The sequence below is a fragment of the Astyanax mexicanus genome, chromosome 8 (genome assembly GCF_023375975.1).
Source record: "Astyanax mexicanus isolate ESR-SI-001 chromosome 8, AstMex3_surface, whole genome shotgun sequence".
NCBI classification, from domain to species: Eukaryota; Metazoa; Chordata; class Actinopteri; order Characiformes; family Acestrorhamphidae; genus Astyanax; species Astyanax mexicanus.
In genome coordinates, this window is record NC_064415.1 from 58294805 (window position 1) to 58438983 (window position 144179).

Here is a 144179-nt window from a genome sequence, read left to right on the forward strand (position 1 = left end):
TATATATGGAGATATATTAGTGTGTATTTGCTGAGAGATGAGGCAGATCTGAGGGGAAAAAGCAGAAGAAGATTTACATGATCACACTCATAACCTGCGTAACCCCGCCCCCAATAATCACATCACTGAAACCCCCATCCAGCACACCTCTGTGTTTATGAGAAACTGCCACGTGTGTGTGTGAGAGTATGTTTATGAGAAAGTATGTGTATATAGTGTGTATGTATTGTGTATGTATTTAGTGTGTATATATAATGTGTGTATATAGCATGTGTGTGTATATATATATATATATAGTGTGTGTCTATATAGCATGTGTCACTTGGTGTGTCACTTGACGATCCCATATAATGTGTATATATAGTATGTTTATATAGTGTGTTTATGTATAGTGTGTGTATATAGTGTGTATATATAGCATGTGTATATAGCAATTATATTGTGTGTATATATAGTGTGTGTATATAGCATGTGTATATAGGGTGTATATACAGTGTGTATATATAGCATGTGTATATACCGTGTGTATATAGTGTGTATATATAGTGTGTGTATATATAATGTGTATATAAAGTGTGTGTATATATTGTGTGTATATAATGTGTATATATAGTGTGTGTATATATAGCGTGTGTATATAGCGTGTGTATATAGTGTGTATATAGTGTGTGTATATAGCGTGTGTATATAGCGTGTGTATATATAGCGTGTGTATATAGTGTGTATATAGTGTGTGTATATAGTGTGTGTATATATTGTGTATATATAGCGTGTGTATATATAGTGTGTGTATATATAGTGTGTGTATATAGAGTGTGTATATAGCGTGTGTATATAGTGTGTATATATAGCGTGTGTATATAGTGTGTATATATAGTGTGTATATAGTGTGTGTATATAGCGTGTGTATATAGCGTGTGTATATAGCGTGTGTATATAGTGTGTATATAGCGTGTGTATATAGTGTGTGTATATATTGTGTATATATAGCGTGTGTATATATAGTGTGTGTATATATAGTGTGTGTATATATAGTGTGTGTATATAGAGTGTGTATATAGCGTGTGTATATATAGCGTGTGTATATAGCGTGTGTATATAGTGTGTATATATAGCGTGTGTATATAGTGTGTATATAGTGTGTGTATATAGCGTGTGTATATAGTGTGTATATATAGTGTGTGTATATAGCGTGTGTATATAGTGTGTGTATATAGTGTGTATATAGTGTGTGTATATAGCGTGTGTATATAGTGTGTATATAGCGTGTGTATATAGTGTGTATATATAGTGTGTGTATATATTGTGTATATATAGTGTGTGTGTGTGTGTGTCGGGGGTTGGGGAGTTTTGTGAACAGCTCTGGGGATCCCCAGCTCTCCAGAAACACCACAGACAGCCGTCTCACATTCCACAGCCCTGCACTGCTGCTCTACCGCCCACAGGAACCCCCACTCCCTTTCTCTCTCTCTGTATCGCTCTCTTTCTCTTTCTTTACCTCTTCTATCATTATTCTATCTCTCAGTTTTCTCTGACTCTGGACTTCTTTAGTTCTTCTTTAGTTTTTGTGTCTCTGAGGGATTTTCCTCTGATTCAGGGATTCGGGGGTTCTGACCCCACTCCCACGTTCCTCTCTCTTTCTATTTCTCTCTCCTTCTCTCTCTCTTTCTCTCTCTCAGTCTGGCTGAATCAGGTCAGATCAGTACGTCTCTAAAACTGAGAAACTCCCACAGTCTGCTCTGAAGAAGCAGCAAAGCTAACAAACACATGACTCACCAGGATTTACACCAAACTCCGGCCCGTAGATCCTGCCAGCCTCACACACACACACACACACACACACACACACACACACACATTACAGGAATCAGCTTAGTGAAGAAATGATGCAAAGTGAAATATTTCTACACCATAAATAACCTTCCAGTGACTAAAAACATATTCCTGGACTTTTTAAATGTGCTGTTTTTTGAATGTAAGAAAACGTCAGGTTTGACCAGACCTTCCTTAGAATATACTGTACCATACTCTCTACTCTTCTGGTGTTACTGCTCTACTGAAATCTGTCCACAGATCTTTGATGAAGAAAATACTGCAGTGCAAAAAAAAAACTCCAGTAATAGTACAAGTACTCCAATCAGAAAACACTCCACTAAATGTACAAATACTCCAGTAAAAGTACAAATACTTTAGTGAGAAAACCCTCCAGTAAAAGTACAGATACTGCAGTAAAAAAATACTCCTGTAAAAGTACAAATACTCCAGTGATAAATCACTCCAGTAAAGGTAGAAATACTTAGTAAGAAAACACTCTAATAAAAGTACACATACTCCAGTAAAGGTACAAATACTTCAGTTGAAAAATACTGTTCTAAAAAAGTAAAAGTACAGATGTTTAGTGTTAAATTTAAGGAATTGAAGTAAACAATTAGTACTTATTCCTAATTACATATACTTACACAGACAGATAGATAGAGCTGTTTCAGATCATCTGGAGTTCAGAGAGCTGGATGGCGGGAATTCCCCGGCTAAAGGTCTGGAGCTGCTGCAGGACTCTCTCATTACTCAACCTGAAAAAAGAGAAACTTTCCTTCAGCTCACAGAACAGTTTACTAAACAATTTACTTCATGTTTTAGTAATTTTTTAACTGAATATTTTACTATACGGTTTACTGGGCAGTTTACTGAATGTTTTAGTTTATTGAACATCTAACTAAACAGTGTACTGAACTGTTTACTGAACAGTTTACTGAACATTAGGCAAAAAAGTTTACTGACCATTTTACTAAATGGTTTACTGAACGTTTTACTGAACGTTTCACTGAATGTTTTACTAAATGGGTTACAGAAAAGTTTACTGAATGTTTTACTAAACTTTTTACTGAACAGTTTACTGAACATTTGATTAAAAAGTTTACTGAATGTTTTACTAAACTTTTTACTGAACGTTTTACTGAAAGTTTTAAATGAGTACTCAAATCCCCCAAACAGACCAGAGGCCTGGATCTCATTTAACCCAGTGAGAGATCATTACAGCAGCAGCAGTTCCTCCACAGCTCCTCCACTTCCTGCTGCTCTGGGTGAGGGGCTGAAGGCTGAAGGCAGACGTTCTCAGTTCAGTTCGTTTGGTGAAGTGTGAGAGCTGTTTTCTCTGGAGTCTCTGGTTGAAGTGGACTCTGGAGCTGTCAGTTCCGCTGCAGGTGTGTGTTGAGGCTATCCTCTCCAGGTGCCACGTGTGCGGTTAAGTGATTGGTTCCTTTTGTACCGAGAGGTAGAAGAGCTGAGAGGAGGAAATGAAGGAGCCTAAAAAGGAAAATGCACTTCTTTTCCACCCCCTCCGTTCATGACGTCCTTAAACAAAGTGATTCACTCACTTCCTGTGAGATCACCGCTGGAGCAGCTGGCACCCAGAGTCTGCGGCAGATCTTCACTCGCTCGCCTCGGCAGATCCAGAGCCGAAATCCTGAAAACGTCCAAAACCACAGCGTCTTATTCAGCAGCTATTTATGCTACTGAGCTCTGTATCGTAAATCTGATGCTCGTAAACAGGGTACAGGGAGCTCGACTCACTGATTACAGTAACTCACGTTATTTTATCGTGTGTTTAATAAGTCTTTTAAAGAAACGGTTCTAGTAAAACAAATAAAACCTTGAGAAAACAGTGATGTTATTGCTCTTTCAGGTCCACACAGAGAATTTCATTGAAAATAAAAGATTTACTGATGTGGGAAGATAAAATCTTCTCCTTGATTGGGTTCAATACTGTATAAATAAACTTATAAACAGATTTTATATGATTAGCTATGATTCGATCAGTGTTAACAGTGATTTTCACTAGAATACACTAGTGAGAAGCACTCATAGTGAATCACTAGGGGTTTAAAACCTGCAGCAATGAGCTTTTATTGTGCCTTTTTTATTTTAAACAACCAGAGGCTGAAGAAAACTACTTTTTAATGTGCTCACTGTTATGTCTAAAACAACTCCCAATAGGGTGATTAGAATGATAAGTCGATATAATAGACAATTTTGATTATAAATAGGTTATAAACCCATAAATAAAACAGATTACATAACATATTTACTCACTACCGCACAAAACCTTCTAGGCCTTAAATTGCAGCAGGTAACAGTTATATATATATATATATATATATATATCAAATATAAAATTAGATAATTAGTCAACTGCCAAATGAATTAGAATTAGAAACACCACACACTGTTTATGTGCATTTCATGAAACTTTATTTCCCCTCCCAAACACATAAAAAAGTGATCTCGAACATTACCCAGTGTTCACACCATTTACTGTTTTAATAAATAAAATAATAAAGCATAAATAAAAAATAAATAAATAGAGAGAACACGTGCCACAAAATTATTAATAATAATAATAATAATAATAATAATTGTCTGAAAAAGGTAATAGCTCCACAAATTATCATATAAACACAATACTTATTACTTCTTTCACTCCCTACAGTCAGGATCACAGTATTAAGGAATACATCATAAGATGGAAGGCGTGTAACAAGTAACAGAGTTTGAGGCACAAATGAAATATAGTTTTTTAAATTAGTTTTCCTTCTGATACAGATATTATTAAAGAGTATAATACCATTGATCAGGCAAAAAAAGCTTATACCACGGGTTTGTCTGTAGTGACATGAAACCCAGGGGACTTTAAACCCATGAAAATAATCGATCAATCAATCATATTGAAGCACAACAATATCATGATAATATCCATATGCCTTTTTCTGATCCCTCCTTTTGTTATTCGAGCTTGAGGTTCAGAAGGGCCATTATTGCACAACCCAGACAAACGTCAACGAAGAAAGGCACTTTACGCTCCCCTCCACGCCTCACTGCGGGTCCTTCACTGCGCAGAATTCGCCACCCTCCTCCGCCAGCTTTAAAATAAACCTTTCTCCTGAAAATAAACTCTTGGAAGTCTAAAGCCGTCCATATCTGGCGTGTAGCTCTGGAAAATAAACCTCTACACGTCTGGAACTTTGAGAAAAAGGAGGAGAAGAAGAAAAAGAAAGAAATGGAAGGCTCGTGGTCGAAGCATAAAACGCCAGGCTCCTCTGCTCCTCTGCCTGGTTTCATCTTGAGTAGTAGAAGACGTTCAGTTCAGCACTCTTCACAATGTTCAAGCCCCTCCCACAATGTTGAAGCCCCTCCCACCAGTCCAGCTGAAAGAACGGGCCGAGTGCTGTGTTGTGTGTTTGCACGTCACGTCGGTAGTGTAAGTGTCAGGAGTCGGGTCAAGTATTAAAGGAAAAGTCCAGAACGTTGCACGGTGCGTCCCATGACTTCCGGTTCCAGCCTTTGTTTAAGTCCTTTTGATATTTTATTTTTTGTATTATTTTTTTAGCAGCAAGTGTTGATGGCACGCAGCCCAAGCTTTTTTTATTGGGGGTTTGGGGGTTCGGTCACGCGCTGGCGTAGTGCTGCAGCAGCTGCACCACGTAATGCAGGCGGTGGCGCAGCTCCGACGAGCAGCCGCTCTCACTGAGCACGTGCAGAGGGTAGGAGGTGGACACGCGCTCCCGGCTGATGTACGTCAGCAGGTAGGAGGAGTCTGCAGACTTGCTCAGGATGACCTTCGTGTGGTCAGCGTAAAAGTTCACCTGTAGATAGTGAGCAGAAAGAAGTTGGTCAGAGAGAGAAATTAAACATGAGTTTTATACTGTAGCCTGTGGGAAAACCTGTGAGAGCGCCCTATGCAGCTGTGTGTGTGTTTATACTAGGAGTGTGCCATATCATGTTGTACACAATAATATTGAAAACTTTTTGTTTTGAAAACTTGTTTTTAGCAAAAGAGGATATTTATTAAAAAAAAAAAAAAAAAAAAAAAAAAAACTGTTCTCATAATTTCCCCATTATATATCTACTAGAGACAGATTATTTCTGTCCAGTATCATTTATTTTACTTTAATCCTGGATATATGGAGATATTTGGAGTGCATTATTAATATTATTATTATTATTATTATTACTATTATTATTATTATTATTATTATTATTAATATTATTATTATTATTATTATTATTATTATTAGTATCATGACATTCTGGATCATTGCCTTCTGTTACAAATCCAATGATAAAATTCTTATATTGTATTTTTTTAATATCTCAGTTTAGGGGTGTGCCATATATCATATTGTATGCAATAATACAATTTAATTCTCAATTTGTTGCAGTAGTGTATACTTTTAAAAAATATTTTTTAATTTTTATTGTTTTTTTTTTTAATACCCCCACCAGTATTGGTATCGCAAAAATATAAAAATCACAAAATATTGTTATATTATTTTAGGGCCATATCGCCCACCCCTAGTTTCCACTTCAGGGCAGTTTACGATGCCTGGCAGACCAATCACAGCTGCTGCTGTCTGAGTCATGTAGTTACAAAAAATAGACAATCATTGATAGTGCACTTTATAGAATTATTAATATTTCTAAAAAGAGAAAAGCTGTGTACCTGTACTGAGCCGTTGTTGAAGAGCATGACCAGGGCATGTTCAGTTTTTATCCACTGCAGGAGAAGAGGTGGAGATGCAGAAGGAGGCGGCTGCTCCTCGAACCCCAGATCTCCTCCCTGAGGAAAGACACAAAAATAAAATAAAAAAATAACTCAATTTAGCACTTAAAACGTGAATTCAGATGCAGCACAAATGATAAGCTTTTATTATATTACACCACAGTTAATTCTGACTCTACAATGTGATTGGCTGAGAGGCGTTCTATAAGTTCTACCATTATCAGCCGGTAATGCACTGTAACTAACCAAAGCTCTCAATGCATTACTCCGCCCACATACAGGTAACCTAGCAACGATGCAGCGCTTACAAACCGAATAGCACAAACGCCGCTACAAACAGAGCAGCAATGGAACTATTTTAACTCACAGAGTGTAAAGTTTATTGATTCAATTTTATGACAGTTAGAGGCTAAATGCAAAAAATAGAAAACTGTATTTAAAAAACAGATTTAAAATATATTTTACCAATTTTTAATTAATCCAATTTCAATGTTTTTCTTCATCTCTGCCCCTCACAATTTTAGGAAAATGAAAAATTAATCTTCTTATTTTTTTTTTGTATTTTCTGATTTTTCCTTTTTTTTTATTTATTTTTTTTATTTTTTATACCATTTCGCAAGTTGGAGTATACCATCAGATTTCTGTTACGAGACACTAAAATTGACATATCTGAAAATCAAGAGAAGATTAAACTTTTATTATAGTATATTTTTTATTATTATTTATTATTTTTAAAAGTAGACCATTTGAGAGAAAAAAAAATAAAACATTTCTTCTTTACTGTACTTAATGAAGAAGAAAAAAAAAATATGCGAATTCAGATTAATAATGCTATACGTTACTCTGACCAAAACATATTTCTTGTGCACGATAGTACATGAAGAAAAAACTAAATAAATAGATGAAATAATATATATTTTTTTAATTAAATTCAGTTTTTTTTATACATTTTTGCATTAAGCCTTTAGCCTAAGGTCAGAAAATTAAATGAATAAACGCTACACTGACGCTACACTTATAACCAATCAGATCTATTTATTTTTTCGTCCTCTTTAACTCAAAATCTTTCAATATAAACAGTGATAATGCAACTTTGGTATATCACAATCTCAATAATACGCTTGAGGTTCGCGCTATAACGTGTAATATTGGCGCTGCTGTGCTGCGGTCGCATGCACGAGGCCCGAGGCCTCGTGCATGCGACCGCAGCACAGCAGCGCCAATATTACACGTTATAGCGCGAACCTCAAGCGTATTATTGCTTGACTAAAAGCAGTAAATTGTATTTTTTTATATTTACCTCCATCAGATTCTGCTCCATGTATTTGGCCATGAGTTCCACGATGTGTTTCTGCCTCTGAAGAGGTTCAGGTAACGAATCAGCTTGAAAAGTGAAGTGTTTGTTGTTGGTCAGGCAGTAATGCACCGTTCTGCAGAAGGAGAACATTGAGAAAAGAAGCTGTTAATCTGAATTCATATTAAATTAATCTAATAAATTCATCCAGAACAGAGCGAGCCTTAAGTAGGTCAACCTCAGCTCAGCCCAACATTCAACAGCTTTACAGCAGCAGTCTGATTTAATGCTTATTTAAAAAATCTGAACACCAGCGTAAAAAACACAAGTCGCGTACCTGCGCTGATCACACAGGCTCAGGTGAGTCCCTTCGTTAAAGAGGACCCCGACGTTCTGATTGGACAGCTGATATCCGAAGCCGTACTTGTTGGAGTAATCCACCCACTTGCTCACCCACAGGAAAGGCTGAGGTTTCTCCAGACACGGAGGGTTTTTCGAAGCTGAAGAACAAAAACAAGAGAAAAAATTATGGTAAATATATTGTTTAAAAAAAATATATATAAAAAAAAAAAAACACATTTTACAGTGCCTTGCAAAAATGTCAGAGAAACGTTTCAAACTTTTGCCACATTTCAGGCTTCAAACATAAAGATATGAAATTGCAATTTTTTGTGAAGAAAAATTGGGAGATTTAGTGGACATTTTAAACTTTTTCTTTTTTTTTTTAAGAAAACTAAAAAGTGGGGTGTGCAATATTATTTAATTTAATATTATTGTTTTACCATTTAGCCCTTTTATTTTATTTATTTTATTAATTTAATATTTTTATTTTTATTGTTTTACTTATTATTATTATTATTATTATTTATTTTAGTTCCATCATTTCCATTTTTATAATTTAGGTTATTTTAGTCCTTTATTTTATTTTATTTATTTTTTAACTGTGCTTAAATGTTATTATTCTGTGTATTTATCTTTTTGTTTTATTGCTTCTACATTTTAGCCAGTTTGCACATCCTTTTACTTTGAATCATTTTATTTTTTCTTAATTAAATCTTACACTGTTTGCTTGTTTTTATAATATATATAATCAGCTACACTGAAAATGAGGGTTACCCTCAATGTATTTACCGAGTGAAAATAAAGGTTGACTGATTGATTAATTATTACCACTGCAAATCTACCAAGCCCCGACCGCCCCTCTAAACTTTAAGCTTAAACCAGGAGAAGACTGATCAGAGATGCAGCCAAGAGGCCCATGATCACTCTGGATGAACTGCAGAGATCTACAGCCATTTCTCAAAGATATCCATTAAAAAAAAGGCTTGTTTTTAAAGTTTGCAGAAACTGAAGTGTGTTTTTTCCATTTGACAGTATTTCACAGATTCACAGGTGCTTAAATGCATAAGTCCGTACCTGTCGGCATGGTGGATAAGCAGCTGGTGAGAACCTTCTTGGCCGCTTCAGCCACAGCTGCTGGAGTCAAGGTGCCTTCACCTGCTGTAAAAAAGAAATGACTGATATTTAATGATGGATCTAAAAGACAAAATACAAAGCAAGCAACCAGATGATTTATTCCCATTAATTATGCTCTCACTTACCGTCAGTGCTGCTGGCCACTGTGCCTTTAAACGAGCGAGGAGCTGATTTTCTGGACTCTTCTTCACCCGGTGTGTCCAGAGGTCCAGAGCTGGCCAGCTGACCCACAGGAGAGGGAGCCTGTGTGAGGAAAACCCAAGAAAATGCAGAATTTGAGCTACAGAAACATGATGAAATATGTTAAAAGGTTAACGTACATTTCAGGGTCCTGACTACAATAGCCTTAATGCTCTGACACACCATAATATTAATTGTTAAAGCACAGAAAGCATTACTCTGCAAGGCTCCTGATTACAGTAGCATGTTGTGCTGAATTCAGCACCCCCGCCAGGAAAAGCACCCTCTCTCTCGAGAGCTTAGAAATAAGCACCAACATTTTTTACTATCATTTTTACTACAGCTGTGCCAAAATCAGCATCCCCGCCATGAAAAGCACCCCCTCTCGGGAGGGGTGTAGGGTACATGATTTTTAAGTTTATTTGTTCAAAAACAAACTAATATCAGCAGATTATCTCAGCTTTCGATTCAAGTGACATCATAAGTCAATTTTTGAGACAAACAAAGGATGTTAAGTGCCTTATATTCTGAAAAGTACGGAATACAGAAAAAAAAAAAACTGCTTAGGATGCATATTTAATGTATAGACAGCCTTAACAATTGAACCACAGTGAAACCTAAACCCCAAGAACTTTCACAAACGTCTACGTCAAACAGCATCACAGCTTCAGCACTTCTTCTCCCTGCTCACCTCATTCACCCCCACGGTCTTGTAGCTGATCTGCCGGCTGATGGAGTGCTTCACCATGCCGGACACAAGCTTCGAGATGTCCTCCTTATCTTCACTGGGCTTTTTCTCTACTGCAAAACCAAGAACACGACATTAAACCATCACAAATTATACAGGAAGATCCTGTAAGAGAACTTCTCCATTTTGTTCTCAAGCTAAGAGAAAGTAAATACAGCACTTTTAAAAAAAGAGGAGTTTCTTTGATTTTAACAAATTGAAAACCTCTGGAATATAATCAAGAGGAAGCTGGATGATCACAAACCATCATAAAGCATAAAGTTATCCAAAAGCAGTGTGTAAGACTGGTGGAGGAGAGAGAACATGATGCCAAGCTGCATGAAAACCGCTGAATATTGATTTCTGAACTCTCTCATTTCTCATTCTCTGTAAATAAATGCTCTAAATGAGAATATTTTTATTTGGAATTTGGGAGAAATGTTGTCTGTAGTTTATAGAATAAAACAACAATGTTCATTTTACTCAAACATAAACCTATAAATAGCAAAATCAGAGAAACTGATTCAGATTTGTTTCCAGAGCTGTATGAGGGTCAGGATTTACCTTTGGACTTCTTTTTGCCGAATAAGCTCTTGGCCATTTTGGTGAAGAACTTCTTGGCAGGACTGGGTGGGCTGAGCTCAGGGACCATCACACAGGAGCTGGGGGGAAGTTTGTCTGGAGTAAAGCCCTGGAGATATAATATAATATATAATATAATATTAGAAGACATGAGCAACTGCATTAACAAAACTGTTTTTTTTAAGGTTTAATTACAGTAATCACTGTAGAGTAGTAATACAGACCTTGCTGAAGTACTCGTGGACCAGAATCTGGTCGAGAGTGAGGCGGTCGCTGGGGTTTTTCTGCAGGACGGCGGAGATTAGCTTCTGTGCCGCTGGTGAAAGTGAAGGCGGGAGACTGTATCTCACTTCCTTTATGCATTTGTACGTTTCTTTCAAGTCTAAGGTTTCAAACGGAGGGTTTCCACACAGCAGCGTGTACCTGAACAGCACAGAAACACAGAGCAAAGGTTATTAGGGGTGTACCATATCATATCGTACGCAGTAATATCGTCAACATTAACCTAAAATATGGTTCCATATCACCCACCCCTAATTATCACATCAGGGTACTACTTTTTTATGTTTTTATCATAAAAATTCACACTGTTCCCCACTGTTGCCCATTATATATCTACTAGAGACAGATTATATCGGTCCAGTATCATTTAATTTTACTTTAATCCTGGATATATGGAGATATTTGGAGTGCTTTATTATTATTAGTATCATGACTGATCATTCTGGATCATTGACTTCTGTTACAAACCTGATGATAAAATATTTGTATTTTTTAATATCTCAATATATCGCAATAATAAAATGTAATTTTCATTTTTTGCATTAGGTTATTCTTTAAAAATATTACACATTTTTAATTCAGTGTTTTGTCATATCACCAAGAGTATTGTTAATCACAAAAATACCATAAAATATTCTAGAGGTTGGTATAGAATTTATTTCCTAAGCATATTTTCAAGCCTAATGCAAAATAAGCTTTTTTTTTGTTAAAATAAAATAAAATATAAAATAGAAAGATAGAAATAATTTTGATATAATTTAAATTTTACGTACATTACACAACCCAAGGACCAAATGTCGGACTCGGTCCCGTGGCCTTGCCGGTTTAACACTTCTGGTGCCAGGTAGTTTGGTGTTCCACAAATGGTTCTGTAGAGAAAAGTGTATTAAACTTTATTAATAAACTATAAATAACTATAAAACACACAGACAAGAACCTTTGTTTGTTTTTTTTTTACACAAAAAGAGAGAAAAAAAAAAAAAAACAAGAACATACTTCTTTCGCTGCTCAACCGTCTCCAACTTAGCAGCCAGTCCAAAGTCTCCTAATCTCAATTCCATATTTTCATTTACAAAGAAATTACCTGCAAAAATACATATAAAAATGTAATCCAGCAGTTAAAAACAGGCTAAACAGATTCAGACGTTTCCACAAGAACAAAAATAAAACATGAGAAACTCAAGAAGAAAGTCTGAGGAGAATCTGCAGTACCTAGTTTCAGGTCTCTGTGGAGGATTCCTTTGTTGTGGAGGTATTTGAGGCCGGATATGATCTGCCTGAGGTAGTAACGCACTTCAGGATCCGTGAGGGTGTGTCTCGCTTTCCAAATATGTGCCAAGGACTGCGATAACAAACACAAAACAGACCGGCTCAAAACCTCTTATCTCCACAGCAACTGCTCTTACAACACTCGAAACTCTCACTCGAATCTTACGCAAGCGGCAAACATAAAGGACAGAATTATTGTCAAATAAAAACTCAGCTTATAGCTCTATCCGGATGAGATAAGTTTTCTCATGGCTGTGAAAAATATTACACACTTTTACTCAGTGAAAAAAAAAGAGGACCAGTGAGTTTTTAGGATTGTTTTCTCGGTCACATGACATAGCGGTGTTCAGTAGCTCCTCCATTTCCACTTGCTGTTGTGTGTGTTTTTTTTTTAACATGGATCTCTGTTGAAACGCACTTGCCCAAAGTGTAATTACGGTTAAGGAAAATGAAGTGTACTGATACTAAAGGAGGAGCTACTAATTAAGCAGCACGGCATTACAAATAAAACAAATCAAATAAAATCAAAATAAAAAAAAAGATAATACACAAGCATTTAAAGCCGCTGCTGTTGTTTTTGAAGTCCCAAACTCCTATTAATCCAGCATCCTTCAGAAACTGGCAGCTCAAAAGCTGTATTTTGCTCAGCTATAACTCTAACAAACAGAAATGTCTGCAGTGAGTTAAAAAAAAATACAGATGCACATCTAGACTAGACATCAGCCAGAAAGAAGCAGATTTATTATTTGGGCTAGAATGTTGAGAAGTGAGACACAGTGTTCCTTTAGGGTTCTTAAGGGTGTAAAAGTGATTTCTGCAAATAATCCGGAGCTCATAACTAATGATCACCAATTACTATATGTTTATTCGGAACAGTGTATTGTGTATTATTTTCAAAATATCTATATAATATTTCTTAGTGCTGTCAATTTTAATATCTACATTGTAAGACTGTGGAAGAAAAACATTCATTTTGCTAATACACCACGTTTTAAATGATAATGCATGCGCTATTTAGCTGTATTCTGTGCAGCAGCTCCCCAGTTAGCAGCTCACCTTTCTGCTGCAGAGCTCCAGGAAGATGTAGATGTTGTCCTGGTCCTCAAAATGATGGGAAAACTTCACCACATGCTTGTGCTGAAGGGTTTTGTGAAGCTCTATTTCATTCGTAATCTAAATACACAGATAAATCACAGTTATTAGGGGGAATAAAAAATATATTGTTTATACGGTCTGTGTAGGCTTTTCAATAATTGAAGGTGAGTGTGATTGAGGGATAAGCGTTGAGATATGACCAGTGACTGGGGATTAGTGTTGTGGAGACGAGATGAGCAGTGATTGGGAGATGAGTATTGATATATGAGCAGGGATTGGGGGATATGTTTCAGTGTGATTGAGATGAAATGCAATATGGGAATGAGTGTTGGGGAGATGAGCGGAGATTGGGGATGAGTGTGTTGGAAACAAGATGAGCAGTAATTGAAGGCGAGTATTGGGGAGACGAGATTTGATGAGCAGAGATTGGGGATGAGTTTCAGTGTGATGGAGATGAGCAGTGATTGGGGATGAGTGTTGGGGAGACAAGATGTGATGAGCAGTGATTGGGATGAGTTTTAGCATGAGTGAGATGAGTGTAATGGAGAGTAGATGATCAGTGATTAAAGGTGAGTGTTGCGGAGATGAGATGTGATGATCAGTAATTGGGGATGAGTTTCAGCGTAATGGAGATGAGCAGTGGTTGGGGATGAGTGTGATGAAGAGTAGAAGATCAGTGATTGAAGGCGAGTGTTGGGTAGACGTGATGATCAGTGATTGGGGATGAGTTTGAGCGTGATGGAGACGAGCAGCGATATGGGGATGAGTGTCGGGGAGGGGAGCAGTGATGCGGCGTATCCTTGCCTTCTCTCTCTGGTGTGGTTTGGACACTCTGCTCTGTGGAATAACCTTCACTGCATACATCCGGCTGCTGGCGAGGTCTGTCATCTCATAGCAGCGAGCGAACCCTCCCTGAAACCACACAGATATTCCTCAACACACTGATCTGGGTAAACACACACACGGATATGGATACACACACATTGTGTGTGTGTGTGTGTGTGTGTGTGTGTGTGTGTGTTCCAACACACAGTCGAGACTATGACGTCTTCGATTTTCCTCCTCTACCCCACAAACACCACCCCCTCCCTTACCCCAGTCTCTGCTAAACAGCGCGGCTCATGACGCTGCAATTCACCACGATAATCCGATCACCCTCATCACCAGCACCGGGTCAGACTGCGGGTCTGGGTCTGATTAGCAGTCTGATCTGGTCTCGGTTCGGAGGGGTGGTGGAGCTGCAGCAGCGGGAGAGGGAGGAGGGCGATGCGGCGTTTTAGCCATTAGAATAAACACAGCAGCAGCAGCAGCAGCAGCGTGGCACCTGCTGGAACTGTGCCAGAAATCCAAATGATACAATGTAGCGTTTTTTGTTACATTGTTACTATTATTTAATATTTTTGTTGTAATAATTAGAATTTGATACAATTTGATACAATGTAATACAATTTGATGTGGCTGAGGAGGATCTGCCCTGCCGCACACACGCTCAGCACAATAAACCCCCAAATAAACCACATTAATCGCACAACATCCGGATTATTCACATAATAATTCGCATAATAACAGTTTAACTGCGTTAAACAACCAATAATCATTCAGTATCTACCTTTCCCAGCAGCTTTCCTTTAGTGTAAGATCTCCCACTCTTCGGGTCCACCACCACCTGCGCCAGCTCCGGTTTCGGCTGTTCACATTTGTTCGCGGTGTTCCGGTTCGGCTTGGGCGGCGGTGCTGCCGGGGAGCGGTCCGGGGACGGGTTCAGTAATTCCGGGTTCATTATGTGGCAGGAGCGGCGCTGCGCTGTAGTAAAGCTGGTACAGTCCATTCATCCGGGTTAATCCGAGGCGTGGAAGCGGATTATTTCTGGGCTTTTATTCACAAAAATCCAGACCGAACAGATCCGCCCGCCCCGCAGCGCTGCTGAAACATGCCCGGACCGCGAGCCGCGCCGCTATATACCGCCCGTGACGCGCCGGGAAAAGGCGGGGCGCTGGGAGGCGCGTGTCCAGAAAGGAGAGAGCTGATTGGCCGGGAAGATGTGATGTAAGCGCGGGGGAGGCGGGGTGAAACTGAGCTGAAATGCTGAATGAAAGCCCGCAGTGATTCACTCACTCAACCCCCCCCCCCCCTCTCTCTCCCCCCCGGGCCCGGCACGGGCGCGCTCCAACACAGCACATGCTGACTCGATGCCTCGCTGAACTCACAGGGCAAGCACAGACTAACTAGAGTAAAGGAGTGATCACAGAGTGACTACAGTGTGATGGAGTGACTATAGTGAACACAGGTTGACAAGTGACTACAGAGTGACCACAGAGTTAAGGAGTGACTACAGAGTGACAGAGTCCTCAGAGTAATCAGTGCAGTGTTTACATTAGTTTAAATAAAGCGGTTTGTGCACTATTTACTGCCCCTCTCGTTTTGTCATGATCTGTAATCACTAAATGTAGAATGCTCTTATATCAGTTAAAAACATTATTTGGGCAAATTAATGAATTTTTATGTTACATTTTTACATTCCTGGAGTCTGAATGAAAATGTCTCACCACGTGGTGTGAGGATCCGGAGAGCGCGTGGCGCCCCCTGGTGGAATATTTATGCTGAGAAAATGATGCTTTATGCTTATTCTGTGTATCACTGATTCTTGAGAATTTGTAAAAAAAAAAAACATGTTCCACTAAGAGAAGGGCTAATTGTTATGAATTGTTAGAAATAAATGAGATTTTCATGAATAAAAAAAAAAATCATGGTTACAATCAGGGGGTCCTTAAAAAATGTAAGGTCTTTTTATAGGTTCATTTTTAATTTTTATTAATTTAATAATAATATGCTGGACTATTGGATACTATTAGATAGGAGATAATAATTTCAACTTTATTAAAATATAAATATATATGCTTGAAAGACTACACTGAAATGGCAACACAAAACTGGCCCAAACCATGATACTACCACCACCATGTTTCATATTATAATAGAAAGCCTTAAATGTTTCTTAAATGCGTTTATATTCTTAATCTAGACACACACACACACTTTTGCTGGTTGTATGCTAAATAAAAAAAGTAAAATAAAATAAAAAACAACACAAGGAAATCCAGGAACTGACACTTTTTATTTATGATTACAGACCCAAATTCAAGTAACAGATTTAAAGAAAAATAAAAAATAAAAATTAGAGCGGTTTGTGTTCACTTGGAAGAAACCTAAAAATTATGATCTAGTTTAGGATTCTGATGTTGCATATTTAGATGTGCATATTTCACAAAAGGACATCATTTTTATACCGTGTTTAAGCATTTTACTCTTTTATAACAGCACAGAACAGAGAACAGTTAGATCACTGAAGCGTGTCTGATGTGAAACATTCAGGAATTTTTCATAAACTGCATTTTAATTTTTTTAATTTCCAATGAATATGATTCTGAAAACACACATGTTCATAAAGATCATCAAGTTCACACAACTAACAACACATTTCAATCATACGCTCCTGTTCCTGTAGGAGACTTTCAGCAAAATGAGCAGATAATTAAAGAGTATAAAAAATGTAAAATATAATAAAGAGTGATACAGTGGTACTGTATAGTGGTGGAATGGCGTATAGGTGAGGAATGGTAGTGGGATCACTATGCTGGTGAGATCAGAAGTCGAAGTCGTCTCCTCTGGATTTCTTCTCCTGAGACTCGCTCCAGGCTTTGTTGATGGTGCGCTTCATCTCGTCATCTCCCTCTGAGTAAATTTTCTTCAGCATGTTCATCAGTCCTTCTCCAGGATCTGCATTCTCATCATAGCTGGATTTACTGAGGACAAAACAAAAAATCACATTACTGTAGTTAGATTTCTGATCACTTAAAAATTTAGTTTTTGATTTTTATCAAATTGAAATCCTCTGTAATATAAAGCAGCATAAAGTTATCCAAAAGCAGTGTGTAAGACTGGTGGAGGAGGAGAACATGATGCCAAGATGCATAAAAATACTGATTAAAAACAAGCAGGGTTTCTTTTAAATAGAAAAACAACGTAAATGTCAGCACTGTAATCTAGAGCTCTGAGAAAAATGAAGGTCGCACTTCAGTTTCTGAATCAGTTTCTCTGATTTTACTATTTATAGGTTTATGTTTGAGTAAAATGAACATTGTTGTTTTATTCTATAAACTACAGACAACATTTCTCCCAAATTCCAAATAAAAATATTCTCATTTAGAGCATTTATTTATTTGCCAAAAAAAAGAGAAATAACAAAGTTTTCACAGTTTTTTTTTTCATGCATCTTGGCATCATGTTCTCCTCCACCAGTCTTACACACTGCTTTTGGAAAATGTAAGGAGTTTTGCCCAAGGACTCCTATTGGTGTAGTGCTGCATCCAGTCACCCAGGACTGGAATTGAACCCTAATCTTCTACATGATGTGGTAGCTCACTGGCAGGGGGTGGTGTTATCCACTGCACCACACCAACAACAATTTAGTTATCTATACTTAGAACACAATTAGCTTCCAAACTGTGTTACAGCTACATTTTCCAGTAACTTCTTGATGCTCTTTATTAAAAGATTTTTAAATTATGTGAGACTGTATGTGAGAACTGTAAGGACTCAGTGTGTTTTGTACTCACTCTTTGTCTTTAGTTAGTTTCTCCACCTGTGTTAAACACTCCCACTTCTTCACCCCCTTCTTCTTGCACATGACGATCACCATGTCTGTTTTCACCTGTAAATTGTAATGGATGGAGGGATGAACAGATGCACTCGCTTCTTTAGAAAAAGCACAGCAGATACACAGTTAAAAACACAGGCAACACACACCTTCTTACTGCTCTCCTCCACTGAAACGGGGCACAGGAGGTTATTGATGGTCATCTCGTGGTTCTTCCCATCCAAATCTTTAACGAGTACACTGAAAGACCTGTAAAAACACAGTTATATTCACTAGTGCATCTCAAAAAATCAGAATATCATTAAAAAGTTATATTTTTATTGTTGATGGTTATGGTTCACAGCCAATGAAAACCCAAAATCAGTATCTCAGAAAATTTGAATATTATATAACACAACTTGGTACTTTTGGCAGTGTGGCCAGTGTCGCAAGTCCTGCTGGAAAATGAAATCCACATCTATATAAAGTTAAAAGTCAGCAGAGGGAAGCTGTAAGATATGAAGTGCTGTAAGATTTTGTGGGAAAACAAAACTGCACTGACTTTAGACTTGATAATAAAACACAGTGGATCAACAGCAGCAGATGACAGACATGACTCTCCAAACCATCACTGATCATCAGTAAATTTTACATTTCAATTAAAGCAAATCAAGGGATCAGAGTCTGGAGGAAGAGTGGAGAGACACACAGTCCAAACTGCTCAAGGTCTAGTGTGAAGTTTCCACCAATCAGTGATGGTTTAATGGAGAGACATGTCATCTGCTGGTGTTGATCCACTGTGTTCTATCAAGTGCATTAAAATTGCAAATGTTTTAGTAGAAATTTCAAGTCTTAGTAAATGAGGCCACAGGAATGCTCAGAAATTTTAATTTTGGTTCTATCCACAGACTTAAAACTCTTAAAAATAAAGGATTAAAGTACCTTTCTGTAAATTTGACTTCAACATTTTCCGGGACTTTATGTACACCTTTTAGTGTGATGTAGATTTTCACAAATTTGTCAGACTGGTCCCAACCTGAAACAAAGACAGATGAAAATGAATTAGTTCAGGTAGTCTAATGCAATGATGGCTAATTGAACATTAAAGATCTACACTCTCAGGGATATGTGGTCAGTGTTACGTGTATTAGTTACATTTTCTGACCTTTTTTATTTAGTACAGTAAAGAAAAATGGGTTGTCATTCATTTTTACAATTTTCTAGTTTTTCATTTCTGTCTCTGATCATTGTAACTGTTTTATGTTGTAGCAAATAACGCAAGTTGGATTATACAATCAGCTTTTAATGTAAGAAATCTGAATTGTTCTTGAAATTGTGACTCAGGAAAACTAGAAAATTTGAAAAATTGATTGAATTCTCCTGATTTTTCCCTATACGAAATGTAACGAATAAATAATGATGTTTTTAACCAAATTCCGTGTTTCTGAATAGAGAAAACTGATCAGGTAAATATTACTCTGACCCACAGGCCTACCGTAGTTATTGATTTTGACTGTGTATCCCTTCACTGCAGTGTCTGGCCTCTCTCCAGCCTCCCTCCTGCTCTGTTTCTGCTTCAGCTCTTTCTCGATCTTCTGCTTCTCCTGAGAGAGAACCTCTCGCACTCTGCTGCTCTCGCACAGCTCCAGAACACGAGTTACCTCCTGCAGATCCGCCTCCAGTCCTGCAATCTGAATAAAAGACCACAAAATCAACATCACAGACAGAATCAGCATCACATATAGAATCAGCATTCAGTGGACCAGGCTAAACTGACTCAGCTAGACCAGACTAGAGAAACTCAGCTGGACCAAGCTAATCTAATTCAGTTTAACCAGGTTATACTGACTCATCATAAGTAGGGTAGACCAGGCTAAACAAACAAAAGCAGGATGACTAACTCAGTTGGACCAGGCTAAACTAACTCAACAGCAGGCTAAACTGACGTAGCTTAACCTGGCTAAACTGACTCAGGTAGACCAGACTAAAGTAATTCAACATCACCAGGCTAGACTAATTCAGCTGGAGCAGGCTAAAGTAGCTTAGAACCGACTCATCTTAAACTAACACAACAGCAGGCTACACTAACTCAGCTGGACCAGGCTAAACTAACTCAGCTGTTCCAGGCTAGACTAACTCAACAGCAGGCTAGACTCACTCAGCTGGACCAGGCTAAACTAACTCAGGGGAACCAGGCTGTACTGAATAAACAGGACCAGGCTTAAGTGACTCAGTTTGACCAGGCTAAACTAACTCAACAGCTGGCTAGACTCACTCAGCTGGTCCAGGCTGCACTGAATAAACTGGACCAGGCTAAAGCCGCAGGCTGGCTGTTAGCGCGGGTCTGGAGGCTGATAGTGGTGATGCGGAGGCCGGGGAGGGACTGACCTGCTGGCCGAGCTCCATGCTGAGTTCAGCGGGTACTCCGCGCTCTCTCTCCCGGCTGCTGCTGCGGTGGTTCGGCTGAGCTGAGCGGACACAGCAGACTCTTCTGGAACAGTGTTGCGCCAAATGCGGCACCGCCGGCGAGAGCTGCACCCCTACCGGAAGTAGCGTCACATGCGAAATATTGCGTCACTTGATTCGAAAGCGAAAGCAGAGAATTTCTAGAAGGTATTTTCCCCACCATAAATATTAACTATTATTTTACACTTAAATATATAAATTGTTATTATGTTATAATAAATCTTAAAACTATATTATAAACTTTAATATTCTACTCGCAAAATATGTTATTCACAAACAAAAAATCTCAGACTAAAAAATAATAATAACCTCTCCTATTTATTTAATTCAGTTTAATTCACTTCTCAAACCTTTAAGTAGCGTCAGTGATCTTTTACAATGATGATCTAACGTATATTCGTTAACCCTCCTCAATTACTGTAATGATGTTTTTATTTCTATAGTTATTTCTATACGTTATTTGTATACATGCTTATTGTATATTTAATTTCTGAAAAGAAAATTATTAGTTTGTAACTCTATATCATCACAAAATAGTTCATATAATTTAATTTACAGGCTCGAAACCCAATTATATTAAATTTTAGGGGGACTTTTATTTTGACAGAAAATCGTTTGGTCCACTTGTTAACGCTTTAAAATAACAAACATTAATGTACTTTAGAATTACATTAAAAAAAACATTTAAAAAATCAGTATTTTTTATTTTTTCACACAAACTACATGAACGCGAACACGCGTGCACGTGAATTTAGCATTACTAACCATAAGCGAATTTAAAAGTCCCGTTCAAGCACAGCGAGGCTGTTTAGTATAGTAATAATATAATTTCTCTCAGTTGGAAATATATATATATAAAACATAAATATACATTGTTAATATGAGCTTCAATGTAATAAATATGATATTTTGAGGTCAAATTAAAGGCATCAAAAGCAAGATAAAATAAAAATCGAAACACTTCAAAATAAAGACACATTGTATATAGCTAATAATTTAGCAGAAAATACTATACGCAACAGCTTACTAATAATTTTATTTCATTTATTTATGCAATTTATTTAACTCAACTCAAAAAATGATTTTCACACTTTTATATTGTACACATTTTATTACATTTGAAACAATGAAACACTGACCAGACTCATTTTAACATATTGGAGGTCAATATCCTCAGTGGCAGAAAAATGAAACAGAATGTTATATATATATTTATATATATTACACAAGTTAAGGACAAGTCAGACTGTTAATCTCTGAGTCCTGATCCAGACCCGTCTACAGCATCACACTGTCCACTAAACTGCAGTAAATCCACTGTAAAGGCTGCAGGTTTTCACCACATAGCTCGCTGTACCCCGGACATCTGGTTGTGGTCGGCGAGGTGTCTGAAGACGATTCGGCTCACGCGCCACCTGCGCTTCACTCCCCGCGGCCGAGAGGTCATCACACACCTGTTACGAATGCGGACGGGACAGCTGTCTCGAGGCAAAGCAGCGATTTCCTTATCTGCTACCTCCTGTAGAAACACGAGCGCAAGATCATTGTCTGTTTAATCTCAGGATGATTTGTGTGGGAAAAGTATATTTCACTCTGTAGTTGTGTATGTTGTTTTTCTGTATAATTTATTATTCTCCTCCTTATTTTCACCATGTTCTTCAATACTCATAACCCACAGGATAGTGTAATAATGTAAAAGTGTAGTTGGTAGTGTAAAGTAGTGAAATGCAACAGTTAATTTGTAAAGCTGGGTTTTAATGTAGAAATATATATATATTTACTGTTCCAAACAAGCATATTTGAAATAAATTAAAGAAATTATGCTAAAAAAGAGATTTGTTTTACTCTATGGACGCATGTTAATTTCTTCAGCGTAATCATGTGACTTCAGGACCACATCAGCCAATCGGATGAGACTTTCAAGGCATCAGGTGAAAGGGCTGACGGGGCTCGCTTGCACACACATATATACATATATGCATATACATCAATTATTTACTCAATATATATATAATTGCGACTGTGTGTTCTTTAGCGCAGTAGTAGGCTTAAGCTATCAGATGTTGATATCAGGACCTTGTTGTCGAGTATAAGTACATTAGCATTATATTGGGCCTAATACCAATTTCAGTATCGATATTTATGCATCCTTATTTCTGACCAGTGGAACAACTAATAAATAATCTCGAGCACCTGTAACTCTTTGGGTAACACAGTGTTCTTCCTGAGGGCGTTGATTCGTAGTCGTGTGTCTGAGAAATCGTACGCCATCTGTCTCCTCTTCACATCTTTCAGCATCCTCCAGTCCACATAATACCCCCTGACCTGCTCCACCACTGCCAGAGGACTTCTGCAGGCCTGAAAATATCAATATTAACATTTTAATATTAATAACCAACAAATTATATATATATATATATATATATATATATATATATATATATATATATATATATATATATATATATGATATGATAACCTTAACATGACAGTGATGTATGGGTTTAGGGGTGGGGCAGGAGGGAGAGCTGATAGGGCTGAGCAGTGTGATGTTTCATTACTCCAGAGGAGTAGAAACCGCTTTTTATAGTTTATTATTATTTTTTAACCGCTATTTACAGTGTTTTTATCATGCAAGCAGGTTGTTTAATGCTCCCAATAAAAACTTAAGGAACTGTCAGGAAAAATATGAAAACATATTAAAAAAAATGTTGGTCAGCGCATGCGCAGTGTCGTAAGGTAGCACATTTTGGTAGCACTTTGACAGAACACCGGTGTTCTGACGAGTTGTGTTAGTTTCTGTCAAACCGTGCTAATCTTGCTATTCATCATAAAATCATAATTAATCATAAAAACGTAAAAATATTACAGTAAAATGTGTCCGTGCTGCGCACTGGTCACTGGTAGGAAGCGTATCTGGACGGGTAGCAGAGTTTGACGCAGCACCGGCCGCTCTGTAGGTCACGGAAACCACAGCTCACCGCCTGCGGTAACCGAGCCCCGGAGCAGAGAGCCGGTTACGGTGTGAGGAGTGAGAGCAGCGCGCGGGGAGGCGCGAGGACTTACCTGTCCGGTGTTCTGAACGGCGGACTGGAGGAACCGAAACCCCGCGCGGATCATCCTCAACCTGCGGCTCTGACCCCGTGCTGGAGCACAGAACTGCGGGAGGACTGACGGAGACTGATCGGTACAGCGCCGTCTAGCGGTCCGGAGAACAGTACAGTACAGCACAGCGCCGCCCAGCGGTCCGGAGCACACCACAGCACAGTAAAGTACAGTAAAGTACAGTAAAGTACAGTACAGTAAAGTACAGTACAGCACAGCATAGTACAGCACAGTACAGCACAGCACAGTGCAATACAGTACAGCACAGTACAACCAATAAGTACTATAGTCCCAAAGTCAGGCAGTAGGTGGCAGTGTGAAGCAGCAGAAATGTGGTGTTGGGGTTTGTTGGGTAATATTTCTGCCAGTTCAGCTTATTTATATATATATATAATCTTAAATAATAGATAATAGATTAGATCTAATCAGATAAAATCAGATCTGAGTTGGATCATATTGTAGAAAGAATAAGAGAAATCTACTGTAAAGTTCTTCTTATTAAATCAATACTGAATAAATCCATAATTTCTGAATGTCTATAATAGAATAAACTATAAACTGTGACTGAGGCAGATTTTTGTAATGGTTAATAAATACATGCTGACACTGCACTATATGTGTTTGTGTTTTTGAAAAATTTTAGAAGTAAAATATAAGTTTAAGTTGCCAATTACTCAATTTTTCACAGTGGGGAAAAGACTAACAAATCACAAGAACACTTGAGAAATAACCATGAATTGTTGCTTATCATCAAACAAACAGAAGTCTAAAATGTTGATTACATTTCTTATATAATTCTATATAAAATTATTTTTTTACCAGAAATAATAATTTTTGTGTAATTTTTTGTGTCATTTATTATATTTTTATTTAGGGGTTAATACATGCTGAGACTGCATGATATGTGTTTGTGTGTGTTTTTTTTTAAAGATTTTTAGAAGTAAAATATATGTTTTGGTCACTAATTACACAAATTTTCACAGTGGGAAAATCAAGTGAGTTATTTAACTTTTTATCCAATCAGAACAGGGGGGCTTAACGACAGAGTTCAACACTGCCATCTAGTGGGTGGAGTTTAAACACAACACTACATGAACCACTTCTGACACCAATCTTTACTAATCTAATCTAATGTAAACTAATAAATAAAAATTCATTACTGTGTTTCTGTATCTTATTTAATTGTATGTTTAAATAACGGAAGTTTTTTAACTTTATAAATCTCTCTTGTGTTTGATGAATGAATTATTATTATGCTCTCCTGCCTCGTCTTGTTTTGTTGTTAAATCAAGAATGAAAGAGATCAGAGAGAGCGGACCTCTCACAGCCGAGCATCGCAGGAATTATGATGTGAATTTAAGTTTTCCTGTGTTTTTGAAGCAACATCTGTGAAAGTGATCAGTGGGGCCGGGAGGGAAGAGCTTAGCAGGAACCCTCTACCCTTCCTTATGAGAAAAATCACTATTTACAATAGCAGAGATTCTTTAAGCACTGATTTCCTTAAAAAAAAAAACTTAAAAAATAAATAAATAACTTTTTTTATTATAAAAAAAATATTATATTTTCTATCAATGTTTTTGGCATCACTTATGTTAAAAAATATATCTATATATACAATCAATCAACCTTCATTTCATTGCAACCGAGCACTTGCAACTTAAACATTTGGTACTTAAAAATAAATTAAAAAAAAAAAAAAATCAACATTAAATATTTTATCAGGTTATGGTGAAATGAGAACTTCATAAATAAAACATTAAATAAAAATAAATAGTAAGAGCATTAAAAAAACAAGCAAGCAATAAAAGATTTAAAGTAATTGAGAAAAAATAAAATAATTCAGAATAAAAGGAGAAGTAGACAGGCTAAAATGTAGAGCAATAAAATAAAGAGATAAATCATTAGAATTATAAAAGTTAACAAACACATATAAAGAAAAGTAGAGGAATGAAAAATTAAGTAGCTAAAAATAACACCAAGGTTATAAAGAAAGTAAGCAATGGAAATAAAATAAAAGGTGCGACAAATGATTAAATAAAAGAATAAATAAAAGTAAACCAGGGTATAAAATAAAAGTATGCCATGAATAGAAAAAATACATAAATAAATAATAAGGCCAAAATGTAAAACAGAAAATTAGATAAATAAAAAGACGATTAAAATACAATCCCACAACTAAACAAACTCTCCATGTTTGCCTCTATATTTGATAAACCAGTGTGTAGAATGTGTAAGAGTAGCGTGAGGAGGGTGCTGGTGGAGGAGCTGTGCTGGGTACAGTCTGGTCTGGTGCTGGAGCTCCTCTGGGAGATGGAGCTCTGAGGAACGTGAGCAGCAGATGGTGAGATTTTCACTGCAGGAAATTCAGTAGCAGTTTAGGAAACTTTACTATACATAAACCTCCTATCAGCACCTGGAGAAGCGATGCCGCCGGGACTCTCCGGATTCCAGCTTCACCGTGCGCCGTCTGGCATCTGGCCAATCGCTTTAGAGCTTTAAACGCACCGACCATTCAGGAAGCGGCTTTGAGACGGGCCAGCCATCATTCTCATGTAGCCCTGCAGATTCAGTACTCAGGACGTTTAGGGGTTTAGGATCATGATAACGGTCGCTATCCCTATTTACACTGGTGGAAACTGAAATGTAGATTAATGTGCATTGCCCCTTTGTAAAGAGCATTGTAATGCTCATTGCAATCTTACACCCTGCCAACACTCCATTTTCACTCCGTCCTTCTGCCTGGTTTAAATAGCAGCAGAGCTTCTGAATATATCTACACTGATGTGCGTGGTCTTCTGTTGACTGTTGTCAGGGTTTTAATCAGCCAGTGGAGCTCCACTGGCTGATTAAAACCCTGACAACAGTTCATCGCTATCTCGGTAACACAGGCGCGCCGAGCCGAGCGTACACCCCCACTTATTACACACACATGAACACACAGCAGCACAAACTTTTACATCAACAATAAACAGAATAGTAAATAAAATAACATTGCTGTTCCCGTAAATGAGCTGCTGGCGCCCCCTGGAGATGTGCAAGGTGTACTTTTCCCATAGTTACGATAGCGAAGACACACTGACGCTGTAACTCAAGCTGCCGAGTGATAGCTCTCATATATATATTGCTAACAATAGGGCTAACTCCATATTATTATATTACAAACATGAGAGAATTTATTATATGTGATATTTAAAAAAAAAAGAATTCTACATGCAAACAACATATCAAATAATCACATCTATACATTTGCATACTAAAAAAAAATACTTTTCAATTTTTTTTTTCTTCAGAAAGAAAGTTTTAGAGGTTTCCTGTAGTGGAAAGAAGTGGGCGGAGAGTTGCATGTCAGTTTAATGACCCCACAGTGTTTAAAATACGACCATTCATCAAAGGAAAGCAGCTCATCGATTTTCTATGGACAACTTCCCAAAAATGCGACCAATGTGCATGAGGTGCAGTTCTGGGTTCTGGAGCGAGACAGGTGTCTGATCTTTCACTTTTCATACATTTACGTGACTAATGGAGAATATTAGAGAATATATCTGGTGCATAAACAGCTTTTTACGCTAAATAAACAACCTCAAATAAAAAAAATGTTGGGACAGCATAAAGAAATTCATTTACTTTGGGTTTTATTCGATTGCAGACAGTTTAGGAACCCACGATTTTTGTTTAATCTGCTTAACTATAATTATATTTATTAATATGTTCATCCATTTCTGAATTTTCTTGTTGAAAAGTACTTGATGCTGACACAGTTGTTACTGAGAACAGTCTGGATGGTCCTTTTCATTTTTGGTCCTCAGCTCACAAGTCCATTTATTTCCCCCAAAAAATCTGGAATAGTGATTAATCTGATCACAATACACGGTGTTATGTTTTTTTTGTTTGTTTGAAATGCAGGAATGAACAGACATGTTAAAAAATTAAATATATTAAATAAAAAACAAGCCATAGTGAGTGTGAGAAACTTTGTTATTTTATTTAGTATCTTCTATAGAGTTATAGTTTCTGATTTGGGGTTGCCATGGCCCATTCCTTTTTACATTTAAAAAGTTTTATGGATTATTATATTTTTTATAGTCTTGGCATAGCCGTGTATCAGAGGGATGAATTCTGTACTGCTGGTTGGCAGAGATACTGAGGTGCCATCTGTCTCTGAGCAGATCTTCGGTTCGGTACTTTGATTGCTTAATTTGTGACCTCTGGCAATAAAATGGTTCGTTTTATAGGAAAATAAGCATAAGATCTGAAACAACACAGTATAATCAAAACACATTCATCAAAAAACTGAATACTAAACATGTTTTTTGCTGGTTTAGATTTGTTTTTCCCCATTTTTACACCACTGGACATATTAAATAGCGTAAATATATTTTTAATATATTTTTACTAAGAAAACCAATTATAAAACTATTTAAAGAGAGAGAGAGTACAGTAGACCATGCTGCTGTTTCTCCATCAGCAGCCGGAGTCTGAGAGAGAGAGAGAGAGAGAGAGAGAGAGAGAGTACAGTAGGTTATTCTGCTGTTTCTCCATCAGCAGCCGGAGTCTGAGAGAGAGAGAGAGAGAGAGAGAGTACAGTAGGTCATGCTGCTGTTTCTCCATCAGCAGCCGGAGTCTGAGAGAGAGAGAGTACAGTAGGTCACGCTGCTTCTGAAGAAGAGTCTGTGTTTCTGCATGTGATGCTGTGATTTACTGCAGCCTGTGATCGTGGTTTAATTGCATGTTCCCTGTCTTTGCCCTTTCGCATAACTCTGTTAACCTCCTGACAGGAGAATATTTTAACTTAAAAAGCAATTACTGCAAATGGAATTAAAACCACAATTACACTGTTTTTATGTTGATTAAACATTTTATTGAAAAAAATCCATGAGAATTGGCATCTTAATAAAAGAAATGCTGAATTTGTGTCAGAATTGGACACAAATTAGCCTTAAAAAGGCAGTTGGCCCATTTCACATTGAAGTTGGCACCATTTCTCTTCATATCAGGTAACAGTATCAGGTCAGTAAAATAGAACCATATAAAAAATGCAAAAGATAAATCCTATTTTTTGCACATGTGCGTGCACTATATCCACACAATAGTGCCCTGTATTATAAAACAAAGTTAAATTCAGTCTATTAAACGTGTTTCCTCGGTTCTGCTGTGTATTTTTACTGTTAGTGTTTTAGTGATTGACAGTGTTTAGATGTCCCTCAGACTTCATTTCGTTTTGCACATGTTGCAGCTTTAATCAGGTTGTATGGCATCAGTTAGCGAGGCCACAGCTGTCTCCAAAAGCCACAAGCTGGCAGCGGGTACCGAGCGCCACAGTAATGAGTCTAAATATCTAAAACCCACTCGGGCTAAACGTGGAAAAAGACAGGAGGACGTTATTCCTGTACAGTAAAACTGAATGTGTAAAACTAACATATGGCATATGGTCCGACTCAGCACGAGAGTTAATGTTTTAGAGTTAATTCATCACCATATAGCAGGGGTGTCCAAACTACGGCCCTCGGACCATTTGCGGCCCAATTTCTTTTTTGAATTGGCCCGCAAGGTATTTTAGAAATAAAAGGAAAGTTGGCCCGCAGGTTTTTATAACGTGAGATTCAAAGTTTAAACGATAGGTGTCAGAAAACGGGCCAAAGAGTCTAAAAGTGGCGAGAGTGTTCAGTTGTAGCACAGAAAACCGGCCAAAGAGCCTAAAGGCGACCAGAATGCGCAGCTGTAGCGCAGAAAACGGGCCAATGAGTCTAAAAGTGGTGAGAGTCTTCAGTTCTAGCACAGAAAATGGGCCAAAGAGCCTAAAAGTGACAAGAATGCACAGCTGTAGTGCAAAAAACGGGCCAAAGAGCCTAAAAGCTGCGAGAATGTTCAGTTGTAGCGCAGGAAACGAGCCAAAGAGCCTAAAAGCAGCAAGAGGGCGCAGTTGTAGCACAGGAAAACGGGCCAAATATATTTACTTATATAACACACAAACAACCCCCACAATCAACATGAAAAGCACTCAATAACCCCAAACAAAGAATAGCACAGAAACACTGTATATAATATTCTATTTCTATGGTTTCATGAATCTTTTCAGCATTTATAATGATTTATTTAGTTTGTCTTTCTTGGTTTCTTGGTTCTTGATCGTCGTTCATTTCTCATCATGAGCTCACTCGCATTTATTTTATTTTTTTAATCTTAGATTAAATAGATTACTGAAGAAAAAGGTTGATATGATTACAAAAATGCAGGAGATTCCCCAGTAACTGAACTGGCAGCACATCCTGAAATTTTGCTGTTTGCATGAGAAATAAGAATGAATATTCTATTGATTCATCATCATATTTTCATCATATTAAGTTGACATTGAACGCTGAAGTACTTCATCAACCCAAACAATCAGAGCTCATCGTCTGGATCCAGAGCGGAGAATAATATCCATCAGAGCCGCAGACTCATCAGCAGAAATGTGAAGAATGTCTCTTTTGAAAAGCTAAAGGCCATCCCATAATTCTTCATTTATGGTTTTTCTGCTTCGAGTTATGCCAGCCGTTTGACTAAATGCCTGTTCGTGTCTGTCAGTGCGTGAATTATCTTTATGAACTGGTGTTTGGTGTCACTGCAGGGATGTGTTTTTGGTAAAGCTGTAGTTTTTCTTTTACTTTTACCGGAACATTAAAACCGTCTCTCGCTCTTCACAAACTTACAGACCTGCTTTTGTCTCAGAGTGGAGAAGATTTAATCAATGCATAAAACATAATACAATATTTTTTATGTATTTTAAATGTCTTTACATTGTAACTGTCTGTAACTGTACATTTAAGAACAACGTTTTACATTATAATACAATAAAGCAACAAAAAACAGACAAACAAACAAATACAGCAACTTTAAACACAGATCATTTATTGATTGGAGCTATTCGCCTTCTTCTTCTTCTTCTTCTTCTTCTTCTTCTTCTTCTTCTATTTCCTCTCCTTCTTGTTCTTCTTCTTCTGATTTTTAACCATTTATTTATTTTTTTAATATTACGGTCATGTCTTTGCTCACATACTGAACAAAGAATTGATTAGAAAACCATACAGGGAGAAAATGAAAGAATAATGTGCAATTTTAAAATATTAAATCATTTCTTAAGAATAATACAGGAAAATCTAAATAAAATGAGCATAAAAAATGAATGCATAAAAAGTAAAGTATTTATAAAAAATATAATAAAGAAAAAAATTATAATAGTAACAGTAAATGCTAAAAATGCACTAAGATAATAAGAAATTAAACATGCATTACACATGCGTTACACATCTATTACACATCAATTACACATGCGTTACACATCTATTACACATCTATTACACATTCATTAAACATCCATTACACATCAATTACAGATCTATTACATATCTAGCACACATGTGTTACACATCTATTACACTTACATTACACATGCATTACACATCTATTACACATCTATTACACATGCATTACACATCTATTACACATTCATTAAACATGCGTTACACATCTATTACACATCTATTACACATGCATTACACATCTATTACACATTCATTAAACATCCATTACACATCAATTACACATCTATTACATATCCAGTACACGTGTTACACATCCATTACACATGCATTACACATCCATTACACATGTGTTACACATCCATTACACATCAATTACACATGCGTTACACCTCTATTACACATGCATTACACATGCATTACACATGTATTACACATACGTTACACATATGTTACACATGCATTACACATGCATTACACATGCATTACACATACATTACACATGCATTACATATGCATTACACATGCATTACACATGCATTACACATGCAATACACAAGTTACACACTATCCTGTGTAGATCAATAAATATTACTTTAAATATCAATCTAAATTTATAATTTAACTATCATTTATTGTTTCTGATCACTTTCATCTTTCTTCTGAATAGAAACACATTCCCTCACTTCCTCCTGGATACAGATTTTTTTAGTTTTCTGATGATAAGAGATCTATTCTCTCTATTCTCTGGGTTTCGGTGGTAAACTTCTTAGTTTATGAGCTTGTTTTGTTTGTTTCTCTGTCGTTTTAAAGATAGTTTTAATAGATAACTGCGGTGCAGATGGGAACATGCTGTTGACAGAAGCTGTGTACAGAAGATTCAGAGCACATGTGCGGATCTGGATTAGTACCTGGAGAAGGAGAAGAGTGTGCTGAAGGTGGTATGGCTTAGATTCAGAAATTTTAGCGTCTCTTTGTTCAGTTATGGAGGGCTTGACCTTTAATAATCAGATCCAGTAGCGTTCCAGCGCTCGACAGCTTAGTCCTGATATCTAATTTCCTTTGAAAAACGTTCCTTTAGGAGAAAAACTCCAGTAAAAGTCGGCTGGTGCTGAATTTCAGTCCGCTATGGTATGTTATGTTATGTATTTTTCTATACATGGAAAATGTGTTTCCATTAAAGAGGGGTTTAGAGTGACAGCTCCTGTCCTGTGTTTTTATTGGCTGGGATCGCAGCTTTGATGTCGTCGTATCCCAGTGAGGAAAACAGCAGATGAGTGAAAGATGTTTGGAAGATGGTATCTCCCACCTGAAGCATAAAATAAAGCTGTAGACCCCTCTCTCTTGCCCGGACCCTCTCGCTGGACCTCCCACAGCTTCATTATTGCAGTTCGTTTCTTTCTCCGCATGAAGAAACGCTTGCTGTGCTTTCGGCTCCGGGGCTGAGGAAGTCATAAATCCGCTTTACGCTATGCTACATTTCTGCTGCATTCCTATACACAACACTGCAACCCTACACACACCTTCACTCAGCTCTGTACAGATGTTTCTGTAAAACCGTCTGTGAATATCATCTCTATTAGACTCTATAACCACATTCATATTATAATGCATTCCTATTTATAAAAGTGCATAACCCATTATAGCCATATTTATTATGCATTGAATTGTTATAATAATAATAATAATCTCAAATAATGCAAAGAAAACAAAAAGTTCATATTCATAAAGTTTTTTTAAAGAGTTCAGAAATCAATATTTGGTGGAATAACCCTGGTTGGTTTTTAATCACAGTTTTAATTTCATGCATCTTGTCATCATGTTCTCCTCCACCAGTCTTACACACTGCTTTTGGATAACTTTATGCTGCTTTACTCCTGGTGCAAAAATAATTCAAGCAGTTCAGTTTGGTGGTTTGATGGTTTGTGATCATCCATCTTCCTCTTGATTATATTCCAGAGGTTTTAATTTGGTAAAATCAAAGAAACTCATCATTTTTTCAGAGCTGTATATTTTGGGCAGTTAGTACTGTTCTATTTTGGGTTTTTATTGAGGCAGTGTTTGGGTCAGGCTACTGGAAAAACTGAAGGCTGTGTTCGTCCAGCTGTGTCTCTACTGTTTATTTTAAATATATTTTTGCCAGATTTTGCCTGGTCTGGTAGCCACGTGGATCCAAAAGCCAGCAAACTGATTAAAGCTTTAAAGGGAAAAAAACCCTAATTTTAGCTGACTCCATCCTCAGGGAGATGAAGTTCGGAAGAGCCACTGGATGATGTATGGGTTTAGGGGCAACTGTGCTGTTAAAAACTTTTACTTACCTGTGAGAGTCCATCGTTGTAGAAGGAAGGGTTAGCAAACTTCATGGCTTTGGAGTCATAAAGTTAGCAGTCCGTTGTCTCTGTTTGTAGAGTTTGTCTGTTTATACGCTTGTAAACTTGTAAATAATAATTGTTGTGTAAATAAACAGTCATTGATACAAATCTGGAAATCTACCTGCCTATAAAAAACATATTCCAAGCTTTTTCCAAAACTCATTTTCTCTTTTTTTATCTCTTTACGAAACAGAAAACAAACATACAAACTCAATTAGCATCATAAATTAGCTTCATTGCTTTTTACATCAAGACCGTAACCAAACCATTAGTGATACTGTACTTAAATTCAGGTACAAGATCAGCATGTTTGATGGTCAGCGTTGTTGTGGACAGAACAGAATTCGTCTTCCTGTTTAAAAACCTTCACACCTGGTCTGGTCTCCAGTTTCAGCCCAAACATCTCACCCGTGACCGTGACATGTGTAACCTTACACCCCTGGTATTTACAGACAAACAGATGCAGCGACAGAACAGAGAGAACAGAGAAAAAACAAGGTTTTTTAGGAGTTGTGTTTAGGTTTTATATAAATGCCCGATTTACCAGCTTAAAATGCCGTGTCTTAAAGTCTTAAGGAGCCACTAAACCCTAAACCATATTTTATTCATTAATAGCTAAAATGTGTTGATAAAAACATAGCAGCTTAAAATTATTATAACATTTTCTAATCCTAAAAAAAACGATTTTATTGCGCTTTTATTTCCGCCTCTTCAGCGCCCTCCTGTTCAACTGTACTACTTTGGAACGCAGTTACATCACAATATGCAAATCAGAATATAATCAATAACATCTCCCCCCCCCCCCCGATGACATTCAAGCAATTGCCTCTCACTGCTATCAGAGACACACCCCCTGATTTTCGCTGCCTCCACCCTCAGCTTAAATTTGCACTGGATGATGTATGGGTTTAGGAGCACGCGTGGCAGGAGGGCTGAGCTTCAGCAGCAGCAGTAGTGTTCATCTGATTGCGGTGAGACAGAGATGGTTGGATATGGTCATCAGGGGAGTGGTATAATTGATTATTGACTCATTTGCATATTGTGATGTAACTGAGTACCAAGGTTCATGGAAACATCATCCATCCAACCATCCAGAAACTCAGTTCCAGCTTGCAGACTTTGTCATGACTTTATCAAAAGCTTCCAACTTATAAACTTATAAACACACCCTCAATAATCCTTTAAACATATTTTAACCACTCATAAATTATTCTTGTCTTGAATATAATATTAATTATAATTAATTATAATGTATTGTAAGCGCAGATTCCTGAGAGACTCCTGATAGAATATTTTTTTTATTTCAGAAGGTGTAAATTAAATTAAAAGTTTTTTTTTTTACATTATTATTATTCCATATGAAAGCAATGATGGAAAACTGTGAGAACATGCTGAGTTTCTCCTGAGTGCTGAACGCTGAGCTCAGCAGTGCATTAAAACCCTCCAGCTCTGGAGCTTCTGTTGACTCTGGCCGGGTTCCTCCGGGTCTCTTTACATGTAGCAGAGTCTGGGTTTCAGATCCATTAACCACATGTGCTACCGTGCAGCGGCAGAACCGCAGAACCGCAGAACCGGTGTTTATGAAGAGCCTGCCGTGGTCCTGTATCTGCGTGAAGGTCATGAAGCAACAGAGGAATGGCTCTGATTATCAGCCTCAGTGATTGAGTTAGAGAGACGGGGGCACGCCCAGGCCTCTGATTGGCTGAGGGCTGCGGCTTGAGGCTGAATGGGATGTTTGGAGTTGGAGGACTGTCCTCAGAGCAGCTCAGGAGGACACGGCGTGGACGAGACGGCCAGTCAGAGCTTTAACAGGTGCTCACTGAGGGACAGGGGACAGCGGGACACTGCAGGAGGAAGAGGGACTTTTATTAAACTTCGGAGAAATTTCTTCTTCTGTGGTAAGAGACTGTTGGAAGTGCTGAACTCTGTGAAAAAAAAAAAAAATATATATATATATATATATATATATATACTTAAATTATGCTGAAATAGATATGTACTTTGTAGTTATGCTCTTTTTTGGAATCAGTAATTTGTACTTAATTACTTAATTACTACTTGTTTGTAATTAACCCCTTAAGATTCTGAATCCATTGCAATGGACAACTCAATTTTTTTTTCTTTTAAATTTCTTATGTAGTCTTGCATTTAACACAGATTGAGGCCTGTGGTCCAAAAGAATTGACATTTATTAGCGAACAGCAGCTTAACTCTATTTGTAAATAAATACATTCAGAAAATGTTCAGAAAATCAATATTTAGTGGAATAATCCTGGTTGTTTTTTTAATCACAGTTTTTTTTCATGCATCTTGGCATCATGTTCTCCTCCACCAGTCTTACACACTGCTTTTGGATAACTTTATGCTGCTTTACTCCTGGTGTAAAAATTCAAGCAGTTCAGTTTGGTGGTTTGATGGTTTGTGATCATCCATCTTCCTCTTGATTATATTCTAGAGGTTTTTAATTTGGTAAATTCAGAGAAACTCATCATTTATAAGTGGTCTCTATTTTTTTCCAAAGCTGTATTTTTAAATTTATATTTTTGGAGTGAATTATAGATAGAAAACTGCATTTTTCTCATATTCAGCACAGGTTTAATTTGTGTGACAAGCAAATAATTAATGTTTTGCTAGGAAATTTCATTGAACTACAGTTTCATAGGTTTTATAAAATTATAATAAATTTCTTCTTATTTTATCTGAAATTATGAGATTAAGTAGGTAAACGTGCAATTATAAGAATAAAGATTGTACTTACTTATGCGCACATATATATATATATATATATACACTACTATTATATATAAAAATCTGCTTTTTCACAAGTTATAGATAGTTATAGATTATAAATGATAAACAGCAAAGTCAGTAGATAGATCAATGGATCAATAGATCCAGTCATGCCTTCTTCAGTTATTAATTTGTTATTTCAATTACTGTTTTTAGATATGCATTTTTTCACATGTTAAAGTTAAATAAAATAAACCACCAGTAAAAAAAGACGTCCAGGATATTTCTGGTCTCCAGTTTCAGAAGCCCAAAGGTTAACCCTTTGTTTAGGGAACCTCCCTTAAATGGTGATCCCATCACTGCAACAGAATTAGATATTGTGTGTGTAAAGCTGTAGAGTGCTGGGGATTATGGGATGTCTGGAGGAGGGGATGTGTTTTTCTATCTATCTATCTATCTATCTATCTATCTATCTATCTATCTATCTATCTATCTATCTATCTATCTATCTATCTATCTATCTATCTATCTATCTATCTATCTATCTGAGTGATCTATTTTAAGCATTTATTTCTTTTATTGTTGAATATTGATTATGATTACAGCTAAATTGAAACACAAAAATCAGTGTCTCAGAAAATTAGCATATTATGAAAGACCAATTGGTACTTTTGGTAAAGTTACAGTGTGGGAAGTGTGCCGAATCCTGCTGGAAAATGAAATCCGCATCTCCATAAAAGTTGTTATCAGCAGAGGGAAGCGTGAAGTGCTGTCTATTTTTTTTTACGATACTTCACAGCATATGTGTTAGTAAAGATGATAAAATACTTATATATAAATAATCAAATAGCAGGAATTATATATTAATTGGTATTTATTTCAAATTCACACAATTTAATAACCACCTTTTTCAGCGCCACCATGTGGAGTAATGAAGCAGTAACTTTAGTAAGTCTAGACGTCACATATCGATAATGTATCAATAAGCAATATCGATATATTGTGCCACCCGTATTCTGGACCACACTCTCCCCGCTCTCTACTCGTACTGCACCCCCCGCTCTTCAGGTTTTAACGGGATACCCTGTTCAGACGAGCAGCAGATGTGTCCTGCGGCTCTGAATGAAGAGAGATTATGGGATGTCGGGCTCCTGTAACCTTATCAAGGCTGCTGTGGTCTGGGCTGCTGATGCTGCAGACGCTGAATGGGAAACTTAGTCTAAAACGCAGAACTGAGCCTAATGACTTTCAGCTCTCGCCACTCGCAGATTAAAGAGGAAATGTGCTGCTGCTGAATTTTCTGCGGCTGCTTTTACAGTCCGTCTGTCTGTCTGGATGCCAAGTTATTCGTCTGTCTGAGCAGCGTGGCCCAGGTTTCCCATCAAACACAGACAAACACAGACTAGCTTTGTCTTTCAGACGTTCTGAAGTGTCCCTCCTCTTTTCTGTCCTGTAGTTCAGACCAAAAACCACCAAAGAACAAAAACTACTACAACTTCCAAAAAGCTCCTACAAGCTATTTCACAGGGACATGTGTAGCTACCACACACATGCCATCAGATTTAGCTATTTATAGGTTTATATTTGAGTAAAATGAACATTGTTGTTTTATTCTATAAACTACAGACAACATTTCTCCCAAATTCCAAATAAAAATATTCTCATTTAGAGCATTTATTTACAGAAAATGATAAGAAATGGCTGAACTAACAAAATAAAAATATGCAGAGCTTTTAGACCTCAAATAATGCAAATAAAACATTAAAAAAAAGTTAATATTGATGAAGTTTTAAGAGTTCAGAAATAAAAACAATATTTGGTGGAATTACCCTGGTGGGGTTTTTTTCATACATCTTAGCATCATGATCATTTATGCTGCTTTACCCCTGGTGCAAAAATTCAAGCAGTTCAGTTTGGTGGTTTAATGGTTTGTGATCATCCATCTTCCTCTTGATTATATTCCAGAGGTTTTCAATTTGGTAAAATCAAAGAAACTCATCATTTTTAAGTGAAATCTTATTTTTTCCAAATTAGAATATTATACAAAAACAAGGAGTACTTTTGGGGCAGTGTGGGCAGTGTGACAAGTGCTGCTGGAAAATGAAATCCGCATCTTCATAAAAGTTGTTATCATCAGAGGGAAGCATTAAGTGCTGTCTATTTTTTTTTACGATACTTCACAGCATCTGTGTTACTGAAGATGATAAAATACTTAAATAAAATACTGTGAAATTAAATGTTTTAGCTACCTGGCCCCTCGTTCCTCATTCCACCCTCAGGTTGTTTGAGCTCCAGAAGCTCTACAGAGTTGAGAATGCTGGAGTTAGAGTTTACAGCCTCTTTATTGTGGCTGTCTGTCCGCTGACCCAGGCCTGCGAGCGTTAACCCTTTGCCCTGTCAGTGGCAGTTGCGAGGTTTCTGCACTGCAGTGTGTTGACATACCCGCAGGGAACAGGGCAGGATGGGGAGAGGCGTCATTCTTTCTGAACTCGTACGGCTCAGGGGTGATTACTCAGAGCTGGAATGCTTTCTATTCAATACACTGATGGTTTTTGGTCCCTGGAGGAGCTCAGGAGCCCAAAACCCACTGAGAGCAAACTGCAGGACCGGGAACCGTCCAGGTAATCCCTGCCTGTTAATGAGAAACACAGAGAATGCAGAGCTGGGAGACTCGTGTGTGAACACAGTCGGAATTCATGGTAGATATTAGTTCATTTAAGGCAAGCGTGCACCAGGTGTACTTTATTAAATGTAAGCTATTAGCACTTTTTTAAATGCGAGGAATCAGCATCGTCCTGGTTTGCAAACCTAATTTTGAATAGTTTGCCGTGTTCCCACCAGAAAAAAACAGGAACGTTTGTTCACAGTGGGAACAAAAGCATGAACCATTACACCATCTGTCCACCAGTGCTGTGCAGCGCCCTCTGTTGATGGCGTATATGATGTGACGTTTTGAGGGTTCCACTAAACCTGGTGGAAACTGCAGGCTGATTTGCTAAAAAGCACCATGGTTCTTATAAGTCTGAACGAAACTGGTTTAAGGACAAGAGTTCTTTTGGTTTCTTCATACGTTTCACCCTATACGCTGCGGTTTGGAAAGACCTGATCATTTGCTCATTTGCATATCATTGCTGTCCAATGAAAAACAAGTATCTTTAAAACAGCAACTTTACAGGAAATAGAAAAGAACTTGAAATTTTTCAATGGAATTCAATGTAAAAAGAGTTTATTTCAGATCATTTTGAAGACTTTCTATTGGTCCGTTATTCAAGACATTTTGGCACAGTGTGAGGGACAGATTGTAGTAAGAGTTCAAGTTATGTAGTAAACTAAAAATGGACAAAAATGGAGATAAGTGTTTTTCATTGGACAGCGACGATATCTACAGCATAAAATCTTCATAATACCGCAAAAATGCTGGATATGATAAAACAAAGTCATTTAATTCAAGAAAAACATTTAGTTTGGTGTAATTTATTCGAAGGGGATCCACCGCTGGTGGTTTTCGCTCCTCCGCTGCAGCAGAAACATCAGTTTCCTGGCCTCCAGCAGACGCTCTCCAACATAAACACAAGACGTCAGGTGGTAAGCATCACATAAAAGCCACTGACTTACTGCAGTAAATGGGGCCCTTTAAGGCCTCTGGAGGAGCCGGCATGTGGGTGGCGTCTGGGGTTCTGATGTGGGTTCCAGTGATGCGGTTCTCCTGCACTTTTCCACTCTGCGCCGTGGTGCCATGCGCTGTAATTACCGTCCCGGTTTAAGTGAGGTCATCACACACATGGCACTGTGGGATATACTGACGAATTACACTGCAGCTGAGTATCTCTGATCTTCAGGTGTCTTAAGATTTTACTTTAATTTAAAGCGGCAGTCTGTGTTATTTAGTTTAGTTTAAACTGAAATCAGAAGCATTTATAAGTGGAGAAGTATATGGATAAAATATAGTGTGTTTAATGATACCTAATAAAGCCTAATAAAATATTAATTCTAGAAAAACTGGGGTTTTAGTTTGCTTTTCAAGAGAGTTAATTTGTTCTTCTGGCCACGTCAAGCATCGTCTTTACGTACTTTCGTCACACGTACAGCCTCTAAAAGAGGATCCGGCTCAGTTTTACTGAGTTATACTGTACGCGAGCAGCTGGTGGAGCATTGGGGCCTTCAGAAGGGGAAACTCAGAGTGAAGTTTCTGATTGAGCGCTCTCTCTCTCTCTCTCTCTCTCTCTCTCTGACTGAACATAACCTGGAATCGGATTCATCCGCTCTGAAAGGAGAAGACCGCATCACACCAACCCAGTTTAAAATGATTGTTCCGCATGCTCTGTGCAATTACCCATTCTCACCAGAGAGGCGCTAAATCCCCTAAATCCCCAAATCCCAAAAATGACGTATATCAGCTTAAAGAAAATACAATATATTCGAAACTTCATCAGCATCTTAATGGAAACATTGTGGGAATAGACCAGACAGTTCTATTCTATAGCTGATACTTTTCTACATTGCTCATTGCTATCTTACACCCCACCAACGATTGTCTATTTTCACACCTTCCACCTGTATCGATAAAAAATAGCAGCAGTGCTTCTGAATATATCTACACTGATGAGCGTGGTGGAGATGCGGAGGATTTCATTTTCTAGCAGGACCTGGCACACCGCCCACACTGTCAAAAGTACCAATTGGTTTCATATAATAATCAAATTTTCTGAGACACTGATTTTTTTATTGGCTTTAAGCCATAATCAATAATCAACAATAAAATAAATAAACACTTAAAATAAATCACTCTGTGTGTTTAATACATCTATATAACTGAATTACTGAAATAAAGTAACTTTTCATTGATATTCTCATTTTTTGAGATGAACTAGTATATTATTATTATAGAGTATAGTACATATATTCTTTTATGAATTATAGAACATTTCAGTTTTAGGTTAGTAAATAATTTATACTGAGAAAACCTACAGAATAGAGTTCAGTAGAGCTGATAATGTTAATTAATATTAATATTACCATTAGTAAGCATTAGTCTTGTATGTCTTGTTCATGTTTACTAATAACTAAAGCATTGCTTCATGTAAGTTAGTCAGCTCTTAATGTACAGTGTTTAAAATGCTGTATATACTGTATATACTGTTATATGCTGTTTATTCACACGTTTTGTGTTATACATGTGAAACTAAACACTTTTAGGGGCACCGAACCGCGGGGCAAGACCAAAATTGTATACATGTGTTTCTCACAACAGGCCTGAGACTTTCTTTCATGTGAAATAAACCACATTATTCTCTACAAAAGGAGGAAAAAGCGTTCCAGACCTCTATCTGTTTCTAATGTTTTGCATGGTTGGTTGGTTGTTGGGTTTTCTGGTGGCATGAGTTCCAGATCATGTGCGGTACTGTTCACATTTCCACCACTGTCCGTGGGGAATGCTAAAGGCTGCTCTTTTTTAGCATTTCTGTCATTCCACATCTGCTGCTTCACTCTTTCACGCTCAGGATGCTCAACCAGCTCGTTCCCAACTCAAAAAAGTGCTGAACGCAATTCTCTAACAAGCAGCTGAAGAGAAGAAAGCGAACGAAGCGCCGTAAACCAAGTTATAAAGAGTCTGTTAGCTTTAGTTCTGTAGCGTTGGGTCAGTATTTGTCATATTAGCGCTACAATTCATTAAACATGAATTACTTCTTAATAAAATACTCATTAATACTTTATATTAAGTAAATGAAATAAACTTAATTAAAATCACCAATTATTACTCAAGTAACGTATTAACAAACATGTAATTGATGTGTAATAACAGCTTTAATTTCAATATTATTAACAATAAATTAGATAGCGAATTATATAAAGTTAGTCTTTGGAGTAGGCCCCGTCTGCAAGCGCCTGCAAGCCGAGAAGAGCATGTATCCCGTATAACAGGTCTTATAAAGACAGGTAGAAGCTGCTGATTGGTTAAGAGTGGATACGAGTGACGAGTGACAGAAGTTTCCTGCTAGAACTAACTATGAAGCTTATAGTTCTGAATTACATAGTTCTCACTGTATTTGGACAATCCAAGTTCATATCTGTTGTCAAAATGTTAAACTGAGAAATTATGAATCTTGACCATGTAAAAACTGTAATGGAGAAGCTCTAAACCTCCCCAATCCAGCTTTTACAGACCTAGGGAGCGTTTCCCAAAGCAACAAATCCTATTTAATAACGTACAATCTAATGCATGACATGAGAAAAGAGCTTCACAAAGAGAAACTTAGCAAACAAATAAAAAAAAACTCTTTGTTCAGTATACACACGTCGATTCAACACGGCCAAATATACAGTACTTATTCACTATGACCAAAACAGGTAGAAATGTGTTGTAGTCAATATTATTCTACATACATACATTGTATACTCATATGACTACACACAGTAAATAAACAAAAAAAAATCTAAATTAATGCTACAGCCTAGTAAACTACTATATATATAGTCATGGTCTCCTCCACTAGTCTTACACACTGCTTTTGGATAACTTTATGCTGCTTTCCTCCTGGTGCAAAAATTCAAGCAGTTCAGTTTTTGGTTGGATGGCTTGTGATCATCCATCTTCCTCTTGATATATATATTTTCCAGAGCTGTATATATACATATAGTACCAAGTTCAGACTCTATGTTATTTAATTCTAGTTCTAGACTCTACAATTCTAGATTGCTAAAATACTTACTGTAGAAGTGTGGTTCATTTACCAAACTATAGTTTAGCAATCTGACTACTAAACTTAATAAAACTGAATTTTATTTATCAAATTTTTAATCTTAATTATTTTTAAATGTCCAATCTAGATGTTCCCTCTTCCCAGACCACACTGAATCACACACTCACTGATTGGGCAGTAAGTTAAAATATATTTAAACATTTAATTCCCTCAGGATGAAAATGCACTGAGATATTTTTACATACAGAGAGTTTTCTCTTCCACTAAAACACAGTTTAAGTACTGCATAACCCTCAAAAGTTAAAAAAGGATTTTTAAATGACATCACTGCCCCATTAGGAGCGACAATTTATTTAGAAAAGCTTCCAGAGCTGCTGCGGCTGCAGACGTATAATTAAAGCTTCCAGAGGAATCTGCCGGCCAAACTAAACGGCAAAAAGTTAAACCCTGCTGCAGGATCATCAGGCATTTCTCTATAAAACAGATCCCGCACTGTTAAATATAATACAGCTTCTGTATTTACTGAATTTATATATTTCCTTATTAAACGCAATTAAAAAACAGGCCATGATCCACTAATATAAAATAATAAGGGCATTCCTGTGAAGGATGCATGGAATATTATGATGTAAGGCTCGTTTCTGGAGCTCCGTGTGGTTCTGCACTGAAAAAACATTCTGCTGTGTTTCTTTAACAGGCCATGCTCACCAGGCGAGGCTGGTTCCTGCTGGGGTTGGTATGTGGAGTCTTCCAGGTCACGCTGACGGAAAACTCGGAGAAAGGAGTCACGTTTAGCCACGTGTACAAAATCGACTCGGACTGTAAGCAGAGTTCTCAGGTAGGAATGAGTGCAACTGTTGAAACGTTCAAGTTCCCAAACTTAAGCATTACTTTTGGGGTTGAAGGTGAACGCAGCAGGTAAACGTGACCCAAATCCAGTATCTCCACAAACCCAAACCGGACATAATCTGTGTAGTGAACTGACTGCACAAAAAAAAAATAGGAAAACACTCTAATATTTGGTTGAACCGCCTTTAGATTTGATTGCAGCTTTATGCGTTCACTGTGGCATTGTTTCAATAAGCTTCTGCAACATCACAAGATTTATTCATTTCAATCCAGTGTTGCATTACTTTATTTTTCACCAAGATCTTGCAGCAGCAGCATTGATGATGGTAGAGTCTGACCAACCGCTGCACAAAGCAGCTTTTCTCCATCCAGCACTTTATCCCAAAGATTCCCAATGAGGTTAAGATCTGGACTCTGTGGTGAACTCTCTCTCAATCCATGTGTGAAAATGATGATCTCATGCTCGAAAATCAAGCAATTGTGCACCATAGATTTCTAAAATAGGACCCATAGAATCTAACAACTAACAACAGCAGGGGGCATTTAGTCCATTTGTCAAACGTAAATTGTGAAATTTACGTTTGACAAATGGACTAAATGCCCCCTGCTGTTAGTTGTTAGATTCTATGGGCCCTATTTTAGAAATCTATGGTGCACAATTGCATGATTTTCGAGCATGAGATCATCATTGAAAGCCAACAAAGAACACTGAGTGAATTGTTAATTTTAGCAGAAAATGTAGAAAAGAAAGAAGAAAAGGTGGATGGATAAGGTTAAAAGAAAGAAAAGCCAAGTCCCTGAAAATAATGCATCAAAATGTAAAAAGCCCACACAGCTCGAAAAAAGGGTTTTAGGTGACATCATGTGGCGGCTTTTTCCAAGATCCCATCACATATAACAGGCTATTCTGTTTATTCTGTGTTTATTCTGTGAAACTGTGCCTGCTTGACACGTTTTACGTTTTATAGTTTTAATACAATGCTGCACTTTCATTAGCTTTTACAGTTTATAAAGCCTTATAAACTGGGCTAAAACTAGATCAATTTTATGTTTATGCTTTCAATAATCATATATATATATTTATATATTTATCTAGAAAGGATGTTTTATATATTATATCTCCCCGCAGGCTGTATTGCTGTCGCAGGACCAGGCCTCGGGGGGTCAGGTGGTGACGGTGGACGGGGAGAATGACATCGTGTTTAAGCACAACATCAGGCTGATGTCGGGCGGCTGCGGCTGCGCAGACTCTGAGGAGTTTAAGTCTCTGATGTACCGCCTCAACGGTCTGGAGGAGGAGGTGACCTACCTGAAGACCCAGTGTGCTCAGGGCTGCTGTAAAGGAGGCTCAGGTATTACCACAAATTACCACAATTCTGATATTTTATAAACAAACAGTTCTTTAACACACTGTCCTCACTGTGAAACATGGTGGCGGCTGCATCATGCTGTCAGATTTGATGGGAAGATAGAGGGCAATCCTGGAAGAAAAACTGTAGGGGGCTATTACAGTGTCTCTAATATCTGTATATTCTGGCTGGGCTGGTATTTTTCAGGTGTGGACACCAGCTGCAGTGGACACGGGACGTACCAGCAGGATTCCTGCAGCTGTAAGTGTGACCCGGGCTGGGAGGGTCCGGACTGCTCCGTGTCCTCGTGTCCGGACGAGTGTAATGATAACGGATACTGCGTGGACGGACGCTGCGTTTGCCACGCCGGCTACACCGGACACGACTGCAGCCTGCTGCTGTGTCCCAACGACTGCAAAGACAAGGGACAGTGCGTGGACGGGAAGTGCGTGTGCTTCGAGGGATTCTCCGGGGAGGACTGCAGCATCAGGACCTGTCCCGGGGACTGTAAGGACAACGGACGCTGTGTGGACGGACAGTGCGTCTGTGATGAGGGATTCTTCGGGGACGACTGCTCTATGGGTAAGATTTTGCTATTTACAGGTTTATGTTTGAGTAAAATGAACATTGTTGTTTTATTCTATAAACTACAGACAACATTTCTCCCTAATTCCAAATAAAAATATTCTCATTTAGATCATTTATTTATTTGCAGAAAATGAGATTACAAAAATGGCTGAAATAACAAAAAAAGATGCAGAGCTTTCAGATAATCTCAAATAATGCAAAGAAAACCAAAAGTTCATATTTATAAACAAGTTTTAAGGGTTCAGAAATCAAATCAATATTTGGTGGAATAATCCTGGTTTGTTTTTAATCACAGTTTTTTTTTCCTGCATCTTGGCATCATGTTCTCCTCCACCAGTCTTACACACTGCTTTTGGATAACTTTATGCTGCTTTACTCCTGGTGCAAAAATGAATTCAAGCAGTTCAGTTTGTTGATTTGATGGTTTGTGATCATCCATCTTCCTCTTGATTATATTCCAGAGGTTTTCAATAAAATCAAAGAAACTCATCATTTTTAAGTGCTCTCTTACTTTTTTCCAGAGCTGTATAACTTATCTATAGCCATATAGATTTGCTGTATATATTTAATGTCACTAGTGCCTTTTAGAGCATCTGTGTTAATGAAGAGGATCAAATACTCCTAAATAATCAAATAGCACTAATTATGCATTTATTGGTGTCAGATTCACAGAATTAAACAATATTCTTCACCACAGGTTTATAAGCCCTATTTATTAGATTATAGCGCCACCGTGTGGAGTAATAAAGCAGAAACTTTAGTTACTAAAGTCTAATTGGTGGGCGAGTATTTAGGAGATTAGAACGGCTATGATTTTTATTAAAAATATCCATATTTCACTTAAAACTTAATGATTTTGTCCAATCTCTACAACTCACACAGAGCTGCACTGATCTCCAGCTTCCCTTACACACACACACACACACACACACAGCCTCAGAGCAGGAATGCAGGGATATTAGATCCTCCAAAAAAACAATACTGTGAATGGCGAGAGCCCGAGGCCATCATTCCTCTGATCACCTGTGAGTGAGCTTTACTGGGTTAGGGGACAGCGTAATTGGGTCTATGGATGATAATGAACTCGTTACAGTAATTACCCCGTCACGGCTTTGACACTAAGTGGTGCCATCATAGTACTTGATGGTTTAAACTGTCAGTCATGTGTGTAATGGTTTAACACCATTTAACACCATTTTACCACCTTTAAAGGACATTATATTTATATATATACATAAAGCCCTAAAAAATTAGCATGTAAAAATTATGAGTTTCTTTGATTTTACCAAATGTAAAACCTCTGGAATATAATCAAGAGGAAGATGGAGTAAAGCAGCATAAAGTTATCCAAAAGCAGTGTGTAAGACTGGTGGAGGAGAACATGATGCCAAGATGCATGAAAAAAAAACTGTGAATAGAAACCACCAGGTTTATTCCACCAAATATTGATTATTTCTGAACTCTTAAAACTTTATGAATATGAACTTGTTTTCTTTGCATTATTTGAGGTCTGAAAGCTCTGCATCTTTTTTGTTATTTCAGCCATTTCTCATTTTCTGCATATAAATGCTCTAAATGACAATCTTTTTATTTGGAATTTTGGGAGAAATGTTTTTTTTGTAGTTTTTAGAATAAAATAACAATATTCATCAAGGTCAGTAGCCACTATCTGGTAGGCTAACGTTGTAGAGAGATGTTGGATGAGGCTGTTAGATAGTAGCCCGTGTGCTAACGGTAGTAGAAAGATGTTGGATGAGGCTGGTATCTGCTAGCCAGTGTGCTAACAACAGTACAGAGATGTTGGATAAGGCTGTTTACTAGTAGCCAGGGTGCTAATGTTGTAGAGAGATGTTGAATGAGGCTGGGAGCCGGTAGCCAGTGTGCTAACGTTAGCAGCAAAGTTAAAAAAAAGGCAGATAATCAGTTAGTGAAACGAAACTGTGACCTTTAAATCTTCTGCTGCTCCTCAGTGTTTTCCATGAGGCTCATTAAAGTTGTTGATTCTAGTTTTAAATTCCACGCTGGGGCTGGTTTTACCGTTTTAACGTCTTTATAAATATTTGTAGAAGCCACAATCACTGAAGCTGTGTTACACATGAGACCCGGGAGGAGGAAAAGCCAATCCTCTCATCATGACTGAGATTAATCATCAAACAGCTGGGAGCTTTATAATAAGAGCTGCTGCATTTCTGCACATTTCACTGCGGAACATCAAACGTGTGCAGATGTGCTTCAGGCTTTAGGCTGCGTACTGAATGTGCCCTGCTGATCTTCTGCACTTTATCCACGGGCACGGCATAAACCAGACCCCAAGCTAAACGCCAGCGCTGTGCCGCTACCATACGCATGAAATTGGGTCACCTGAACTAAACAGAAGCATAGAAAATCATCTTTAATTTATTTTAAAAATGTCTTAAAGCTACGTGTTTTTATCGAAGTGGCTACTTTGGCCTAAAAGCGTTTTTTGTTTCTCTGGTTCTAAATCTGCTCTCGTAACTTTATATTATAAACTTTCATTTGAAGTTCATAGATCTCATTCCATCGTTGTTTGATTTATTTTAAAATGTCTAGTTGTGTCTCTAGTATGAATGAATGCCATGTGATGCCATTTTTTTTTGTGAAAAAAAAAGTGCTCCGGTGTTTCTGTATAGCCCTGCTTTAATTCACTGAATTAGTGGTCTCTGAAGAAAGACAGGATTTCGGCTCTTGCTCATGAATATTCATACATGCAAGCGTATCGCCTCTGATTGGCTAACAGCACTGCAGCAGAGAACGAAACCTGCCTTTGCTTCTAAAATACAAAGGACAAAATGTTTTCAGAGACACAGCCTTAATTGTAAAGAAACAGCACTAAGTGCTAACTAAAATAAAGAGTCGCGAGGCCATACCATTGATTCCTTTCATAAAATCTGATCAAAGTGGACATCCACTTTGACCGGTCTTCTGTCGAGCTGAGCTACCTTGTCAAACTGTGCTTCCTTAGTGTTTATTTAAGGTCTGGGTAAAACGCAGAATCCACCGGAGATCCGATTTAAACCTATAGTTACTTACACAAGATAGCTAATGTTAACTAGCTGTGTAAACAGAGCTGTAAACTCCTCTTTAGCTAACAAGAAAGTCTCGGTTCCGCAGCAGCTAAGCTCTGAGGTGGGCGGGGCCATGAATACTAAGATATTAATTCACGGGTTGATGTAGACACGGTGCTTTACCTGATCGACTCGTTTTTTTCTGAATATTTTATTTTATTCGCTGTTGCAGACAATGAGGAAGAGGTTGAGGAAGAGTTTCTATGATGTGCAGCATCATAAACAACTCAGAGAGACCTGCTGTGTTTCACAAACAACAAGAAAAAGTGGATTTTAGCAGAAGAAGAACTTTAAATATGTGTTGATCATGGGATTTATTTCTTTGTTGGAATTAATTTTAGTTAGTGAGGACATATATTCTGGTTTTATCGCTTGCTGGTTCCAGTTCTTTGATGCTGATGTATTCATGCTGTCGGTGTTTTGTCAGAAAAAAGTTATTTAATGGAGAAATTGTTGTTGGCAGTGGCTGAAGAGAAAGAGAGAGAGAGAGAGAGGCAGGAACGACAGTATGGAACTGCCACTGGATAGAAAAGCTTCTGTTAAATGGAAGGAAAACATTTAACTTCCTGCTCTTTCTGCATGTGAAACAATCTCCAAACATGCTGTGAATTTTCCCCTGGTTAATGTGGTCTCCTCTGCACTCAAACCCGTCCCCCCGAGCCACTTTACTCCCTGCATATAGATCCATATATATATTTATATACAGCTCTGGAAAAAATGAAGCGATCATTTAAAAATGATGATTTTTTTTTATTTTAGCAAATTAAAAACCTCTGGAATATAATCAAGAGGAAGATGGATGATCACAAACCATCAAACCACCAAACTGAACTGCTTAAATTTTTGCACCAGGAGTAAAGCAGCATAAAGTTATCCAAAAGCAGTGTGTAAGACTGGTGGAGGAGAACATGATGACAAGATGCATGAAAAAAACTGTGATTAAAAAACAACCAGGGTTATTCCACCGAATATGAACTTGTTATCTTCGCTTTATTTGAGGTCTAAAAGCTCTGCATCTTTTTTTTGTTATTTCAGTCATTTCTCATTTTCTGTAAATAAATGCTCTAAATGAGAATATTTTTATTTGGAATTTGGGAGAAATGTTGTCTGTAGTTTATAGAATAAAACAACAATGTTCATTTTACTCAAACTAAGATGCTAAGTCCTGCTGAGAACTGAAGGCTGGTGGAACAGCAGTGTTACCGTCTACAGTCAAGCCAGTTTTAAATTGCCAAGTAAAAAGCTCAGCACCTCCAAACCACAGCTAAAACTGGTAGCTAAACCACTCAAACCATAAAAAAGCTCTTTTTCTTTCTTCTCCTTTTCATTGTCAGAGGATAAGGATTGAGTGTTTTGGCCACAATAATCAGATGGATGTTTTGGAGCAATCAGAGCTGATGCTTCCAACCTCAAGAATGCTGAAGCAGCCGTTCAGAGAAGTGGATGGAATAATAAAAGTAGATGGAATAATAAAGATGGTGGGAGACCTCCATCAGAATTATTTTACATATCGTTAAACTATCAGTTGGACAGATACAACTGAACATTCCAGCAGGACGATGACCCCGACACACACACACACACACACACACACACACACACACACCATGTTTCAAATGTTTTTTCCAAAGTCCTGACCTCAACCTTATTAAAAATAAGTGCACTGTGCTTAAAACGTTTGCCCGGTGCCGAAAAACCTACTAACTAAATTCTACCAGTTCTGCTAAAAAAACTGATCGCAAAGTCAGGAGGAATTCTGCAAATATGATTTTTTTACTAAATATTAAAATGTGCATCTTACGGAAGCGGATTTAACCCTTTTATACGCTCACTAACTAACAGTGTGAATGTGTCTTTGCTTTCGGAAAGACGGGAAAAGTACACCTTGCGCGGCTCGAAACGCAAAGCAAAAGTCATGTACTAATTCTTTTAATTAATGATGGGTGTGGTTCATTTTGTGCGTGACGTAAAATAAACCAATCAGAGAGTCTCTTGCTCATCATTCCCTGTAAGAATAATGTGACTCTGAACTCTGACTTTGGCCGATTGCTATTTTAACGGCGCAGCTACCTGGATGTGTCCAACGCTACTGTTTGTGTGTTTTTGACTCTGTGTTGAATTCAGGTTAATGTAGCTTGGTGTTGATTGGTGTAATTAATGTAAGCCCCTGCCCCCTGCAGTGTTGGGTCCGCAGGGCCTGCGGTTGGTGACGGTGACGGACGTGTCTCTGCTGGTGGAGTGGGAGCGCGTGCAGGGAGCCGAGTACTACGTACTGTCCTACCATCCCGAGGGAGATAAGAGGTCTGTGCAGGAGGTTCAGGTGCCGAACACAGAGAACACTTACCTGATCACCGGCCTGAAGCCCGGCGTCACCTACCTCGTACAGGTGTACGCCGTCATCAAGGGCGTCAGCAGCGACTCCGACCGCATTACCGCCACTACAGGTATCAACCATCAACCAATCACAGCTCACCGCCTACTGTCACAATACCTATCAGCTATAATCACACTTTTCTTTTTTATATATTAAAAATATTTATGATTTGCATGCATGAATGTGTAAAATTTATTTAGGCTAAATTCAGGTTTTAACTGTTCTTTTTTTTAGTGTTGTAAATCATGATCTACTGTAGGATGGGTTTAGTTATTATACAGACTTGTGTGATAAATGTGACAATATAATGACAAAAAAGTCTAAAAACAGCTCTGAAAAATAAGAGATCACTTAAAAATGATGAGTTTCTTTGATTTTACCAAATTGAAAACCTCTGGAATATAATCAAGAGGAAGATGGATGATCACAAACCATCAAACCACCAAACTGAACTCAAACCTAAAAGCAGTGTGTAAGACTGGTGGAGGGGAACATGCCAAGATGCATGAAAACGGTGAAAAACCAGGGTTATTCCACCAAATATGAACTTGTTTTATTTGCATCATTTAAGGTTTGAAAAACAATTTTTTTTGTTATTTCAGCCATTTATTATTTTTATTTCTTATCTTAGTTTTAACATAAACCTATAAATAGCAAAATCAGAGAAACTGATTCAGAAAATGAAGTGCTCTCTTCATTTTTTTCAGAGCTGTATCTCTCATATCTATTTTTCTACAAAAGAACACATAAAGAGTTTAGAGAAGATTAAATATAATTATTACTAATAGATAAAAAAATAAAAGGAAAAATAAAGGTTTTACGCTGAGAAGTTTAATGTGTTCCGTATTTTTTTTGTTTATTATTACCATGAATATTCGCTTTTTATTGTTCAGTGTTATCCAGCATGTGCAGAGTGAATTAAAAGTTTAAAATGCAGCAGATGGGGTTTTATTGGGATGGTTGTTTGCAGTGGAATGTAAGGATGTGTGTTGAGCCCTAAAGCGAGTGACTGTGGTTTTGTTCCTGGATCTTCTGAAGAGCTTTAGCCTCCATTAAAGCGTGAGAAATGTGTTAATCATCTGTTTCTGAAGATCAGGAAGACGCTCCACATGGAGACACTGTCAGTTTTTGGTTATTTGTCTTGTTTGTGTAGATTTTGCCGTTTTTAAAGCATTTCTTGGCCTGTTTTTTGTAGATTTGTCGGGTGTGGGAGGACTCCGCGTGCTGGGTCAGACTGAGGACTCTATACAGGTGGACTGGCAGAACCCTGAGGCTGAGGTGGACTTCTTTAAACTGCGCCACGCTGACCCCGCTGGCCTGGAGGAGCAGGAGAACGTGGCCAGGACTCAGGAGGCCAGAACCATGCACACCATCGTAGGTCAGTTATCTAGAGATATAGAGAGTCAGAAATTACACTAACAAATGATGCGTAAAATGCACCTAAACTTTTTCGTAACTTTCTGCATTTGCTTTTTTTTAAGTAAATTTAATTTCAGATAAATTTAAGTAACTTCAACTCGGTTTCAAGACTTAAATTAAGTTACACAGAGTAAATAAGTTATTTTAATAAACTATACTTCATTTATTTTTACTGAATCAATCTACTTGTAAAACATATACTTAATACACTTTTCTTTTAAAATGATGTGAATTATTAATGCCTAAAATTCTAATTTGGTTTGAACAGAGAGATTAGTTTATATAGTCTCTCACCGCTGTCCTCCGTTTTTTATTTCCTTTTTATAGGTCTAAACCCGGGAACAGAGTACCAGATATCTGTGCAGGCCATCAAAGGAAGTTCAGAGGGCAAGCCTTCCCACGCCACTGGAGTCACTGGTGAGTCGAAATAAGCACAAACTTTAATTTAATAAACCTGAACCTGAGATTTAACACAGATTTCACTACTCACTACTAAAGATTCCACAGCCAACTGTCAGTGATATTATAACACAGTGAATGACAGCGACTCTGTGCTCTGTCAGTGTAAAATAACAGCACATAAACACACTACTAATCCTTGTGGAAAGCCTGAAACAGAACAACTGAAGCTGTTATAGATGCAATGGGTGCAGCAGAGTGTGAAGGTTCAATTAGCAGGGTAAGAACACAGTTCTGCTCTAAATATTACAATGCACACAACATTATGGGAGACATACCAGAGTTCAAAAGAGGACAAATTGTTGGTGCACGTCTTGCTGGAGCATCTGTGACCAAGACAGCAAGTCTTTGTGATGCATCAAGAGCCACGGTATCCAGGGTAATGTCAGCATACCACCAAGAAGGACCAACCACATCCAACAGGATTAACTGTGGACGCTGTAAGAGGAAGCTGTCTGAAAGGGATGTTCGGGTGCTAACCCGGATTGTATCCAAAAAACATAAAACCACGGCTGATCAAATCACGCAGAATTCAATGTGCACCTCAACTCTCCTGTTTCCACCAGAACTGTCCGTCACCACAATCAATTATTGTGCTCTGCATGTGAAGGTGGACAAGTGAATACTTTTGCTGGGTGTATTTTCATAAAGAGAAGAGATGCTGTTGCCAGTGTTGAGATTCTGTAAAAAAAATATAGAATAATTTTACATGCACCTTAAATCAAAGACCATTTCCTGCTAGAATCCCCCCCCCCACAGCAGCTGCCGTTAGGGAGGTTAATGTTAATGTTCGTCTGTATTTTCCTCGTCCTCAGCAGGTTCTGACTGACTGCACCTCAGTCCCGCCCCCCAGCTTTAGTCTGTGGTCTTTCAGTAGCGTAGAGAGGAAATGGCTTTTCAAGCTCCTCGGCGTCACTGAGGCTCAGACACTGAAGTATGCATTGTCCAGTGTGAGGGTTCCCCCAGCTAATGTGCTGATGCTAATGAAATGCCCAGTCTATCCTATATAAACCCTTTATTCATAGCATATAGCAAGAAAATATACAGCGTGCTCTAAAGTGTTCTTGTAGCTACATTATATATATATATATATATATATATATATATATATATATAATCAGTATGTTTAAAGAGTGCTAAAATGCAACAACTTTTTTTGTACTTATTATACTTTCAATGTATAAAAATAGTACCTAAAAACTTTAGTTCTTAACTGTACTAAAATTGAACTATTTTAAATATACTGTACTTAAGTAACATTTAAACATACTAGTCTACTTCATGTATGTAAAAAGATAATACATTTAATGAGTATTACAACTGTTACATGTTATATATGTTCCTGTCTTTTGTAAACAGAGTAGTAGGACACGTCCAGGTAGCTGCACCATTAAAATAGCAATCTGCCAAAGTCAGAGCTCACCTGGCTCTTAATTCACATTATGCCCAAAAAAAAGCTTAACCATGATCAATTAAGAGAATTAGTATATGCCTTTTGTTTTGCGTTTCGATAAGCGCAATGTGTACTTTTCCCGTCGTTATGATAGCAAAGCTCCACAGTGCACGGCTCGCATATTTCTTATTTTATTTGTACTGAGAGAGGAGTCGTCTCTCACTCTGTATAAAAATGGAGATAAAGATCATCTTATATGGTGTTTTTATGTTTCCTAGCATATTTTATTAGGATTTCTGAAATTGTACCTGCAATTCTAAATACAGACTCAAATATAGATGCTAAAATTCTGTTTTCTGGCGGCATAATGGACTTTCTGTTCTACCTTCACTGCGTTTCTGCTGAACAGACCATGCCGACCTCAGGGGTCCGTGTCCCTCCACTGAGTGTTTGATGGATAAACTGTTTTCCACACAGTGAAAAGCCACAAGCCCCCCCCCCCCTCTCCTCCAAGACCCCTATACATCTCTGGAATTCCCATCCTGCTGCTTATTTTACAGTATGATGATGATTAAGTGGTTAAGGACAGAAGGACATGGTGGTTCGTCTGTCTGTACTCTATTTTCTGAAGCGCAGCTACTGAAATTTGTGATTATACTGCAAAAAATTATTCCTTATCAAGTGAAATCCTCTTTAATGTGATCTAAACATCATGTATTTCTAATTTTAAGATTATCGAGGTAATATTATAATAGAAAATAACTTCTTCTAACATATTTCTAGCTTCTTTGCGCTTTTTAAGTGATTTAATCTACTAAAAGTGTCTTATTTTACTGCTTAATTCATTTTTCAACATGAGTTCCCTAAATAGTGCGTTTGGTGTCTCTTTACACCGTTTTGTGCTCATCCATCACACTACAGTGACCAGAACTGTCTCAAAGGGCATCCAAGAGAAAGATAAATATAGTTATATAAATATATTTATATAAATATATATATTTTGAATATATATATTGAATAAATATATTTATATATTGAATAATATTTAAATGCATTGTTTTTTATGATTAATTAAATAACTCATTAATTGAAATTCATTGAGTTTTGAGTTTTAAGAGTTCTTGCATCTTGGCATCATGTTCTCCTCCACCAGTCTTACACACTGCTTTTGGATAACTTTATGCTGCTTTACTCCTGATGTAAAAGTTCAAGCAGTTCAGTTTGGTGGTTTGATGGTTTGTGATCATCCATCTTCCTCTTGATTATATTCCAGAGGTTTTCAATTTGATAAATATAGATATTTTTGCTTACTTCACTGAACTATTTTTTTGTTTGTTTTATAAAAGCAATAATGCTTAGAACAAAAGGAAATATCTGCCAGCAAAATAAGACACTTTCAGTAGCTTAAGTGACTCAAAAATAGGAAAAAGTACAATTTTTAATTGTATCTTTAAAATTCTGAAAACGATGCTAAAATGAGAAAGTCAGAAACTTTAACTAGATTTCAGACTATTTTAACTTGCTAAGATTTTAGTTTTTGCAGTCAAACAGCAGATACGGTTCAGCAGTAGGTCAGAATTATGTTACAGGACTACAAAAGCAGCACTGTGGTTCTTCTTTTCTCAGTTTTTTATGGTAAAATAACAACAAAACTCCTGTGCTTTTCTGGCGCTCCATCGTTCTGCTGTTCTGTTTCACTGATGCTGCTGTTGTTTTCTGCAGTCTGTTGGAGAGTTTTCTAGTATTTTCTGGTGTTTTGTTTCACTATAAACCTCAAATCAATTTAATAAATACAACTTACATTAATAAACACAGTTTCCAGGAGAGATTTGGATGCCTGTGTTCTCTAAATGCATCATTATTGAATTTCCGTGATGCAGGTATTGTGGTGACACCGCGCTGACCCTGCTTCAGTCTCGGAGGAATACTTTAGATGATGATGACTTTAGCAGGTCTTCACACTTCCCCACCGCTAACGCCGCTGGCTAATCTCCAGTAAACCCAGCCAGTCATGAACACACACCGCCAATTATTCACTCCAATACACACTGCCTGGCCAGAGAAACATCACACACTTTTAAAATATTACAATAACTTTGATTATGTCATGCATTCACAACATTTATTCCTGTCCAGAACTGCATTAACTTCTTCTCAAGTTCTTGTATTGATAATGGAGAGTTTTTAACAAATCTCCTTTAGTCTCTTTCTTATGACGTCGCATCAATGTCAAAAATCGAGGGTCCTAAAATACCAGGTGGAAAAAATAACCTGCATTTTTTTTCATATTTTGCATGTGTGAATTTACGCCTCACGAGTAAAAGGAAATCGTGTGGGTGCTGAACAAAATATCGCTCCCGAGCTTCATTTTCCTCCTTCTTGGGTGTTCTTCTTCTCAAGTTCTTAATGGATAATGGAAATTTGGAGCACTTAGAGTTTTCCCACATGGTCGTTTTTAACAAATGAGAAGCTACTCCCTGCATCAGTCAGAGTTAAACAAAATCAATACAGTAATTATGGAGCCTGGGCTGTAAGAAGATTGCTAACACCGTTAAACTGAGCTACAGCACAATGGCCAGGGTCAGACATGAGTTTTGCCAGCTCTATCAGCTCACTGTTCTAGAAGGGAGCCTCTCCTGAAGCTGATGCACAAGAAAGCCTGCAAACGGTTTGCTGAAGACAAGCAGTCCAAGAGCATGGATTACTGGACCCATGTCCTGTGTTTTGACCAGACCAAGATGCACTTGTTTGGATCAGATGTTCATTTACTGTCCTTAATATACTCAGAAAATAATATTTCATCATATTGTGATGAAATTTTATTCTAATACAGAACATAAAACCAAAACCGATGTCATTTATTGTCTAAACCTCTCGATACCTTATCCGATCTCTCTGCTCCACAGATATCGATGCTCCACCCAAGCTGGTGACCAGAGAGGTCACGGAGACCTCGGCGACCGTGGCGTGGGACCGGGTTCGAGCCGAGATTGACGGCTACATTCTGAGCTACAGCTCCGCTGAGGGGAGGAGCCAGGAGATCCAGGTCGGAGCAGATGCTACGTCCTATAAGCTAACCTCTCTGAAGCCTGGCGTCCTCTACACCATCTTCATCTCCGCCTACAAGGGCTCTCGCTCCAGCAGGAAGAGCTCCACCGAGGCTGAGACCGGTAAGATGCTCAACCAGAGACAACCAGAGGCCACCAGGGTTTAGCATCAATGATTTTTTTGGCTTTATTTATTGAGTTTTTCCTGTAATTCCTCAGGTGTAGTCCATTAATCCCACAGTTCTGTAGTCCTCTCATCTCCTTTAGTCTCTTTCTTATGGCGTCACATCAATGTCAGAAATCGAGGGCACTAAAATACTAGGTGAAAAAATTAATCTGCGTGTTTTAACATTTTGTGTAAATTTACTCGTCTTAATTGGAAGTAAAAAAAGGGAATTGTGTGCGCGCTAATCAAACTGTCACTCCCGAGCTTCATTTTCCTCACAGTTGGCTGCTCTTTTAGTTCGGACGCGGCTTTTGCACTCGAGTGTAGATAAGGGGTGGTTTTGACAGTTTGGCGGGGGGCGGGGTCAGAGTCACCTCCCTCAGCAAATGCTATTGGCTACTACCAACAGCTGGAGGAGGACAGAGGAAGAAGGACAGCAGGAGAGCCAGTTGTTTGGATGTTAGCATAGCTAAGCTAAGCTAGCTAACTCTCCTGCTTTCCTTCTTACTCGTCCTTCTCCGGCTGTTGGTAGTAGGCGGTCCGTCCAAACCCTGGAGATATCGGCCAATAGCATTCGCTGAGGAAGGTGAACCTGACCCCAACCCAAAACTGTCAAAACCACCCTTTGATCACTAATTTCTGAGTGTGGAGAGGAAACATATTATATAAATATATATATATATATATATGTTTTTAACATGATTATTGATAGTGGAAAGTGTCTAAGCTATCTGTAATACAGGTTTAGTATGTTTTTATTGATATGAGCCGCTGTGATTGGCTGTAAAGTGAACAATCGGGGGTACAGGGCCGTATAGTCGGGCTGGTTCTGGTTCTCTGGGCCTCTTCTTACGGCTGGAAGGTAAAGCAGTGGAACAGAAGCTGACCGGGATCATAACTCACGCGCTGGTACGGCTGATGGACGCTGTGATCTGAGAGCTCCCGGAGGTGCCCGGCTGTTCCGGCCTCGCCGTGTTATTCTTTCCCCTCTCCTCCGCATGCCTGAGTGATGGAAGGAGCATGTGTTTCAGTGACCCGCGCACTGAACTGTGGGAAAAAACCTCTGTAGCTCTGCTACTGCGCTCCATTTACTACCTGACTTTAGCTGAAAATCTAAAATCATTCAGATTTAACCCATAAGAGCCCAAACGCTCATTATCAATACAAAATCTAAAACTAAATCAGATTAATCCTCCTGTTTTGTTTATTTGTCAGGAACAGTAATGGTACTCTCGGGTCAGATTGACCCCTTTTAGGTTTAATTGTCCAAAGGAAACCAAAAAAAATACTAAAAAGCAGTGTGAATATTTAATTACTAACTCCATTACTAATTATTCTATCAATATTCAATATCAATAATTAGTGCAATGGTGCTCCTTACCTCTAACAGGAAATGGTGGTTCAATCAGGATTATTCACTTATTTTTCAAAAAAAAAAAATACCTGTTCAAACTTTTTTTATTTTTTAATTAAATGTACCTTCTTTTCATAGACTAATTAATACATTTGTATTTTAACAATGATTTATTTGTGTTTTAAAAAAAATCAGCAATCATATTTCAGCATACTAATTTTGGACAAAATAGATGAATTTTACCTGCAGTACAGCACACAACCGCCAGGGGGCGTAAAAGAAGGCATCTGAAGGAAAATAATAAATTTGTATACAATTTTTATTCTAATTTATTCTTTCAGATCTGAATTATCTCCAGTTTTCTGTTTTCTGTAATACATAGATAAGTCTAAAAGATAAAAAATATACATAGCAAAAAAATCCTAAAATAACTCTGCCCTTGGAAGCCTGTGTGTAATATTTTATATTGATATATCTTTTTTATATAAACTAGTATATAAATTAGTACTTTGTTACTCTGTTTTTGCAGTGGGCGGGGCCAAGCTACTCTTTAATTGGTTTATTAACTTGTTCATTGGCTGGTTCATGGTCTATTCTGATGGACATTTTAAAATCTTAATGCATAAAAGTTAAAAAATTCAATATATTTAACTGAGGTAAAGTGATGCTTAAGGTTCTGCTGGTTCTAATTTTTCGGGACGAGTCAATGAACATATTCTTTAAACTTTTATTCCTTAAGTTTTGTTTTGTGAAGCTCTGTGAGAATCTTGTTGAACTGATTTTGTTCTTTATCTGGTAAAATTCCTCGATTTTGTTGTAGTGTTCTCCTGGTTCTTACACAGGGTTCTCTACAGAACTTGAGGAACGAGACTGAGAACCACAGATCTTTATCTTATTTATCAGCTGCAGGCAAAACTCATATAATCTTATATTAATTTGTGTTTTTAACACCTTTATTTCATGTTTTACCACAATATCTGATCTCCTGATCTCCTGATCTTTATCTGTAGAGCTGTATTAACCTGGTTTAATAATTAATGGCTTCTAGAACTAGACGCTCCTACTAACCTCTTGGTGCGGGAGGTGACGGAGGACTCGGCGCTGGTGGCGTGGGACAGGGTTCGAGCGGAGGTTGATGGATACATGCTGAGCTACAGTTCTGCTGACGGCTCGGGTCAGGAGGTCCGGGTCGGAGCAGACGACGCCACCTACAGGTTCAGTGGTCTGAGGCCTGGAGTCGTCTATACGTTCTACGTCTGGGCCGTCAAGGGCTCTCGATCCAGCAGAAAAGATTCAACACAGGCTGAGACAGGTCTTCTCAATATACTGTGTTCTTTTATACATGCAGCTCTGGAAAACAATAAGAAAACACTTAAAAATGATGAGTTTCTTTGATTTTACCAAATTAAAAACCTCTGGAATATAATCAAGAGGAAGATGGATGATCACAAACCATCAAACCACCAAACTGAACTGCTTGAATTTTTACACCAGGAGTAAAGCAGCATAAAGTTATCCAAAAGCAGTGTGTAAGACTGGTGGAGGAGGAGAACATGATGCTAAGATGCATGAAAAAAAACTTTGATGAAAAAACAGGGTTATTGCACCAAATATTGATTTCTTTGCATTATTTGCATTATAAAACAACAATGTTCATTTTACTCAAACATAAACCTATAAATAGCAAAATCAGAGAAACTGATTCAGAAACTGAAGTGCTCTCTTCATTTTTTTTAGAGCTATATATAGAATTGTAGCAAATTAATGTTAAAAATCTATTCTGTGACGTTTTGTTTGGTTGAACATAAAGGCTTAAAGTGTATTTCGTTGCTGTCCAATGAACAAAACAAGTATCTCCAAAAAGTAGAGAGAAAGTAAAGAGAAAAAACCTTCTAAACTGTCAATGAAAGTCAAAGTTTCTCATCATTTTCAAGTATTTCTATTGGTCCGTTCATCAATAAATGTTGTCACAGTGTAAGAGACAGTTTGTTTGTTAAAATTATGTAGTAAACTAAAAACTGACAAAAATGGAGATACTTTTTTTTTTTCATTTTTATTGGACAGCGACAGTTTATTATTTGTCCTGTTAAAAGTAGAAGTAGAAGATGAGCCAACGCAAACAGAATTTTGCTCTTTAAAACTCTTTCTAAAAACTAAAAACAAAAAGGTAATTGACATTTTTCAGCCTGGAACTTGAAAAGGATACTAAGTAATTTTAAAAGCTTTGGGATTTCAGTGAATCACAGTAAGAGCTATTATTCACTAATGGAGAAAACATGGAAGTACTTTCTGTACACTGTAAATTACACCAAAAGGGCATGGACAGCTCATCCAGGAGGTCTTCTCCTGCAAGATCAGAGAAAATCAGAGAAAATCATATATTTTTATATGTGTTGGATTGTATATAAAGCAGCTGCATGCTCCTGCTGTAGATCTGTAGAGCTGTATTAACCTGGTTTAATAATTCATGGCTTCTAGAACTAGACGCTCCTACTAACCTCTTGGTGCGGGAGGTGACGGAGGACTCGGCGCTGGTGGCGTGGGACAGGGTTCGGGCGGAGGTTGATGGATACATGCTGAGCTACAGTTCTGCTGACGGCTCGGGTCAGGAGGTCCGGGTCGGAGCAGACGACGCCACCTACAGGTTCAGTGGTCTGAGGCCTGGAGTCGTCTATACGTTCTACGTCTGGGCCGTCAAGGGCTCTCGATCCAGCAGAAAAGATTCAACACAGGCTGAGACAGGTCTAATAATCCAGCGTGGCTTTAATACTCTCTCAGTTTTTACGTTTTAACTGTTTGAGGCCGAATGAAGGAAGGAAACTTGGTTTAGTTTGGGACACTAGATCCTTCAGAAACTGGAATAATCTCTTAAATGCTCAGTTTATTCTTTAGTTTTTATATATTTAGGCCACTAGATGGAGTAAAGGAGAGGATAAATGGATAGTGGAGTAGTGCATACTGTAGATTTTAGAGCAATTTAGTGATGTTCTGTCGTCTACATCTGATGAAAGTCTAGTTTAAAGCTCCTGTTTTGAAGGCGGTTAATGTGAAATGACCATAGTTCTGTATTTTGAAACTTAATGGACATTAAAATAAAATAAAATTCTTGTAATTTGATGTTTTAATTTCCAGAAATTGATGCTCCCAAGAATCTGAAGGCTGCTGATGTGAAAACGGACTCTGCAGCTCTGAGCTGGAAGCCTCCGCAGGCTCGCATCGACGGATACGTCCTCACCTACAGACCTGAAGACGGCAGCACACAGGTACGCTCTGCGGTGTGCTGAGATTCCCAGCATGCTTTGTTTAAAAAGGATATTCTGTATAGGAAAAAAGGAGGGGGTCATATTGTTATAGTTGATCAGTGTGCACACAGCTCTGGAAAATATAATAGAGCACTTAAAAATGATGAATTTCTTTGATTTTACCAAATTAAAAACCTCTGGAATATAATCAAGAGGAAGATGGATGATCACAAACCATCAAACCACCAAACTGAACTGCTTGAATTTTTACACCAGGAGTAAAGCAGCATAAAGTTATCCAAAAGCAGTGTGTAAGACTGGTGGAGGAGGAGAACATGATGCCAAGATGCATGAAATTAAAACTGTGATTAAAAACCAACCAGGGTTATTCCACCAATTATTGATTATTTCTGAACTCTTAAACTTTATGAATATGAACTTGTTTGTTTTCTTTGCATTATTTGAGATTATCTGAAAGTTCTGCATCTTTTTTGTTATTTCAGTCATTTTTCATTTTCTGTAAATAAATGCTCTAAATGAGAATATTTTTATTTGTAATTTGGGAGAAATGTTGTCTGTAGTTTATAGAATAAAACAACAATGTTCATTTTACTCAAACATAAACCTATAAATAGCAAAATCAGAGAAACTGATTCAGAAACTGAAGTGATCTCTTAATTTTTTTTACAGAGCTGTATTTTGATATTTGTGCATTTTTGTGTTTGATGTTAATTTAAGGCTGTGGAGAAGAAGCTCGCTGCAGGAGAGAGCAGGATGGCGCTCTCTGGTCTGGCGATGGGAAAGAAGTACATCGTTACTCTGATAGCGTACAGAGGATCCAAGAGGAGTAAAGTGGTGGAGATCACTTTCAGTACCGGTAATATAACCTGTTTCTACTGTAGCAGTGTAGAGTTTAGAGTGTAGAGTTGTTTAATGTTGTTTAATATGTTAAAAAATATTTATTTGCACACATAAAGATTTCAGAATGTTCAAAACATTCAATATATACCGTTTTCCTCAACATTAAGCTTTTTCAGCACCTATAAAAAATGGGATAAGCTATTATAACACTTAATGTAAACTATTTTTTTAACTATTAGGCGCAAAATCGACAGTGTGCCTTATAATTTGGAGCCCCTTATGTATGAATTCTACAAGTCAGGAGTGAGTTCCAGTAACAGGAGTGTGTTTTAGTAACAGGAGCAATTTTTTTTAATCAGAAATATGAATTATTTTAACATGCAGTCAGCAATTTCTTTAAAATACAGACTTTCTTGAGATAAAATAGGTAAAGGAATTAGTGGACTTGCATTTTTAAACATGCTTTTTTAATCTCACATGAGTTTTGTAAACATCTTCAGATTAGAAATATTGTAAAAAATGAAGTAAAACTGCCTGATTTTGATCTGTACATGTTTTGAATAGAATAAAAGAATATATGTGTTATTAGATTTGTTAGTTGACAAAAGATGAAAAATAAGTTTAATTTGGACGAGTTACAACAAGCAAATGGCTCATTGTTTTATATGATGTATGGGTTTTTTTGTTGTTACAGTGGGAATAGCGTACCCCTTCCCGATGGACTGCACTCAGATCATGAAGAACGGAAACACGGAGAGCGGAGTTTATACCATCTACGTGGCGAATAATCGCAGCAGAGCCATGCAGGTTTACTGCGACATGACCACAGACGGAGGCGGCTGGATCGTGAGTCAAATCAAAAGTTTTATTCCAAATAAATTAAAATATTTCCTTACAAATAGCTATAAAAAAAATATAAACTCCCTTTAGTGTTAAATCAAGAGGTAAAGTTTACACTAGCCTGTAACACAGTAGGGAAATTAATTAATGTCTTAATTATTACATTAAATTAAAAACAAAACCACAGAAATTATGATATTGAAAATGCAAAATACATGAAATGCAATAATTCCAGCACCAATCTTTTCTTTTTCTTTAAAGTACAATACTGGCTCTGTACAGCCCTGTACATCATCACAGCTTTTCTTCAGAATAGTAAATAAAATAACATTGCTGTTCCCGTAATAAATGAGCTGCTGGAGCTCCTTCACAGCGTCAACCAGCAGCTCAGTTTCCTCTGCTGAGAAGAGTTTGTTGAACACGTCCAGGTAGCTGCACCATTACAATAGCAATCCACCAAAGACTCACCAAAGAGCTCACCTGATCTACTCTTAAAGAGAATGATGAGCTCCTAAAGAGACAATCTGATTGGTTTATTTATTTCACGTTACGCCCAAAATTAACCACACCCATGATATAATTAAGAGAATTAGTACATTAAGACTAATTAAGCTTTGCATTTTGAGCTGCGCAGGGTGTACTTTTCCCGTGGTTATGATAGCAAAGACACACTGACACGCATTAAATCAAGCTGCTCAATGTTTTTTTTTTTTTCTCTGTCCACGACTCAGGTTGTTCAGAAACGCGACACTGGAAAGATGGACTTCATGAAGCGCTGGAGGCAGTACACTCAAGGCTTCGGGGAACTGACTGAGGAGTTCTGGCTCGGTAAATAAATATGATATATTTATAATATATATATATATATATATATATATATTAATACATATTACAGTATATAGTACTAAAACATGAGATTGTCGTTTAGTTTTTACAATTTTCCATGCACCAAATTCTGATGTCTGATTTAATATATGATATATTTCTCTGTGTGCTGTGCTGTATTGTCCAGGCTTGGAGAAAATATATGAGCTGACCAACACGCCGACTCAGTACGAAATACGTTTTGATCTGGGGCTCGGAAACGAAAGAGTCTACGCTGTTTACGACAACTTTAAACTCGGAACATCCAAACAGAAATATAAGCTGACTATCGGAAACTACAAAGGAAATGCAGGTTAGGATGGATGGGCGTGGCTAAACACAACTGTGTAACTCTGTTTAAAATTAACATTTAATCAGAAATCAATAGTAAAAGTGATAATGCATAAGCTAACAGAAGCTAATGTAGCTCATAGCTAATTAAAAAAGTGTATGCTTTAAATAAAACAACAACAAAAAGCACATAAATGTGCAGAATTCCTTTTATGTCCGTATATTGTCTGTATATTTGAATCTGTAACAATTAAAATACACTTTTTTCTGCTTTTTTAATCTCTTCCTCTTCTTCAGGTTGTTTCTTTAGTTTCACCATGTGCTCTTTAGCATTTTGCTAAATTTGTTTGTCTTGTCTCCTCCCTTTTCTCTGCCTAAGCCCTGCCTAATCTCATTTATAGCCCCGCCCTCTCGTTATCTCCTCCAGGTGTTCCTTGTCTGTCTCTATGAACAGTATACACAGCCTACAGTATTTAACCTGTTTAACCTTTAGATAGACATGTCATAGTCATAGTATGTTACTGAAACTGCATGTAATAGTGGACCAATGAAAATCAAGTATGTCCAAAACAGCAAAAAAAAAAAAAACCTTCCAAACTTTCTAAACTGGATGTCAATTTAAAAAAAAGAGTTTATTTTTAGGTAATTTGAAGTATTTATTTTGTATTTTGTATTCTGTTCATCAAGAAATTTTGATAAAGTGTAACTAAAAAAATGGAGATACTCGTTTAAAATATAATAATAATTCATAGAAAAAAATATTTAAAATTTAGTTGTCAGATTGTCAACTTTAAATCCACTGTATAGTATGGACAGAAGTATTGGCACACCTAATTTAGACATTTTAAAATAAAAATAAAATAAAATAAGTTTTATTTATAGCTATTTTCACAGGTGACTAAAATCCAGGTGACTGAACTGCATATTCAAATTCATATTAATGCCTATTGGGTTTCAAAAAGAACATTATAAAGTTATCTTGTAGTTGTTTATGTGTATATATATACTTATGTCCATATTTATAATTAGCTTATTTATTAATGTATTCAATATCAAGCTGGTTAATTGCTTATATATTTATATATATATTTTTTTCTTTCTTAAAATTGTACGTAGGTGATGCCATGACCTACCACCAGGGTCGCCCCTTCTCCACAATGGACAACGACAACGACATCGCTCTAGGAAACTGTGCCCTCACTCACCGCGGTGCCTGGTGGTACAAAAACTGCCATCTGGCAAACCTTAACGGCAAATTCGGAGACAACAGACACAGTATGGTAAGATTTGATCTCAGCAGAGAAAGTCTTATACGCACCGATTATATAATCACAAAGTTTTTAAAATAGAATGCATTATAAACATATAAATGTCTCAGCAATGAAAAAAAATAAAATAAATAAAACCCAAATGTTTACCCAGGCCAAAACCTGATATAAAATACAAAACATAATATACCAATGTGTAAATTCCAAATTTAGACAGTGAAAGTCTTATTAAACTTATAAACCTAAATACAGCGATGCAGTGGAATCAGGGGTTCTCAACTCCTGTTACTGCCACTCACTCCTGTTACTGCCACTCACTCCTGTTACTGCCACTCACTCCTGTTACTTTTTATGTTTGGAGTTTGAGAACAGAAATGAAAGTAACAGGAGTGAGTTTTAAGCATAGAATTAGCAAAAACATGCTAAATAGCTAAATAGCGGCTATGCTAACAGCATGAGGACACTGAGCACAATCTAGTGATTTTCCCAAAACTTGTATTTAAAAAAAAGCAAACCAATAAATATTAATCTAAGGATTAGATTAGATCAGGTAACAGGACTGAGTGAGTGTTGAGATTGATCTCCTCAGTCATCGTTACAAAGAGATCAAATATACAGAAAAAAAAAAATGGGTCTTCCTGTAATCTTCAGAAAAAACAGCTGATGTCACTTCCTGTTGTAGATGTGACTTCCTGTTGTAGAATGTTCCAGATGTTTCAGATAGGCTAATGTGTTACGGTAACAGGACTGAGGGACACAACATTAAAATGTTTATTTTAAACATTAAATATGCAAAAATATATATCTCTGAAGGATTTTAATAATTATATTTCATGGTAAAGTATATATATATATAGTTACAGAGTGGGGGACAGGTAACAAATGCTATTTTTTTAGTGTACTAAGTAGTTTTTATAAGTGTTTTTAACGTCATATCTTACTTTTTTTGCAATTAGGTTAATGTACAAGAGACTATGCTTAATATGTTTAAAATTATTTTGTGTATAAAAAAATCACATTTATACATTTATCTAACTTCTTGGGGACAGAAATGGCACTTAAAACCTCAGATGTTAATTTTACAGACATGCTTTGTTTTTTTTTTAATCTCTCAGATCAGAAACACAGTAGTTTTTAGTTTCACTTTTAAATCTAAAAGTCAGAAAGAAGCTAAACTGTGTTTTTTAAACTGGATCCATCAGGGGGTGAACTGGGAGCCGTGGAAAGGACACCTCATGTCTCTGGATTACACCGAGATGAAGATCCGCCCCGTCACCACGGCCAGCCGGAAAAAGAGATCACTCAAGAGAAGATCCGCCTAAAAAACGCCAGGGAGCCAATCAGAGTCAGCGCCACGACCACGAAGCTCGGGAGTTTAACCTGTAACATAACTGGTTCTTATTTCTTATCAGGAAATTAAATATATGCTGCAATTTTTTATACCGTGTACCTAAATAAACATGACTATAAATCACATCCAGAAGCCTTATAGAAAAATAATAAATGTAATTGTGATTAAACTGATTTTTTTAAACTATCCACAGTCTGTCCACAGTCTCATCCATCAGCCAATCAGAGCCTGTATTTACGCTTAGTGTTATTTTCAGTGATTCCGACTCCGATAGTGGTTCAGTTCTACTTTATGCCACTGAACTACTTCAGCACAGTGTCCGGATCTGTAATCTGATTTTAGATTTAGGGCAGCAGTAGATGGAGATGTTTAGAAAGCAGCAGAATGTTGTGTGATCTCTTTTTTAGTACGCCTGTAATGTTTGTGTCGTTTTTAAATGTGTCCCATAGTTGAACTGTAATTGTGGCACCCATTAATGTCACATATTCTCACAAAAAAATAAAAATCTGTGAATTTAAAACACGTTTGAACACTTCTTTTTTAAATCTCACACTCATAACGCTTGTTTTAGCACAAGAACTGCTGGAATTCAACATTTAGTGACATTAAAACATTAAAACAAGCATAAAAAAAGATATATACTGCAAAAATATATTGGCAAAAACTGCTCTATATGACGAAATATATGTAAATTCATTAGATGACTGGATTAACGTAACTAAGGGTTTGAATTATCTAATGGAAAAAATAATATATAATATATATAATATATAAATAGATTTATTTAAAAAAACACTAAATCATATAGACAAAGTATTTACGTACGTTCTTAGAAATAAGACCAGGTGACTTGTTAGAAATATACATATAACAAAACATTTCAGATGTAATTTGAGCTAATGATGTAATCTGATATAATATAAATATATTATAATATATATTTTTTAATGTACAAATGTTAATTATTAATAATATTTATTTTTTTCTTTGACTCCAGCTCTGGGTATTCTGGTATGAAAATAAAATATATTTTTAGTTTTGTTAGGGATGCTCAATAATTATAGGCAATGTTAAAAAGTTTAATAAGAAACTTGTTATGTATGTTTTTATGTAATTCTTATCAAGAATTCTTAAAATAAGCAATCACAAGATCTCAGATTGAGTTAAATTAAGCTTAGATTTGGACACGAAAATCAGATTAATTTGATTGGTGACTTTTGTGCTCATTTTAAGTGCAAATAATACAAAAATAAGAACTGGGAAAATGAGAGAACTGACTTGAATGTAAAGACTTCTCTGTTTCTCACGGAAAAATAGAAAATTGGAAATGCTGTGAGCTGCTGATCTACAGAGGAAACATCTGTCCAGAAGAGGAACACGGCGGCGGAGAAGTGAAAAAAGGGATTTGGTTGCAGAGAGAGAATACTGTGGTTGCAGTACTTAAAAATACTGTACCTAGAAAGCAAAAAAGCTAAACTATTAGTTAAAAGTATAGTTAAAAAAATAATAATAATAATCGCACATTCAACTGAATTTGGTCAGTTGGGATTTGCTTGTGTCAGTATCACAATATCAGTAAATGGGAATGGTGATTTCAGGGTAAATACTATAGTAAATAAATATGTTCAGAACTCTGTGTGTTTAATTCTGCACTCTAAAAAACAGAGGTACGATACAAGTACTTTTTTGTACTCAAAGGTACACTCTTTATAATTGTACCCTCAAAGGTACAATATTGGTCTTTACAGGGTCAGATTTGTTCCCTCTGAAGTACAAAGTAATTTCTAACAGCAATAAGTACAAATTTGTACCATTTAACCTGCAGCCAAAGGGTACATTCAGTATTCTGTATCACTGCACTAATAAACAATATATATTTTAATTGCATATTTTTTATTTGAAAGCCAGACAATTTTCGATCATCAAGTTTTTGAGCCATATTTACTTGATGATAATTCAAACATTCTTATAATCTTTACTGGCATAAAAACCATGGGTACAAAAAAGGACTTTCACTGAAAGGTACTTTTTTGTACCTCAATATAAGGTACAGCCCCAGAGACAAGCTTTGTACCCTTTTAAGTACAAATCTGTACTTTCTTTTTTTAGTGTGTGTGTACACTTTCTTTCTGAACATCACTGGATCAATAGTTGTAATGCGCAGTGTTGGGCGCGTTACTTTGAAAACATAATTAGTTATAGTTACTAGTTACTTCTCCAAAAAAGTAACTGAGTTACTAACTGAGTTACTCCACTGTAAAAGTAACTAGTTACCAGACTAGTTACTAAAATTAACTATTGCATTACTTTTGTGTTACTCGGCCCCGTAACACCGCTATCCCCTAAAATGTACATGTATTGAGTTCTGAATATATGAGGTTTTAAAAAGCCCATTCATTCCTGTCATTGAGAAATTCAGCTTAGACACAAAACTCCAAATATGGGCATAAACAACATGACGTCCATTAAAGAATAAAGACACGACTGCAGTGCTCTATAATTATTCTTAGATTTTTTAGAAACCATTATTGCAAATTATTTTTATTTTATAAAGCTGGAAGTAGGGGGAGTTGAGAAGAAATAACACAGTGGAAAGGGTTAAGGGTCCTAAAATAGTCTAAACTCTAAATTAAAGAAAACTGAGGTTATTTTAAGTCACAGTATTTTTAGAAACAGGGGTTTTAGAGCAGAATTTCCCCTGTGGAAGTTTATAGGGTTTTTTTTATAGGCGCTGAGCTCACAGGTTCCTCCTGCCCGACTCCACCCACAGCCTGAACCAGAACCAGATCCAGATCCAGGGCTGAACAAGGCTGGGATTGTTGGGGAGGTGGGAGGTGGGAGGTGGGAGGTGGCTGTGGGTTACTCAGAGTCCCCAGCCGACCTTCCTGACTCTGGATCATCAGAACCTGCAGAGTTTCCACTGCTTTTCATCACTTTTCTGTTTCAACATGGTAATTAATCAATTAAATTAATCACTTATTACCCTGTAAATTTAGTTATTTAAATTCGTCTAATTCATGTAAAAGCTTTAATTAATGCAACATATTTTTTAATCTGTTCTAAAATTACACTAAAAATGTTTCAATTACTTTAATGAATAAGTGATTGTTTGAGACACTCTATTTTTTAAGTTTTGAAAATATTTTGAGCAAGAAAACATTTTTTTGTTGCATTTTAATAGGTAAAATGTTAATTTTATAGGGTTGTCAACAAAACTTGGAATTCACATCTCACAGAACTTAAATTAGGCCAAATAAAAATGTGATAGAAACCACAATAAAATAAGTTAGCACAGTTTTAGTTTGGAATTCTTGGAACATATTGCACATATTTTTTGGTGGTTGTCTTTAAATGTTAGAAGTTTGAGTTGACCTCTTTTTCTTCTTTTTCTATTTACAAAAAAGTACTTTTTTAAATGTAAAACATTTAAAACATTTTCTTTTTCATATATATACTTTATAAAAACATACACGTTAAATTAACTCTGATTAATTTCTATAGAAGTCTATTTTAAAGCATGTAAAAATTATCATAACATATATAACAAAGAAATGCACTTATAATACTGTAAAAACCAGCAAATAGTGAGCAATATATAATTGAAGTGGTTTCAAATACTGCTTTAAATACATGTACATAATGTTATCCCAACTACCTAAATGCAAACGCTGTTAGTTCATTTTTTTTGGGACTAAAACAATTCAGATCAGGGAATTAATTTAAAGTTCACAAATACATTCAAATTGAATTTATTACATTTTAATTTAATATAAAAATTGTAAATTTTGAGCCAACTATAACAGACCTATAATATAAAACAACACAAAATAGAAAAATATCTTTATTTCATCAGTTTTGTTTTCAAAATAGACACAGCAGTCCCTTTCTCACCTACAGCATCACATCTCTGCAGCTCCTGCATACAAACTCGGCTGTTCAGATGCAGTTTAACCTGATTTATCACTCAAATAATGAACTACTACCGCTATTAAAAACTAACGCTAATCTCTGCTGCTAAATGCTAATGCTAAGCTGTTTTCACACTGAACCGTGTTAATGTAAAATCTCCTTCACACAGATGAAAATATCTGTATTATGAATGTCAGTCAGCAATTTTTAAACACAGATGCAGTTTTTACACAGTTTTTACCCTGTAAATCTTCTCATTTTAAACAGCACTGTTACAGAGTTAAACCTGTGTGTAACAGAATTTAACAGAATACAATCAATACTGGACAAAATTTAACTAATTGACCAATTTGATTTGTGTAAATAACTAAATTTATGTTAAATTTGCTATACAATCATTTGAAAAAACGAAGCACCAAATAATACTTTAAAGGTTATCAGTTTCAGTGCATTTTCTTTTCAGAATCATCTTTTTCAAAATGTTAAAGACAGTCTTACACTCAAACACACACTTTTCACACACACTTAAAAGGTCTTTAACCATTTTTTTTGGTTCGGTTAAATCAGGTTCTAAATCTGGTTCATTTAAGCAGGTGTGAAATCAGTAATCAAATTCGGGTTCACAACCAAACGGAGACCCTCAAAAATAGGGTCAAAAAACAACTTAAAATCAAATATACTCAGCATTTTTAAGCTAAACGTAAACGGCTGTTCAGGTGCAGTTTAACCTGATTTATTACCCAGATTATATTTACTAACTACAGCTATTAACTAATAATAATCTCTGCTGATAAATGCTAATGCTAAGCTGCTTTCACACTAAAAACAGTATTAAAGAAGAACTCCAGTGTAAAATGGACTTTTGTTGTAGTAAAACATGATAAAGAGTAATTTTATGCTTTTTGCTCAGCTTTCTTGCAGATAAATTGCTTTTTACACTATTATCCAGCCTTAAAGTTGCTCCAAACCTCATTAATAGAATCTAGAGCTTTAACATTTAAAACAAAGCATTAAGAACTTTAAAAGTGCACAAAAAGCTTATTAAAAAACACATTTTACAATACATAGCTTAGCCTAATCTCTGGACGCCACCATCACTGTACTGATCATGCCTTTTTTTACTATAAGATAGCAGCGCCCGGAGCTGAAGCTAGCTCTACAGGTTCTAAACAGTGGTTTTTAATAAGCTTTTTGTGCACTTTTAAAGTTATTAATGCCTTGTTTTAAATGTCAGGGCTCTCTGGATTCTAGCAATGAGTTGTGGATCTACTTTGATATCTTGGAAAGCTGCAGAAGAGCGGAGGTGATCTATTTAACAAAAGTTAGTACTCTTTATTATGTCATACTACACCAAAAGTAAATTCTCCTTTAATTTAAAATCAGCTTCACAGTGCATGTGCTGGTCTGGAGTGTAGGATGCTTAAATAACTGATTTGGACCAAATTGAGAATAGAGAAACTTCTTTTAAGAAGCATTTTTGTGGATTTTGCATCATTCCATCATTACTTTTCCCTTTTTTCAGGCACGTCAAATTTAAAGTAACTACAGTACAATCATCAGTACCGTTTGTTCCTCAGAAACGAGACATAAATTATTATACAGTAAACTTATATACACAGATTTTTGGTGCTGAATAAAGCCTGTAAAAAGCCTGTGAGCTACACCACAGTGAGGGCCACTCGGTCTGGAGTCGTAGGGTCCGTCTTTACTGAAATCCACAGGTCCTCCTCCGTCTGCCCGCCGTTCTTCTTGGTCTTCTTCTTCTTGCTCTTTTCTGATTGGCTGCTCGTGACGGCGCTACGCTCTCGGTGGCAGCAGCACCGGCAGCCGTGCGAGCGGCAGCAGCAGCAGCAGTGGCAGCAAACCACCAGCGAGGTGAAGAGGACCACCAGCGGCAGCGTGAGGAGAACCACCAGACACACCGTGTTGTAGATTCCTTCATTGTGCTTGGAGGTGGCGAGTCCCCACAAGTCATTAAAAAACTCCATGATCTGCTCTTTCATTGTTCAGCCAGTTCCTGCAGGTTCCTCCGCTGCGCCGGGACGCATTTACAGACCAAACACAAATATCCCGGGTTAAAACAAACAAACAAAAAAAATTAAAACTCTTTAAAAAGACTAAAAACTCTAAAAGAAAGGCTTAAAACTCTAAAAAAGATTAAAAACTATAAAAGAAAGGATAAAAACTATAAAAGAAAGTCTAATAAGTCTTAAAAAAGCCTAATAACTCTAAAAGAAAGTTGCAAAACTTTTTAAACAGTCGAAAAACTCTAAGAAAATGCCTAAATGTTCTAAAAAAAAGCCTAAATACTCTAAAGGAAACTGTTTAAAAACTCTTAAAGAAAGTCTAAAACATCTTTAAAAAGTTTAAAAACTCTAAAAAAAGACTAAAAACTCCTTAAAAGTAAAAAACACTTACAAAAACGTCTAAAAGTCAGTCTAAAAATATTGAGGTTCTGAGTAAGGCTCTTCTTCTTCTTCTTCTTCTTTTTCTCAAGCAGGAAAAGGAATTTAACTGGATGCTCCTCCTCCTCTTAGTTCAGCTCCTCTGATGAGGGAAATAATCCATCCTACACTGTAAAATTAGACAAATTGATTTTACTTATTATAAATTGTAAATCTGATTGCACTAAAGAAGTAAAGTAAATATAAATGCAATTTTTTAAACTTAAAGTGCTTAAAGATCACTGACCCAACTGCACTTTTAATTGCAGAGAGCACAATTAGTGTTGGTTAATTGGATGAATTGCAGCATATTGTGAATAAAAGTCACTTAATAAGTCAATAAAACACAGGTTTATTTACTCGATTTATTTTTACTGACTAGTTTGAATTGCATTGTGATAGCAAGAGTTAATACAATGGTTTCACTTTATTTGGATGGTCCATTACAGATGCCTCGTTGGTGCTTAATTAACATTTAACTGACAATGAACATTTAACGTTTAACATTTAAAGTGAATATCTATCAGACGTATATATCTGGAGACGTAGTTTAGGAGGGGCATTGGGTGATGTATGGGTTTAGGGGTGGGGCATAAGGCAAAGCTAATTGGGCTGAGCAGTGTACCTCTGATAGCGCTGAGATGCAGATGGTTGGACTTTACTTTTCCTAAGTAAAATTTTAAGCAGGACTGATATGTTTTATTACTTTAATGGAAGACATTTTAGCTATCAATTAAAAATTATGGTTTAAAGTTTAGAGTAAAAAATGTTTTTGGTTACATTTAAAAGAGATTATCCAAGTAAAATGTTACCGTGTTATAAATACTGCGCCCCCAACCCCATTTACTCACCATCAGTGTGTAGTCTTTTCCACAAGGGCGGCTTTTCCTCTGCTATTTAGATTTAGTCCAGAAATTGTGATTTGAAGAGTATATACATAAACATTCAACATGTGGAAAACTCCTCAGAATCACTGAAGACCCTCAGAGTCTGGAGTGTAGTTGGTTTACTCAAGTGTATTTAATTGTATATTAACTTTACTAAAAGAGATGCTGCCTGAGAAAGAAAGTATGTTGAGATAAAGCAGGGGAAGGATGTTCCGATCAGTAGATCACAGAAAGTTTGGTCTTCAAGGCGAGTGTGTTCCTGTGTGTACGAATCTAATCTTCTGCTCAGATTCAGACTCGAAGCTCCTCTGATGTGGGAAACACCCTCTAGAAACATCAGATAGCAGATATCAGAGCTGGTAGAGGTTCAGAGAGTGGTGTAATCCTGGATTCCTATTGGCTAAATCCAAAAATCTGTGTCCTCCAGCTCTTACAGAAGCTCCTCCAAAGAGCCCAACCAAACCAAACTCTTATTTCTGAGAGTCACAGAGAGTCACGCCTCTAAAATGTTGAAATCTGGTGCTGTTTGATGATCTCATGTCTTGGTTTGGGCAATAAAGACGTTTTTTTCACATGCTGTTGGTCCAGCTTCAGTCTCACTTCCTCTGGAGACTCTATTTTAGTCCCTCCTGCTTTGACTCTCATTGAAGTGATGGAATGAGGACATTCATTTCTGTAAAAAGAGAGAGAGAGAGAGAGAGAGCAGAAGGTTAGCTGGGTGAACAGCAGTCTCCCTGGTGTCTTCCTCCATCCTCCGTAAAGTGTCTTACTCAGTTAGTCTGACTCATAAAAGTTGCAGGACGTCGCCTCTGCTTAAAAAAATGATGAGTTTCTTTGATTTGACCACGTTAAAAAACCTCTGGAATATAATCAAGAGGAAGATGGATGATCACAAACCATCAAACCACCAAACTGAACTGCTTGAATTTTTGCACCAGGAGTAAAGCAGCATAAAGTTATCCAAAAGCAGTGTGTAAGACTGGTGGAGGAGGAGAACATGATGCCAAGATGCATGGAAAAAAAACTTTAAGAATATGAAAAAATGAGGTCTGAAAGCTCTGCATTTTCTGTGAATAAATGCTCTAAATGAGAATATTTTTATTTGGAATTTGGGAGAAATGTTGTCTGTAGTTTATAGAATAAAACAACAATGTTCATTTTACTCAAACATAAACCTATAAATAGCAAAATCAGAGAAACTGATTCAGAAACGGAAGTGCTCTCTTCATTTTTACAGAGCTGTATATCTTACATTGCATTTCCATGTGAGTGGGTCATTTTTACCTTTGGTGTGGTTTATTTGGGCAGATAAAATGACAGATATGATTTAAATTCAGGCCAAAACAAACCACACAGAGCCCTGTGAGAGGAGGAGGTCTCAGTTCAGTTCAGCATCAGTCGAGGGTTTGTGGTGAGAATTTGAACACTCCCTCAATCTGATCAGAGCTTTCAGACCTTAAATAATGCAAAGAAAACAAGCATCATGTTCTCCTCCACCAGTCTTACACACTGCTTTTGGATAACTTTATGCTGCTTTACTCCTGGTGCAAAAATTCAAGCAGTTCAGTTTGGTGGTTTGATGGTTTGTGATCATCCATCTTCCTCTTGATTATATTCCAGAGGTTTTTAATTTGGTAAAATGAAAGAAACTCATAATTTTTAAGTGCTCTATTATTTTTTTTCCAGAGCTGCATATTCGTACCATTAAGTAAGGGGTGGAAATCACTGCATTAAAACCATTATTTAAGGATTAGAAAAGGTTTATTTAATTTTTAAGCAGGACTGGTATGTTTTATTATTTCAAAAGAACACATTTTTCAGCTATTAATGAACAAAAAATATGATTTATGGGGGTTTAGTGACTCTTTAAGATTAATGTGCCGGTGTCTCTTTATAAAGTATTGTAATCAGCATTGTCTTTTTTAAATTTCTTATTTGAGGTTCTTTAGTTCTTTATCTGTATTCGGTTCTGCAGAGCCTCAGCATCCTGCCTTTCTTTTCAAAACAGGAAACCACTGTCTCTGACTGCGCATACACTCATTTCACACCTTCATCACAGGCTGTAATGAGTTCATATCTCAATAAAGCTTTTCCACAAACCTCTACAATTAGGTACAACCATCTGCGCTGTTTCATAAGCAGTTCTTCACCCATAAACACCAGGCTAATCACATCTACTCATCTTCTATAAGGTGTCTCTTGTTGTTACGGTGTTGTTATTGTTATTTTTGTTTTATAGACTGTGACTATAGAAAAACGAGTGGTAGATATTCAACACAAACATTATATGAGTTATATAAATAGTTCTACACACTGCAGCAGCAGCAGCGCTGAGATTCCAGCTGAGGAATGCTGCTCTGTCTGAATGCTGATTTCAGATCCTGAAGATGGTAAACAGGAAAAAATCTATGAACTGAACACAAAGCCAGGATGGGGCTCAGTAATGTGTTCAGTGTTCGTAACTCAGTTCTGAGAGTTCATCAGGAACCCGGCTCTGTGCTCCAGCTTCACAAACAACATTCCAGCACAGCTTTTTAATTTATCATTCAGTATCTGTACCTTACAGTGAAATAAATACGTTTACAGTGGCCACAAAATTATGCAATTTTCCCCTGCTTTTAGAGGCCCTCCATTCAGATTAAGCTCTATCCGGACGGGATTAGTTTTTAGTTTCTCAGGGGGACGTCTGTGAAAAATATTTCACACTTTTACTCAGTAAAATGTGATAAAGCTCCTGCATCCGGACTGCAATAAAAAAAAAAAACAGGAGGATCAGTTTAGAGTTTTTAGGCTTTTTCTCGGTCACATGACATCATCACGGTGTTCAGTAGCTCCTCCATTTCCACTCACTGTTGTATTTTTAATGTGGATCTCCGTGGAAACCGTGTCGCAACCAATGTGTAATTACGGTGCGCGGCACTGGACAAAAAAGAGAAAATTACCCAGAACCCCCTGAGAAACTAATCCTGTTCGGTTAGGGCTAAAAAAAAAAAAAAAAAAACACTGTACTCTGGTGGTTAATGGCTCATGTGAAAGTACATAATTGGGCCCAAAAATGGACCCATTGGTTTTCAGTATTTGGTAAATTAAATAACCTCTTATTAAATTAAATAGTCTCTTATAGAACCCTAACACTAATCCCCCAATCCAGAACTTGAACCCTAACACTAACTCCCCAAAAACAAACCCTAATGCTAACATTAACCCCCATACTCAAACCCTAACACTAAGCCCAAACCATAACACTAACCCTAACACTAAGCCCTAAACCCTTACACTAACCCTAACACTAAGCCCTAAACCCTAACACTAACCCTAACACTAAGCCCTAAACCCTAACACTAACCCTAACACTAAGCCCTAAACCCTAACACTAACCCTAACACTAAGCCCTAAACCCTAACACTAACCCTAACACTAAGCCCTAAACACTAACCCTAACACTAAGCCCCAAACCATAACACTAACCCTAACACTAAGCCCTAAACCCTAACACTAACCCTAACACTAAGCCCTAAACCCTTACACTAAACCTAACACTAAGCCCAAACCATAACACTAACCCTAACACTACGCCCTAAACCCTAACACTAACCCTAACACTAAGCCCTAAACACTAACCCTAACACTAAGCCCCAAACCATAACACTAACCCTAACACTAAGCCCTAAACCCTAACACTAACCCTAACACTAAGCCCTAAGCCCTAAACCCTAACCCTAACACTAAGCCCCAAACCATAACACTAACACTAACCCCAAACCCTAACCCCCAAACCCTAACCCTAAATCTAACACTAATCCCCCAAACCCCAACCTGAACACTAACCCCAACCATCCAAACCCCGACCTGAACCCTAACACTAACCCCCCAAACCCTAGCACTAATCCCACAAACCCAACCTGAACCCTAACACCAACACTAACTCCCATAACCCTAACTCTAACCCCCACAAACCCTAGCACTAACCCTAAGACTAACCTCCAAACTCAAACCCTAACACTAATCCCCCCAAACCCTGACACTAATCCCCCATAAACAAACCCGAACCCTAACACTAATCCTCATACTCAAACCCCAAGGCCCTGAACCCTAACCTTAACACTAATCCCTCCTCAGAGTTTAGACTGTACTCACTCTGGTCACAGCGATGCTCATCCTTCTCCTCAGCAGCTCCAGGAACAGCGTATCTCCCACAGCTTCATTCAGAGGGTTAATCCACACTGGGCATGGTGTGTGTGTGTGTGTGTGTGTTTTGGCACGGCCGGCCGGTGGGCAGGTTGGCGCGGCTGGGCAGGAGAAAGCTCTCTCTGTGTAACTCTCTCTCTCTCTCTCAGTTTCACATGCTCTCGAGTTCTTGTGGGCACATTATACCCTCGGCTAGCCTGTGATGTCACAGGAGGAGAGGGAGGGGTGAGGAGCTCCAGCAGCACAAGCTTTACAAACACGTCTGAAGACGGGAACTAAAGACAAGCCGGAGGAAGTGAAGAGAAGCTGAGAACACCCACAAAAACACACAAAACAATTATACTCTAATTCAGTGTAGAATTCAGATGGAATTAAGCTTCAACACTGTTAATATAATAGAATTTACTCCAACATAATCTTCAATAATCAATAATCTGATGGTCATGTAATTAAGCTAACACACTATAACTCTACAATGTCGTTTAAACTCTAAAGAAATTGGATATTTCTAAACATAACTCAACTATTTTGAGTTGGGTGAACATGTAAAGAGATCTCTACATTTGAACTCAGTTGAATCAACTTTATTTTATGGCCCAATCTATTTGCATACTGGGTGTGTCCCTAGTTTTTGACAATCACCGTCAGTGTGTAGTGACTTCCCCTTAGCTACAGGCTATTTTTAAATCAGTTTTGCACAAACTTTTAATATATATGCTTAAATTCTAAGGTAATTTAATAGATTAATGTCTGTACTATTAGATTATTTGCACAATAAATGTACTTTAAGATCAGGTGAACAAAATAGACTTGTATCCTTAAAAAGTCTTTACAAAAAACTGTTATATTTCCTTTTTTTAGGGCAATCGATTTTCCCAATTCTAAACATTTTTAATCAACTTTTTCAGTTTATCCAGCTTTAATATTCTTTATCTTATTTTATTCTTATATTTATATGTATGATTAAACATTATTGTAGTTGCCCCAGACAGGAATTAGGCATAGTCTTGGGCAACACAGTGTTTGGAATGAAGATTTTCCATTAAAAGGAAAATACAGTCTAGGACTCATCATTATCATTATTAACTCTTCAAACTGGACAAGTCAAGTGCATTACCGGGAGATAAGAGCTTTTTGTTTTCTTAGCTAAACTCAAATTCAGTGTGTAGTCGTCTTCTTATGTAATAGCATGGCCTCTGTGTTGTAGGCTATAGGAGCAAGTTACAATTCCCTGTGTTGGATTTGTGCCACAGGTTTATAGGCTATAATTGTTTATTGTTAGTTATCTCAGCATGTGGAGCATATGGATCCAATTCCTGTGCCTTTATTAATTAATGAGTTGTGGCCACACATTATTTTTATTTATACATATGTCACCTTATGGAATTTATGTAAATAGAAGTATCTATCTATCTATCTATCTATCTATCTATCTATCTATCTATCTATCTATCTATCTATCTATCTATCTATCTATCTATATATATATATATATATATATATATATATATATATATATATATATATATATATATATTGCAACCAAAAACAAAGTTCTGGAAATGATAAAGATTACTGCAGAACGACTGTATTAACAGTGTAATAATAAAGCAGGGTAAATATAGTACAGTACAGCATTAATAACTCATTATTCACCAGCTGTGTAATCTACAGGAAGTGAAACCATGCTTAAGACCGTGTGATGAACTCAGAGTTCACTGACTCTGTGGAGGAAGTGTTGGGTGTGCACAGAAATGGGTGTGAACCTTTACTTTTTATAGACAAACTAGAAGCTGACACTAATATTCTCACCACAAACTCACCATACTCACACTTACTGCACAAACTGATCTCCAACATTGATGAAGATGATGGTCACCCATTGCACAGCATCTTTATGGACCATAGGAGTAGCTTTAGTGGCAGGTTTCTGTCACAGAGCTGTTCTACAGACTCTACAGACTCAGGAGATCTTTTGTCCCAAGAGCCATCTATCTATCTATCTATCTATCTATCTATCTATCTATCTATCTATCTATCTATCTATCTATCTATCTATCTATCTATCTATCTATCTATCTATCTATCTATCTATCTATCTATCTATCTATCTATCTCAGTTTCTTCTGCTGAGAATCGTTTGTTGGAAACGTCCAGGTAGCTGCTCTGTTAAAATAACAATCCGCCAAAGTCAGAGCTCACCTGGTTCTGCTCTTAAAGGGAATGGTGAGCGAGAGACACACTGATTGGTTTATTTCATGCTATGCCCAAAATTAAACACATCCATGATTAAATTATTAATTAGGACATGCCTTTTCAAGCTGAGAGTTTCAATCTGCACAAGGTGTACTTTTCCCTTCGTTACGATAGCAACGACACAAAAAAAAAAACTAAAATCAAGCTAAATCAAGCTGCTTGGTGCATGGTTGACGGCACATCTATATATTGCTATAATAGAGCCCTAAATTTGTAAGTTGTTGGACAGTATATTTATTTATTTGGGTTAAAGAACCCCTAAAACTTAATTTAAACATTAAAATCGCAACTCTGGAGTGTTTAAATTTGATGTTTATACAGTGTTTTTAGTGAGCAGGATCGTTTAGCTGGTTGTTCTTTAGTCTGGCTGGATCTGACGGGGGTTGGCCGTGTGTTTTCAGTCTCAGAAGGACGTGAGCAGATCTCAGTTCAGTGTCTGAATGAAAATAAAGCACAGTGGGCTGGGAGTGTTTGGGGAAGCTAAATTTAGAGCAGGCTGTTGCTAACCAGCAGCACAACAGAGCCGTGAGTCAGGATAATGAAATGTAGCGTCTCAGACTCGGCAGCATTCAGCCGTCCGCCTTACATGGACCTGTTTATTCCCAGGATTAAACCTCTACACTTATATTCACTCAGAATTACCTCTTTATTCACTTTATTTCAACCTGAAATAGCTGTTTGTTGTGTTTGTTGAAGTAATAAAACACACCAGTTCTGCTTTAAAACTCTTATAAACTTTTCCTAACCTTTAAAAAACAATTTTACTGCACTCATTTACACCTCTGTAGCATCCTTCAACTGGTTCAACTGTGCTGTAGGTATAGATTGACATTATCAATATGCAAATAAATCATTTAATCAATAATCCCGCCCTCAGTTGACGGCCACACATCTGCATCTCACCGCTAGCAGAAGCACACTGATCAACCCAATCAGCTCTTCCTCCTGCCCCGCCCCTAAACCCATACATCACCCAGTGCCCCTCCCAAACTACTCTTAGTATTTTTCAAATTGAGCTGAGGGTGGAGTCAGTCAAAATCAGGGGGGGTTTAGTTACACTTTAACATCTTAAAGCTAATCCTCCTCAACAACAGACCTGAAAAAAGCTTAAATTTACTTATTATATGTTTAATTATGTTTGGGTATAAGTCTGTCTGACACACACAATTTACTTTTTAAGCTCATTTTAAATACAGTAGAAAGTTAATAAAAATGAACACATAGCGAGGCAAAGCAGCAGCATGTTTAACAAAGGGGCTTTTAAATAATGTCTCAGTCTCAGTGATCTCTCTAACACACACACACACACACACACACACACCACACACACCACACACACATATACACACACACACACACACACAGACTCTCTCAGAGAGAGAGAAAGAGTCCCAAATAAGCCCATAAAAGGCCTGAGGGTCGTTCAAATACAGGACTTATTATAGAGAGCAGGGCCTGTGGGTGGGTTTGGGTGGGGGGGTGATGGAGGGGGGGGGGGTATTGGACCATATGCTGTGACAGCTTTATAAAATGGAAAAAGATGAGTCTCATGCAGAAGAAGCTTTATGAAGGAATGTCGCCCCAGAGCATCAATTTCAGCACGGCTGGGGAAATCCGAAAGCCCCCATTTTCACAGAGTGCCCTCTCGCCCCCGGCGCCGCAACGCTTCTGCCCCACCTTAACCCCCACCATGCCCTACAAAACACTCCACCCGAGTCCAACCACGCCACCCACCACCCCTCACTGCTCCCTGTAGCCTAAATCTGATTTAAAATACACTACTGTACATAAATGTGAGTTTAAAATGAAGAGAGCGCTTCAGTTTCTGAATCTGTTTCTGTGATTTTGCTATTTATAGGTTTATGTTTGAGTAAAATGAACATTGTTGTTTTATTTTATAAACTACAGACAACATTTCTCCCAAATTACAAATAAAAATATTCTAATTTAGTCATTTAAAGCATTGCATGTTTTACAGAAAATGAGAAATGGCTGAAATAATAAAAAAGATGCAGAGCTTTCAGACAGAGTTTAGAAATCAATATTTGGTGGAATAACCCTGGTGGTTTTTAATCACAGTTTTTTTCATGCATCTTGGCATCATGTTCTCCTCCACCAGTCTTACACACTGCTTTTTTTCCATCCAGAGGTTCCAGATGTCTTAAATAATAAAACAACAAAGTTCATTTTACTTAAACATAAACCTATAACTAGCAAAATCAGAGAAACTGATTCAGAAACTGATGTGATCTCTTCATCTTTATTTTTTATTCAGAGCTGTTTATTGCGTATATAGTTTGCTCTGTAGTGTTTTACATATTGCTGCAGAACTATACTGTCTGTCTTTGACACACAGGTAATATTAATAAAACTAAAACTAATTTTAAAAATCTTTTTTTTTTTCAAAAAACATTTGAAATTTCTATTTTATTTCAAAAAAATGACTCACATGAAACATTTCTTGTCATTTTTTAAGGCCGTAAATTCAGTATATTTAGGTTTACAGTGTAAACCAAGCTGCAGTTCCTTCCAACAAAAAACACTTCTAAAATGTTCAGGTAATACCTATTTAACAGAGTGAACTTTACCTTTACAGAGCTTTAGAGAGTTTCCTACTGATAATGTGCTGCATCCCGCTGCTCCTCCTCCTCAGAAGGTCCTCAGGACCCGTCAGCAGGACGTCCTGCTGCAGCGTCTCGTTCCTGTCAGGAGCGATTAGCTTTTAGCTCTCGGCGCTCTGCTGCTGATGGAGATACGAGTAACGGTCTGTTCTCTGCTTTGCCACTTCACATCATCCTCACCGGAGCTCCGGGAGAACCGGTAAACATGGTGGCGGCGGCATGAACTGGACTCGGACGCGACAGTGATCTGCAGGTCTAATCACCACCTCAATCTGATTACAACAACTACATCAGACCTGGACTCTATACTGTAAAAAACTGTGATAAAAACTAATTTCCTCTCCTTTTATAAATTTGTACAGCTTTAAAAATGTAATTTATTTCTTAAAATTGACGTATTTAAGTTGCAGTAAAAAGACACTTCTATCAATTTTTAAGTTTGAAGAACTTTAAACATGTCTATATATCAAACACTATAAAGGTATTTAGTTGGACAAACAACATATTTGTCTAGTTTACTTAAATTCATATGATATTGGACTTTTACTGTATATTAACTAACAATATTCTTTTATTTTAAAAAGTTATTATTTGTAACTTATTAAATTTTACAGGCACTCTATCAACCTGTGTTCAAAGACACAATACAATTAAACAAACAAACAAAATATTCATTGGAATAAAATCTTATTGTGATGATCTTACTTTCATTTGTTTTTATAATATCTAAAAATATTTTAATACATGTTTTAGGGTTAAGATGGAAAAATGCTTATTACTTATCACAGCAAATTGATTAATTTTTTTTCACGATTACATGACACTGCACACTGCAGTACCAGGAAGACTGGAAGTCACCTGAATATTGATTTCACCTGTTACACACACTACACTATATGCACATCCTCACTTCACTTCTTTCCCACCGAGTATTGACAGATATTTTCTCGCACAAAGCATTTTCTTTTATCATGTTTTGTATTGTTCAAACCTGATTTTTGCCTGTTTCTCGTTTCTGGTATGTTTGCTCCCTCTTGCTGCTGTTTACGTTTACTGTCAATCCTGCTCGTTTTGACTACTCTCTGTGCCCGAACCTTTTTTTAAATCAAGTTCTTAAACTGTCCAATAAATAAATTCATCATAAATAAATAATACACAAGAAACAACTAAATAATACACAATAAAAACTCAACAGAAAGCTTGGTTAAAAGTTCTAGCAAGAACAGAAGAGGCAAAAACCCAAATGTATATTTAGAATATTTTATTAATGAGTAGAAAATGTATTAAAAAAGGAATTATACAGCACATTTTAAGTCAAACTAGAGCTAAGTTGTTCTGTAACATTAATATCAAGGGTTATCCAACAGAATGCAGTTAGTCTAATACAGAGACACGCGTTAAAGAGAGCCGTCCCTCCCCCACATCTCTCCTCTTCATAGCATGCAATATTAAACTCTCAGCAGATACAGAGAGACGCCCACAGAAAGATGCAACATGGTCTTACAGGAAACTGCATGATTTTAATTTATAACGTCTTAGAAATGAGCAAAAAAAAGGAACGAGTGCAGGAGGAATGATCAGAACAGCCCTTAAAAAAGGAAAAGAAAGGGTTAAAAATAGCCGACAATAACCAGGACCAGTTTCCCAAAAGCAGCCTGGTGTTTCCAGCAACTAGCTTGAAAAATCCCTAAAAATCAAAAGGGGGCGCCACTATGCTGTTCTTATGTGTGAAAACAAATCAGAAACAATAAGCTCCTCCCCCAAACAAGCTCAGATTCTGTTCTGGGTTTTTGGACTCATTTAATCAAGTGTTATTTCATATTTAAGTATGAAAACACCCTTTAAGCATGTGTGCAGCACTTTATCGTGCAAAAAAAAAACAAACAAAAAAAAATAACCCTGTACTGCACTACTGTTGTGAAGATTTAAAGTGAGAAACGTCAGCTAACTGTGATTTAATTCAGCTTAAAGGGTAAAACTAAACCCTCTGATTTTATCTGACTCCACCCTCAGCCCAAATTTAAAAATGCAGGGGCACTGGGTGATGTATGGGTTTAGGGACTGGGCATAAGGGGGAGCTGGGAGCTACAATTCTCATTTATACAGTTTAAGATTAATTTTAAGTAAAAAGTGAGCTTTTACTGCTACTACTGAGTTTATTACTTAAATTATTTCCACTTTCTCCAAACACATATTTAAAGGATAAATATAGATAAATATTTAATGTTAAATCAAATATGTTCTATGGCTAATTTTCCGAAATCTTGTTGAGATCCTAAGGGGTTCCTGAGAGTTATATTTCAGATATATTTCACCCCTTGTGTACTGAGATGCTTGTTTAATAGTTTTTAAGCATTGTTTTTGTGCCAGGCTGCTTTTAAAAGACCCAGTTCAGGTTGGTTTAGTCTGTATTGTTATCATGAGAAAACCAGAACTTCTCTGGAACTTCTCTGGAAGTTCTCTGGAAGAAGTTCTCTGAGTGACACAGTTCTGAGTTTGATGCCGTGGGCGAGTCTTGGGCTGAAATGTGGAATGAGGAGAGTGAAGAGCCGTTACCATATGCTGACCGTATTAATAATGGAGGGAAATCTGCTGCTGCTTCTCTGCACTGAAACACCGTCTGCTAAACAAACCACTGATCCTAACGGGAACCAGCCGAACCCAGTTGACCCATCAGTCACCAACAGAAATAACTACTGTAATCAAGCAAAAAAATGATGTCTGGGAATGAGGTTTGGGCTAAACGGCTGGTTTATGGCGTCACATCAATGTCAAAAGTCAGGGGCTGAAAAATACCAGGTAAAAAAAATAACCTGCATGTTTTAACATTTTGTGTGGGTAAATTTACTTCTCATGATCACAAATCACAAAAAAAAAGGAAATGGTGTCCTCGAGAGCGCTATGCGAATTACCTGCGGCTGCTGTTTTTGCTCGAGCCCTTTTCGCCAAGTAGCATCACAGTGCTAACGCTTGGAGGAAAGCACAGCGACTCGGTTTCTTATACAACAGCTCACAGACGCAGCCTTGTGCTGATCCACATCACCCTAGGAGGAGTGATGAGGGGAAAGAGCAAAAGAGCACCATCTACTGTACTGTACCCACCCAGGGAGAGCAAGGTCAACTGTGTGTGCTCTCTCAGGTCTCCGGCAGCTGATGGCAAACCAGCGATTACCCGATCATAGTGGCAACATTTTAAACCACTAGATTACTCTAAAAAAATTTAAGAAAACATGGAATATCTCAAAAACAAAAACTTCAATCTCCCTGTTTAACTGTCTGAATAGGTGCTCTGCTGTTAGCTTAGCGTTAGCATAATATTAGAGACTGTGATTCAAGAAATTAATTGAATCAAAAGCTGATTTATTCTATTTTATATATATTCATGGTGAAAAGCACAAGCCTTGTTTTTTTTTTAATTAGGGTTTGCCAATTACAACCCCATCCCCAAAAAACTTGGGATTCTGTGTAAAATTAAGATAAACGTAAATAAAATAAGATTGAAAAATGGCTGTTGTTTAAACATGATGAGGTTCATTTTTTTATATGTCGTTTTTAAGGTAAGCTAATGTATCCATTTACATCACTGATCATTTTATCTTTGATTTTTCCTTTTGATTGTCTTTCAGATCTGAATTCAGAATTGAATAAAGCATGCATTTAATTTTAATGGATTATAATACACTAATAGCAGAAACTGGTCTATGTGTGTGTGTGTGTGTGTGTGTATGTGTGTGTGTTTGTGAACATGGAGAGCAATGGGGAGTGAAATTAAACATGTTTTATATTCCTAATTTTATTATAATCAAATAAAATATATATTCCAAAAGGATCGGCATGGGTTCAGTATCTTATAAAATTATTTAAATTTTAAAGAAATAAAACAAAAAATAAAATAAAACAGAATTAATACATTAGCTTAGCTCGAGACTTGCAGCTTAGTTGGGTGAGAAAAGTGAAAAAATGTGAAAATGGTGAAATGATATAAATGTGCTGGTGAGACAGAGACGTTACAGATAAGATCTGAGGTAAAAGTTTAAGATTTTAAGAGTTTTTACAGTTTTAAAGAAGGAAATCTCACGGCGGTGTGGCTCAGATTTACTACTGAAGTAGTAAAAGTAGTAAAAGACAGTAAATTACAGACGTCTAACTAGAAATGATCTGAAAATCTAATATATTTTAAAGTTTTATACAAAACGTATTGAGGTGATGTTAATCTAGAAACATGAATCAGTACATAAACTAGTATAAAATTAAATAGAATTAAATAAAAAGACAGACTTGATTACGTTTCAGTAGGATGGATTTTAAAATGTAAGATAAAACAACGTGTGACGTTAAAGAAGTTAAAGAGAGTGTTTAGACAAACAGCTGGTAAATGTGATGTACGCTTTTTAGAGTTATTGGGTAATTTGGGTCTAGAAATAAAAATCCACAAAATCCAGTGGATAAATTCTATTTTCTGGACCTAAATGACCCAATTCTACACAGTTCTCATTTCTAATTCTAACGCTGCAGAGCTACACCACTGCTAACAGCCGTTTACCGAGTTAAATTAGGCCATTCAATAACCTTTTAATCACTCACTGAGATTAAAATAAAATAAATACTACTTTATTAATTCTGTTCTGCAAACAGAATTAAAAATAAAAATAACTTTCGATAACACTTTCTAGGAATGTCACATTTATTAGACTCTATAAACACATTCATAACATGTTATAATGCATTCATAAGGCTTATTATAAACAAGGATATATATATATATATATATATATATATATATATATATATGATGGAATTTTTGCACCAGGAGTAAAGCAGCATAAAGTTATCCAAAAGCAGTGTGTAAGACTGGTGGAGGAGAACATGATGCCAAGATGCATGAAAAAAAAACTGTGATTAAAAACCACCAGGTTTATTTTAACAAATATTGATTTCTGAAATCATAAAACTTTATAAATGCTCTAAATGACAATATATTTATTTGTAATTTGGGAGAAATGTTGTCTGTAGTTTATAGAATAAAACAACAATGTTCATTTTACTCAAACATAAACCTATAAATAGCAAAATCAGAGAAACTGATTCAGAAACTGAAGTGCTTATCTTTTTCCAGAGCTTTTTTTTATAATGCCTTATATGCCTTAATAAATGCATTATAATCTGTTTTGAGCATGTTTATAGAGTCTAATATAGAGATGACATTCATATTCAGTTACGTGTTTCTCAACTTTACTAAAGAACAGGTTTAAATTCAGTGTAATAATGAGTTTAAAACACTGGGACTGTAATACCGGCTCATTTTAACCCCCAACATACAGCAGACACATGCACAGAAACATGAACACATTCAGTAATGTAAGCACTGTAAGTAATGAGAAATCAGAAATATACGGTTGCCAGATTGTCTGGGATTCCCCATGAGTTGCAATGATGGCATTTAATTCAGTTTCTCAAAATCCTTTAAGCTATCGTTTAAACTTTAATCTTAAAAGTGATTCCCAGTATAAAATCTGTTCATCTCACTCGAGCAGATGTTTCCCCTCTTAATTCTTTGGTTTTTTAAAGATAAAATACCATCAATGCAGAAAAAAGCGCGATAGAGAGAAAGACGAGTGTTTTATAATGATTAGGAGAGAACTATGTTATTTTAGCGACGTAATTAATAATATTTTAAAATGTTTAAATCTTAAAATATTCCACATTTAAGATGGTGAAACAAACTGAAAGCATGTGACCGAAAATCAGCTTCCGACCCGAAATAAAATAAGTGTAAAAGTCTTAAGCATAAATTAGTCATTGTACAGCTTGTACAGTTGCTTTTTTTTTTTTCACGAGTTACAAAAATAGAAGTCTCTTATTTTTCTGGGTGTCTGTTTTCTTCTAAAACTTTCTTCTTCAAAGGAGTTAAAATAAAACCCTTTTCTAACGTGTTTTAAAATTAATGTAGGTTGTTTTTACTCTTTTCGGCAGTCGCTCATCGTAATCTTTACACCGTACCGCACCTGTGAACGAGGTTCTACATAAAAGGGGATCTTCTCATCATCTCTGTTCAACGTTCTCCTAAAGTTTAAACAGTTTAAACAGTTTACACAGCCTCTCTTCTCCTCACCGCATGTAAAAATAGGAACAGCTAAGTAATACAGGGGGAGGGGGAGGGGCTTATTAATGGGGGGCGGACCTCCTCCGCTTGCCGCTGATGCTGCGGTAGTTGTAGGGTCTCATCTTCATCTCCACAAAAGGGATGGAAAACTCGTGGCCTTTCCAATGGTACCAGTTGATGCCCTAAAAGAAACAAAAACATGAATAATTTGAGAAATTCTCAAATTTTCATTCTCACTCAAACACGGGGAAATTTCACAAAGCTAGTTTATAAAAGGGGAGTTTCTTTGAAGTTTTCTCTTTGAAGAAACTCTAAAACTCTGTAAACATCTAAATCTCTAAAACTCTAAAGCTCTGAAACTTTTAAGCTCTAAAGATCTAAAACTTTAAAGCTCTAAAACTTTTAAGCTCTAAAGATCTAAAGCTCTAAAACTCTAAAGCTGTAAAACTCTAAAGCTCAACAACTCTAAAGCTCTAAAACTCTAAAACTTCAAAGCTCTAAAAGTCTAAAGCTCTAAAGCTCCAAAAGTTTTAAGCTCTAAAGATCTAAAGCTCTAAAATTCTAAAGCTCTAAAACTCTAAAACTCTAAAACTTTAAAGCTCTAAAACTCTAAAACTCTAAAGCTCTAAAACTCTAAAAGTATAAAGCTTTAAAACTCTAAAACTCCAAAGCTCTAAAGATCTAAAGCTCTAAAATTCTAAAGCTCTAAAACTCTAAAACTCTAAAACTTTAAAGCTCTAAAACTCTAAAACTCTAAAGCTCTAAAACTCTAAAAGTATAAAGCTTTAAAACTCTAAAACTCCAAAGCTCTAAAGATCTAAAGCTCTAAAACTCTAAAGATCTAAAGCTCTAAAACTCTAAAGATCTAAAGCTCTAAAACTCTAAAGATCTAAAGCTCTAAAACTCTAAAACTTTAAAACTACAAAACTCTAAAGCTCTAAAACTAATTTTAAAGGACAGTTTTTACAGTGCAGTCTTGAATTCTGTACAGAACAGTGAGTTGGGTTTAAGTGATGAATAAGCAAGTTATTATCACACTTCTGCATTACCACACTTCACACAGCAGAGTATTTTAGTTCTAAAAGTTTCTCACACACATTTACACAATTAACCTTCTCGTGTGAAACCTGCAGCGCAGCTAAAACACAGCCCGAGTTCAGGCTGGAGTTAAGTGGTTTCGTTTTTGAAATCAAATCTCAACCAGTAAAACAAAAATGCAATAAAATGATCAGTATAGCATAATAAGAGAGCACTTAAACATTACGGGTATATACCTCTGGAATAATCAAGAGGAAGATGGATGATCACAAACCATCAAACCACCAAACTGAACTGCTTGAATTTTTACACCAGGAGTAAAGCAGCATAAAGTTATACAAAAGCAGTGTGTAAGACTGGTGGAGGAGAACATGATGCCAAGATGCATGAAAAAACTGTAATTAAAAACCAACCAGGGTTATTCCACCAAATATTGATTATTTCTGAACTCTTAAAACTTTATGAATATGAACTTGTTTTCTTTGCATTATTTGAGGTTTTTAAAATTTACGTTCAAAGAATACCCATTGTTTTAGGTTTATAGCGAGTAGAACTGAAGTATAGCTGTATATATATATATATATATCTTAAATTCTGAGTAACTGAGAACATGGTAACGAGGTGACTGGAGATTTAGGTGAGATCATCCTGCAGAGATCGTGATCTTTCCAAACAGGAAGTTAGGCGTTTGTGGTTTGTGATGTCTACCATCACTTCTGCATTCTGTTTTTCGAAATGATTGTGACTCAGTTCTCAGAAATGAGTCCAGAAGCTGCTGATGCTGAACGATTACAGAGAAGATACGTGTTTTTGATATGAGAATGAGTGGAGCGTGGGCAGCGGCAACAATGAAACCTTTTAAATAATCGTATATTTATGTTTCTGTGTTATATATATATATATATATATATATATATATATATATATATATATAGTGAGTGTGAGGGGGGGTCAGTGGGGGTCTGTGGTCTGTGGGTGGTGTCTGTACTGACCTGGCTGTGTCTGGATTCTCCGTATTTGCCGTTGAGGTTGGCTCTGTGGCAGTTCTTATACCACCAGGCTCCTTTGTAGGACAGGGCGCAGTTGGTGACGGCGATGTCGTGATCTCGGTCTTTGGTGGAGAAGGGTCGGCCCTGGTGATAACTCAGAGAATCACCTGCAATAAAGAGATTTATTCCATTTATCGCTATTTAAACAACTCAGGTGGAAGGCAGGAAAATAGATTGTAGGCGGGGTTAAAGATAGCGATGAGTATCGCAGTGTGTAGTGCACCAGCACTATGTGCACTATGGGCTTATAGTGTCCTATAGTCACTCATGAAATAAATGTAACTTGGATAGGTTACTAACAATATGATATTTATGATATTTAAACATTACAAACTTTACAAAAATACGTTCAGAGCAGTTCTAAATTAACATGCGTTCACCTGCGGTGCCGTTGTATTCTCCTATCCTCAGCTTGTAGAGGTTCTTGGTGTCTCCGATGGAGAATCGGTCATAGTTGGCGTAAACCGCCTCTTGGCCGTCCCTCATGTCGATGCGGAGCTCGTAACGACCCTGAGCTGAAATCTTCTGAATGTTGTCCAGACCTGCAGCGAGACACAAGACCAAGAACTGTAACAGGAGTAGCATCACAGCAGCGCTAACGCTCGGAGGAAAGCGCAGCGACTCGGTTCTGATACAGCAGCTCACAGACGCAGCCTTGTGCTGATCCACATCACCCTATAGGAGTGATGAGAGGAAAGAGAGAGCGCCATCTACTGTACTGTACCCACCCAGAGAGAGCAAGAAGCAAGACCAACTATGCTCTCTCAGAGCTCTGGCAGCTGATGGCAAGCTGCATGACTGGGAGTCGAACCAGCGAGCTCCCGATCATGGTGGCAGCACTTTAGATCATCTAACCACTTGTGGCCCCAATATAGAGCCATTCTCAACAGCCTACAATACTGAGACCAGACAGTAAACCATTACTTAATAGATAAAGATCTGGAAAAAAATAAAAGATCACTAAAATAATGAGTTTCTTTGATTTTACCAAATTAAAAACCTCTGGAATATAATCAAGAGGAAGATGGATGATCACAAACCATCAAACCACCAAACTGAACTGCTTAAATTTTTGCACCAGGAGTAAAGCAGCATAAAGTTATCCAAAAGCAGTGTGTAAGACTGGTGGAGGAGAACATGATGCCAAGATGCATGGAAAAAAAGTGATTAAAAAACAGGTCTGAAAGCTCTGCTTTTTTACAGCTGTGTTTTGATCAGGCAGGAACTACAGTGTTTTAAATGTCAATTCAGGGTATCAGATTCTTATTATTTATCTATGCCAATGTAAATACAGATTAATATTTTTTTCGAGCACATTTGACATGATAATTATCATAAAGAGCAGGAAGTTGGCCTATTAGAAACGGTTTGATAAATGATAAAAAGTCCTACGCCAGTCAGCTGAGGACAGGATTGACGCTGTGCTCGTAAAATAAGTATGTTGTACTTTAATGTTTCACATAAATACTGACATTTTCCGCAGTAGATCAGCTGAAGTGTTGAGCAATTGCTGCTGTGGTTCGGCCAGTAATGATAATAACACTGTGTTTCTGGAACGTTCAGTAGCAGGTAAGTAAATCGGATGTGAACAGGGCCTGTTAGAAGTTCAGGGCCACCTTGTCTTCTTGAGATATGCAGTATAAATATATATATTTTTATATTTGATGAAATAACAAGAGGCAGCTTTAGCATTTAATCTTGCTTTGGTAAAAAGTAAACAGTAAAAACTGTTTGAGATATTTGGTTTTTACCACACTCAGCTCAGTTTAAGATGTGATTTAGTGTTTTTTAGTAAGATGAACAGATGAACAAGGCTCTTTACTCTTTACTAGTGTTGGTATGCAAATATATTTTTCCTATATATTTCCTCTATATATTTCCTATTGGCTCCTGGCACCATATATTTACTTGCATGCCCCCCCCACCCCACTCCTTACTAACCTTCAGTGTGTAGTCAGTCCCCTGAAGCTACCTTCTCTTCTGTGTGTATTATATATGTATTATATATTTTAGGGTCGTGCCAGGTCTCCGTGTTGTAGGCTATAAGAGCAACTTACTTAGTTTGTTGACTCTTGAATGTGCTATCTTAGGATTGTGCTGCCAGTTTTATCAGATTTCTGAAACTACGATTCTTAAACCATGATTAAACCAATTTTACTAAATATATTATGAATATATATCAAATATATTTTGTATATGAAAACATATCAAAAAAATCTTTAAAACAAAAGACAGTTATAAGAAATAGAATACAACATTTTCGTACATTAAAAATATATTTCATCAGCATAAAATACATGTTTTGAGCAAATAAACACACAATAATAACAGTAGCATCAGCAGCAATAATAAGCTGTTCTCCTGCACACTGAGGATAGAGAGTATATTATAATGGGAGAATTTTCTCAACAGGCAGAACATTAATTTTCTGCTCATTAGTCGGAGCAGAAACCTTTCACACTGTTTTCTCCCAGACTAAAAATAACTCTGCGTATTATCCCGGATTAAATGTTTGCTGGGGTATTTTATTCATGATGTTTTGTGTTTTATCTTCCACTCAGACAATGCTCTGAAATCTGGGCTCTGCAGAAATATTCTTCTTTTATCCCGCATGAGTTTTAATGAATATAATTATAGCTTTAGAAAATGTTCCATAAAAAGAGAAGAGAAAAAAAGAGAAGAGAGAATGGAAAGACTTGATTGTTCTCTGTCAAATTGGAATTATGAGGAAGTCAATTAAACAATCGCTTTAATTGAATCCGCTGAAAGACGTCATTATGCATTATGAAGTGACATAGAGCGATCATTACCGATACAGTATATAAACTATATCAGCTGATTACGGTGAAAAACAGGAAGATGGAGATGATTTCTTTTAAAAATATATTTTTATCTCTAATGCCTTAAAGATGCTAATCTGGTTTTTAATGTAAACAATAAAACCAGATATCAAATTAATTCAGTGTAGATAGTAAAACACTAACTGAATCAAAAACAAAGATTTAATCCTAAAGCATCATTTACATGACTGATGAGTTTCTTTGATTTTACCAAAGTAAAAACCTCTGGAATATAATCAAGAGGAAGATGGATGATCACAAACCATCAAACCACCAAACTGAACTGCTTGAATTTTTACACCAGGAGTAAAGCAGCATAAAGTTATCCAAAAGCAGTGTGTAAGACTGGTGGAGGAGAACATGATGCCAAGATGCATGAAAAAAAACTGCATTTATCTGACACTCTCATCCAGAGAAAATTACGAAGTTATTTCTAGTACAGGTTTGGGTCGATGTAGTGTTGTTAGGAGTCTATCCCAAGGACTTTAGGATTTTAACTTTTAACTTTTACAGCCTAATGTTTTATATAATAATGAATTTAGTTAAAAAATGTTGTTTATTAATGTCTTAACTAGTGTCAATTAATAATTAGTTGAGACATTCTGTCATAAGGAACGTTAATTATTGTAACCATATTGTAAAGTTTTACCAACAATAAATCAAAATCAAAATAAAACTTAACACATAAAATAGTAAAATATAAATAAATAAATCTCACAAAACAGAATGGGCCGAGAAAAGGATAAAAATAGTTTAAAAATGGCATTAAGATCATCTCTGTTCTTCATTACAGGAACTTTTACAGGCTGATGTTACGTTAATGACGTCCTGCAGCCTTTTCTGATTTTAGTCACCATATTTTAAGCAGTATATATTTTACAGAGAATCGTTTTTTTCTCACCCAGCCAGAATTCATCCTCCAGATTCCCGAAGCCCGTCCTGTAGTCGCTCCACTTCCTGGAGAAATCAGTCAGGCCGTTCTGGCGACGCTGAAACACCTGAAACACAAGCAGGTACATGAATTCATTACAGTGTGTCTGGGTATATCAGTGCAACTAAAATTAAACTATGAGTACATTGAGGATAGTCGTCATTTTTAATGTTGCGAGCTTTTGGGGCTCTTGGCGATTCGATCGCTGGTTCGAATCCCGGTCATACAGCTTGCCATCAACTGCCGGAGCCCGAGAGAGCACAGTTGGTCTTGCTTCTTGCTCTCTCTGGGTGGGTACAGTATAGTAGATGGTGCTCTCTCTTTCCCCTCATCACTCCTAGGGTGATGTGGATCAGCACAAGGCTGCGTCTGTGAGCTGATGTATCAGAACCGAGTCGCTGTGCTTTTCTCCGAGCATTAGTAGTAGCTGTGATGCTACTCGGCAATGCTACAGCAATGCTACAGAGTCTGACTTCACATGTATCGGAGGAGGCGTGTGCTGGTCTTTTTAACCCTCCTGGAGCATCACTAGTGATAGTGGGGATATACAGCGGATTAAACAGCTGAATATGTGCAGCAATTGGCCTGGTAAATTGTGAAGAAAATGGCAAAATAAATGAATGTATATTTTTTTCAAAATTTTTCATCTCTCTCTCTCTCTTCCTCTCTCTTTCTCTCTCTCTCTCTCTCTCTCTCTCTCTCTATATATATATATATATATATATATATACATATATATTTGCATTTGAGTTTGGTAAATGCAACACTGTCCTCTAGTGTTATTTAAGAGTAAATCAATCCATTTTTCATGCACGCAGATCACAACACTGGCCTTTTTTTATTTATAATATGCTGTACAGTGCAATATTAAATAAAATATATTAATACAATATTAATGTGATAATAAGATTAGCATTTTCTTCCACAGATAAAAAAACACTCACGATCCAGCCGCCGTCGTCCGTGCTCATGTCGCAGTAGACCTGCACGCCCTGGTTGGGGTCTCGGTTGATGTATATGGTGTAGACGCCGCTCAGGAGCTCGCCGTTCAGCAGGTGCTGAGCGCAGTTCTGAGGCATGGCGAATAATCGATTACCTGAACGGAGAGCGAAAAACAAGAAAACATCAAATATATAATCAAATATACATCAAGAATCTGTTTATTTTACTCAACAAGTTGTTAACGTTGGTTTACATTACTCAAATGAATATCAGATTAACTCTAATTCTTCTCTTCTCTGCTGAAACTGAGACTCACTAAAGGCTAAAGCTGCTGTTTCCATGTGGGTCAGCCAGACGTCTTCCTGAGTTTTTAAAGCTGTGTATATATTGTGTGTGTGTGTGAGGATGGTGTACCTGTGGTGAAGGAGGTGGAGACAATGGCGCTGGTCTCCAGGCCTCGGGCTGCCTGTAGTCTGATGGTATACTCGGTGGTCTCCGCCAGACCCTCCAGCCGGATCCAGGTATCCTCAGCGTCCAGAATCAGCTCCTGTATAAAAACACCAAATACAATAAATCAATATATTACATCAATATAGATCAGTATTACATCACTGGTAATACAACCTAGACAAAGGTCAACAGCCAGACGTTCATTGCTATCTTGGCAACAGCAGTGTAATAACACTGATCTAACCTTTTCTGAATCAATTCTGCAGTTGTTATTCATATCGACTAATTAATCTTCTTTTAATTTATTTTGAACAGTTTTTTTCACTGTTAGTTTAACAAATTTAGGGAGTGAAAAGAGTTTACTGATTATAGAAATGATGATTTAACTCTGTAGCTTTTTTGTTTAGAGGAAAAGCTGTAATAGAGAAATATTTTCCTGGAAGCAGCAGGTTTAAATCAGGATGCAGCGCTGCTCCAGTCTGACGCTGCGCTCTGTGTTCTGGTGCTGAGCGCATTGTTTGCGACGCTGCATTCTCTGGTGTTTTTGTGTTTATTGCTTATTGTTTTGTTGGTCTCTCTGTTTTTGAGTGGCAGCTCTGAGGCGGTGTAGGAGAGGAAGGGCTTATCAGGCTGGCAGGAAGTGGAGGAACAGAAGGATTTTCTATTTTAGTCTGGAACTCATGACAGCTCCTCTCCCCTCTATTGTTTTGACAAATACTCTTTTATCAGTCTGATCTTGTGCAGAGGCAGCGCTCTTCTCCATCACTCTCTCTCCATCACTCCTTATTCTCCTCTCTTCTGCTCAGATTTCTCAGCATAAAGAAGAGAAAAGAAAAACTATAAAAATAAAAGATGTATCAGGTTCCTGTACAGACAGGCCTGTATGTGACCTAATTCTCCAACTAACAGCAGCAAAAAGGAAAAGAGAATAAAGAGCTTTTTACTGAAAATTCACATAATTTCAGTTTTAAACTGTTAAATCATAAACCTCAAAAAATAAAAATAAAACCGACTGAATGAGAAAAGAGGTGTCCAAACTTTTGACTGCTACTGTATTGTATACCAGCACAGAAATGACATCATCACAGTGCTCATGATCACATGTGACTGTAGAACACACTACCAGCGCCTCTACTATACTCTACTATACTCTACTCTACTCTACTCTACTCTACTATACTCTACTCTACTCTACTATACTATACTATACTCTACTATACTATACTCTACTATACTATACTATACTATACTCTACTATACTATACTCTACTCTACTATACTATACTATACTATACTCTACTATACTATACTCTACTATACTCTACTATACTATACTATACTATACTCTACTATACTATACTATACTCTACTATACTATACTCTACTATACTCTACTATACTATACTATACTATACTCTACTCTACTATACTATACTCTACTATACTATACTATACTCTACTATACTATACTCTACTATACTCTACTATACTATACTATACTATACTCTACTATACTATACTCTACTATACTATACTATACTATACTCTACTATACTAGACTCTACTCTACTCTACTCTACTATACTATACTATACTCTACTATACTATACTCTACTATACTCTACTATACTATACTATACTATACTCTACTATACTATACTCTACTCTACTATACTCTACTATACTATACTCTACTATACTATACTATACTATACTATACTATACTATACTATACTCTACTCTACTCTACTATACTATACTATACTCTACTATACTCTACTATACTATACTATACTCTACTATACTATACTCTACTATACTATACTCTACTATACTATACTATACTATACTCTACTCTACTCTACTATACTATACTATACTATACTCTATTATACTCTACTCTACTCTACTCTACTCTACTCTACTATACTATACTCTACTATACTATACTCTACTATACTATACTATACTATACTATACTATACTATACTATACTCTACTATACTATACTCTACTATACTATACTATACTCTACTATACTATAATCTACTATACTATACTCTACTATACTCTACTATACTATACTCTACTATACTATACTCTACTATACTATACTATACTATACTATACTCTACTATACTATACTATACTATACTCTACTATACTATACCGCACTACAATTTACAGCAATATGTCTTACTATTGTACTGTACTGTACCTTACTGTACTACACTTTACTATACTGTACTGTACTGTACTTTGCTATACTGCAACATACGTTACTAAACTTTACTATGCTTTACTATACTGCATTAAATTTTACTATTTTGCTCTATGCTTTACTATACTGCATTAAATTTTACTATTTTGCTCTATACTTTACTATACTGCAATATTGTTTACTATACTGTGCTAAAGTTAACTACGCTGTACTTTACTATACCGTACTGTCTTACTGTACTATGCTTTACTGTACTGCACTATACTTTATTAAACAGTACCAACTGTACTTTATCATACTGTACTATACTTTACTATGCTGTACTATACTTTAGTATACTGTACTTTACCATACTGTACTATACCTTTTATACTGTATCATACTGTACTATATTTACTATTCTGCACCTTACTGTACTATACTGCACTATACCTTACAGTACTAACCTTACTATACTATACTTTACTTTACTGTACTATAAGGTGCTTTATAATATTGTACTTTACTATACTCTACTATACTGCACCTTACTGTACTATACTGCATTATACCTTATAACTGACATTTTGGAGTCAGTTATACAGACAGGGACTAAGACTATAATTTTTTATTTATATAATATATTTTCCTTTCACTATTAAGAGACTATAGGCCTAACCCCCGTTTGGAAACGCCCCCTTTAGTTAGACACTTATTTAAGCCAAGAGCACAATTCCTGTACAACACTGACACCTTCTGGACAGTCGAGGAACTGCAGCTCAGACACCCAGCAGTCCTGTAACTGTGATGCAATGAATTTACTTTACACATAAAAATCAATCAAATAAAATATAAAATAAACAGTAGTGATATCAATCAATTAAAAAAAATATCGGATTAATCACAACAGAATTCTGTGATTAAATCATGATTAATGTAGTTTGTTTTAAATGCTGGTATTTATCTGTATGTTTCGGAGGTTTTGTTTGTTAATGTTCGCTGATAAATGAATTATTAAGAATATTGTTGTGTGGAGGGTCATTAGTAATCACGCTGCATCAGAGTAAAGGCTCTTAATTTACTTTATTAATATTACCCAGCTGCATCAAAGACATTCATTAAAGAGAAAATGTTGCTATAGGCGAATTAAAAAGATCTAAACGGCTCCCTGACTGTGGAATTAATAACAGCAAATATAAGAAGGGTAAATATAAGAAGGTCCTGCAACGTAAAACTGTAGAAAAACTGACCTGCTTATTAAATAATTAATGCATCAAATAACTTAAAATAAATAAAAGAAATTTGGGACCAGTGATGCTGATTAGGACAATCTTTTTTTTTTTGTTATTTCAGTCATTTCTCATTTTCTGTAAATAAATGCTCTAAATGAGAATATTTTTATTTGTAATTTGGGAGAAATGTTGTCTGTAGTTTATAGAATAAAACAACAATGTTCATTTTACTCAAACATAAACCTATAAATAGCTAAATCAGAGAAACTGAGGCTCAGAGTTCTGCGTTTACCTTCCGGCTGCCGTCGAATGATTTGTAGGTCAGCATGTAGTTGTCGATGTCGGCGATGGGCGGCTGCCAGGAGATGAGGGCGCTGCGGTGGTTCACCTCGCTGGCTGTCAGGTTCTGAGGAGCGTCCATGGCTGTGGAGTTCAATGATAAAATGTATTGAGGATTATATATTTTCTGTAGTAACTCTATTTTCTTTAATCGGTTTAAAGCTTCAGCCAGTATTGTCGTATTAGAACTGTGTGTACGTCACGTTCTCTATGTGAGATTCAGCCTCCGAATCTGCCTTCCACCATTCCCCAAGCACCATTTCCATTTCCATACCCAGGTTTGCCAGGTATGGAACACAACAGCATGCAAACAGTGTTCTGCAGCCATGGCTATTTTCTTGATGAACAGGTAACCACTGAGCTTCAGTAAGGTTTGCTGTCCATAGCTGGGAAAATTTAGCACGGTAATAACCGTTTACTAAACACTAAATACTGTTAGAGAGCCGGTGTTGCTAACTGTTTATTTATTTTTTTTATCGGGTTTTATCGAGTACTGGTGCTTAATCTGCCCACTGCCATTTCCCCAGCCCCATTTCCACACGCAGGGTTGACAGGTATAGAACACAACGTGCAAACAGTGTGCTGCAGCCTTGTAAACACATGAGTTGGCTATTTTTCTGCTGTAACAGACAGATTTAGTGAGTAATTCCCACAGGAAAAAAAATAAAAAATCACCCAGAGATTACTCTACAGTATGTCATTTTTTAGGGACGTCAAAATATGATCTTTTATTGTCAAACCAACAGTGAAATATAAAATGTAGACGTTTCTCTGTACTGTACTGTTGGTTTGGCATCACAAGGTTTGGCATCACGTTTTGAGAAAGTTAAACAGAATTTTTCATTTCTCATTCAGTCCAGTATTTTTTCTACGGTCCCTAAAAGTGCAGCTCGACGCTGAAGACACAATATTAACCGTCCCTACAGATCAGAATTGGTCCTAGTCTAATTATAAGTGTACAACTACAGAAATCACAGGATTGATTTCTACTACAGGAGCAGTAACCACTTTTTTTAAGAATTGATTTTAATACACGGCCGTGCAGCCGGTAAATTAATAACTGCAATAATCTGGCCACAAGGGACAACGTGCGACAGCTGGAGACGGCGTGAGACAGCGTGAGCACTACCTGAGAACCTATTCATATATTCCCCCCCGCAGCTCCATCTCCATAACTATTACTGCTGTACAGTAATCCAGCCAGCGCTGTCCTCCACTGGGAGGCTCAGGATCTTCCTCTATTTTCATCTCAATTATCTGCTAAGCTCTCATAAGCTCCTCCATAAACGCCAGAATGACATATTTCTGACACCTCGACTCGCTCAGAAGGAGAGTCCGTATATCACACAACAGCCCCGGGATGTTTATTCCGCTCTTATTATATTTTATTTGATTTTTTTTCCTGTCGCATTTCAGGGGATGAAGCATTGTTGCGTGTTATCAGAGCGTGGCAGCATCTAAAATTCGCTGTGGTATTGGAGCATAACAGTTTCTGAATTAAAATCACCATCAAATACGATGAAGAGGAGGAGGAGGAGGAGAAAAAGAGGAGAGAGAGAAAGAGAGGAAGCTGTTTGAAGTCGGCTGAACCCGGCGAACCCCTATCAGGCGATCCAGCGCTGAGATCCAGCCAGAGCCACGGCGGCGCAGCCAATGGCCTGTGACACTTTTATGTGCAAATTAATTTCTTCTAAACAAAGCCACCTAATGAAGGCCTGGAGAAGAGCGTGAGGGGAGGTTAGGGCTTCAAACTATTTACTGTTCCAAACTTTTCTTCCTCTTTTTGTTGAAGAAAACCTTTAAAAAAGAGAGAAGTACGCTCAGATACCACAGAAAACTTAAAGTCAGGCGGAATCACTGTGTGATTTCAGCTCGATTTTAAGCCTGATCTGTTTGGACACGAAATTTTAGTTTTAAGAAATCACTCAGCAATGGTTAATCTGCCCACTGCCTTTCCCCCAGCCCCATTTCCACATGCAGGATTGCCAGGTATAGAACACAACATGCAAACAGAACAGTGTAATGCAGCCTTGGAAATGCGTGAGCTGGCTTTTTTTTCTGTTGAACAGGTAATCACTGAGCTTCAGGGGGGTTTGATAGCCATAGCTGGGTAATTTATTACCACCAGTAGCGTAGAAGAGACAGTAAAGTCAAACTGTAACCACGACAACACAACTCATCAACGGGTAACAAGCATTCACTAACCACTAAATACTGTTAGAGAGCTGGTGTTGCTTACTGTTTATTGTTTTTTTATCGGATTTAACGAGGTACTGGTACTTAATCTGCCCACTGCCATTACCCCAGTCCCATTTCCACACGCAGAGTTGCCAGGTATAGAACACAGCATGCAAGAAAATTTAATTTACATAATGAAAGTGCGCTCGGATACCACAGAAAACTTTAAGGCAGTCGGACACGAGGAAGGAAATTTTGGTTGCTTTTCCCACAACCTGTTTTCCCAAATTTCATTGCAAATATACCCATAAAAAGGCTTTTTTTGTGGAGTGATGGCCTTTTTGGATATATGGAGAAACTTTTTCGAGGAGATAGCTAAAATCAATTGTATATTAAACAATAGGACAAAATCTTCTGATTATTCATGATTAATCAATAATAATTCATTAATAACAGTGTTATGACTGTTCTCATAATATCTCAGTGTAGATTCAATAATTTAATAATATTTCGATAACATTTTTAAAGTTTATTCTTGCCACTGTACACGCACTGATTGCTTTTTCCCCTACCAAAAATTAAAAAAAGGAGTTATTAAAAATTGTGATTAATCCGGTTTATGTTGTTTAATCTGTTAAATCTTAAAAGTAAAACTAAAAGACCGGAGGAAAAAAACTGAGAGAAAAAATGAGATTATGGGCACTTCAGTACAGAACAGAACTTCAGGAGAGCAATTTTATCTCCAGCAATTACCTGCATTAAGAAATTTCCTTTATTTTTGCACTCAGGCTCCTGCTTTTATATTATTTTAATACGATTTACCCAACAGTTTACAGCAGCAGCAGCTGAAATACGAGTCGTAGTATTAATAACTCAGAGATACAGCTGGAGGCGCTTTACTTACGCGTGACGAAGTTGGAGATGACGGTGCCGCTGGTGAGAGGGCCCTTGGTGGCGTAGAGAGCCACTGAGTAAGCAGTACTGGGAACCAGCTGACTCAGCTGATAATCCTGTTTATTCCCGTCTACCAGCACCGTATCCGCTGTTACTGCAGTCAGGGGAGAGAAAGAGCCGTTAAATATCAGTATACAACCAGCTCAACCAATCACAGATCAACAACAGTTCCCCACAGTTGGCTTCATGCTAATCGTATACTGCTAATTGGGGCTAATAGGTTTTAAAAAATGTTTTAGTGCTAAATGCTTAGCAACCTGTTAAACTCTCCTACACCTAAACATCACTGTATACACTTATAACTCACAGTGGGTCCTATTTCAGTGATCTATAGGCGAGCTGTCAACCGCACACAGTACAGCTTCATTTATGGGCGTATGTCAGTGTATCTTTGCTATCGTAACGACGGGAAAAGTACACCTTGAGCTGCTCGAAATGAGCAAAAGTCATGTACTCTTAATTCTCTTAATTAGTAATGGGTGTGGTTAATTTTGTGCGTAACATGAAATAAACCAATCAGAGCGTCACTAGCTCATCATTCCCTCTTGCACTCTCTTTCTATCCCTCTTTCACTTTTTATCCCGCTCTATCTTGTCTGTCACTCACTCTTGCTTTCGCTCTCTCTCTATGTCTCTCACACTCTCTTTCTCTCTCTCTCTCTCTCTTCCTTTTAGCTCTATCTGTCTCTCACTTAATCTTTTTATCTCTCTCTCACACTCTCTTTCTTTCTTTCGCTCTCTCCTTTTCCCTCTTTTTCCCTTTTTATCTCTCTCTAACTCTCTGTCACTCACTCTTTCTTACACTCTCTCTCTACTTTTCTCTCTCTTTCCCTTTTTATATCTCTGTTACTCACTCATTCCTTTGCTCTCTCTTTTTTTGCTCTCTCTTTCTCCTTCTCTCTCTCTCCCTCTTTATCTCTCTCTATCTCTCAGTCTCTCCCTCCATCCCTCTCTACCTCTCATTCTCTCTCTTTCTTTCTCTCTATCTCTCTCTTATGTCCTCTCTCTCCCTCTCTTTCGCTCTTGTTCTCTCCCTATTTATCTTTTTCTATTTCTCTGTCTCTCATACCTTCTTTCTTTCACATTCTTTTTTCCCCTTCTCTCTCTCCCTGTTTTCCTCACACTCTGTTTATTACACTCTCAATCTCCATCCTTCTCTCTCTCTCTCTGTGGGTGGTGGTGTGTTCGTACCCTGGTTACGGGTTAGTGTAAGGACGTAGTTGTCGACACTGGAGAGCGGTGGGGTCCAGCGCAGCAGCGCCCCCTGGGGGGTGACGTTCAGGGCGGTCAGCTCCATCGGCATGTCCATCGCTGAGGAAATAAAGACGTTTTAGTATAGTTTACTACACACACACACACACACTTACACACACACCCTGAGCAGCCGAGCGCTGAGTGACTGGCAGCAGTTCAGTGTTTCCCTTTGATTGTGTTTGTGAGAGATTTTTTTTTTAGAGAAGGTGTAAAAATAACTCGTCTCTGCAGGTTGAAGCTAATTTGTTTTGATGATCTGCCTGGAGAAGATCACTATTTCCTTAATTAGCTGAGAATGGGAGGAAAATTATACAGTCAAATGTGCTCCTCACTCCCGAATGAGCTGCGTGGAAGTGGATAATGAGAAGGGTTTTATTTTTTTGTTGTAGTTTTGGCTCAGTTTCCTGATTCTCTTCCATCTACCGGTAGAAAAATGCCACCTTTTCAAATCACTTGGCCGATTCAGCTAAAGGGCCGATTACATAATTATAACAGGAGCAATAAAGAAGAAAATATTTCTGTACTGCCGGGTGAAGGGCCGGCCACTGAGCTCTCCATTACAACTTCGGTACATAAAAATCACAGAAAATTATCCAGACCTGAAGTTCCTCTTCCTTTCAATCCAGTGTTCTATAAACTTCAGCATCTCTACTGTGTTCATGTGTCTCATAATAAAGTCTTTGGTTCAGGAGATTGCCAATTCGAATCTAATTCATGTAGCTTGCCATCAGCTGCCGGAGCCCTGAGAGAGTACAATTGGCTGGTCTTGCTCTCTCTCTCTGGGTGGGTACAGTACAGTAGATGGCGCTCTTTTGCTCTTTCCCCTCATCACTCCTAGGGTGATGTGGATCAGCACAAGGCTGCATCTGTGAGCTGATGTATCAGAACCGAGTTCTCTCTTAATTAATCAAAGGTTGGTTAGTTTTGGGCGTGACGTGAAATAAACCAATCAGCGTGTCACTTTAAGAGCTATTGTGACGGTGCAGCTACCTGGACGTGTTCAACAAACTCTTCTCAGCAGAGGAAACTGAGCTGCTGGTTGACGCTGTGAAGGAGCTCCAGCAGCTCATTTACGGGAACAGCAATGTTATTTTATTTACTATTCTGTTTATTGTTGATGTAAATGTTGCCAAGATAGCGATGAACATCTGACTGTTGGCGTCTGTCTAGGTTGTATTCAGTCAGTGGAGCTCCTGTGTTTTCTGTTACCAAGATAAACCAAGCAAAACTCCAGAAATGTACCTGAACACACCTCATTTCCAGAACGCCCATCAGTGATATATTCAGAAGCTCTGCTGCTATTTAAACGACGCAGCTTGAAATTGTAAAAAAATAGACTGTTGGTAGGGTGTAAGACAGCGATGAGCATCGTGACGGCCATTGATAGATAAAAACTCCAGAAAAGCAAAGAAAAGCACAACAAATCTGCAAACGCTGCTTTATAGCTTATCCTGAAGCGATGCTTTTCTGACTGTTTTAATCTTTTAACTCTTTTTCCTTCATCCAGCACTTTTCCCAGCGGAGGATCCAGCGGTGGTTCTGTTCTGGGCCCATTAGGCAGATCTGTGGTTCTGTTTCCTCGTACGACTCGGAGCTCAGATGAAGCTCTGCAGACTGCAGCGCTAGTTTAATGAGCACCTCCCCTGTTTCTGAGACGCTCTCCTGGTCTGAACTGCTTTAACCCTGTTGTGCTATTAGCTAAATGTGGGACATCTTATGATTTCAAACCGCCATGAGAAAAACTGCTGCCGCTCAGTGAATTCTAATGAAGAGAGACGATGCTTTAAGATAAACTTCCACATTAAAATAATACAGTGGAAGAAGTTAAGTTAGGTAAGATGTATTTTTGTATGGTTGTTTTTCTCCTTAAACCCTGTTATTCAACACTCAACACATTATATATAAAGCTGTGTAAAAAATAAAGAGAGCCCTTCAGTTTCTGAATCAGTTTCTCTGATTTTGCTATTTATAGGTTTATGTTTGAGTAAAATGAACATTGTTGTTTTATTCTATAAACTACAGACAACATTTCTCCCAAATTCCAAATAAAAATATTCTCATTTAGAGCATTTATTTACAGAAAATGAGAAATGGCTGAACTAACAAAAAAGATGCAGAGCTTTCAGACCTCAAATAATGCAAAGAAAACAAGTTCATATTTATAAAGTTTTAAGAGTTCAGAAATAATCAATAATTGGTAGAATAACCCTGGTTGGTTTTTAATCACAGTTTTTTTTTTCAAGCATCTTGGCATCATGTTCTCCTCCACCAGTCTTACACACTGCTTTTGGATAACTTTATGCTGCTTTACTCCTGGTGCAAAAATTCAAGCAGTTCAGTTTGGTGGTTTGATGGTTTGTGATCATCCATCTCATCATTTTTAAGTTTAAGTGTATATACTGTACATATACATATATGTTTTAAATTAAGATTTTTCTGAATGTACATTATATAATTTATTTACAAAATGATTTTTCTTAAGTACTATACACTACATAATTAATATAATCTACCCCAACTTAAGCAGAACACAAAATATATGATAGTATATTATTTTTTTGTTATATCAATTTCTTTGCATAATAATTCTACTTTGAGTTTGATGGTCAGGTGAATGAAACAGTGAGTGAGTAAACACAGTGTAATCAAAATATTCAAATTTAAAACATAGTTCTTATTTTGTCTTTTAATTTTTTGCTGATATAAATATTTGCAGGTCAAGAACTGCTTAAAAAAGTTTAAACAGTTAAGGTTATACCTCCACAGTAAGCTGTGAAGCGTTCTCAGTATAAACGAACGGCTCTGGAACAGAGGAAAAGTGATAGGCTTTCACTCAGGAAGTGAAGCTTAAACGCAGACGTGTTGATTTCCCCTCTGATCACAGATTTCATTAGTAAATTTCAATTTCTGCTGGTGCTGGGTGACTGGCTGGCTCTCAGAGGGCTGGGTGAAAGATGATACTCATCTCAGAGCAAATGATGCGCATCACTTTCCTGCTAGGAACCGAACAGCCGCACGCTTTCCATATGAAATTAAATGGCTGTGACAAACGGAGTGTGATCAGAATATACGTTAGAGTTTCAGAGTACCTTCAGTAATACTGCCGCTCACGCCGCGCTCCTCTAGTGCTACGCTCATAACCCTATAACCCCAGAAATATGGGGACGGGTATCTGAGAGATTAAGGATTTAGTCCAGCAGAGTCGGTTCAGGTAAAGTGATAAACCCTTATATAGTTATAAATCCCTTTATCGTACTGCAGGTCTAACAATACAGACCATCTATATGAGATTATCACTATTATACATTTACATATGTTCACTGCAGTTTTAAATACCTCACTCTACCTTACTCTACTTCACTCTACCTCACTCTACTTTACTCTACCTCACTCTACCTTACTCTAAACTCACTCTACTTCACTCTACTTCACTCTATCTCCCTCTACTTTACTCCTCTAAACTCACTGTACTTCATTCAACCTTACTCTATCTCCCTCTGTCCCTCTACCTTACTCTAAACTCACTGTAACTCACTCTACCTCACTCTACCTTACTCTAAACTCACTGTAACTCACTCTACCTCACTCTACCTTACTCTAAACTCACTCTACCTCACTCTACCTTACTCTAAACTCACTCTACCTCACTCTACCTTACTCTAAACTCACTGTAACTCACTCTACCTCACTCTACTTTACCTTACCTTACTCTAAACTCACTCTACCTCACTCTACCTTACTCTAAACTCACTGTAACTCACTCTACCTCACTCTACCTTACTCTAAACTCACTGTAACTCACTCTACCTCACTCTACTTTACCTTACCTTACTCTAAACTCACTCTACCTCACTCTACCTTACTCTAAACTCACTGTAACTCACTCTACCTCACTCTACTTTACCTTACCTTACTCTAAACTCACTCTACCTCACTCTACTTTACTCTACCTTACTCTAAACTCACTCAACCTCACTCTACTACACTCCAAACCCACTGTACTTTACTCTAAACTCATTGTACTTTAAGCAACCTTACAATCAATCTCGCTCGGTCCCTCTACCTCACTCTACCTTATTCTAAACTCACTCTACTTTACTCTACCTTACCCTAAACTTACTCTACCTCACTCTAAACTTTTGCTACTTTACTCCATCTTACTCTACGTCACTCTATCCTCATTATACTCTATTTTGCTCTGTCCCTCTATCCTCACTCTATCCTCACTGTGCCTCACTTAACCTTACTCTACCTCACGCCACCTTTCAAACGCTATAACCCGAGTAATATGGGGAAAGTTATCTGAAAGGTGAAGGATTTAGTTCAGAAAAAGTCAGTTTGAGTAAAGCTCGTACAGTCCTTAAGAATTTCACACATTTTATCATCCCTCCATTCTTTAATTCTTCACTGCAGGTTTTAATAAGTGTTTTATTAAGTAGCATCCCCAAGTTAAACATGATTTCACGGTGAGAAATAAGTGAACGTTCAGAAGATGTGTGTTTTTAACTGTTAGAGAAGGGTGGGTCAGTACCTGTGAAGACGCTGGTGCTGATGACTCTGCTCTCCTGGCTTCCTCGAACCGCGTTCAGCTGTATCTCGTATTCTGTCGCCGGGTGGAGGCTGGTCAGGGTGTAGTTACTCGCCTCCTTGTCTATGACCACGCTGTCCACTCGACCTGAAACAGCACAGATACAGCAGCTTCAGAGGATCTGCAGGAGCTCACAGCGGGGTTATACTGGACCTGGACGTACCTTTAGCAGACTGGTACGACATCTTGTAGTAATTGAATGGAGCGAGAGGCTGGATCCAGGATATGGTCACTGAGTCTTCTGTGACGTACGACACCGTTATCTCTCTCGGAGGATCCATACCTGCAGAACACACAGATCACCAATTAACCCTTTCAACTCTAGACTGTTTTGTTGTGTTTTTCTCCGTTTTTGTTTTCAGTTCCTCTTTCAGGTGTTATAACACAGTAATTATATCAGACAGACACATGCCCTGATCTCTTTTACTCCAGAAGACATACGGCTGCTCAAAAATATCATCATTTAAAATGTAAAAGGAAGCAGAATTGTTATATTTTCCATGTTTTGCTAAAAATTTTACCAAGCGCATGTTTTTTTTTTTTATTATTTATTTTTGAATGTATAGACTTTAAATATATTCCCACCTAAGATCTAATCTTTTCAAAAATGTTTAGACTAGAGTGTTTGAGTTATAAATCATAAGAATATTGATGATTTGAGTTCATTATATGGATTATTAATTATTACTTTGACAAAATACATGGAGAAACAGCATCAGGTGGATTTATTTATTTTTCTTGATAATCAATAATCACACCTCTAGGATACATGTAGAAAATTTTGTGTATAAGGACACACAAAGAAAACTACAATATATACAAAAACATAAACTTTTAAGTCATAAATACAATTTTAGTTTAGTGTGCAATAAGTGAAAATATTAAAAACTATATAAAGTAGTGCGCACACCATACCTAGCTTTAGTTTGAGTAAAGCAGGTAGTTTCACACTTTTGAGACTTTATTTACTGATATTATTTGGTTTAAACATCATATAAATATGTTTGAAGCACTAAAGGTAAATAATATTGGTTGGGGAAGGAGATTGTTTTTCTCTCAATGGGTTTCTTGTAGATTTAGCTTTACTGCACTGGGATGTGATCATTATTTTTAGAAAGAATAAGCTCCGCCCTTTTTAACCATATATGGATTATGTTTATGTGTGAAGAGATCCCTGAGGAATTCCTGAGTGTCTTTAGAAAGGTAAAATACACTTACTTAAATTCTTAGATATTTTTTGACATACTGTTCTCTATGAAAATTTGAGTAAAAACTGTGTAAACTGTTTGGCGATTTGAGACATTCTCTTTTTATCTCACATATGTATTAACAGTGCTCCAAAAACAAGGCCCACATACTCAAAAACACCGTTAAGCATTATGAGGTTTATATGCATTATGTTGTTTATCAGAAAACCTTTTGTGAATTGTTTTCTGAGTGTTAGTGAGGTAAAGGTAACTTGTGAACGATTTTATGCTCCATCAGGAACACTGTGAGGTTTTTGCCTTTTAAAAGTCTGTAAGAGAAATAAATATATTGACTCTTGACATTAATGAAGACCGAAACCATTAAAACAGACATAAAGCCGTCCACACCCGCGCATATTCATTAGACTAATGCATTCAATTCACAGAGTAGAGGTGGCAAATCGTAAAGCAGTCGCCGGGCCTGCTTTAAAAGCTTCCGGAATAAAAACGCTCCACGCTAAATGAGTCGTGATTATTCATATATGCGTGTCTTAAATCATTATTCATTCAGCTGAGCTCCAGTAAAGGCCTGGAAAGCATCCTCAGTATTTAAATGATGTTTACTCAGTGGAGTGATGGGGAGCGGAGAACCGTGTTTTTAGACAGGTTCTAAACACCCTGCATCTCCTCAAACCCCTGAAACATCAGCTTCACTCTCAACATCTGCATAATGCAGAACTGAAACAATGGAGGAAGAGAACAAAAGGAAAAGTGCTGAATAAACAGCAGCTCTAAACACAGACAAACCTGTTTACTGCTTTATTACAGCTGAAGAGCTAACGGCTCCTCCCCCCTCCCTCACACAGCACTCGCACATTATCACAATAATCACAATAATCACCGCAACAATCATCAGTCATCACAATCATCACAGCTGAAGAGCTAACGGCTCCTCCCCCCTCCCTCACACAGCACTCGCACATTATCACAATAATCACAATAATCACCGCAACAATCATCAGTCGTCACAATCATCACAGCTGAAGAGCTAACGGCTCCTCCCCCCTCACTCACACAGCACTCGCACATTATCACAATAATCACCGTAACAATCATCAGTCATCACAATCATCACAGCTGAAGAGCTAACGGCTCCTCCCCCTCACTCACACAGCACTCTCACATTATCACATTAATCACAATAATCACCGTAACAATCATCAGTCATCACAATCATCACAGCTGAAGAATTAACGGCTCCTCCCCCCTCACTCACACAGCACTCGCACATTATCACAATAATCACAATAATCACCGTAACAATCATCAGTCATCACAATCATCACAGCTGAAGAATTAACGGCTCCTCCCCCTCACTCACACAGCATTACTAATCACCTACAAACGCTTCAGATATAATCACAATAATCACAATCATCACAGCCATCACAATCATTACAACTGAAGAGCTAACGCTTCCTCCTCCCTCACTCACACATCACTACTAATCACCTTCAGACCCTTCAGACATCATCACAATAATCACAATCATCACAGTCATCAAATCATTACAGCTGAAGGGATAATGGTACCTCCTCCCTCACTCTACATGCAACACTACTAATCACCTTCAGACCTGGGCATTATCACAATTATAACAATAATCACAGCAACAGTTAAAATCATCACAGTCAAAATAACAACCATCACAATCATCATAGTCATTACAATCACAGCAATCACAGTCATCACAACCATTACAGGCATCACAGTCATCACAATCACCGCAATCATCTCAACCATCACGGTCACCACACATATCATAATCACAACCATCACAGGCATCACAATCACAATCATTGCAGTCATCACAATAATCACAGTTATCACAAACCTCACCATCAGCATAATCATCACAGTCATCATAATCACAGTCATCACAACCATCACAATCATTACAGTCATCACAATCGTCACAATTACTCATCACAGTCATCAATCAGTGAGAGTGGGTAATCAGGTATCTGCTGGGTGATGGAGACGCCGGGTTGGAGCTGCTGGTGATTCAGCTCCACACTTTTCCTCACACTGTGATGGATGTAATTATGAGAGGATTACACACGGCTGCATTAATTACCACACAAAAGTCTGGAGAAGAACAGAGATGCAGCGGTGTGCAGGAATCCTAATGAGCTGTAATAAATTCATTCATTATTAAACACAATTATTAATCTACAGTTACTTTTCTCTGGTCAAAATGAGCATTTTTTACTGTGAGCATCCCTCTCCTTCAATCTTCTACTGGCTGAACTCTGCAGTAGAAATTTTTCCCAACAACTCCTCATGTCACTCTCACTCTACCCTCTCTCCACCTCCAATTTCAGTTCTTCCTCTGTTGCTGCATCCTGGTAATGGAGTGTGAGTTTATTGTTTTTCAAAGTGTTTTTACAGATATTTCAATGTTTTCATGAAAATTCAACAGTACAAATTAAATTTTCATAATATTATTGCCTAGTAAAGTTTCTTATAGAGTTCTTTACATAGAAAGATCAAATACATTTGCTAAACTTTTTTCATTTGTTATTACTGTTATAATAATACTGTTATCTATAAAAATATAAGTCAACAAAAAGTAAGGGTGGGCGAGAGGGCAATCTCAATCTCTCGATTCCAAGGCAATGTGTAGACCGTTGTGGAACTCAGACTATACCAACTGAACCTGTTCTTAAAGTATACAACCTTGAAAATAGCACATTAACCCAGTTGAAACAGTAGTTTTTCACTTAAACTTGAATAGACTTGAAGCACCAGTTGTTCTGTCCATTTCTTCTTTTTCTTCTGAGGCCTGGCTTGATACTGACCTTAACACACACTATTTCACAGACTTGGTCCTGTACAACTGCATTAATAAAATTGGTGAGTAAAAGCATGGTTAAAAAGTGAGTTTCACCAAGCTCCCAAGTGTCTAGGTCATAGGTGAAACACCACCGAAATAACGTAATTTAATATTCCAAAAAAAACATAATTTAAAGCACAAAAATAAATCTCCATTGCTTTGCCTTGAAATGAAAGATACATTGTGCAGAATAATAAGCTGATTGCAGGACGGCGGTATCAGCGGTACCTGTGACGACCAGGCTGGCGATGCGGTCGGAGGCGGAGTCTCCGTGGACGGTAATGAGCGTAACGATGTACTGTCGGGAGGGTAGCAGGCCGGTGAGGACGGCGCGGGTTTTGGAGCCGTGCAGAAGCAGCTCAGACTCGTCTCCGGAGTCCAGGCTGCTGTAGGTGAGTCTGAAGGCGTCGGCGGGCGGAGCCGGGGAGCTCCACGACACGCCCACAGAGTCCGCCGTCACGTCCGAGAAATACAGCTGAGTCACCGGACGAAATCCTGAAAACCAATCATCAACCAGTGACTTCTGAGCTTTAGACCCGACTGCAGCCAATCAGATCACCTGAACACGAAGATCTGAGTCTGAGACGTCTGTGATTGTGGAGAAATATCACAGATATTCACTATAAAAGTCAATAAATTGACTTACTGAGCTAACAACTTCTGCTAACTTTTGTGAAAACTATAGTTATAGTTATATATAATAATTATTTTTCATATGAATAAAACAAATTAAAATATTAAGTCTCACCAACTTAAAAATGCACTGTATGTTTTTGAGTTGGTCTAATTTACGTTGTACAAAATATGTTGTACAAATATTTTTGTTAATTTATTACATATTATTTATATATTGTCAGTCAGCACTGAAATAAGAGAGCACTTAAAAATGATGAGTTTCTTTGATTTTACCAAATTAAAAACCTCTGGAATATAATCAAGAGGAAGATGGATGATCACAAGATGCATGAAAACTGAAACTGTGATTTAAAACAAGGATTATTCCACCAAATATTGATTTCTGAACTCTTAAAACTTAATAAAGTTTATTGGTTTGATGATGTTGCTTGATAGATTTTTGTTTCTAATGTAATATTTTTAATTTCACAGACTCGTCTCAGACCCAGAGCTGGTTCAGAAGTTCACAGTGATCTACAGGACGGCAGCAGGTCTTCAGAGATCCTCCTGCTGCTGGGAGGAGGAGGAGGAGGAACTTTTGGCTGATGTGAGAACTCTCTGAGAGAAGCAGCAGAAGCAGCAGCAAGATGAGTCAGGATGAGGAGCGAATGATACGGAGGAGAGAATGCAGCATCTCTCTCTTTCTCTGAGCGAATGAGGAACTTGTGAAAGTGTGAAAGCAGAGGATGGAATGACGTGGGATGACGAGAAAGAAAGAACGAATTAATGTTGATAAAAATGTTGAAGTCTTTGCAGCGACGCCAGAAAAAGAGAGGAATCAGGAGAAGAGTCTGAGTCGATGATGAGCAGAGGAAACAGAAACTTCTGTCGGATAAACCAGGAATCAGAGCGAGAGAATTTACAGATGAGTTAAAGAGAAGCAGAGCCAGATGGTGGAAGAACCAATCAGAAGAATGAACAGGACGGAAATGCCAAGAAAAAAAAATCAGGTGAATACAGGTAAAATTACACAGATCAAATAAACAACAGAACAAATTATAACCCTGAATTATATTTAGTTTAACGTTTAATTTTTCATAGATGATCAGTGAACTTTTAAGCCCTATCCAGAGAGGATTAGTTTCTCAGGGGGTTCTGGGGTACTTTTATTTTTTATGAGCGTCCTCTGTGATTTTATTCCTGTCCAGATCGATCATGTTCTTCTTGTGTTTTTGTGTTTTTCTTCTACTGTTACTGTTTTTCTGAACTCCGTGCTCCTCCGCTAATTTTAATCCCGTCCGGACTCACATCTCTGAGTTTCGTCTCCTCGTGTTTAATAAAATAGCTTAAATTTGTCCACCGTAATTACACTTTGGGTGCGCCACGGTTTTCATAGAGATCCACATTAAAAACACAACAGCAAGTGGAAATGGAGGAGCTACTGAACTCCACAATGCCATGTGAACGAGAAAAAAGCCTAAAAAAAAATAATCCTGTCCAGATAGCAAAAAAGTAAAAAATGTACAAATAAAAAAAATAAATAAACTGCTAAATGTTATTAGAGTTAAAGATTTAGATTAAAGGACGCCACAGAGTTAAAGATAAGTTAAAGAGTAATAGAAACTTAAAGTCTTAAAGCCAGAACCCAAATAATCTAATATACAGATTAAAGTTACTTTATTGCAGTAATTCAGCTCAAAATGTGAAACTCATGTACTCTATTATATAGATGTATTGCACATAACACAGGGATCTATTTTAATTGTTTATTTAAGTATTTTATTGTTGATTGTTGATTATGGTTTAAAGCCAATGAAAACCCAGTAAAAATCAGTGTCTCAGAAAATCTGAATTTTATATATTAAATGTTAAGACCAATTGGTACTTTTGTTTGGCAGTGTGGGCAATGTCAAGCCAAGTCCTGCTGGAAAATGAAATCCACATCTATATAAAGTTAAAAGTCAGCAGAGGGAAGCTGTAAGATATGAAGTGCTGTAAGATTTTATGGGAAAACAAAACTGCACTGACTTTAGACTTGATAATAAAACACAGTGGATCAACAGCAGCAGATGACAGACATGACTCTCCAAACCATCACTGATCATCAGTAAATGTTACATTTCATTTAAAGTACATTAAAGGAGCAGAGTCTGGAGGAAGAGTGGAGAGACACACAGTCCAAACTGCTCGAGGTCTAGTGTGAAGTTTCCACCAATCAGTGATGGTTTGGATGGTTATTATAAGCATGGTGGTGGTACACTCTAAGAAATATAAGTACAGATTTGTACTTAAAAGAGTACAAAGCTTGTCGCTGGGGCTGTACCTTATATTAAGGTTCAAAAAAGTACCTTTCAGTGAAAGTACTTTTTTGTACCCATGGTTTTTGTGCCAGTATAGATTATAAAGATTATAAACATTGTCATCAACTAAAAATGGCTCAAAAACTTGATGATACAAAATTGTCTGGCTTTCAAATAAAAAATGTGCAATTTAAATATATACTGTTCATTAGTACAGTGATGCAGAATACTGAATGTACCTTTTGGCTGGTTAAATGGTACAAATCTGTACTTATTGCTGTTAGAAATGACTTTGTACTTCAGAGGGAACAAATCTGACCCTGTAAAGACCAATATTGTACCTTTGAGGGTACAATTATAAAGAATGTACCTTCGAGTACAAAAAAGTACTCATATCTTACCTCTGTTTTTTAGAGTGTAGGATGGATGGATGGGTGGATGGTAGGTGGCTGGTTACCTGTGAAGGCGTCGATGGTGGCGGCAGAGCTCTGCTGTCTGCCTCTCTGGGCGGTGACGGTGATGGTGTACTCGGTGCCGGGCTCCAGGCCGCTCAGCGTGGTTCTGTTGAGGTCTTTGGGCACCGTCACCTCGGTGGTCACGCCGCTGGCGGAGGTGTAGGTCACCCTGTAGTGATCTATGGGTCCCTGGACCGTCCCCCACAGCAGAGAGATGGTGTTATCTGTGGAGTCGGTGAGCATCAGGTCCATCGGGACGTCCAGACCTGCAGAGAAGAATTCGATAAGAGTTAAGATAAGATACTTGGATAACTAACATTCAAATAATAAATACGTCATATTTTAGAGATCTATAGTGCACCAGTCAATTGGGTAGCTTGATTTAGTGTGTGCCGGTGTGTCTTTGCTATCGTAACGACCGGGAAAGTACACCTATTTCTTGTCTGATTTGTCAATGTGTTATTATGTGTTGAAAGCGGAAATCTCTTAATTTCAGATGTTTTTATGTTTACATAGTTTTAGCAAAATTAAACACACATTTATATTACACTAAAATATAATTTATTTGAGGGTGTTTTTACACCAGCACTATTTGGTTCGGTTAAAATTGAAAGTGAAATCAGTAATCACATTTTTGTTCAGAGAATGAATCACATTTTCACGACAAATAAACCACTCCCGAGCTGGTTTGAGATTGGAACGAGACCATCTCCTCTTGCGAGTCTCGGCTCGATACTTATAATTCGAGCTATGCCGCTGTTCAGTTGCAGTTTACCTGGATTTATTAACTAGACCATTAACTGCCACAGTTATGAACAAACACTATCTCTGCTCCTGCTCTATGCTAAGCTGTTTACACACTGAACACACCACTCTGTTAACTGCGGGATATTCCGTTGAAAACACTGAAAACATTGGAAGCATTTAAAAGCGCAGATACGAATTTTCAGCACTCAGCTTTACACTGCACAAATACACACTGCTTTCAAACACACAACCTTCTTGCTATATTTACTTTCATGCTGCCAAACCAGACAGTTCTGACCAGAGATCAGAAGCGAGAATGTGCTTGTGTTGTTTATTAGTGCGTATTTTGGCGAGTTTAGATTTGTGCCTGTGTGAAAACAAACCAAACCAACCAGAGAAACCTACAGAAGTACATGCGTGAAAATGGTGTAACGTACAGCAAAAGTTTATTTGACATTAAATTTTAGAGCTTTTCCACTTTTTCTGATCTTTAATCTGATCTGGGAGCTGCTTACCCGTCCTGGCGTTCATGGTGGCTGGGATGCTTTGGTTGGTGCCAAGAATGGCTGAAATTCCAATTCCATATTCTGTACCTGGCTGCAGGTCTGAGAAAGGGATATAGAGGATAACAGACAGACAGACAAACAAACAGACATATAGATATACAGATTATTACTTGCAATACATAAAATAAAGTACATTAGTGATGCAGTGATGAAAAGCCTCAGAAAGGAACTGAGACAGGTGCGTTTATGTGTTTGATTCATTTGGATTTGAGTTATTGAGAATGTGAGGACGACTGTGGCAGATGGTACACTTCAGATACAGTCTGCCCATCAAAAACAGAACAAATCAAATAGACTGCAAGTCTAAAACTCATTTACAGGATTGGAAAAAATGAAGAGAGCGCTTCAGATTGTGAATCAGTTTCTCTGATTTTGCTAGATTTGATTTTACCAAAGTCATTTTAGAGCATTTATTTGCAGAAAATGAGAAATTAGCTTTCATATAATCGCAAATAATGCAAAGTAAACAAGTTCATATTCATAAAGTTTTAAGAGTTCAGAAATAATCAATATTTGTTGGAATAACCCTGGTGGTTTTTAATCACAGTTTTTTTCATGCATCTTGGCATCATGTTCTCCTCCACCAGTCTTACACACTGCTTTTGGATAACTTCTTCCTCTTGATTATATTCCAGAGGTTTTTAATTGGGTAAAATTAAAGAAATTCATTGTTTCTAAGTGCTCTCTTATTTTTTCCACAGCTGTATTTATATTATATATATACAGTGAGTCCAAGAAGTATTTGATCCCTTGCTGATTTTCTTTGTTTGCCCACTAATAAAGACACTATCCTTCTGCACTTTTAATGGTAGATATATTCTAACATGGAGAGACAGAATATCAAGACAAAAATCCAGAATATAATTTTAAAGAATATATTTTAATTAATTTGTATTTCAATGAGGAAAATAAGTATTTGATCCCTCTTGCCAAACACACTCAATACTTAGTGGCAAAGCCTTTGTTTGCAAGCACAGCGGTGAGACGTTTGTTGTAGTTAACCACAAGTTTAGCACACACACCAGGGGGAATTTTGGCCCACTCTTCTTTGCAGATCCTCTCTAAATCATGAAGGTTGGTGGGCTGTCGCTTGGCAACTCTGACCTTCAGCTCCCTCCATAGATTTTCGATCGGATTGAGGTCTGGCGACTGGCTGGGCCACTCCATGACCTTACTGTGATTTTTCTTGAGCCAATCCTTTGTTGCCTTTGCTGTATGTTTAGGGTCGTTATCATGTTGGAAGACCCAACCACGGCCCATTTTCAGATCCCTGGCAGAGGGGAGGAGGTTGTCCCTCAGGATTGTGCGGTACATGGCTCCATCCATCTTCCCAGTGATGCGGTGAAGTAGCCCTGTACCCTTGGCAGAGAAACACCCCCAAAACATTATGCTTCCACCTCCATGCTTGACGGTGGGCACAGTGTTCTTGGGGTCATAGGCAGCATTTTTCTTCCTCCACACATGGCGGGTGGAGTTGAGACCAAAAAGTTCAATTTTGGTCTCGTCTGACCACAAAACCTTCTCCCAATAACTTGGTTCATCTTTCAAATGATCATTGGCATACTTGAGGCGTGCCTCCACATGTGCTCTCTTCAGCAGGGGTACCTTTCGGGCACTGCAGGATGTGAATCCATTGTTGCGCAAAGTGTTGCCAATTGTTTCCTTGCAAACTGTGGTCCCAGCTGCCTTCAGGTCATTTGCTAACTCCTGCCGAGTGGTTGCAGGACGATTTCTGACCGTTCTCAGCATCATTGCCACCCCACGAGGCGAAATCTTCTTTGGAGCACTGGGCCGAGGTCTGTTGATTGTCATGTTATACTCTTTAAACTTTCTGATAATTGCACCAATAGTTGTTACTTTCACATCCAACACCTTACTAATCTTTTTGTAGCCCATTCCAGCTTTGTGAAGGTCAACAATTCTGACTCTGAGGTCCTGTGACAGCTCTTTGGTTTTACCCATGTTGGAGACTTGAAATCTGTGTGATCTGTCTGATTCTGTGGACAGGTGTTTTTCACACAAGTGATTAGTGAGAACAGGTGGCTTCAGGTCAGGTAACAAGTTGATTGGGAGTGTCTAACTGGTCTGTAAAAGCCAGAACTGCTAATGAATACTAAGGGATCAAATACTTATTTCACTCCATGAAATACAAATCAATTAATATATATTCCTTAGATTTATTTTCTGGATTTTCTTTTTAATATTCTGTCTCTCCATGTAAGAATACATCTACCATTAAAAGTATAGAATGATCATGTCTTTATTAGTGGGCCAACGAAGAAAATCAGCAAGGGATCAAATACTTCTTGGACTCACTGTATATATATATATATATATATATATATATATATATATATATATATATATATATATATATATATATATATATATATATATATATAAATTATTAGCTTGTTATCAAACATCTAAATCTAAATTTAAGTTTGCTCTATCCACAGAGACTCTTAAGCTGACAAAAAATATGTTATAATATAATTCATGCCATAGAGGGTTAATCTGTCCTAAAGAAAAGAGGAAAAAGCAGAACTGTGACCAATCAGATGTGATCATTCTCACCAGTGAGAGTGGTTTTAGTGGTGGCCCCTTCATCACGTTGCACTATGACCGTATCGTACTGTTCTCCAGCCAGAGTGCTGTACACCACCCGGTATCCCTCCACCTCCGCCTCGCTGTTCTCCCACTCCAGGTCCAGCGTGGTGGAGCTCTTATCCAGCACCCGCAGGTTCTTCGGTGCATCGATTTCTGAGAAAAACGAAAAAACTGAAAATGGTTGGGCTACTCAGACCGGGCGTCAGAGGATGGACATACAGTATTATACAAATTCAGTATTATTGATACAGTACAGTTGGAGAATGAAACTGAAACACCTGGTTTTAGAGCACAGTAATTGATTGTGGTGACGGACAGTTCTGGTGGAAACAGGAGAGTTGAGGTGCACATTGAATTCTGCGTGATTTGATCAGCCGTGGTTTTATGTTTTTTGGATACAATCCGGGTTAGCACCCGAACATCCCTTTCAGACAGCTTCCTCTTACAGCGTCCACAGTTAATCCTGTTGGATGTGGTTGGTTCTTCTTGGTGGTATGCTGACATTACCCTGGATACCGTGGCTCTTGATGCATCACAAAGACTTGCTGTCTTGGTCACAGATGCTCCAGCAAGACGTGCACCAACAATTTGTCCTCTTTTGAACTCTGGTATGTCTCCCATAATGTTGTGTGCATTGCAATATTTAGAGCAGAACTGTGCTCTTACCCTGCTAATTGAACCTTCACACTCTGCTCTTACTGGTGCAATGTGTCATTAATGAAGATTGAACACCAGGCTGCTCCAATTTAGCCATGAAACCTAAAATCCCACACTAAAATGAAAGGTGTTTTCAGTTCATAGCTCTGTTGCTATTTAAGCGGTGCAGGAGGAAGAACATGAAGGACATGTCCTCACCCGTAGTAAACTCAGTTGATATGGATCCGCTCTCGTTGCCCTTTCGAACTCCGCTGACGGAAACCTCGTATCTGGATCCGGGGCGCAGGACCTGCAGGGAGTACTGGCTCAGAGTCGGCTCCAAGCGGAAGGTGGTCTTGGGTCCGTCATCTCCGGCTAATCCGTAACGCAGGACGATCTGATCCACTTTAGCTCTGGGCGGCGTCCACTCTACGAACGCCACAGTGTCGGACACGTCACGGACTATGAGCTGGGTCGGTCCATCGATTACTAATAAAGAGACACAAACAACAACATTTATTCTATAAACTACAGACAACATTTCTCCTAAATTACAATAAAAATATTCTCATTTAGAGCATTTATTTTTTAACATAGTTTTTTTTTCATGCATCTTGGCATCATGTTCTCCTCCACCAGTCTTACACACTGCTTTTGGATAACTTTATGCTGCTTTACTCCTGGTTTAAAAATTCAAGCAGTTCAGTTTGGTGGTTTGATGGTTTGTGATCATCCATCTTCCTCTTGATTATATTCCAGAGGTTATTTTTATTTGGAGTCCTGCTGGAAAATGAAATCCGCATCTGCACAAAATGTATAACTTGTTTGTTTAGAACATGGTGCACATCTTTGTCTATTATTGAATTATTAACCCCTTATTAACTCTTAATAAACTCCAGCACATCAAACTGCTGCCAATTATAATAACACTAATAACATGTAGAATTAGCTAATAGTTAATAATGCTTAATAATCGAATCCACTTAACAGGGTGCTAACATCCCGTAACTGTTTATTGTGCTCTATAAGAACTAATACAGCCATTATGAATCACAATTCCACATAACAGATCTTTGATTAAGCACCAATAACACTCATACAACAGAATAAAGCCTAATAATAAGTAGTGAATAAATCGTTTACAAATGTCTAATTAAGGCTTTATTAAGCAAATAATAAGATGTTAATAAGCGCCTAATTTGTTTTCCTTAAAATAAAGTGTTACCGAGAGCAGTTAACAGAAGACAGCAACGTTATGCAAGACTGGTGGTGAGTAAGGGTTATTAAATTTAAATAAGTGTATTTTTACTCTGGTAGGTGGCTTCCAGAGGGGACAGTAATATTAAACACCTGTAAAGGAACTGTGGACCAAGGTCTGGCCTTCCTCTGGATTTTTCTGACTGAAGTTGAAAGTGCTAATTGGACAGTGAAGGACTTTTGTCAGCCTCCATCATTCCATCTTCATCTCTTTACATTTTAAGTGGCTCCATTTAAGCTTCATTAGAGAGAGCAGCTCTTAGACGTAGAGGATGTGTGAAGCGATTACTCTCAGTGCGCCGGGTTTAATCTGAGTGCAGGGTGAAATCCGCTGCTGCTGCTGTTTCTCTATTTAAGCTATAAAACAATGAGAAAAGCTTCATAGCTGGAGGTTTACTGGATCATCAGCAGAAATGCCTTTTTTAGTTTTTTAATAAATTGTTACTTTCATTATTAAAAACCTCTGGAATATAATCAAGAGGAATCTGAACTGCTTGAATTTTTGCTCCAGGAGTAAAGCATCATAAAGTTATCCAAAAGCAGTGTGTAAGACTGGTGGAGGAGAACATGATGCCAAGATGCATGAAATTAAAACTGTGATTAAAAACCAACCAGGGTTATTCCACCAAATATTGATTTCTGAACTCTTAAAACTTGAATATGAACATGAACTTGAGGTCTGGAATTCATCAAACCAACAAACTGAACTGCTTGAATAGATTTTTACACCAGGAGTAAAGCAGCATAAAGTTATCCAAAAGCAGTGTGTAAGACTGGTGGAGGAGATCATGATGCCAAGATGAAAAACCAGGGTTATTCCACCAAATATTGATTTCTGAACTCTTAAAACTTGCATATGAGTATGAACTTGTTTTCTCTCTCTCTCTCTCTCTCTCTCTCTCTCTCTCTCTCTCTCTCTCTCTCTCTCTCTATATATATATATATATATATATATATATATATATATATATATATTAAATAAATAAAAGTCAGGCTATTGTTTTTGTTGTTCGGCACTCAGGAACTTCAGGAACCGCTCCGTCTGCGATGTAATTTACGATCATTCTTCACCGAAGTTCTAACAGAAGACAGATCTCTGTGCACATAACTAATTAGGTGAGATCAAATTTAACTTTCTTTATCCAATAAGGAATCCGCACAGGCCTGGTGAAATATTAACAATCCGTCTGCATAATTAATGCGGCTTTAATTCCGGCTGAAGCGCGGCTGAAGCGATGGCTGCTGGGCTGCAGACGCTGGGTTTGGGTAGGTGAGAGGAGATATAGTGATTGCAGTGGTTGAGTCTGCAGGAGGTGGAGGGGGAGCTCTGGGCTGGAGTTTACATTAAGTGTATAATTGCTGGAGGAACCTGATCGTTCATCAAGCTGACACTTTCCATTAACTCCAGCAGCCTGACACTCTGATATGATGTCCCCGTAATGCACACACACACACACCTGAACACACACACACCTGAACACACACACACACCTGAACACACACACACCTGAACACACACACACACCTGAACACACACTGGTACAATATCACAAACTCTCTCTCTCTTCTCTCTCTGTATCAATTTTTATTTATTTTATTTTTTGCTTTATTAGCATAAATTGCAAATAGCTACTATTGCCAAAGAAAATAGTTCAACAAATACAAAAATTATAAACAGATTATGACATCTATCTATCTTTCTTTCTCACTGTATCTCTCTCTCTTTTTATCTCTGTATATTTCTTCCTCTTTTTCTAGCTTAATGTAAAGTAATGCCCATAACTGATTGGTGTGGATAAACACATGTTTATTGTTGATGTAAAAGTTGGGAATGTATGTGTGTTGGGGATGCACTGTTTTTTCCAAGATAGCGATGAACGTCTGACTGTTGGCGTCTGTCTGGGTTGTATTCAGTCAGTGGAGCTCCTGTGTTTTCTGTTACCAGGATAGCAATACACCAAGAACCACACCCATCAGTGTAGATATATTCAGAAGCACTGCTGCTGTTTAAACCAGGCAGCAGGAAGGAGTGGAAATAGACTGTGGGAGGGGTGTAGGTAATAAATGTTGTAATAATAAATGTTATAAACTCACGTGTGGTGACCGTGGCGGTGACGGGCTGGCTCCTCCCCTGATCCTTCAGAGCCACCAGGTTGACGGTGTACTCCTCTCCAGGCTTCAATCCAGTCTGATGGAAGGAGGTGATGGTGCTGGGGAGCTGAGCCGTCATTCCTCCATCATTATCCTGAAAAAACAAAAACACAGAACATGTCCTCGTGTTATCCTGCTGCCACGCCCTTTTATACACACACACACACAAACACACACACCGCAAACAACAGTGCAAAGGTGCAGGTCAGCAAACTGCTTTAAAAGAAATGCCCTGAGGTTAGATCCAGACTCCAGCGTTCTCAGAGTTCTCGTTCCCCGTTAAATAAAAATACAGCATGTTTTAAAGAAGCACACAGTGAACCAACCTTCCCATTCCTTTAAAAAACACTTATACTATACACAGCCCAATCAAATAATAAAAAAAAGATCAAACAATTAGAGATATTTAAATTTCCAGAATGGTTACCATACAGTGATAGAGTTTAAAGATCTCATTTCATTGTTTTTCATTCATTTTAAAATGTCTAGTTGTGTCTCTAGAGTAAATGAATGGTTTGTCTAAAAAAGTGCTCCGGTGATCTGGTATAACACTGCTTTAGTCCGGTGGAGGAGTGAGGGGGGCGGGTAAAACGATAGGATTTCAGCTCTTGCTCATGAATATTCATTCAAAAAAGTAACAAAAGGATTTTTGCAGAAACAGATCATGCTAAACTATATTTAGAATTAAAATGAACATGAAATACAAAAAGAAAAAGAAAAAACACTGTATTTATATACTGCAAAATGCAGTAAAAATCTTAAAATCCTGAACAAATTGCTTTTTTTATGAGAACAAAACTTTTCAATGTATCCCATTCGATATGTTCATTAAAATTTTAAGTGTAGGCACCCCGGGCAGGGTCAGCGGCAGTGTGAAGGCGAGATAGCGATTTTTATCCATCCGTCCATTTGACTTCGAGGTCCGGTCTCTTCTCTCTCTTCCTCGTCCGGCTCTAACTCATTGATTTCTGGCTGGTTCTGCTCTCAGGCTCCCTGCTTCCTCATGCATTTTGTAAGATCAGGATTTTCACAGAATTTTTTACTCTTTTTAATGTTTTTTTTTGTTTTTTTTTAGGTCTAAGCTGTCTAACATTAGCAGAACTCTTCTAATGTGATTTCCCAATTTCTCCTCTCCAGCCCCTCTCGACCAGCCCCCCCCGACCCTCCCTCTGTCCCTCTGTCCTCTGTCCTCTGTCCCTCTGTCTGTCCTGCTCTGTATTCGGATCACGTCCCGCAGAAGAGCCGCCCGTCTTTGTTTCCATGGTATTTTTTTCCTTTTTGTCCCGTCTTTCATCTGAAGTCCAAGGTTGTGTAAAACCTGTGAAGGCGTGATTACCCCACATTCTGCTCTGAGGCGGGGGTGGAGGAGTCGAGGGGTTGCTGGGAGCGAGACGGGGGTGTTGGATCATAGACATCATATACATAGACGCCACATACCCTGCCTCCTGGTGTATCAGCTCGGCTGCCATATTGGCGGAGGCAACTCTGCGCCCCCAGTGCATTAATTTACACTGAGGAAAGTGTTTACTTAATACACCTCTAATAATCACAACTCTACCAATTTATACCTGATTTTCACAGGGTTTGGATTGTTACAAACAGCAGAGATGTAGTAATGATTCAGGATGCTGTTACACATTACAAATACCTGCTTTTATACTGTAATACATATGGTATGGCATATTAATCTCTTTCTATATACGTACAGGTGTTGGAGAATGAATCTGAAACCTGGTTTTAGATCACAGTAATTGATTGTGGTGACGGACAGTTCTGGTGGAAACAGGAGAGTTGAGGTGCACATTGAATTCTGCGTGATTTGATCAGCCGTGGTTTTATGTTTTTTGGATACAATCCGGGTTAGCACCCGAACATCCCTTTCAGACAGCTTCCTCTTACAGCGTCCACAGTTAATCCTGTTGGATGTGGTTGGTCCTTCTTGGTGGTATGCTGACGTTACCCTGGATACCGTGGCTCTTGATGCATCACAAAGACTTGCTGTCTTGGTCACAGATGCTCCAGCAAGACGTGCACCAACAATTTGTCCTCTTTTGAACTCTGGTATGTCTCCCATAATGTTGTGTGCATTGCAATATTTAGAGCAGAACTGTGCTCTTACCCTGATAATTGAACCTTCACACTCTGCTCTTACTGGTGCAATGTGCAATTAATGAAGATTGAACACCAGGCTGCTCCAATTTAGCCATGAAACCTAAAATCCCACACTAAAATGATGACTCTGCTGTTTGTAACAAACCAAACCGTGTGAAAAATCGGGCATAAATTAAAGGAGTTGTGATTATTATAGGTGTATTAAACACCTTACTCAGTGTAAATTAATGCACTGGGGGCGCAGGGTTGCCTCGTCCAATATGGCCGTCGCGCTGATACACCAGGAGGCAGGGTATGTGGCGTCTATGTATATGATGTCTATGAGTTAGATACAGAACATTACAGGCAAAGCTTCAAACACAAAGCTTATTACTATTATTATACATCTAATACTGTCCTGAGATAGATTCACCCAATCATCTACCGGCCAAAGACAGCCCTGTCTGTGTGTGAGTGTGTGTGTGAGTGTGTGTGTGTGTGTGTGTGTGTGTGTGTGTGTGTTCTGGGCAAAGAGACAAACACCATTAAATAATCCCATAATCCCCTCTTTTCTCTGCACCTATTACCAGCTACACAGTCCATCTCTCACCTCCCCTTTCTTTATCACCCAAAGGAAAACGCTGTGTTTACAAGCTCAATATTTACATTTAGCATTAATATGCTAACCAGCTATAAACGTCCCTCCAGAGCCGAGGAAGAAGAAGCCTCTTGAGAAACAGGGACAGAAACAGACACACAGCTTTACCTACAGGTTGTTTTTGCTATCGTAACATCGGGAAAAGTACACAAGCCAAGGCAAGTTTTAGTTAAATTTATATAGCACCTTTTATACACAACGGCCATTCAAAGTGCTTTACAAAGAATAAAGCATGAATAAAACATGATTTAAACTATATATATTCAAAACAAGGACAATTAACAAAATGAATAACAATAAAAGTGTGCACAACACATCGAAACACAATTCAAAAGGCATTGTTCTAGTTCTAATTCTCTTAATTAATCATGGATGTGGTTAATTTGGGGCGTAACATGAAATAAATAAACCAATCACTGTGTCACTTTAAAAGCTCAGGTGAGTTCAGGTGAGCTCTGACTTTGGCGGATTGCTATTTTAACAGTGCAGCTACCTGGACGTGTTCAACAAACTCTTCTCTGCAGAGGAAACTGAGCTGCTGGTTGACGGTGTGAAGGAGTGTGTAATTAAAATGTAATTTAAATTAAATAATTGTGTAATTAAAAGGCCAATTACTCAACCCACTCATTAGGACTTCCCCTATCACTAGTGATGCCCCCGAACATCAGAAGGGTTAAGAAGACTAGCACTACTTTTGAATCTCTTTAGCGGAGTAGCATCACAGTGCTAACGCTTGGAGGAAAGCGCAGCGACTCTGGTGGTTCTGATACACCAGCTCACAGACGCAGCCTTTGGTGCTGATCCACATCACCCTAGGAGTGATGAAAGAGGGGAAAGAGCACCATCTACTGTACTGTACCCACCCAGAGAGAGAAAGAGAGAGCCAATTGTGCTCTCTCAGGGCTCCAGCAGCTGATGGCATGTCCGCTGCATGTACGCGATTTACACCAGCGATCTTCCTACTGATCATAATAGTAGCGCTTTAGCCTTCTGAGCCACTCTGAGACTTCCTATTAAAGCACTTTTTAGCGCAGTGACGATGAGAACGAAACCTTCACTTTGCTTTAAAATGTGCTTTTGATTTCTGTAATTTACCACCGACCCAAAAACTACTGACCGCTGTCAAACACACGAGCTTCAGTTCCCCGTCCGTCATGGCGTGTATGCGCTGCAGTGCATATTTAAAGCTGAACGCTTACAGATGGCTGTTTATTTTAGCGCCGGTTTAAAATAAACTCAGACAGAAGGAAGAATCAATTGAAGTGTGACCTCCCAGAAAAAAGCCTTACCTTGGGAATGAAGCTTATTTCCCAGCCATCAAACAAGTAGTCGAAGGGTTGCCACTGAACCTCCACAGACGTCTCCGTGATGGATTTGAAGAGTAAACCGTCTGGATTCGAAAGATCTGGAAGGCACAGATTGATGCATTATTGGCCTCCGTCTTCGGCGAGCTCAATAAATCACCTTTTTCTTTAGCCAAGACAGCGCTCCCCTCTCCAGAGGAACCGGAGGAACCGCGGCGTGGAGAACTCATAATATCAGCTCATAATAAAAGATATAAGAGATATAAGACACAACCGAGGGGATTAAATCTGCTGAATCAAATACATTTTACATAAAATGCATAAATCTATTTAAACTATGAAAACATTTGAAGTATACACAGATCAATTATAACATTATGAGCATTTCCTACACCAATTATTTCGTTATTTAATATACATATATATTTCACTCCGTAGTTAAACAATTATAATATATATATATATATATAATAAATATAATTAAAGTCTGTAGTTGTGTATCTGTTTCTCTGTAAATTTAATTATTCTCCTCTTTTCAGAACATTACACAGAATTCCACAGTGTCCTATACGGTCCTACAGTATATAATCAAATGGACAATGATGTACAATTATAATGATATGATTGATCTATGTGTATTCTATATAAAGATAATATTTATAATCATAATATTTAGTTTGTTTTTTAATATGCTACATGATCGATAAACAAACACCCTATTGAATACAGTATTATCTTAGCTGAATGACTATAAATGTACTAAAATACTGTAAATATTAGCTAGTCAAGTAAATTGATTAGCAAACAAATAATCAAATTAATCCCAATAGAATTATTTTTTAAAACACTTTTGATAAGTGATTTAATAAGTATTTAAATATGAGTAAATAAGAATCAGTGCTAAAAACACTTATATTCTTTAAAAAATAATCATATTAATATTACTAATCACAACAATATTCTGTGACTAAATCATGGATAAAACCATGATCACATTTTTTTAATGCTGGTACTGAGCTGTATTAATGATAGGAAAACAGTAATGTGGTTAAAACCTGTCAAATTAGATCCTAGATTAGATTTTTTAACTGTATTATTATTTATAGTTTGGCGTAGTTTTAATGCTTATAAACTAGAATATTGTAAAGTTCTGAGTTACCGAGTTTTATTGAGAGTTTTAATAGAGGAAATAAACGCTAGTGTAGCTCCATATTCCACACTCAACAGCTTTAAAAAAAGAGGAAGCGTACCCTCAACTTTAGCATAAATAAAGGTAATCTACCTTCTGAACTCAGCAGTTAGTGGTTAGTTGTTGTGTTATATCATGTAATAAAAATCTGATAATGCATCATCAGGCTCTATCAATGTTGTCCTGTGATTAATTTTCATATAAAAAAGATGTTAAAGTTTCGAGATTAAATGCATGCATTAATTTATTATTTTTTGCAGATGTTTTTGTGCATTTCAGTACTCAACTATAGAAACATATACATATATTTTTATCTACGCTCCTCCTGTGATGTTTTGCACGTGCCCAGTAAAAAAAAAAAAAAAAAATGTCCCGTCACTTTGGTCATCGCTGATTACAGGTGTTGAGTTAAGCATGAGCGGCTCATGTTGATATCAATTACATGCAGCAATTCCCATCAGATTTAATTTGCTCCCATTCGCTCGATTGCCTCTAAATTAGCTGTAATAACTCGCACGGCGAGTGGTTAGCGATTCTGCGCTGACGTTAGCTGTGAAACGCGGGGTAGGCGGTACTATTCTGGGATGTGGTGCACATGGTTGACAGGCAGGACAGCAGAATATGCACTACAGCCTTTAGCCAATCTGGCAACGCTACTCAGCAGGTGGCAGCCGTCTAATCATATCCTGTTGGCAAAGACGGACAGTCTGTCTGGAGAACAGTGTGTGTGTGTGTGTGTGTGTGAGAGAGAGAGAGAGAGAGAGAGAGCTTCATCACATTTGCATGTGAATGTGCTGAAATATATTGACTCAGAACATTTCCACACTATTATACTATTCTTAAAATTAGCATTGACTCACCATTTTAATACAGTTCTATCCATCTGTCTCTCTCTGTCTTTCTCTCTGTCTGTCTGTCTACCTGTCTGTCCGTCCATCCGTCCATATGTCTGTCCGTCTATCTGTTTGTCTGTCTGTCCGTCCATAGGTCCGTAGGTCTGTCTGTCCGTCTGCCCGCCCATCACTTTGTGTGTCTATCTATCTGTCTGTCTGTCTCGTTCCGTATGTCTGTCTGTCTGCCTGTCCATAGGTCTGTCTGTCTGTCCGTCTGCCCGTTCGTAGGTCTGTCTGTCTGTCGGTCCATAGGTCTGTCTGTCTGTCTATCTGTCTGTCTTTCCGTCCGTAGGTCTGTCTGTCCGTTCGTAGGTCTGTCTGTCTGTCTGCCCGTCCGTAGGTCTGTCTGTCTATCTGCCTTTCCGTCCGTAGGTCTGTCTGTCCGTTCGTAGGTCTGTCTGTCTGTCGGTCCATAGGTCTGTCTGTCTGTCTATCTGTCTGTCTTTCCGTCCGTAGGTCTGTCTGTCCGTTCGTAGGTCTGTCTGTCTGTCTGCCCGTCCGTAGGTCTATCTGTCTGTCTGCCCATCCGTAACATTCCCTAAACTATAAGTTAAAACTTCCATTTACCATGTATTTTCTCTCTGTAATACATACAAAGCAGCTGAGCTTAAATCAAATAATTAATCAGGTTTAGATAAAATAAAAAAAACTTCATAAGAAAACAATGAACATTCAATAAAAGCCTAAAAAGCATTAGAAAAACAAAAAAACAATATATAATTCAATTAAGAAAAATAAAATAATTCAGAATAAAAGGATAAGTGGACAGGCTAAATTCAAAGCAAATAAAGTCAATTAAAGAGATAAATCATTAGAATGATTATGTAGCTAACATTAAATAAAATAAATAAAAAAATAAAAAAAACTAATCTAAAAAAGTTACAGGCAGTCTGAAATAAGTGGAGATGGACCGGTCTGTGTTTTTAGGGCTGATTTCGATTGCCGAGATAGCGATGAACGTCTGACGGTTGATGAGCAAGATAAGATACTCCAGCAATCCTCCAGAAATCAGTGTAGATATATTCAGAAGCTCTGTTGCTTTTTAAACGACGCAGGTAGAAATGAAATGGAGTGAAAATAGACTATTGGTGGGGTGTAAGATAGCAATGAGCATTGTGAGCATTGCCCTGCACAGTGTGTATAAGCTGATTTGTATGTATTTTATATGGTTATTAATAAGTTGTAAAAGTGATAGACTCACAGGTGGAGACGAGGGCGCTGACGGGGACGCTGATGACGTTATTGATCACGGCGTAGACGTTAATGCTGTACTCCAGACCCGGCTCCAGCTCTCTGATGGTGGTGTTCGTCACGTTTCCCTCCACCCTCAGCTCCAGCTGGACTCCGCCAGGGCTCGTGGGAACGTAGGTGATCAGGTAATCCGTCACGACCACAGACCCCTCCCACTCCACGTCCACGCTGCGCTCCGTCACGCCCTGCACCCGCAGGTTCACCGCAGGAGCCACTGAGGAGGAAACACCAACACCATCAGTCACTTCAATTCAACCACGGCTCCTAATTTCTTAATGAATAACTTTTAACGTGATTATTATTCAGAGTATCAGTCTAAAAGCTCATCTGCTGAAAATGTACATATTAAATATACATTAAATATTTATAAATAGACTTACAGATGCCAGAAACAGATGCTTCTGTTCATTAGGGGTGGGCGATATGGCCCTAAAATAATATCACAATATTGCATGGTATTTTTGCGTTAACGATACTCTTGGAGATTTGACAAAAACACTGAATTAAAAAATATATATATAAAGAATACACTACTGCAACAAAATGATTTATTGCATATGATATTATATAATATGATATGATATGATATGATATGATATGATGTAGCACATCCCTAACTAAGATATTTAAAATAATCCAATCATTTTTTTAATCAGATTTGTCACAAAAGTCAATGATCCAGAATCCAGTCATGATACCAATAATAATGCACTCCAAATATATATGCACTCCATATATCCTGGATTAAAGTAAAATAAATTATAATGGACAGATATAATCTATATAGGTCTCTAGTAGATATATAATGGGAAACTATGAGAACAGTGTGAATTTTTATTTTGCTAAAAACAGTAATGGGGTGGGTGATGTAATGTTATGCCACCATATTTCAGGGTATAATATAATACTGTTCACCATTTAAAAATGTTGGCGATATTATTAGAATATACGATACGATATGTTATTCTTTATTAGAAGAATAAAAGTTTTACAAAAGCAAACATTTAAAAACATTTTGTATCCTTTTCTTTGTAATTTTTTACAGTTAGATGCAACTTTGTGTTGATCACATTAAATCCCAATAATAAAAAAAATAAATTCATTATCCTCCACCATATGTGGTACTGGGTGAGAAGGCTCCGCCCACTTTCTGAAGTGTGTCCCGCTGCTGCATTATAAATGTGAGAATATAGAACAGCGCAGATTTAACACTAAAACACAAGCTGTGGATCACAGCCCCGACCAAACGAGACGGAGAGAAGCAGGAACGCTGGGAGTTCTCCGGAGACCGAGCTTTAGAGAGGCGGTAAGAAGCCCCCGGGGAGCCCTGAAGACGCTGGAGAGACACTCAGCATCTTCCTGACTCGTCCTCGACAGATGGTCCACCTCCTGCTCCTCCTCCTCCTCCTCCACTGACCCATCAAACTGAGGAACGTTCCTGAGAAACCCACTTAAAGTTTATCACTGCAGAATCTGCTCTACTTACATCCCACCCCAGAGCTGCTGCAGTGTTCTACAGTGTTCAGTAAAACTCTACAATAGTGAGTAATAATTATTAATAATTACCGTATTTTTCACTCTGTAATGCATACTTTAATTTTCCCCCAAAAATTGTCAGTGCGTCTTAAAATCTGCTGCTCCTTATGTATAAATTCTACCAGTCAGGTATTAAGGAGCAGTAAAGCCACTCCACTGAAGTACAGAGTTATACAGGAGTAGTATTAGCATTAGTTACTAAGCGCTAGCTTTTTGGCCAATCACAGGTGAGTATTATCAGGATGTAGTCTGCTTCTGACCCTGGCTAGCACTGCTGGAGCATCAATTGCATTAGACTCTAAGCTCTAGATTTTTGGCCTTTCAGAATTGAGTATATCCACCTGTAGTCTGCTGCTAATCCCAGCTAGCACTTCTGGAGCAGCATTAACATTAGCCTCTAACTGCGCTAATCATTCAGCCATTCAGAGGTCAGTATTATTATTGGCCTGTAGTGTGCTGCTAACCCCGGCTAGCACTGCTGGAACATTAATAGCATTACACTCTAAGATCTAGCATTTCAGTCGTTCAGAGGTGAGTATTATTATTGGCCTGTAGTCTAATGCTAACCCTGGCTAGCACTGCCAGAGCATCCTTAGCATTAGCCTCTAACCGTGCTAGCTATTCAGCCGTTCAGAGATGAGTAGTATTATCGGCCTGTAATCTTCTGCTAACCCTGGCTAGCACTACTGGAGCATTAATAGCATCTAAGCTCTAGCATTTCAGTCGTTCAGAGGTGAGTATTATCAGACTCTAGTCTGTATGTTTACCGTGTTAAAACAAGCTACGTTGGACAAATCGCTAGCTAATATCACCCTTGTTTCAAAGGTTCTCCTACATAGAGTAATTCCTACCAATAGTGGAACAAACTTCCTTCCACTACCAGAACAAAAGCATCAGGATCTTCAAAAACCTCCTAAAGACAGAGCCCTTCAAAGAGCACCTACTCTCCTAACACCTCTAAATACTAAACTAACTACTGCTAATTAACCTTATTCCCTTCTTCCCCTCCTCTTTTCCTCCTCTATCCCACTATATTTCCCTTTAGCCTCCTTTAGGCCTTGCGTTGGACTTCTATGTTCCCTATTGCTAAAACTGTATACATCATTATTTGTAAATCGTTTTCTGATATTCAGCGTCTGATAAATGCAATGTAATGTATTGTTATATAATGTAATTAAATTGCTGATGTAAAAATAAAACAGTAGAAACAGTAAACAGTATAGATGATAAATTGTATATATTGTCCTTCGCCAAAAACTTTAGCTGAAAAAGAAGAAGAAGCAGAAAGAAACGGGCAACTTTTTTTGGAGGTACTGAAAATCTATAGTTCTGTACGCTGCCAGCGGTCAGCTCTGTACTTTCTCTCTCTCTCTTTCTCTCTCTGTCTCAGAAATGAATAGACGAATAGACTGAACTCGCAGTGAAGTCAAGCATGCATGACCGTATCTGTAGAACACACTGCGCCGCTCAGTCTTTTACAGATCCTCGACAGCAAAATTGCTACCAATCGGCTAACGGCTGTCAGATCTGTTCTGAGAGGCAGTCATCGCCTCAGCTACTGAAGCACCGCACACTGTGATCAACATACAAACAACCAACCAACCAACCAGCAGCAAGCAGAGCTTCATAAATATGTAAAATATTACAATATATTCCAACAAGTTAGGGTTCAAGGCCATACTCTAATAATTGGTTGGACCTCCTTTCATGTTGTTAAAGGTCTCATTCAATCATTTTTCTATGTATTTTAAAATGTCTAGTTGTGTCTCCAGTAAGAATGAATACTATGTGAGCTGGTTTTTGTGAAAAAAAATGTGTTCCGATGATCCAGTATAACACTGCTTTAGTCCAGTGGAGGAGTGGGCAGGGACAAACCATAGGATTTCAGCTCTTGCTCATGAATATTTATACATGTATGCAAACATATCGCCTCTGACACCAGGAGACAGTGAGATATTTAAAGACAAAAATACATTTTTACACTAATAACAGTCTTTACAATGTCATATGTTACTTTACAACATGTGTAACAATCCCCTGCTAAGTGCTGTTCAGCCACTGACCTAGTCTTAGAGTCTCTGTAAAACACCAAATCCACCGGAGATCCTATTTAAACCTATAGTTACACACAGAGGTGGGTAGTCCAGATCCAGAAAGTAAAAATCCAACACCTACCTATCTCTATTGTAATTGGCTAGTGGTGTTTTTCCTCCATAGACTAATTCTAACCATTTGTTTCTTAGCTCTGAATTACTGTGTAAAGCATATAAACACTGATGTGTTATTCGCACAAATAACACAGGAATGATTTTTCCAGAGCTGTATATTGTGGTATATTTTAGAAATGAGGTAATATTTAGAAACTATGCATTGCTTTTTTAAGATAAATCGATTAATTAATTAATAAAAAAATGACACTGATGTTACAGAGGACTATTATTTATGATTATACATGATATCTTGTTTTTATATAAATGAGGGAATTGTTGTTGGTTGTCAGTCATCTGAATTTGTAACAGCATCTCTGTTCTCTTCGGGTAATTGAAGGTGAGGACACACCCCCTCATCTCTGTGATAAGGTGAGAAAATAACGCTGGGTAATTGAAGGCGAGGCCACGCCCCCTCATCTCTAGGATGAGATACTGTTGGTGGATCTTCTAAACCCGAGTCGAGAGGAATAAACGGTTCTCCTGCCTCCCCCTCTCGCGCTCTTCTCTTGCGCTCCTCTCGCGCCGCCCTCTCTCTAATTACAATGAAATGAGCAATTCTGTTGCAACCAGGTCTGAGCGAGAGTGAGCAGCAGTGCAGGCTGGGTAATATGATTTTCTCTCTTTTATTCTCGCTCTTTCTCAGGAGCTGACAGCTGTTTGCGCGACGTGGGAGGTTTCTGGCTGGTGGAAGCTGCGAGAGCAGCGCGAGAGGAGCGAGCTGCAGAAATTGCCTCGGCCTCGGCTAATGTGACGCGTCTTCCACAGCGAATGTGACTTTTGACAAATGAACGCTGTTACACCCCGAGCCATCCTCAATTTTACATCTGCGGCTGCAGGCGCAGCAGCATCTGCTCCACTGCTCAGCTCTCAAAACCCACATTTACTCATTCAGCTCGTCCAATCACACGCCACCAATCAAACACTCCGCCCTAATCAGCAGAAATCAGATATTCTATTTTATTTACTTCAGTTCTGGGTACCTTTGTTTAACATTTAAAATTAAAACAAGCTTTATATAAAATATATATATATATATATATATATATATATATATATATATATATATATATATATATATATTGCATATTAATGTTAAGAAAAAAAATATTGCAATATATTTATCGTATATCATCATTGAAAAAAAGTACCTTGATATAAATTTTATATATTGTAATTAAGAAAAAAATATCTGGATTTATATTGTATATCACCATTTAATAAAAGATATTGAGATACAGTATATCGTATAAATCGCCATTGAGAAGAAAATAATGAGATATATATCGCATAGCGCCATTAAGATAAAAAATCTACATACAGTATATGTTATATTACCATTGAGAAAAATTATGGAGATATATATCATAAATCATCATTGAGAAAAAAAAGTGAGATATATATTGTGTGTAAAAAATATTGAGATATATATCGTGAAAAAAATATTGAGATATATATAAAGCCATTGAGAAAAAACATTTAGAGATATATATCCTATATTGCCAACTGAGAAGAAAATATACGAGATATACGTTGTGTATTATCGTTGTGAAAAAAGAATCTTGATATAAATATATAAGAATTAAAAAAATAAAAATATCAAGATATATAATGTATATCATCATTGACAAAAAATGGGAAATATATATTGTATATCACCATTGAGAAAAAAAAATGCAATATATTATCGTATATTACCATTGAGACATTAAATAATGAGATATTAGTATTGATCCTTATCGCCCAGCCCCTAAGTGTTGCTCACCTGCAGCGCAGTCGTCTCCGGCGTACCCCTCCTGGCAGGTGCAGAACCCGTCCCGGCACGCCCCCCTCTGGCTGCAGTTGTTGGCGCAGAAGAGGCGCGAGCAGTCATCCCCTAGGAACCCCGTCCTGCACCGGCACGTCCCGTTCACACAGACGCCCTGATCCGAGCAGTCGTTCAGACAGCGGCTGACCGAGCAGTCCTCCCCCGAGTACGCCTCCTCACACACACACTCCCCGTCCACACACAGCCCGCGGTCCGAGCAGTCCCCCGGACACCTCGCCTCCGAGCAGTTCTCCCCCCCGAAGTCCCGATCACACACACACTCGCCCTCCACACACACACCCTGCCCCGAGCAGTCGTCCACACACCTCGCCTCCGAGCAATTCTTCCCCGTCCAGCCGTCCTCACACACACACCCGCACACCTCCATACTGAACGTCCCGTGACCACTGCACTGCGGGACAAAGTCCAGACGACCTGCGGGAGGAGATCAGGCAAAAATCAGAAGCAGCAAAATCATCAATATACATAAATTACGCTAACATAAAAGTGCTAATAATAACTTTGAAAAGTTAAAGCGCTTACCAAGCTGTTTCTGTCTAAAGAGTGTGAAGAGTGGTTGCTATGCTGTTGCTGCTATGGTTTACCAAGTGGTTGTTAAGGTGTTGCGTTGTTGCTTGCTAAAGATTTGCTAAACTCTTGCTATCATATCTGTGGTAATTGCATTGGTGTTGCTAATTGGTTGCTAGCATGGACGTAGCATGGACATGTCCCCCTTTTTTGCAATTAAAAAACAATGTCACGCTATAATAAATAGAGACGGAAGAAGCGCTAGGACCCTTTTAGCCCACCCACAAGCTCATTGACTGGCTCTGCCATTTCTTGTTAACGTGTCATTGGGCCCTGCGGCTGTCACTTTATCTTAGCCCCCCCACCCCCTCGGTTCTCAAGCCATTTGTGCCCACCCCACCTATGAAATCAAAATTTCGTCCATGGTTTCCAGGCAGTCGCTAACATATTCCAAGGTGTTGCTGTGGCTAAGGTGTTTTTAATTGGTTCCTGAGTATTTGCTACAATCTCTAAGGTGGAGTTATGCTACCCAGGCTTGGAACAGGCCCGAGTCATGATATCACCACCACCACCACCATGTTTGGTGGATGAGCTTTATATGCTAATATGTTGAGTTTTCCTTTCTTTAATCATAATGCTTCTCATTTTAACCAAAATTATTATTTAAACTGTGAATTATTAAGTCCACAAAATATTGTTTCATTAATCCTCCGGTTTGTCCATGTAACCTTTAGTAAACTGCAGGTGGGCAGCAATGTTTAATGCCCAGAGTTTTCTCTTTTAGAGATGGATATAATCAGATATAATTAGCATGTGCTATATATTTCATTGAAAATGAGAACATTGGAAATGTAACATATATTGACATTGTCCTTTACTTTGCATGTCCTGCGATTTGATTACTGCGCATGCACACATTGCAAGGCAGATGCAGATGCTGAAACGTTATATTCTGCAGCTCTAATGTATACTGAAATATGTAATCTCCTATATTAGACTAGGTAAACAGTACAGTTTTTCACAGCACAGCCTGGTGCTAGTCTTAATTACTCACTGCACACTTTCATCACTTTGGATGTTAAAGACCCCAGAATCACCAGACTGAAACTGAGGCAACAGCTTGCAATCTCATTAGCTCTGACAAATATAGCCGAGCTCGCGCCAGCGTCCCGGAGATCCGCTGCACCTTGGAATACTTAGCTTTACACCAAAGGTCTGGGGGAAAGACCTCTGTGACAATGGCTGTGTAATTAATCTCCCATCTAACCTCATTTGTTCAGCTTAACATGACTTTCTCCTCCCTGCTGCAGAGTTTCAGCTGTTTTTAGAGCCCCGGAGGAACGGCGGAGCCTCGGCGTGCAGGTGCAATTCCGCTAAAGCGCACCGCTGAGGTTTTAAACAAGCACAACGTTACCGCCATCCACGCCAATGTTCTCCCAGCAGATACCTCCACCACCTCCAACCAGCGCACTGCTGCAGAACAGGGAACCGAGAGACACACTGATACTGTCTACTGACCATCACTGACCATCACTGACCAGTCGTGATGCTCATTGCTATCTTACACCCTTTAACACCCGTCAACACTCTATTTTCACACCTTACACCGTTAAAATAGCATGTGAGTTTATGAATATATCTACACTGATGATTTGGTGTGATGGTCTGAGAGTGATGCATGTTCAGGAAAATTTCTGGTGTGTTTCTATTTTGGCGTACAGGTGCGCCACTGACCAATGAAAACCCTGACAACAGTCAACAGTCAGCTGTCCATATCTATCTTAGCTACACAAAGTGCTGCGCTGTTAAGATACGAACGTGCCAAAGTATAAAGTGCTACCACTATGATCAGGATCGCCAGTTCGAATCCCAGTCATGCAGCTTGCCATCAGCTGCCTGACCCCCCGAAAGAGCACAATTGGCTGGCCTTGCTCTCTCTGGGTGGGTACAGTACAGTAGATGGCGCTCTCTCTTTCCCCTCATCACTCATAGGGTGATGTGGATCAGCACAAGGCTGCATCTGTGAGCTGTTGTATCGGAACCGAAGTCACTGCGCATAGTCACAGTTTGGAAAGAGGTGGAGTCTGAATTCACATGTGTTGGAGGAGGTGTGTGATCCTAAAGAGTGGGTGGGGGTGAAAAATGGGAGCTGGGACTCACCGACAACAGAGCTCTCTCCGCAGCATCCGCCGCTGCACTGCTCCCGCAGCATCGACACCTCCCTCTCCAGCATCTCCACCCGGCTGGCCAGCTGCTGCAGCATGGCGGAGGTGGAGGCGGGGCAGCCGCACGCCTGTTTGGGGATGTTGATGCGGTGGGTGAAGGTCACCTGGCTGTCGGAGTCGGCGGTCTGCTCCGTGTACTCGGTGGGCAGTTTATCGGGGGGCGGGGAGTCCGAGCTGGAGTCCAGATCCACGGAGCACAGGGACTCCAGCGGAACGTTGATGTTGTAGATGTGGTTGAAGATCATTGGCTGCGTCTGGTTGCTCTGGAGGTCGTCGGGGGTCTGCCGTCTGAACCTGGTGGTCCTCACCAGTTTAGCATCACGAGCTGGGAGGGCTTCAGCTCCGAGGAACGTCAGCATCAGGACCAGCAGAGAGCTCCACATCACCACCACGCCGCACCCGCACATCATAGCTGAGGTGGAGGGTCTTTATTAAGATGGAGGATCTTTAGATTCCAATCCGAACTGCTGATTTGTTCAAATCTGTGAACACAACCAGAATAGATTAGAACTGAATTAGAATTAGAATTGAACCATTTTTTTTTTTACTTCTAAAAGAAAACTAAGGTTCATTTCATTGCATTCTGTACTTTTAGTCTGGTTAGATATTAAACTGCAGTAAAGTGACTGTGCATGATAAAGACGCGAAGAAATGGTTTTATATTAATTTTAGAATATTTGTATTGTAAGTTGTTTGAACTTACAGTCAAATTTAGACACGTTTATCCAACTAAAACAACCAAATTCTTGAAAAACAGCAGGGTCAATAACAAAACAGCAGCATATATAAACCACGTATCAAGCAGTCCAAGGTCAAACACAGAAAATACAAACCAGAGGAAAGGCTAAAGTGGAAAGTAAGAGTCAAAAAAAGGGTCAGTAACAAGGCAATTTATAGAAAGGGCATGGCAAAAGTGAAGTCAGAAAAGTCAGAAAACAAAACAGGTCGGTAACAGTAGATAAAACAAAGAAATGCATTGTATGAGAGCTTGCAAACTAGTTGCAATCCTTGGCAGAGAACAAACGGAAGTTAAGGGTCTATAAACATGGGTGAACAGGTGTTAGCAATCAATATCCAGGTGAGCGGGAACGCCATAGTGCCACATGATCATATACTAATGCAGACTGTTGACTTTTGATTTTGGTTCTGTATTAGTAAACTTTGATGGATCACAGCTATTCTATTCTATTCTTAACTCTGATATTGAGTTTTCATTACTGGATTTTGCTGTTGCTAAAAGTTTATGGAGAAATTTCAAAAAGTAAAGAATAAAAAAATTAATGTTTTGCTGTGTACATAAGATTGCCATGTAATATAAATGAAATGTATTGTAATTCATGGTGCAAGGACTATTAATTGAGCTTATTTATCAGTTTTTTGTGAATGTTACACAATTCATTAATGTTATATTATATTTAATGACCTGATAAAATATATTTTAGTGCCGTTGCTGACAGGTTTCGGTTAGTAGTACGATGTTTTGTTAGAATTTAGACATACCAGTCCTGCTTAAAATGTATTCAAACCTTTCCTAACCTTTAAAAAAGGGTTTTATTGTGCTTTTATCAATTCCAATTCTTCAGTGCCTTCTCAGGTTAAACTTTTCAAAGTTTGCGATAGAGGATAGAGGATAGAGGCGAGGATGATAACGAGCACATCACTTAATCAATAATCAGTTCCCTGCTGCCCCACCCCTAAACCCATACATCACCCAGTACCCCTCCCAAACACATCCTCCTATATATTTTTTTTTGCATTTTTCGAATTTGAGCTGAGGGTGGGGTCGCCTAAAATCAGAGGGATTGCTTTCAAAATATGATTATTTTTTGTTTTAAATGTTTTTCTCTGATCAGTAGCTGAATGTAAACGCTGTGTTAGTAGAAAATTAAAGGAGGTAAAATATCACGCTCTCTTAAATGGTAAATCTCAGGAGGCATTTCAGGAGAACACGCTGATCCTCATGCTGCTCTGGGTTTTCTAATTGAAGGCTCTGCTAATTGAGCCTCTGTGTTTTTGGCACGCTGAATTCCCATTCTCTTAAAGGGCTGGGGGGGCAAACACTGGGCACTGCCAAGACCCCGAGTCCAAATGGATGATTCCCAGCAGCCCCTGCTCTAAACGGACGACCTGATCGCACCCTGCTTCTGCTTCTGACGGAACCGAGTAGCTCAGGAAGCCGCGGCCGATAATGACAGATATGCCCCATTAGAGAGAACAGCAGAGCATGGAAAATCCCTTTAATAATTCCACTTTAAACAGACGAGCGGAGAGAAGGAACGTGTTTATCACTCGGGCGTTTTTTTTTTTTTAGCAGTGCCGCTAACAGGGTTGTGATTTCAGAGCGAGCGTTTTTTATTCAGCAGAATGTATTTAGCGGAAGTATAAAAAAAGCATAAAGTGTTTGTGCTTTTTTAATTTTCACATTCTGAAGATGTTTGGAGGGTAAAGAGAGCTGGAGACGGAAACAAGATGATGCCAGAATTAAAAAACAGCTCTGAAAAACAAATACGGCAAATAACTGAGGAATAAGTGGGGAATAAGTGACTATAGGCTGTATAATATGATATTATCTTAATATTTAAACAATGATATATATATATATATATGTATGTCCTGGATGAAGAGAATAATGAAGCTTGTTTAATAATTTTACTTTACTGTTACACTGAGTAAACTTGCACTTATTAAAGATCAAAGAGGCACTAAACCCTAAACCAACATACCAGTCGTGCTTAAAATTTACCTTAAAAAAAAATGCTTTTATTGTGCTTTTATCAATTCAGTCTCAGCAGTGCCTTCTCAGGTTGAACTGAGTTTGATATAGGCGAGGATGATGCAGATCAGTCAATCAATAATCAATTCCCTTCTGCCCTGCCTCTAAACCCATACATCACCCAGGGCCCCTCCCAAACAACTTTCCCCGCCCTCCTCCGGCTCTTGGAGGTAGGCGGTCTGTCATAAACCCTGGAGATACCAGCCAATAGCGTTCGCTGAGGGAGGCGACCCTGACCCCATGAAAAATGAAGCTCGAGAGCAACATTTTCTTCAGCGCGCTCACCATTCACACGGTTCACTTTTTTTTGCTCGCTAGTTTCAAA

General features: G+C 37.8%; 6 protein-coding genes across 13 annotated transcripts in view; 1 reads left to right on the top strand and 5 right to left on the bottom strand.

Annotated features, from left to right (window-relative positions):
* Window positions 1-4225: 4225 nt before the first annotated feature.
* On the bottom strand, window positions 4226-15411 carry plk3 (polo-like kinase 3 (Drosophila)). The gene is made up of 15 exons (XM_022677753.2): window positions 15071-15411; window positions 14266-14373; window positions 13423-13539; window positions 12310-12439; window positions 12094-12181; window positions 11871-11966; window positions 11040-11238; window positions 10798-10924; window positions 10198-10307; window positions 9452-9569; window positions 9267-9350; window positions 8188-8350; window positions 7857-7986; window positions 6497-6613; window positions 4226-5639 (listed from the first exon to the last, which is right to left on the bottom strand). The coding sequence occupies exons 1-15, from the start codon at window positions 15287-15289 to the stop codon at window positions 5442-5444; spliced, it is 2004 nt and encodes a 667-aa protein (XP_022533474.2). The 5' UTR covers window positions 15290-15411; the 3' UTR covers window positions 4226-5441.
* A 1146-nt stretch (window positions 15412-16557) lies between these two features.
* LOC103025289 (calcyclin binding protein) lies at window positions 16558-20646 on the bottom strand. The gene is made up of 6 exons (XM_022677752.2): window positions 20486-20646; window positions 19593-19788; window positions 19040-19133; window positions 18268-18367; window positions 18078-18172; window positions 16558-17264 (listed from the first exon to the last, which is right to left on the bottom strand). The coding sequence occupies exons 1-6, from the start codon at window positions 20501-20503 to the stop codon at window positions 17105-17107; spliced, it is 663 nt and encodes a 220-aa protein (XP_022533473.1). The 5' UTR covers window positions 20504-20646; the 3' UTR covers window positions 16558-17104.
* A 1008-nt stretch (window positions 20647-21654) lies between these two features.
* mrps14 (mitochondrial ribosomal protein S14) lies at window positions 21655-23757 on the bottom strand. The gene is made up of 3 exons (XM_022677751.2): window positions 23630-23757; window positions 22757-22921; window positions 21655-22082 (listed from the first exon to the last, which is right to left on the bottom strand). Exons 1-3 carry the CDS (start codon window positions 23681-23683, stop codon window positions 21900-21902), a joined length of 402 nt encoding a protein of 133 aa, XP_022533472.2. The 5' UTR covers window positions 23684-23757; the 3' UTR covers window positions 21655-21899.
* An 11331-nt stretch (window positions 23758-35088) lies between these two features.
* Window positions 35089-68090, top strand: tnn (tenascin N). 4 transcript variants are annotated; one of them, XM_022677748.2, is made up of 17 exons: window positions 35089-35236; window positions 43467-43607; window positions 44748-44970; window positions 45175-45549; window positions 50822-51085; window positions 52211-52393; window positions 52762-52851; window positions 57193-57456; window positions 59902-60165; window positions 61332-61595; window positions 61986-62116; window positions 62834-62972; window positions 63651-63802; window positions 64528-64624; window positions 64809-64973; window positions 66068-66231; window positions 67422-68090. In XM_022677748.2, the coding sequence occupies exons 2-17, from the start codon at window positions 43470-43472 to the stop codon at window positions 67539-67541; spliced, it is 3033 nt and encodes a 1010-aa protein (XP_022533469.2). In that variant the 5' UTR covers window positions 35089-35236; window positions 43467-43469; the 3' UTR covers window positions 67542-68090. The 4 variants fall into 4 exon arrangements, with proteins under 4 accessions (XP_022533469.2, XP_022533470.2, XP_049337872.1 ...); XM_022677749.2 differs by lacking the exon at window positions 61332-61595; XM_049481915.1 differs by lacking the exon at window positions 59902-60165.
* A 3308-nt stretch (window positions 68091-71398) lies between these two features.
* On the bottom strand, window positions 71399-79188 carry LOC103021626 (uncharacterized protein KIAA0040). Of its 2 annotated transcripts, XM_049481917.1 has the most exons (4): window positions 78948-79188; window positions 75146-75483; window positions 74775-75094; window positions 71399-74053 (listed from the first exon to the last, which is right to left on the bottom strand). In XM_049481917.1, the coding sequence occupies exon 4, from the start codon at window positions 73480-73482 to the stop codon at window positions 73138-73140; it is 345 nt and encodes a 114-aa protein (XP_049337874.1). In that variant the 5' UTR covers window positions 73483-74053; window positions 74775-75094; window positions 75146-75483; window positions 78948-79188; the 3' UTR covers window positions 71399-73137. The 2 variants fall into 2 exon arrangements, with proteins under 2 accessions (XP_049337874.1, XP_049337873.1); XM_049481916.1 differs by having other exon boundaries at window positions 74775-75483; window positions 78948-79187.
* Window positions 79189-85121: 5933 nt separating this feature from the next.
* tnr (tenascin R (restrictin, janusin)) overlaps window positions 85122-144179 on the bottom strand; it is a 164591-nt gene continuing 105533 nt past the window's right edge. For 2 of the 4 annotated variants that reach the window (XM_022677745.2, XM_022677744.2), the window contains 21 exons: window positions 141017-141563; window positions 138287-138763; window positions 132729-132992; window positions 129431-129546; window positions 125336-125486; window positions 122204-122473; window positions 121316-121519; window positions 118688-118777; window positions 117428-117691; window positions 114284-114550; window positions 110136-110255; window positions 109916-110059; window positions 105322-105441; window positions 104082-104225; window positions 100953-101083; window positions 97193-97325; window positions 96781-96932; window positions 95807-95903; window positions 92446-92607; window positions 92009-92172; window positions 85122-90160 (listed from right to left, as the gene is read on the bottom strand). In XM_022677745.2, coding sequence (XP_022533466.2) covers window positions 90041-90160; window positions 92009-92172; window positions 92446-92607; window positions 95807-95903; window positions 96781-96932; window positions 97193-97325; window positions 100953-101083; window positions 104082-104225; window positions 105322-105441; window positions 109916-110059; window positions 110136-110255; window positions 114284-114550; window positions 117428-117691; window positions 118688-118777; window positions 121316-121519; window positions 122204-122473; window positions 125336-125486; window positions 129431-129546; window positions 132729-132992; window positions 138287-138763; window positions 141017-141491 — 4065 coding nt within the window. In that variant the 5' untranslated portion in view covers window positions 141492-141563 and the 3' untranslated portion in view covers window positions 85122-90040. The remainder of the gene's footprint in view (window positions 90161-92008; window positions 92173-92445; window positions 92608-95806; window positions 95904-96780; window positions 96933-97192; window positions 97326-100952; window positions 101084-104081; window positions 104226-105321; window positions 105442-109915; window positions 110060-110135; window positions 110256-114283; window positions 114551-117427; window positions 117692-118687; window positions 118778-121315; window positions 121520-122203; window positions 122474-125335; window positions 125487-129430; window positions 129547-132728; window positions 132993-138286; window positions 138764-141016; window positions 141564-144179) is intronic. The other 2 variants (XM_022677746.2, XM_022677747.2) reach the window with 2 other exon arrangements.

Coding starts and splice junctions, on each gene's coding strand:
- plk3 (XM_022677753.2), bottom strand. CDS start 15,289: ATGGACTGTACCAGCTTTACTACAGCGCAGCGCCGCTCCTGCCACATA. Junction 10,308..10,797: donor CGGCAAAAAGAAGTCCAAAG/GTAAATCCTGAC, acceptor TTGGTTTTGCAG/TAGAGAAAAAGCCCAGTGAA. Junction 9,570..10,197: donor AGACCGTGGGGGTGAATGAG/GTGAGCAGGGAG, acceptor TTCCTCACACAG/GCTCCCTCTCCTGTGGGTCA.
- LOC103025289 (XM_022677752.2), bottom strand. Junction 19,134..19,592: donor AGTCAAAATCAATAACTACG/GTAGGCCTGTGG, acceptor TCTTTGTTTCAG/GTTGGGACCAGTCTGACAAA. Junction 18,368..19,039: donor GAAGTCAAATTTACAGAAAG/GTACTTTAATCC, acceptor GTGTTTTTACAG/GTCTTTCAGTGTACTCGTTA.
- mrps14 (XM_022677751.2), bottom strand. CDS start 23,683: ATGATCCGCGCGGGGTTTCGGTTCCTCCAGTCCGCCGTTCAGAACACC. Junction 22,922..23,629: donor CCGTTCAGAACACCGGACAG/GTAAGTCCTCGC, acceptor TGATATTTTCAG/GCCTGCAGAAGTCCTCTGGC. Junction 22,083..22,756: donor TGTTACCCAAAGAGTTACAG/GTGCTCGAGATT, acceptor GTGTTTCTACAG/GAGGTAGCAGATAAGGAAAT.
- tnn (XM_022677748.2), top strand. CDS start 43,470: ATGCTCACCAGGCGAGGCTGGTTCCTGCTGGGGTTGGTATGTGGAGTC. Junction 63,803..64,527: donor CAGACGGAGGCGGCTGGATC/GTGAGTCAAATC, acceptor TCCACGACTCAG/GTTGTTCAGAAACGCGACAC. Junction 64,625..64,808: donor GACTGAGGAGTTCTGGCTCG/GTAAATAAATAT, acceptor TGTATTGTCCAG/GCTTGGAGAAAATATATGAG.
- LOC103021626 (XM_049481917.1), bottom strand. CDS start 73,482: ATGAAAGAGCAGATCATGGAGTTTTTTAATGACTTGTGGGGACTCGCC.